Here is a 144,179-nt window from a genome sequence, read left to right as displayed (position 1 = left end):
AAAAAAACAAATCCTGTGAATAGATATGGACAAGGGGGATAAAATGGTAGAGCAATCTGATACAGCTGACGTACAAGGAGAGGCCCCTGTTCCGCAGAGCATTAGAGGTCTAGTTGCACCAGTCCCTCCTATACAAATTACTGCACAAATGGCCCAGCAGAAGGCCATGTTCTTTCAACAAATGGCTGATAATCTGTCAGCCCAGGCCCAAGTACAAACCCAACCCCCTCAAGAGCAGCATGAAAAAGAGAAAAGTGGGAAATCTATCAGCCAAAGTTCGAGTAGTAATTTGGGAAAGAGAAAAGATTTTGAGGGACCCCGAGCTCCAAAGTGTGACAGAGGCGGATCTTCAGGGCGGAAGCAATCAAGAACCATTCGTCAAAGAACCAGAAGTTCCTACCCTATCCGTATCTATGACGTTTGTGTAAAATTACACAGGGGTATCTGCTATAGGGTCACTGGAGCCTACTTCAATTGTGGTGGAATCGGACATTTCGCTCGAGATTGTACTAGCGCACGTCGATTTATGCCACAAACTACACCAGAAGGATCAGTCTAAGGTTCTGAATTTAGAGGCTCATTAATAGTTAGTAGGGGTAGAGGTAGAAGTAGAGACAACACTTCGGGTAATCCTAGCACAATGGACCAACCCGAGCAGAGGAGTACACTAGAAAGAGGGAACACCATGCATCGAGGGGAAAAAGCAGAGTCTTCAGATGTAGTTGCCGGTATGTTCTTAACTTTTGAAAGGAATAATTATGTACTATTTGATTTTGACTCTACTTATTTATATGCTAATGCTAAAATTATATGTTCTACTGCTATTCCCTTGCATGGAGATAAATTTTGATGTGTTAGTAATTAGTCTTTTAGGATAAGAATTGCGATAACAAGCGTGATTGGAATTAATTTTGGAAAACTTTCTAGTGAGATACATCTCCTAGACTACGATAAATTATAAAGTTAATTAGTAAGCCTAATTAGGTAAGGCAAGAGGACCTAAAAGCAAGTTATAGTAATATAGCTACCTTCGATGCGAGTAAGGGTATTACTGCTAATAGATGTCAGTAGATATCATAATCAAAATAAGTTTAAAATATTAGTGGATTTGAAAGAAATAAGATATAGGGAAGTTTGATTTATTGGGATGTATCGTAGTAACTATGTAATATTTTTAATATTTGTGCTGTAAGCTACATATTACAGAACTGACTTGGGATTTATTGTAACACCCTCCCTGTAGCAATTCCGTACATTTTACTGTTCCGGTGACCAGTATTGGTCCGAATAGCTAGAACGTCCAGAAAAATATTTAAACTAAAGTGAGGAACCATAATTAGCTCAAATATTAATAAGAAAAATTTAGGAACAATTTTAAAAATAAAATACAACCAAGTTAAATGAGCCTGTGCCCTAGCGATGGGTAACCCAGTGGGAAGTTGCGATTCTTGCAACTAGGAGCCCTAAACCCGAGGGAAAATTCATAAAATAATATTTGGGACTCCAGAGAAGGGTCATTGAGGTTCCTATGGCATTAGAATGCCAAGAAAATGCTTAGAAAAATTTTTTAATCGGTACAGACAATTTTAGTCTGTTAAGCCAAAAGGAGGGCATTTTGGTCATTTTGCCTTCAAAGGTGATTTTTGGCCGACTTGTCCAGTTAAGTAAATAATTATTATGATACAAAATATGAATAAATATTACTAAAAATTGAATTGAAAATGAGTAGAAAAGAAAAAGGAAAGAAAATAGAATAAATGGGAATTTTGACATCTTTATGATGTCATTAAAACCCCAATGAGCAATCACATTGTGACACATGTCCTTAACCCATTTAAAATGAATAAAATGGGTAGAAAATGAAAGAAAAAAAAACAGATTTCTTCTTCTTTCCCATTCCACCCGAACCTATCTCTCTCTTTCCCTCTATGGATGCTTTTCTTCTCACTAAATTCTCCTTGTAAATACACCATCAACCTTCTACTATCCTTCATTAAAACTTGATATTACATCTTGAGCAAGTGTTTGGCTTCTAAGAAAGTGAAGGAATTTTGAGTGGAAAAATTCTGCTCACAAGGTTAGTGACCAATCTCTCTTCCGTTCTTTCAATATATGTTTAAGGACTTGATTGAGCTTAGAAATTACAAGGAATTGGAAAGAAAACTATAAGTATGCACTCTTCAAAATTTTGGCAGCCTTAGAGTATGTTAAGATTTCATTGATTAGATTAATTTATAGTGGTCCATGGCTACCATTGAACATGAATTAGATGTCTCAATTCATTGATTGCATGTATAAGAAGAATTAAAGTTGATGGAGTTAGGGTTTGAGCAAAACCTAGGGTTTTTCTCATGTGTTAGTGAATGAAAGTTTAAATGGTCAACTAGTGACATTTGGCTGTGTATGATGAGAAAATAAAGTGAGTTGAGGCTTGGTAATTGAGTGTGGGTGAGCTGCCTTGGCTAACCTGCAGGACTGAGCATGAATTCAGCAGGTTTGGGCAGTAATAACTGGAGTTGTAGAGGTTCAATTGGTGCAAGGCCAATTGGAAATGAAACTAGACACATAATGGCACAACTTTGGTACAGAAACCCTGCCCAAAAAAACCAAACCAAGTTGACTTAAAAATTGCCCTAATCCGAGTAACCTACATTCTGCCTGGGCAAAATGACCAAATGAATAGCATTTATTCATTTGGTCATAACTCAGCATAGAAATGTCCAATTGACCTAACATTTTATTAGCAGAAAGATAAGATATAGACCTAAAACTTTCATGAAGAAATCTAACCCAAATTTTGATCATAACATATTCAAAAAGTGACCTATAATCCGGATAGGTTGTCATGCCAATAGGGATCAGCTAGCAAATCTGGAAAGTTTGCAATCCGGCCAGTTATGGTGTTTAGGCCATAACTTGAGATAAAAAAAAACTCCAAATGGAGTGATTCAATAAAAGAAATGTAACTAGACACAATAAGGAACAACTTTCATGGAGACAACTTTGCCCAATTCCTGCTGTAAAAATAACCAATGCAACAGTAAACACAAGGCTTGAAATCTGAAAATTTTGAACAACTAACACTAAGCTTAGAAATGGTGTTGGCAACCAATACCAACAACTTTAGAATGCAAAATGTGGTATGTTGGGAGTATTATAACCAATTTACCTATTGTCTATGCAACGTTAACATTTTAGTTGACTAATGAAATAAATAGTAACACATAAACTTAAATTTCAAGAATTATATAATTTAAAAGTGTAACATGCAATAGTACACCTAGCAAGATTGGTTTGGATAGGTTGTCATGCTAATAGGGATCAGCTAGCAGTACTGCACATGGCATTATGCCTTCTGTGATTTCATGGCTTTTAGCCATTCTGACATTGTGTTGATACTTGGCATTGTGCCTAATGTTATTACAGCTTATTAGCTGTTCTGTTGCACACCGAGAGATACATATGTGACCGATGGTGTGACGGCCCGAGGTACTTGATACCCAGTGCCGGTTTACCCATTTATCCAGTCCATTCATCCAGTATAGGTTATTTGGGCAACCAAATAAGAAAGTGGATAAATTTAATGGAATTATGAATATAACAAGTACAAAATAAATAAGATTTCCAATAATGATCGAAAAATTGTCTGCATAAGACATTAGAACATGCACTGTATATTTATTTTCTGTTTTTTCTTTTTATTTTATTATTGGCACCACTAAGCATTATTGCTTAGCGCATTGCTTTTACCACGCGTAGGTTCTGGAGAGACCGACCGAAAGCCCAGTAGACTACAGACTGGGTGAGACCTTTTGCAGATTAGCATAGTATACGTGTCACCTCACCGACATCAGTGCATTGGTAGGACACTAGGTTTCATTTTGGGTATTTTGTAATTAACTTCTATTTTCTCATATCAAATCGAGACTCATGTAATGTATTTTGTTATCAATGTAAATAGTGAAAATTATGTTTATGAATGAAAAAGTGAATATTTATGATTTGTACATGAATATTCTATGAAATGAATGAATGAGAAATGGGAGTATATTTGAGAAATATTGAGATTTTGTTGATGAAATGGAGTTTGGGAGTGATAGAAAATTTTGGAAGTGTTTTTCACAGGTTCCGAAGAACTGTTTTATTCATTTTTAGCCGGCACTCTGCCGGATTTTCAATAAAATTTGTGGAACCTCAAATAAATTATAATTTCAATAAATGACTTAAATGAATTATATTTCACAAATTGTACTTCATAATTATGATAAAAATAAATTAAGGAAGAATAAAAATGATTGAGATAAAATAGAGTGTTCTGGTATACTGTGCGATATATCTTACTTGGCTATACTGTAGACGGGTAAGGGGTGTCACATTTAGTGGTATCAGAGCCTAGTTTAGGTGTTTCTAGGCCTAGATCGAGTCCATACCATGCATTGCATTTGTAAGAGTCGAGGTGACACTAATGCAGATCTATTTGTCTTTGTTATTTTGATTAGGATATGGACCCCACATCTCAGAGGGCAGTTGAGGAGGAAGTGGAGAGTCATTCTCCACCTGTAGCAACTGAGACTGGAGGTAGGGGAGAACCTGCTCCGCTAGCTCTAGCAGAGCTTGCTCAGCCTCTATAGGCCATGTTCCAGCAAATGGCCGAATTCTTCAGACAAATGGCTAGGGTAATGCCACCACCGCCACCACCTCCACAGGAGAAATCACACCTGGAAAGACTGAAAAAATTTGGAGTAGTGGATTTCTTTGGCAAGAGAGAAGATGATTTTCTTACAGCCGAAAACTGGTTGAATAGAATAGGAAAAGTTTTAAAATAACTCCACTGCACACCTGAACAAAATCTAGAAGCTGTTGTATCTGTCACACCTTATCCCTTGTAAGGCATGACATGTTCCCGTAGCATGCCTAATGAATCACAGAACTCCACCTACCGATAACCCATTAGTTATGCTACAAAGGATTTTAAAACAAACCATAGCTTTTTATCTTATCAATTCTTTTGCGGAAAACTGTATGAGAATAGTTAAAATTCCATGCAAACATTCATTGGAAATAATGATAGACTAAATATTGCAAAAGTTACATTTTCATAAGTCTCAAAGTAAAATACAAAATAATTACAAACTCAAAATGTGATAGCAATGCAATGTTTTTAAATACAAACTGCTCAATGTCCATACATCCATGCATATAGGTACAAAATACATCAAAAGGAAATTACAGGGATATGACTACAATATATACCCACAAACAATACCAAAATGCTGCTTCCAAGTCTCTCACTCGGCAGCTTTCTCCTTTCCCTTACTTGCGACAGCATAAAGAAGCTATCATTGAGTATATCACTCAGTGGTGCACAACTAATAACTTTAAAACTTAAAGTAAAACATAATTTGTCAAAGCATAATAAATCACATTTTTCTTAAGCATGAAAACTTCACAATAGTTCTAAGTTTATAAGAGCCATTTATTGGAATAACATTTCAAATGAGAAATCACACTTCATAAATTAGAATTCACAAAGCATTAGTGTTGCCAACATCAACACACAGTTCAGGCCATGACACAAAATTTCACGATCAGTGCCGTGTTGTACACCACGACAAAGCAATCTCAACCTCACTAACCGTTATTAATGAGGGAAGGGCTAGCTAGCTAATGAGTACTCATGTAGTCTTACCCCACTAACCATTATTAATGGGAGACATAATCAATATCAATTATAAAACCCCAAGTAGCCGTTACTACTGGGGAGTTTCGAGGGACTGTCATGCTAATTGTGGTTTTAAAACAACTTTCAAGAGTTTTTAAGTCAATAATCACGTTTGCAAAACAATAGCATATTCAAATCATCATAAAATCCATAAAAGGGGTGGCAACACACAAATTCCTCAAATACAAGAGAAAAACATACCTCATTCAAAATAAACTCATTTCAAATCAAACTCATTCAAATAAACTTATTCAAATCAATTTACGAAGCTGAAACAAAGAAAAATGTTAGTTGTGCACAAACCTTCAATGCTCTCCTTTATTGTTACCTACTTCTCCTTGTCCGTTCCAACTTCTTTTTCTACTAAAAATACACAAATAGAATACCTCAATACCAATCTCAATTTCTGCCAAGAACTCATTATATGCATGTTTAATGCATCCCAAGTTAGCATTGAAAATTTTAGAATATTTTGGTTTTGGGACAGCTTGGTGCCCCAATCTTTGAACCCAATTTTTACATAGTTTCGATCATAATTTGGTGAGGTGTTCTTCATGAAAATTGTTCATTTAGGTCTTAACTTTATTTTTCTTTTTGAATCGCCTAATTCGGAGCTGTGTAGCTCAATTATGCCCAAAACACCATTACTGTTCACGTCACTGTTCACGTCACTGTTCATGCTACAGATTTTGTTCTGGTAGATTTATCGATCCAACTTCGTTCAGCAATTTGACCAAGTTAAGTCCATAATTTGGTCTAATGTTCTTCATATGAAATATTCTACTATGTCTTAGATTTCCATCGGTTTAAGAATCGCCTAAATCGGAGTTTTCTAGAGAGAGTTATAGCCTTGCAAAGTTTACTGTTCATTTTGTTAATTTTAGGTGCCCAAATTCTGGCAGATTCGGTGACCCGAATTCGTTTCGCAATTTGATTGAGTTAAGTTCATAATTTGGCTTAACATTCTTCATATGAAATATTCTACTATGTCTTAGGTTTCCATCGGTTTAAGAATCGCCTAAATCGGAGTTTTCTAGAGAGAGTTATAGCCTTGTAAAGTTTACTGTTCATTTGGCAATTCTGCAGTTTTGCAGATTCAGTAACTCAACTTTGCTCAATAATTTGATTGGGTTAATGGCATAATTTGGGTTTATGTTCTTCATGAAAGTTTTAGGTCTATATCTTATCTAACTACTGGTAAAATTTAAGGTCATTTTGACCTGCTTAGCTCGAGTTATGACCCAAACACGATTACTGTTCATGTGTACTGTTTATACTGCAATTTTTCAAGTTTGGTCAGTTTGTTCACTAGGTTTTGGTCACTTTTTGGGCATACTTCCTAAATGAAAATTGTGTCATTTAGTGCCTATTTTCAGTCTCAATTGGTCCCATACCAATTGGACTTATAAAATTTCATTTTTGGTCCCTCAAAGTTGACTTTTGGTCATGCTTCATACCCAATCCGAATTTGGCTTTGATTTAAACACTTCTCACACACTTAATTAGGTCATAAATGGCCATTTCTTTCCTTAAACTATGTCAAAGACATCATTTAGCACTTATTCACATTTTTTATCTTTAAACCCTAACGTTCAAAACCCTAATTTTTCTCCCATTTGGCCAAAACCCTAGTTTAGGTTTCATATATGTTTTCTTTCATTTTCTTATGAAATTTCATCACAAATTAACTTCATTCAAAGCTTATACAACTAATCTAAAATGAAAAGAAAATTACCTCTTGTTGATTTCTTTCCAACTTCACTTTTCTTCCAATTCTTGTTCTCCTTGCTTTTAATCTCTCAATCAAAGATCTCTTTGATGTTTTCTTTTCGTGGGCTATGGAATTTATGAAGGGAATTTTAGGGAATTAAAACTTGGGAGGGGAAATCAATGAGGGGAAGAAGTGGAAGAAGAAGAGAAAAAGAGAGAGAGAGAAAGAGAGAGGAGAGGGTGGTGGCCTCTTATGAAAAAAAGAAATGAAGAAGACATTTGTCTTCTTATATATATATATATATATATATATATATATATATATATATATATATATATATATATATATATATATTTATCCCCAAAATTAGCTTATTAAAATTATAAATTTTAATTATGCCATAAGGATAATTAAACTTAAATTTTTATTCCCTCTTTTTTTTTTACTTAATTTTTCCTTTTAATTAAATAATTAAATTTAACTATTAAAAGCCCATAAGTCTTTCATTTTAATTTTGTCATAATGGAAATGAAAGTTTAAGTTTTCATTTCTTAAATTTTCCCTTACATATTTTTACTTGAATTTTTCTTCAATTTTTACCCCATAATTCAATTTATTAATTTCATTTAATTTAATTAACATTTTGGTCAAAAGTCAACTCTTGAGGTGAATTGACCAAAATGCCCCTCATCGGGTCATAATCCTTTTTTTTATAATACCCGATGAGTCCTTAGCTTTTTTGTTCACTAGAATTTTTATTGTGTCTATCTCAATTAATTTCTATTTATTTTTGTTCCTCAAGGTGTCTTCGAATAGTATTAGTCACGGACCAAAAATGGTACTATTCATAACTCAGAGGTTTGGGGTGTTACGATTCCCCCCTCCTTAAAAATAAAATTTGTCCACGAAATTTACCTGGTCTCAGTCTCTGAATAACTGTGGGTGCTGTCTCCTCATGTCCTCCTCACGCTCCCATGTAGCCTCTTGGCCTGAATGATGGTTCCACAGCACTTTGACTAGAGATATATGTTTGTTCCTCAGCTGCTTCACCTCATGTGCCAAGATCTTTATGGGCTCTTCATCATATGTCAGGTCTGGATTCACCTCAATCTCCTCTATTGGCAAAATGTGAGAGGGGTCTGATCTGTACCTCCTCAACATGAAGACATGGAAGACATTGTGAATCTTTTCCAACTCCGGAGGCAATGCAAGTCTATATGCCAATGGACCCACTCTTTCCAGAACCTCATACGGCCCAATGAAGCGAGGACTTAGTTTCCCCTTTCTACCAAACCTCATGATCCTCTTCCATGGGGAAACTTTCAGGAACACCTTGTCACCCACACTATAACGAATATCTCTTCTCTTTAGGTCAATGTAGGACTTTTGTCTATCCGTTGCAACTTTGAGTTTGTCTCTAATGAGCTTAACCTTTTCTTCTGTCTGTTGCACTAATTATGGACCAATCAACTTCCTATCACCCACTTCATCCCAACACAAAGGAGTTCTACACTTCCTGTCGTAAAGTGCTTCGTATGGAGGCATTCCGATGCTTGACTGATAACTGTTGTTGTAGGCAAATTCAATTAAAGGCAAGTGTGTGTCCCAACTCCCTTCAAACTCAATAACACAAGCCCGAAGCATATCCTCCAAAATCTGAATGATCCTTTCAGACTGGCCGTCTGTCTGTGGATGGAAGGTTGTACTAAAGTTCAATCTAGTCCCTAGGGCTTTTTGGAGACTACCCCAGAATCTAGAAGTAAACCTAGGATCTCTATCAGACACAATAGACATTGGCACTCCATGCAACCTCACCACTTCGTCAATGTATAGTTTGGCCAATCTTTCCAGGTTGTAATCCATTCTCACTGGCAAAAAGTGTGCAGACTTGGTCAATCTATCAACAATAACCCAAACTGCATCATGATTCTTTTGTGTACGTGGAAGTCCTTTCACGAAATCCATAGTGATTCTTTCCCATTTCCATTCAGGAATTGGCAATGGTCAGAGCAACCTCGCAGCACTTGTCGTTTCTCGCTTTACTTGCTGATAAGTTAGGCATTTGCCAACATATTCTGCAATGTCTTTCTTCATTCCTCTCCACCAATAGTGTTCTTTCACACTTCTATACATTTTGGTTCCACCAGGGTGCATTGCAAAAGGTAAATCATGTGCTTCATTTAAAATGGTCTGCCTCAGTTCAACATTCTCAGGAATGCACATTCTGCCCTTATATAACAACAAGCCCTCATCATTTACTGATAATTCTGTTTTCTTGCCATCCCGAGCCTCTTCCATCAACTTCAGATACTTATCATCCTCCTGTGCAACTGCTTTAATTTGTTCTGCCAGCATTAGCTTCACTTGCCAAGTAGCTACCATCTGCCCATTTTCATTAATCTCCAAATTAGCATGCAATGCCCTTAATTCATGCACCATGGACAAAGGAGAAACCCTCAAACCAGCCATAGTCTTACGACTTAAAGCATCAGCTACAACATTTGCCTTTCCAGGCTGATAGTCTATCAAACAATCATAATTTTTTATCAGCTCTAACCATCTTCTCTTCCTCAAATTCAACTCCTTTTGTGTGCCCAAGTACTTCAAACTTTTATGATCTGTGTATATATAACATCTCTCCCCATACAGGTAATGTGTCCAGATCTTCAAGGCAAAGACAATGGCTGCCAGCTCCAAGTCATGCGTGGGATAATTCCTCTCATGCGGTTTAAGTTGGCATGAAGCATAGGCAATGACATTTCTATCTTGCATCAACACACAGCCTAATCCGTTATGAGAAGCATCACTATATATGGTGTACTCTTTACCCAAAGTGGGCAAGGTTAAGACTGGAGCTTCAGTTAAACACCTCTTCAACTCATCAAAACTTTCCTGGCACCGATCAGTCCACTGAAATTTTACATCCTTCCTAAGTAGCTTGGTCAGTAGAGATGCTAGTATGGAGAATCCCTTCACAAACCTTCAGTAATACCCAGCTAAACCAAGGAAACTCCGAACTTCTGTGACATTTTTGGGTGGCTTCTAATTAAGAATGGCTTCAACTTTGCTTGGATCCACCTGGATACCTTCTGCAGATACAATATGCCCCAAAAATGAAATCTCCTTTAGCCAAAACTCACATTTCGACAGTTTGGCATACAACTGCTTCTCCCTCAAAGTCTGCAATACTATCCTCAAGTGCTTGTCATGTTCCTCTGCATTCTTTGAGTACACCAAAATATCATCAATGAACACCACAACAAATTGGTCCAAATATGGCCTGAAGATAGTGTTCATTAGGCCTATAAAAGCAGCTGGAGCATTAGTCAACCCGAATGGCATTACCAAGAACTCATAGTGGCCATACCGAGTCCTAAAGGCAGTTTTAGGAATACTTTGCTCCTGCACTCTCAACTGGTAGTAGCCCAATCTTAAGTCAATTTTGGAGAATACAGTTGCATCCTTCAACTGATCAAATAAATCATCCATCCGTGGCAGAGGATATCTATTCTTTATGGTCACCTTATTCAACTATCTATAGTCTATGCATAGGCAGGGAGCACCATCCTTCTTCTTTACAAATAATACTGGTGCTCCCCAAGGTGACACGCTAGGGCAGATGAAACCCTTATCTAACAATTCCTACAATTGTACCTTCAACTCTTTTAACTCAGCAGGTTCCATCCTATAAGGAGTGATGGAGATTGGCTCCACACCAGGCATAGTCTCAATTTCAAACTGCACCTCTCTTTCTGGAGGCAATCCCGGTAATTCTTCCGGAAAGACATCCGGAAAATCCCATACTGTAGGAATATCTTTAAGATCTGGACTCCCCACCTGGGTATCTATCACATGAGCTAGATAAGCTTCACATCCCTTTCTAATCATCTTTCTAGCAAGTGCAGCTGAAATGATGTTGGATGGCAATAACTGTCTCTCCCTGTGTATCACTACGTCTGCATACTCGGGAAGACCAAAAGTGACTATCTTCAGTCTACAGTCGATCATGGCGTGATGCCTGGCTAACTAATCCATGCCCAAGATGATATCATAATCTCGGAAGGGCATGTCAATTAAGTCTGACAGGAATGTATGTCCTTGGATCACTAAAGGACAATCCTTATACAATTTGTTCACCCTAACCTCTTGTCCTAAAGGACTAGTCACTAGCACATCATAATCCAATTTCACACAAGGAATAGCAATAGAGCATGCACACTGCACTAGCATAAGAATGTGTAGAACCAGTGGTCAAACAAAGACATATACATCTCTATCAAACATGGAGAAAGTACCACCACAATATCCGATGTCTCACTTCATCCTCTCGCACATGGTGTACACTCGACCGGTGCACCACTGCTCTGGTTGGCTCACTGTGCTCGACTACTGTAAGTGTTACCTCTACCCCTGCCTCTGCCTCTACTAGTTGTCTGTTGTCCTCTAGAAGCAGAACCTTGAACAGATCCCTAAGTGGTAGTAGGCGGTCCAGATCTGCGGGCACTAGTGCAATCTCTAGCAAAATGCCCACTTTCACCACAGTTGTAACAGGCTCCTATGGCCTTATAACATACTCCTCCATGAGTCCTGCCACAAGTTTCACAAGCACGGGTAGGAAAGGAACCCCTAGATGTCTGCTGTCCGGATCTAAGTGGCCTCTACCCTAAGAATCTTCCCCTACTAGATCCTCTGTTACTTGGTCCCCCAAAGCTCTTCCTCTTACCTGAATTGTTACTTGGACTCTGACCTGTAGGCATACTGCTCTTCTCTTTTTCAGTGGTTACCTTCTTAGATGCCCCTTCCGGTTCTATCCTTTCCAATTCAAAGGCCTGTGATATCAACCCAGAGAAGTTGTCATGTCGAAACCCAACCACTTGCAATCTCAAACTAGGCCTCAAACCGGCCTCAAACCGTTTGCATTTGTCTCTACTGGTAGTGAGTGAGCTTCCAGCATAGTGGCTGAGGTGAGAAAAGTCTCTCTCATACTCGGCTACAGTCTGGTTCCCTTGCTTCAAACTAAGAAACTCCTGTAGCTTCATATCCACATAGGCATCAGGAACATACTTCTGTCTAAACTCCCTTAGAAAGTCATCCCATGTCAGCACTGGCGGCTCAGCCAAACTATGGGGAATGGTCTTCCACCAATCATATGCATGTCCATGTAGCAAGGAAATTGAATATTCAAACTTCAACTCATATGTGCAGTGCAATTTCTTGAAGACCGTCTCCATCCGTTCTAACCATTGCTCAGCTTCCAATGGGTCCACTGTACCCTTGAACTCTGTTGCCCCATACTTTATTAACTTGTCATATTGTCTGGCTGGGGATGGTGGTTGCACTGGAGGTGCTTGGGCAGGAGCTTGGACTGATATATTGCCAGCCATTTGCTGAAATAGTACAGCCATCTGCTGAGCGAACTGAGCAGGAAACTGCATGGGTGGGATGGGTGTAGCCGATCCACTGGCTTTCTGAGGAGCTGGGGCTTCCCCTTGTACCTCAGCTGTTACTGATTGCTCTACTGTGTGATCACCCAATTCCATACTGAATCACAAGGAATTCTACTCCCTGAGCAACCAACACAAGGAGATTTCCTTCCATTAGTCCATATTTATGATGTAATGCACTATATGTATCAATAATGACAATTGAGCAGTTGTACTTATCAAAAATTTTCAAACATACAATTTCAAAACTTGTATAAAAACCAAAGCTCTGATACCACTAAAACATGTCACACCTTATCCCTTGCAAGGCATGACATGTTCCCGTAGCATGCCTAATGAATCACTGAACTCCACCTACCGATAACCCATTAGTTATGCTACAAAGGAATTTAAAACAAACCATAGCTTTTTATCTTATCAATTCTTTTGCGGAAAACTGTATGGGAATAGTTAAAATTCCATGCAAACATTCATTGGAAATAATGATAGACTAAATATTGCAAAAGTTACATTTTCAAAAGTCTCAAAGTAAAATACATAATAATTACAAACTCAAAATGTGATAGCAATGCAATGTTTTTAAATACAAACTGCTCAATGTCCGTACATCCATGCATATAGGTACAAAATACATCAAAAGGAAATTACAGGGGTATGACTACAATATATACCCACAAACAATACCAAAATGCTGCTTCCAAGTCTCTCACTCGGCAGCTTTCTCCTTTCCCTTACCTGCGACAGCATAAAGAAGCTATCGCTGAGTATATCACTCAGTGGTGCACAACTAATAACTTTAAAACTTAAAGTAAAACATAATTTATCAAAGCATAATAAATCACATTTTTCTTAAGCATGAAAACTTCACAATAGTTCTAAGTTCATAAGAGCCATTTATTGGAATAACATTTCAAATGAGAAATCACACTTCATAAATCACAATTCACAAAGCAATAGTGTTGCCAACATAAACACACAGTTCAGGCCATGACACAAAATTTCACGATCAGTGCTGTGTTGTACACCAAGACAAAGCAATCTCAACCTCACTAACTGTTATTAATGAGGGAAGGGCTAGCTAGCTAATGAGTACTCATGTAGTCTTACTCCACTAACCATTATTAATGGGAGACATAATCAATATCAATTATAAAACCCCAAGTAGCCATTACTACTGGGGAGTTCCGAAGGGACTGTCATGCTAACTGTGGTTTCAAAACAACTTTCAAGAGTTTCTAAATCAATAATCACGTTTACAAAACAATAGCATATTCAAATCATCATAAAATCCATAAAAGGGGTGGCAACACACAAATTCCTCAAATACAAGAGAAAAACATACCTCATTCAAAATAAACTCATTTCAAATCAAACTCATTCAAATAAACTTATTCAAATCAATTTACGAAGCTAAAACAAAGAAAAATGTTAGTTGTGCACAAACCTTCAATGCTCTCCTTTATTGTTACCTGCTTCTCCTTGTCCGTTCCAACTTCTTTTTCTACTGAAAATAAACAAATAGAATACCTCAATACCAATCTCAATTGCTGCCAAGAACTCATTATATGCATGTCTAATGCATCCCAAGTTAGCTTTGAAAATTTTAGAATATTTTGTTTTTGGGACAGCTTGGTGCCCCAATCTTTGAACCCAATTTTTACATAGTTTCGATCATAATTTGGTGAGGTGTTCTTCATGAAAATTGTTCATTTAGGTCTTAACTTTATTTTCCTTTTTGAATCGCCTAATTCGGAGCTTTGTAACTCAAGTTATGCCCAAAACACCATTACTGTTTACGTCACTGTTCATGCTGCAGATTTTGTTCTGGCAGATTTATCGATCCAACTTTGTTCAGCAATTTGGCCAAGTTAAGTCCATAATTTGGTCTAATGTTCTTCATATGAAATATTCTACTATGTCTTAGGTTTCCATCGGTTTAAGAATCGGCTAAATCGGAGTTTTTTATAAAGAGTTATAGCCTTACAAAGTTTACTGTTCATTTAGTCAATTTTAGGTGCCCAGATTCTGGCAGATTCGGTGACCCGAATTCGTTTCGCAATTTGATTGAGTTAAGTTCATAATTTGGCCTAACATTCTGCATATGAAATATTCTACTATGTCTTATGTTTCTATCGGTTTAAGAATCGCCTAAATCGGAGTTTTCAAGAGAGAGTTATAGCCTTGCAAAGTTTACTGTTTATTTGGCAATTTTGCAGTTTTGCAGATTCAGTAACTCAACTTTTCTCAATAATTTTATTGGGTTAATGGCATAATTTTGGTTTGTGTTCTTGATAAAAGTTTTAGGTCTATATCTCATCTAACTACTGGTAAATTTCAGGTCATTTTGACCTGCCTAGCTCTAGTTATGACCCAAACATGATTACTGTTCATGTGTACTGTTCATACTGCAATTTTTCAAGTTTGGTCAGTTTGTTCACTAGGTTTTGGTCACTTTTTGGGCATACTTCCAAAATGAAAATTGTGTCATTTAGTGCCTATTTTCAGTCTCAATTGGTCCCATACCAATTGTACTTGTAAAATTTCATTTTTGGTCCCTCAAAGTTGACTTTTTGTCATGCTTCATACCCAATCCGAATTTGGCTTTGATTTAAACACTTCTCACACACTTAATTAGGTCAAAAATGGCCATTTCTTTCCTTAAACTATGTCAAAGACATCATTTAGCACTTCTTCACATTTTTGGTCTCTAAACCCTAATGTTCTAAACCCTAATTTTTCTCCTATTTAGCCAAAACCCTAGTTTAGGTTCCATATATGTTTTCTTTCATTTTCTTATGTAATTTCATCATAAATTAACTTCATTCAAAGCTTATACAACTAATCTAAAATGAAAAGAAAATTACCTCTTGTTGATTTTTTTCCAACTTCACTTTTCTTCCAATTCTTGTTCTCCTTGCTTTTAATCTCTCAATCAAAGATCTCTTTGATGTTTTCTTTTAGTAGGCTATGGAATTTATGAAGGGAATTTAAGGGAATTAAAACTTGGGAGGGGAAATCAATGAGGGCAAGAAGTGGAAGAAGAAGAGAAAAAGAGAGAGAGAGAAAGAGAGAGGAGAGGGTGGTGGCCTCTTATGAAAAAAAGAAATGAAGAAGACATTTGTCTTCTTATATATATATATATATATATATATATATATATATATATATATATATATATATATATATATATCCCCAATTAGCTTATTAAAATTATAAATTTTAATTGTACCATAAGGATAATTAAACTTAAATTTTTATTCCCTCTTTTTTTTTTTTACTTAATTTTTCCTTTTAATTAAATAATTAAATTTAACTATCAAAAGCCCATAAGTCTTTCATTTTAATTTTGTCATAATGGAAATGAAAGTTTAAGTTTTCATTTCTTAAATTTTCCCTTACATATTTTTACTTGAATTTTTCTTCAATTTTTACCCCATAATTCAATTTATTAATTTCATTTAATTTAATTGACATTTTGGTCAAAAGTCAACTCTTGAGGTGAATTGACCAAAATGCCCCTCATCGGGTCATAATCCTTCTTTTTATAATACTCGATCAGTCCTTAGCTTTTTTGTTCACTAGAATTTTTATTGTGTCTATCTCAATTAATTTCTATTTATTTTTGGTCCTCAAGGTGTCTTCGAATCGTATTAGTCACGGACCAAAAATGGTACTATTTATAACTCAGAGGTTTAGGGTGTTACAGTATCTCTACTGCAAAATGATCTATATGAATCGCTGGATACGGTGTCCAGTAAAGTACAGCCAGAAGTAGTAACTTGGGACTTCTTCCTCTCTGAATTCAAGAAGAAATATGGGGGTAGTGTATACCTGGAAGAGAGAAGAAGAGAGTTCATTAACCTGAGGCAGAGATAATAGACAGTGGCTGAGTGTGAAAAGGAATTTGTCAGATTGAGTCGTTACGGAAGGGAGATAGTCCCTAAAGAGGCCGAAAGGTGTAAGAGATTTAAAGAGGGATTAAATGACAATATAAAGATCATGATCACTGCCTTGAAAATCACAAACTTCACCAAGTTAGTGGAAGCTACTATAAAAGTTGAAAAGGTTAGAATAAGTGAGCAGACCAGAAGAGAGAGATAGCAAAAGAGGGTTCCGGGTCAGTCTTGTTAATCTCCTGCACCTAGAAAGAAGTTTAAGGGTCCACCTGCACAATGTTCAGGTCAATCACAAAGTCAGGGTCAGACCCAGGGGCCCAGGCCATAGTTCACCCCTAAGAGAGGTTAGTCCACACCATCAGTGGGCAGCTCTCCAGGGATGGGGTTCAGGGGACCAGCCCCAGCATCTTCTGCATGTGCACATTGCCTGAAGTGACATAAGGGGGAGTGTTAGAGAGTGACTGGTGCCTGCTTAAGGTGTGGGTCAATAGAGCATTAGTTGAGGAATTGCCCACGCAGAATAGCTACAACTGCTCCAACACAAGCAGACAGACCTGCTCCTCCACCATAAAGGGGTAAAAATCTGGCAAATCTGAGGTAGTGGGACCATCACAGAGGCCTGCATCTGAGCCAACAGAGAGGCCTGAGGGCAGAGCACCTACCAGAGCTTATGCCATAAGAGCTCTGGAGGAGCAAGATGCCCCGGAAGTCATCAGGGGTACGTTCTCCCTCTATAATACATCTTTGCATGCATTGGTGGATCCAGGATCCACTCATTCATACATTTGCATCAACTTACCCGTAGAAAGGGGGATATTAGTAGGGGAGAGTGACCAAGACATTCTAGTCACTAATCCATTAGGCTACAGTGCAGTGCTGAACAAAGTATATAAGGGTTGCCTGTTAAGGATTTAGGGGTATGAATTCTGAGCAAACCTGATTGAATTGCCTTTCCATGAGTTTGACGTGATTTTGGGAATGGACTGGTTGTCACGTCATCAGGCAATGGTTAATTGTAAATTGAAGAGAATTTCCTTGAAAACTCCTGAGGGTAATGAGATCACAATTGTGGGGGAAAGGAAAGATTTCTTGTCCAATGTCATTTCAGCCACAGTTGCAAGAAAACTGATGAAAAAAGGCTGTGAAGCCTACCTAGCACATGTGGTGGATACTAGGTAGGCTAAGCTAGATCTATATGACATACCCACAGTAAGAGACTTCCAAGATGTGTTCCCTGAAGAATTGCCTAGCTTGCCACCAGAAAGGGAAGTTGAATTTGCTATTGAGATACTACCGGGTACAACACCAATCTCTATTACTCCTTATCGGATGGCACCCACAAAATTGAAGGAACTGAAAATTTAGTTACAGGAGTTACTGGATAAGGGGTTCATGCGCCCCAGTGTGTCACCATGGGGAGCTCCAGTGCTGTTTGTGAAGAAAAAGGATGGGACTTTGAGGTTATGCATTGATTACTGATAGTTGAATGAAGTGACTATGAAGAATAAATATTTGTTGCCTAGAATTGATGATCTGTTTGATCAGTTGAAGGGAGCAGAAGTATTTTCTAAAATTGATCTCAGATCAAGGTATCATCAGCTGACGGTGAAGGATGCAAATGTGCTAAATACTGCATTCAGGACCCGGTATGGGCATTATGAGTTTCTGGTGATGCCCTTTGGCCTAACAAATGCACCAGCGGCATTCATGGACCTTATGAACCGTATCTTCCATCCTTACCTAAATCGGTTCATAGTGGTCTTTATTGATGATATTTTGGTGTATTCTAAGACCAGTTAAGAACATGATGAGCATTTGAGGATTGTTCTGCAAACCCTAAGAGAAAAGAAGTTGTATGCTAAGTTGTCCAAGTGTGACTTATGGATGAATGAAATTGTATTCCTTGGACACATAGTGTCAGCTGATGGGATTAGAGTGGATCCCAAGAAAATAGAAGCAGTGATGGAATGGAAGCCTCCCAAAAATACAACTGAGGTCAGAAGTTTCTTGGGGCTAGCTGAGTATTACAGGAGATTTGTGAAAGGATTTTCTTTAATAGCTTCTCCAATGACTAATTTATTACACAAGAACGTCAGATTTGACTAGAATGACAAGTGTCAGACCAGTTTTGAGAAGTTGAAGGCTATATTGACAGAGGCACCAGTGTTAACACAGCCAGTGTTGGGAAAGGACTTTATGATCTACAGTGATGCCTTTCATAATGGGTTAGGGTGTGTATTGATGCAAGAGGGGAAGGTGGTCGCCTATGCTTCCAGGCAGCTAAGGCCACATGAACAGAATTACCGTACCCATGATCTAAAACTTGTAGCAATTATCTTTGCACTAAAGATATGGAGACTTGTATGGTGAAAAGTGTTACATTTACACAGACCACAAAAGTCTGAAATACTTGCCAACCCAGAAGGAGCTCAACCTTAGACAGAGGCGATGGATTGAGTTCCTGAAGGACTATGATTGTGTGATTGACTACCATTCTGGGAAGGAAAATGTAGTTGCCGATGCTTTGAGCAGAAAATCCATCACAGCTTTGAGATTATTGAATGCCCGTCTATCCTTGACTCGAGATGGAGCTGTTTTGGCTGAGTTACAAGTGAGGCCAAACCTGCTACAGTAGATTTTAGATGGGCAAAAGGTAGATGAGAAATTAATGATTACTGTGAGTAAAATCTCAAAGGGGAAAGCAATTGACTATGAGGTGAAAGCAGATGGGTGTCTGTACTACAAAAGAAGACTGTGTGTACCAAATGATGGGGAATTGAAAGCCAATATCCTGAAAGTGGCACATACCAGTGTTTATGCTATGCACCCAGGAAGTACAAAAATGTATCATAATCTGAAGCTTCAGTATTGGTGGCTTGGTATGAAGAAGGACATAGCTGATTATGTGACTAAATGCTTGACATGTCAGCAAGTCAAGGTAGAACATCAAGTCCCTTCGGGTTTGCTACAGCCTATACGCATACCTGAATTGAAATGGGATCGGGTCACCATGGATTTTGTAAGTGGTCTACCTCTCACCCAGAAGAAGCATGATGCAGTATGGGTGATAGTAGATAGATTGACGAAGTCAGCACTGTCACGACCCAGGGATGGGGTTGGGACGTGCTTGTTCAACCAGCTACGCAATGGAGTGAGCTTCGTGTCCCACATCGGAAACGGGAAGAAAAGATTTGGGCCATATATGTGGGAGTCTTCCTCACCTGGTCAGCGCGCTTTTGGGAATGAAACCTCCCAAGGGACAAATCCGTGAGGCCCATGGGCCAAAGCGGACAATACTGACTGGAGATGGATTGGGCTGTTACATTTGGTATCAGAGCTGGTCTCCCTCTAGTACGGTGTGTGGTGCGAGGACGCACAAAGCGGAAGTTGGTGGGCTTGTCACGACCCAGGGATGGGGTTGGGACGTGCTTGTTCAACCAGCTACACAATGGAGTGAGCTTCGTGTCCCAAATCGGAAACGAGAAGAAAAGATTTGGGCCATATATGTGGGAGTCTTCCTCACCTGGTCAGCGCGCTTTTGGGAATGAAACCTCCCAAGGGACAAATCCGTGAGGCCCATTGGCCAAAGCGGACAATACTGACTGGAGATGGATTGGGCTGTTACAAGCACACTTTCTGCCAGTTAGGACTGACTACTTACTGGAGAAGTTAGCAGAATTGTATATCAGTGAAATAGTTAGACTGCATGGAATTCCACTTTCCATCATATCTAATCGAGACCCAAGGTTTACATTGAGATTTTGGAAGAAGTTACATGAATCCTTGGGTACACAACTCCACTTCAGCATAGCTTTCCATCCTCAGACAGATGGACAATCAGAAAGAGTAATCCAGACAAACATTGAAACCGATTGAATTAATACAAATATTGAACTGAAATGATAATAATAACATGAAATATATGTCAGGTCCTTGAGGATATGCTGAGGAGTTGTGTCATTAAGTTTGACGAAAGTTGGGATAGATATCTCCCATTGGCAGAATTTGCATACAATAATAGCTACCAAGCTAGCATCCAAATGGCCCTGTATGAAGCGCTGTATGGGAGGAAATATAGAACTCCAGTATGCTGGACTGAATTGGGCGAAGACAAACTGATAGGGCTAGACTTGGTGAAACAAACTGAGGAGAAAGTAAAACTAATCAAAGCCAATCTGAAGGTTGCCTCAGACAGACAAAAATCTTATGTTGACCTGAAGAGAAAAGAAATAGAATATGAGGTTAGCGACAAAGTGTTCCTCAAGGTGTCACTGTGGAAGAATGTACTAAGGTTTGGAAGAAAAGGTAAGTTAAGCCCTAGGTTCATTGGCCCATATGAAGTCATTGAACATGTGGGTCCAGTGGCCTACAGGCTAGCTTTACCACCAGAGTTGGATAAGATCCACAATGTGTTCCATGTGTCTACGCTAAGGAGATACCGCTCAGATCCTTCACATGTCATCTCCATGGAAGAAATTAAAGTACAACCAGATTTGACATATGAAGAAGAACCCATACGGATCCTAGCTCGGGAAGTGAAAGAGTTGAGGAATAAGCAGATTCCATTGGTGAAAGTGCTTTGGAGGCACCACAACACCGAGGAGGAAACTTGGGAAAGTGAAGAGACGATGAGACAACAGTTCCCTCAACTATTTGCATCAGGTAAATTTCGAGGACAAAATTTAAATTAGAGGGAAAGAGTTGTAACACGCTCCCTGTAGCAATTCCATACATTCGACTGTTTCGGTGACCAGTGTCGGTCCGGACAGCTAGAATGTCCAGAAAAAAAATTAAACTAAAGTGAGGAACCATAATTAACTCAAATATTAATAAGAAAAACTTAGGAAACATTTTAGAAATAAAATACAACCAAGTTAAATGTACCCGTGCCCTAGTGATGGGTAACCTAGTGGGAAGTTACGGTTCTTGCAATTAGGAGCTCTAGACCCGTGGGAAAATTCATGAAATAATTTTTGGAACTCCAGAGAAGGGTCATTAAGGTTCCTATGGCATTAAAATGCTTAGAAAAATTTTTCAATTAGTATAGCAATTTTGGTCTGTTAAGCTAAATGGAGGGCATTTTGGTCATTTCGCCTTCAGAGGTGATTTTTGGCCGACTTGTCCACTTAAAGAAATAATTATTATAACATAAAATATCAATAAATATTGCTAAAAATTGAATTGAAAATGAGTAGTAAAGAAAAAGGAAAGAAAATGGAATAAATGGGAATTTTGACATCATTATGATGTCATTAAAACCCCAATGATCAATTACATTGTGACACATGTCCTTAACCCATTTAAAATGAATAAAATGGGCAGAAAATGAAAGAAAAAAAATAGATTTCTTCTTCTTTCCCATTCCACCCGAACCTATCTCTCTCTTTCCCTCCTTGGATGCTTTTCTTCTCACTAAATTCTCCTTGTAAATACACCATAAACCTTCTACTATCCTTCATTAAAATTTGATATTACATACTGAGCAAGTTTTTGGCTGCCAAGAAAGCCAAAGAAAGTGAAGGAATTTTGAGTGGAAAAATTCTGCTCGCAAGGTTAGTGACCAATCTCTTTTCCTTTCTTTCAATATACGTTTAAGGACACGATTGAGCTTAGAATTTGCAAGGAAATGGAAAGAAAACTATAAGTATGCACTCTTCAAAATTTTGGCAGCCTTAGAGTATGTTAGGATTTCATTGATTAGATTAATTTATAGTGGTCCATGGCTGCCATTGAACATGAATTAGATGTCTTAATTCATTGATTGCATGTATAAGAAGAATTAAAGTTGATGGACTTAGGGTTTGGGCAAAAACTAGGGTTTTTCTCATGTGTTGGTGAATGAAAGTTTAAATGGTCAACTAGTGACCATTTGGCTGTGTATGATAAGAAAATGAAGTGAGTTGAGGCTTGGCAATTGAGTGTTGGTGAGCTGCCTTGGCAAACCTACAGGACTGAGCATGAGTCCAGCAGGTTTAGGCAGCAATAACTGGAGTTGTAGAGGCTCAATTGGTGCAAGGCCAATTGGACATGAAACTAGACACATAATGGCACAACTTTGGTATGGAAACCCTACCTAAAAAAACCAAACCAAGTTAACTTAAAAATTGCCCTATTCCAGATGACTTGAATTCTACATAGGCAAAATGACCAAATGAACAGTGTTTATTTATTTAGTCATAACTTAGAGTAGAAAGGTCCAATTGACTTGAAATTTTACCAGCAGAAAGCTGAGATATAGACCTACAAATTTCATGAAGAAACCTAACCCAAATTTTTATCATAACATGTTCAAAAAGTGACTTGCAATCACTGCACAAAACACTATAAATTTGGTTAGTCCAGAAAATCTGGAAAGTTTGGAATCCGGCCAGTTATGGTATTTAGGCCATAACTTGAGCTACAAAACTCCAAATGGAGTGATTAAAAAAAAATAAATGTAACTAGACACAATAAGGAACAACTTTAATGAAGATAACTTTGCCAAATTCTTACTGTAAAAAAGACCAATGGAACAGTAAACACAAGGCTTAAAATTTGAAAATTTTGAACAACTAACACTAAGCTTAGAAATGGCATTGGTAACCAATACCAACAACTTTAGAATGCAAAATATGGTATGTTGGGAGTATTAGAACCAATGTACCTATTGTCTATGCAAAAGTCAACATTTTAGTTGACTAATAAAATGAATAGTAACACCTAAACTTAAATTTCAAGAATTGTACAATTTAAAAGTTTAACATGCCCTAGTACACCTAGCAAGATTGGTTTGGATAGGTTGGCATGCCAATAGGGTTCAGTTAGTAGTACTGCACATGGTATTATGCCATTCTGTGATTTCATGGCTTTTAGCCATTCTGACATTATGTTGATACTTGGCCTTGTGCCTAATGTTATTACAGCTTATTAGCTGTTCTGTTACACACCGGGAGATACATATGTGACCGATGGGGTGACGGCCCGAGGTACTTGATACCCAAAGGCTGTACCCGCTTATCCAAATTAGTCATCCAAAGATAGGTTACTTGGGAAACCAAAAATGAAAGTGGATAAATTTAATAAAATTATGAATATAACAAGTACAAAATAAATAAGATTTCCAATAATGATCGAAAAATTGTTTGCATAAGACATCAGAACATGCACTGCATATTTATTTTCTGTTATTTCTTTTTAATTTATTATTGGCACACTAAGCATTAGCGTATTGCCTTTACCACGCGTAGGTTCTGGAGAGACCGACCGAGTGCCGAGTAGACTACAGACTGGGTGAGACCTTCTGCAGATCAGCATAATATCCGTGTCACCTCACTGACATCAGTGCATTTGTAGGACACTCGGTTTCATTTTGGGTATTTTGTAATTAACTTTTATTTTCTCATATGAAATTGAAACTCATGTAATGTATTTTGTTATAAATTAAAATAGTGGAAATTATGTTTATGAATGAAAAAGTAAATATTTATTTATGATTTGTACATGAATATCCTATGAAATGAATGAATGCGGAATGGGAGTATATTTGAGAAATATTGAGATTTTGTTAATGAAATGGAGTTTGGGAGTGAAAAAATTTTGGAAGTGTTTTTCATAGGTTTCGAAGAACTGTTTACCCATTTTTAGCTGGCACTCTACCGAATTTTCAATAAAATTTACAGAATCTGTCACATCCCGACTTAGCGGGCCCCAGCTCAAGCCCCTCTCTGGGTGGCCATCTTGCCGGCGTACCCCCCTAGAGGCCGGCGGTGCGACTCACAAGGTACTGTCCGCTCTGGTGGAGTTCAATCCCTTCGCCCTGCAGAGCTAGGATTCGAACCCTTATCACCTCACGGGTTTGCTTCGCCTCTTACCAATTGAGCTGCACCCAGAGAGGGGCTTGAGCTGGGGCCCGCTAAGTCGGGATGTGACACAAAGGCGCTTTTTATTGTCACACTAGTGGGCAGCCTCATTTCTAGTGGCCGCAGCTTTCAGAGGCCGCCGATGCACAATGCCAGATCGTTCGCAGGAGTTCTTTCGCAGTTAGATTCGAACCCATATCACCACGATTGCTTTCTACCAATTGAGCCGCACCAATTGGTAAGAGGCGGCAAACCCGTGAGGTGATATGGGTTCAATCCTAGCTCGCAGGCGAAGGGATTGAACTCCACCAGAGCGACAAGCACTGTGAGTCGCACCGCCGCCTAGGGGTACGGCAAGATGGCCACCCGAGAGGGGCTTGAGCCGGCCCGCTAAGTCGATGTGACAATAAAAGGCGCTTTTTATTGGCCATTTCACTGGTCTGGGCAGAGGCCATGCGACTTCAGATCGCTTTGCAGGAGTTCATCTGCCGCAGTTAGATTCAACCCATATCACCACGGGTTTTCGCTGCTTACCAATTGAGTCGCACCAATTGGTAAGAGGCGGCAAACCTGAGGTGATATGGGTTCAATCCTAGCTCACAGGCGAAGGGATTGAACTCCACCAAAGCGGACAGTACCGATTTGAGTTGCATCGCCGGCCTCTAGAGGGGTACGCCGGCAAGATGGCCACCCATAGAGGGGCTTGAGCTGGGGCCCACTAAGTCGGGGTGTGACAGAATCTCAAATAAATTATAATTTCAATAAATGGCTTAAATGAATTATGTTTCACAAATTGTACTTCATAACTATGATAAAAATAAATTAAGGAAGAATAAAAATGATTGAGATAAAATAGAGTGTTTCGGTACATTGTGTGACATATCTTACTCGGCTATATTGTAGACAGATAAGGTGTGTCACATTTATTGTGTAAAGCTACATACTACTCAATAGTACATAAGGATAAGAATAGTTATAAATGACTTTCGCTCTGGTACAAATATACCAAAATAGAGTTTTATTACTATAAATGAGTTTGAAAATCCTAATTCGAGATTTAAAACTCTATAATTAGAATATCAAAATATTATGGTTGCAAGGGAGTGAGAGTTAAAGACTCCATTACCCTAGCATGAATTACAGTACATCAGGAATTTTTATGGGACTAGAGATTTTAGCATGATCAAAATTTAAAAATAACACCTATAGGGCTAAGTCATCCAATCTCCGATATGGGGTTTATAGTTGTTCTGGTATTGCAATGGATCTTTTGCTCAAAGTTTAGTAAGGAACAGTATTCTATTTGTGTAGTAGTAAGACACAAAATATGATTTTGTTTCCTTGGAAGAGACAGGATGCTATGGATGACAATTATAACTTATAAAACAGTTAAGAAATAATGTTCTACTGATAATAGTAATTCGGTAGGAACTAGTTGGCCAGGTATTCTTTAGGAAGAGCACAATTTTATTGTGCGAACCATAAAGATTAGATTAGAATTAAAGCGAAACTTTAGAATAGCATGGGAAAAAGGAGAGTCTGGTAGACTCCCTTCTTAAGATTGAAGAATTATTTATGGTTAAAAAAAAAAAGAGGTAATGATTGCAAACCAGAGAAAAATAAGCTATAGGATATCGATAGATAAAAGAAAATATAGAAGGAAAAATTTGAATAGTGGTTGCAAATGTAATAAAGAAACGTTAGGAATATTAGTTAAAGTGCTGACTAGAATGGTCAGAGGACCAAATCAAAGTAATATTGAAGTATAGTGGATTTATTAGGGATGATAAGAGGTGCTAAATTACGACTCGACAGTCAAGTTAAGGAAGAAGATAAGATTGAGGAATAAAATAATTAAAGTTAAGTTGTGAAATAAAAAAAGTAACAAATAGAACAGTAAGAAATGAGAAAAACACTAGATGAGGAATTGCCACAAAGGCAAACAACTTCCTTAAAACGTGTAACGATATCCCGAACTATTTTATCAAGAAAGAAATAAGTTAAACAAAATCAAACAATATAGTGCAAAATGACACATAGGCCTTGGTCATAAATGGAGATGGTAAGATAATGGTTATGGACCTATGGCTAAGAAAGAGATAAGCAGTTCATATAACTAACAAGGTCATTTAAAAAAAAAAAATTACAAAGGAAAATAATTGCTAAAACAACAGCAAGAAAAGACTAAAATATTCTAAACTAAACTGAAGGTTGCATCAAATGATCAAGAGATTTGATAAGAAAAGAGTAAAACTAAGTTTTCACTCATATGATCATACGAGGTCCTAGAAAGAGTGGATCCACTAGTACATAGATTTGCTTACCTCTAAAATTGAAATGAATTTGAATCTAACTTATGACAGAAGCTCATAAGAAACTTGGCACACGAGGTGAGCAATTGATGAGTAAATAGTATTGGTTAAAGTGCTACAGACCATTATTCCGATTATGAAGTTACATAGAAATGTGAGAAAAACATGAGAAAACAACACGTATGACTATTTGAGGACAGATAGTGGACACAATTTCGAGGATGAAATTTATTTTAAGGGGGAGAGAATTGTAACACCCCTATTTGCATAGCCAGGTATATTTCACTGATTCGGTGATCGGTGTCGGTCCGGATTATTAAGGGGATTAAAATCACATCTAAGACAACTAGATAAGTCCTGAACACAAATAATTAGTAATTATCAATTAGTTAAGTATAAATAAGGAAAACAAAACATAAGAAGTTAAATGAGCCGAGAGTCATAGTGATGGGTGACCTTATCGAGAAGGACTGCGAGGTCAATTTAAACTCGAATTTCGAACCGTAAAATGTGACGCTATGGTCCTTAGGACTATTGCGAACACAGTGGAAAAGCGAAAATCATGAAAAAGAATTTTTAAGTAGGTCAAATAATTAGGTTAGAAATCCGAAAGAAATATCAAATAACTTGCAAACCGGATCAGACCGGCGAGGGGCAATTTGGTCAATTCACCCCTAGAGGTGATTCCCGACTTAACTGTCCAATAAAATAGGAGAAATGAAAATTTTGGAATAGCAAATTAAATTAAAGAACCATTGAAAAATAAAAGAAAAAGGAAAAAAGAAAAGAAAATTGCCTTATGACATCATGTGTGTGACATCACACATGACCTCATAATTAAATTCTAATTACTTGAAATTTTGACTAAGTTAAAAAGAAGGATAATTATACATAAAAACAAAAATAAAAAGCTAATTTTCTATTATCTTCTCCATGTTTGCCATGGCACTCACCTCTCTCATTTCTCTCCCTAAGTTCCTCCATGAGAGCTTAAATTTAAGCTTTCAAAACCCTAAATTTCACCATAAATTTCCTAGTTCCTCAAATTAAACCTTGATTTTGAGTATTGAAAAGAAGTGTAGAAGAAAGAAATTAGAGAAAAATTGGAGAGTTAAGAAGATTGGAAAGCTCAAGTGAGGTAAGAATTTAAATTTAAATTTTTAGTTTAAAACATATATTTTGAGTTAATTTAACTTAGATTTTAACTTAAATTCAAAAGAAAACTAGTATGGGGGACCAAATAGAAATTTTAGCCAGCTAGGATTAGGGTTTGAAATGAATGAGTTTGATGATTTTGAATGATTATTTGAGATGAATTAAGTGTATAGATGTTGATTATGTACTTTAAATTCATTAATTGAATGAATTGTGTAAGTTAGGGTTCTTAGTACTTAGGGTTTGGGAGAAAAATTGTAGAAAATGGTCAATGGATGTAATAACCTTATTTAAGTTGAGAAATGGCCAATTGTGACCATTTGTAGTGTGTATGAATTGTTGGAAACAAGTTTAAATTCGGATTGGAGAGGGTCAATCTGCAGGTAGCTTGACCTAGGTCCCTTTCAGGGACCAAAATTGAAAATTTACCAACCCAATTGGTGTGAGGCCAATTGGAAATGAAACTAGACACAAAATGACACATTTTTCATTTAGCAATCATGCCCAGAAAGTGACCATAGCAGAGTAAACAAATTGGCCAAATCCGAACTAGGCAGTCTGACCTGTACAAAAATGACCAAATGAACAGTGTTTGTTCATTTAGCCATAACTTTGGCTAGACAGGTCTAAATGACCTGAAATTTTACCAGTAGAAAGCTGAGATATAGACCTAAAACTTTCATGCAGAATACAAACCCAAATTATGCTCTTAACCAAGTCATTTAGTCACCCAAATTCGGTAACCTAAAACTGCCAGAACCCAGAATTTGCCCTGAAAATCTAGGTTAGACCAATCCGACAGCCATGATTCAAATGGCTATAACTTGAGCTACAAAACTCCAATTGGAGTAATTCGAAAAGAAGAATAAAGTTAAGACAATAAGGAATAATTTCTATATCACACCCTACTCCCTCGTAAGATGTAACATGATCCCGTAGTACACCTAATGAATTACCGTACTTTGTCTACCGATAACCCATTAGATATACTACAAGGAATTTCAAAATAATTTTCATGAAATTTAAATCATCGATTAAAATCTAGTGTTATAAAATTTTTTTCAAAATTTCGACAAAGTGTCGACTGTGTTTTGAGAAAACAATTCTTCAAACTTGAAAAGGAAAACACTCCCAATATGTTTTCTCAAATACAACTCCAACAACTTCATTTCAACTCACAATTCAAATCTCAATAATCAAATCAATTCATTTTCAAACCAATCTCATCATAAAGAACATTTCATTGATTACAAGACTCAACATTTATATCACAACAATTTACCTTTAATTACATACCAAAATATTTTATAAGAGTTTTTATACAACTGCTCAAATAATTTACATACATATTATTACATGCATACATCAAAACCTGTGTACATGGGTATACTTGGAGCTGATCTGAATGTCTCTTCAAAGAAGCTTACTCAATTGCTCTATGCTCTGTTCACCTGAGACAGCATACAAAGCTATCGCTGAGTGGTGAACTCAGTGGTGCACAATTATAATTTAAAACATAGTACAATATACCTTAACAAAAATTACAGCAAATAATTTGGAAATCTGGATACTCATCAAATTCAAAAACTAAAAATATTCATTGCCAATAATATAAATCATTTGTATAAAATGACTTTGATCACGAAATTCAATTTATCAAATCATAACTAACCATTTAAGGTAATTCTAGCAATTTATTGGAAATAAAGATTAATTCCAATAAAATCAATTATACACAAATCCCATTTGAAATCGAAGTTCTTTACTATTCAATAAGCATTCTTTATCTTAAAAACCATTCTTTATCTCAAAAGTCATTCTTTATCTCAAAAACTATTCTTTATCTCAAAAGCCATTCTTTATCTCAAAAGCCATTCTTTATCTCAAAAACCATTCTTTATCTCAAAAACCATTCTTTATCTCAAAAACCATTTTTTTATCTCACTAACTATGCAAGACTAATCCGAAAGGGCCATCTTTGGGGTGATTCTAACTCCCTATGGTCGGGAAGGTCGAATCGGATTCTAACTCCCTATAGTTGGGGAGGTCGAATCATCGTGCACAGTACACACCACAATAATGAAACTTTCAAAAGGGCCATAACATAAAAACTTAGATCTAACCTCTAATAAGAGGAGAATCTAAGCCTGTGCACGTACCATGGTAATCAAAACACAACTAACTCCATTGTCTTTTCAACAAATGAGAGAGACGGGTAATAACCTAGTCAAGCATCTATAGTGAGATATAAAACAATATCACAATCCTCATAGTGAGAATAAATCACAATACAATTCGATTCAAAGTCAATTCCAATATCCAATAATTTTTATGCTCATCACAATTCAAATCATAAATTTGCATTTTTCCATGCAAATTTCCCATCACAATTCAAAACATGTTCTATCACAATTTTCCAAAACATAATTTATTCAATTCGCAACAATGCTTAACACTTGTTGAAATACCATTTCATAAAGCTAAATTCATATATAGTATAACAATTTCAAGAATCATTAAATTAAATCCAATACTTGATAAACATAAATTCATAAGGAAAATAACGTCATTTAATCATATGAAATTTTTAGAATAAAATCAATTAAAAACTAGTTGTGCACAAACCTAATTTGAGTCGCTCCTAGGCCTTGAATCAATGTTCTTTATTCTTCACAATATCCTTATCAACTGAAACACACAATTTAAAGTGTTTCAGTACTCAATGAATTTGTTTCCAACTATAAAATCCAATATCTAAATTTTCTTGGTACTATTCCCTTCAATTCATTTTATTAGTCAACCTATAATGTTGACCCTTGATACACTCTAAGTGAGTCAATTCTAATGTTACCAATATGTTACATTTTATAGCCCTTTAGTGTTGGTATATGTTACCAATTTCATTTCCAAGTGTATTGCATTTTATTGCAATTTACCGGATTTCGGTGTACTATTTTAACCTAGCCGGACGATCTAATTTCCTCAGTTTTCGGGTTTCGGTCCAAACTACAAAATTGTAGGTTTATGTCTTATTGTATGCGAGGAAAAATTTTAGGTTATTCCAAGTTGTGTAGGCCAAGAAATGGTCAATTTACCAATGCTTGACAGAATGCACTAAAATGGTAGGCTTAGGTCATTTTTAGGTCATTTTCATTTTAGCCAGTTTTGGTAACTGAACTTGTACAAGCTATTTGGCTTAGTTCTGGCCATTTATGGGCTTTGATGTCTTCATAAAAATTGTAGATCTATGTCTAAACTATTCATGGTAAAAATTTCAGGTCAATTGGACGTGTTTTGAGTGAGTTATGGTCATGCTAATGACTACTGTTCATAAGGTCAAAAATTCTGGTCTGCACTTACCTATTCCGGATTTGGTCAATTTTTATGTCACTTTGTGGATAGAATTTAGGTAAGCTTCCTTCATGAAAGTTGACACATTTTGTGCCTAGTTACACCTTCAATTGGTCTCATACCAATTGGAGTCATATACTTAAGGTTCTAAGCTAAAATATACACTGCCCTATTACACATTATTCATCACTTACCAATTACACATTCTATACTTACCAAGTTTACCTTTCATGCCAATTATGATTTGTACCATACCATTAACACTCTTAACAACATATTTTGGTCATTTTGGACAGCTTGTAACCATTCTCAACATACACATTGTAACTCAGAATTTTCCAAAGTCCATTTACACAATTTAACCACATGAACATACCCCATTTACATATCCAATTCCAATCTATTATACACATATACGTGCTGCCACCATAAACAACATAATTCAATAAACCAAACCATGAAACAACACATTTCTAATGACACTTTAAAGTTGCTGATTCACCTCATGGAAAATATCACCTTCAAATTGCTTTTAAGCTTCCAAAACCAAGTGCACCATTACACATACTCTTAATATACATTGTCTAAATCATTTCTATACACATAAACACTTACATTAAATCATTTCTATCATTTCTATCAACATCTTAAACCACCATTAACAAGTAAAAACAAACTAAATATACCGAGTTCCCATGGCTGCCGAAATGGTGTACCACCATTAAATCATCAAACTTCAAAACTTCTTTCACAAAACAACTCACCACAACATCCACTCAATGTTTAATGAAACAAGAATGGAAAATACACACTTACCACCTTTGAAGCTTGACCAAAACTTCACCAAACCTCCTTAAAATTGCTACCAAAATCTTCCTTGCAAGGTGAGGATTAACTTTAAAGAAGGGACTTAGTGGAAAGGATGGCTTAAAATGGGTTACATGGAGCTCAGCCAAACGGCAATGGAGTTTTCTCTCCCAAGTGGTTTTCGGCTGGTTTGCTAAATGTAGAAGATGAAGGAATATTCTGCCACAAATTTTCTTAATGGTCCACTTTGAAGATGTTAGTGGAGCACTAAAATCAATTATAATGTTTGTTTAATCAAATTTCCCATAATTCCCATATTTAACCCCTTTTCTTTCACTATTTAAATTATGGACCACCATTTTAATTTTCATGATATTTTCAAAGTTTAATATCATTTATTTTTAATGAAAATTTAGGTCAAAAGGCAACTCGGGGTGTTAATTGACCACAATGCCCCTATTCGGATTGCTTTTTGGCTTTTTCGGTACCATCAATTTTTGTCAGTTTTTCGATTTTTCGTTTTTTCTTTGTACTAATTATTTAATTTTTATTTGAAATTTCTAATATCATTTATTTTTCAATAGATTTTTATTTAAGTCCCAAAAATATTTTCTAGGATTCCCCGCGGTCCAAGGCTAGTCCACGGCCCACGCCGCAACTTCTTGGTATGGTCACCCATCGGTACGGTTTTTAGTTCGTTTAGCTTAGTTTCATTTTCTCTCTTTTATTTTTCCTTTATTTTTTCTTATATTTTCCTCTATTGTATTTCACTACCTTATATCTCCACACTAATATTTAAATATAATTCCAAGCATCCTAGCTGTCCGGACAGACACTAGTCACTGGAATAGTAGAACGCACTGCCAAACATAGGGGTGTTACAATTCTGCCCTCCTTAAATTAAATTTCATCCACAAAATTTTACCCAATAAGCATCTTACAATATTCACATGTTTATTTCCTCCTTTCTATATGATTGTATAATCTTCGTTCCTTTGAATTTGTGTAAGACTTTTAACAATCTAATATAATATTTACTTTGTTTATACAACACTAATCTTTTCTTATTATCGTTCTGTCTAATATTTCGATTCATGTTCCCTTCATGAATGACCATTATGGTCATATTAGAATTACTTATATAATCATGGATCCTTTGACCATTCTAATAAATAATCTTACTCACATTCATAACATTTCTTTGTTATATCTGAACCAACTGTTCAAATTTTTACTTCCACAACTCTTTTTATCTATTAATATTCTATAACTTACTTCCTTTCGTACTAAACTATAACCTTTCGATAATCTAATTTTTGAGTTTTAACTCTCTAAGTAGGATTTCCAAACTCATTTCCAACAATAAAATTTTGTCCTGACATAACTATACCAATCAGATGTCGTTGGCAACTATTCTCATCTTGGTGCTCTATCAGTGGTACGTAGCTCTACACAATAATCTCAAGTCAGTACTATAATCTGCAGCTTACAGTATAACGATCAAGAACATTGCATAGTTACTACAATACATTTCCATATATCAAACTTTCCTATATTTAATCCTTTTCAAATTTACTGATATTCAAATCTTATTCTGTCTACAATATCCATTAACAATTACTAATAGTAACATCTTTGCCCTCATCTAGAGCAATTCTATTACTGCAATTTACTTTTACGTCCTCTTGCCTTACATTAAGTAGGCTTGCCGTTTAGCTTTATAATTTATGGTGTGTTAGAAAATACTTTTCGCTGATAAACTCTTCCAAAACTAATTTCACTTATTATCACATTCCTTATCTTAAAGGACTAATCACTAATGCATCAAAATTTATTCCCCTGTAAAGGAATAACAACAGAACATATAGTTTTAACACTAACATACAACTAAGTAGTGCTGGGATCAAACAAAAATAATTAATTATTTCTTTTAAAAATTAAGAACTTACCAGCAGCTACATCCAAAGTTTCTATTCTTTCCCCTTGGCGCATAGTGGATGCTCTAACTGATGCGCTACTATGTTCAGCTTGATTCACTATGTTATGGTTGTGAGGAGTACCAACTCTATTTCTATCTCGACCTCTACTAACTGTCTGTGAACTTTTAAGAGCAGATCGAGGTACTCTAGTACAATTTCTAACAAAGTGTCCAAGCTTTCCACAATTGTAGCAAGCTCATATAGTTTTAACACTAACATACAACTAAGTAGTGCTGGGATCAAACAAAAATAATTAATTATTTCTTTTAAAAATTAAGAACTTACCAGCAGCTACATCCAAAGTTTCTATTCTTTCCCCTTGGCGCATAGTGGACGCTCTAACTGATGCGCTACTATGTTCAGCTTGATTCACTATGTTATAGTTGTGAGGAGTACCAACTCTATTTCTATCTCGACCTCTACTGACTTTCTGTGAACTTTCGAGAGCAGATCGAGGTACTCTAGTACAATTTCTAACAAAGTGTCCAAGCTTTCCACAATTGTAGCAGGCTCCAGAGGTCTTACGACAAATACCTCCATGTAGCTTACCACAAATATGGTAGAAACGGGCAGAATAGGAACTTCTAGTTGTTCGACAACTAGATCTTAGTGTTCTCTGCCCTAATGATCCACCTCTACCATATCCCTGAGCTCGAGGTTCCTCAAATTCTTTTCTCTTCCCCAAATTACTGCTCGAGCTCTGACCCATAAGTTTCTCCCTCTTCTCTATTTCACACTGCCCTTGTGGGGGTTGGGTTTGTGCTTGAACTTGAGCTGACAGAGTATTAGCCATTTGTTGAAAAAAAGTAGCCATTTGCTGGGCTATTTTTGCAGTAATTTGTACCGGTAAAACTTGTAATTTCGGGCCTTCGACACTTTGTGGAGTTGGGGCCTCAACTTGTACTTTTACCATCACAAGCTATTCTATTATCTCATTCTTCTCTTCCATATCTTTTCACAGGATTTTCTATTTCCTGTACAACCAACATAAGGAGATTTCTCTCCATTAGTTCATATTTGTGATGTAAACGTACTATATGTATCAAACATTTGAGCAGTCGTAGTTACCAACAAAAAGATTTCAAATTCACAGTTCGAAATTTACTTTAAAACCATTGCTCTGATACCATAAAACATGTCACACCCTACTCCCCCGTAAGATGTAACATGATCCCGTAGTACACCTAATGAATTACCATACTTCACCTACCGATAACCCATTAGATATACTACAAGGGATATTAAAACAATTTTCATGAAATTTAAATCATTGATTAAAATCTGGTGTTATAAATTTTTTTTCAAAATTTTGGCAAAGTGCCGGCTGTGTTTTGGGAAAACAGTTCTTCAAACCTAAAAAGGAAAACACTCCCAATATGTTTTCTCAAAATACAACTCCAATAACTTCATTTCAACTCACAATTCAAATCTCAATAATCAAATCAATTGATTTTCAAACCAACCTCATCATAAAGAACATTTCATTGATTACAATACTCAACATTTATATCACAATAATTTACCTTTAATTATATACCAAAATATTTTACAAGAGTTTTTATACAACTGCTCAAATAATTTACATATATATTATTACATGCATACATCTAAACCTATATACATGGGTATACCTGGAGCTGATCTGAATGTCTCTTCAAAGAAGCTTACTTCATTGCTCTATGCTCTTTTCACCTGTGACAGCATACAAGGCTATCGCTGAGTGGTAAACTCAATGGTGCACAACTATAATTTAAAACATAGTACAATATACCTTAATAAAAATTACAACAAATAATTTGGAAATCTGGATACTCATCAAATTCCAAAACTCAAAATATTCATTGCTAATAATATAAATCATTTGTATAAAATGACTTTGATCACGAAATTCAATTTATCAAATCATAACTAACCATTTAAGGTAATTCCAACAATTTATTGGAAATAAAGATTCATTCCAATAAAATCAATTATACATAAATCCCATTTGAAATCGAAATTCTTTACTATTCAATAACCATTCTTTATCTCGAAAACCATTCTTTATCTCAAAAGCCATTCTTTATCTCAAAAGCTATTCTTTATCTCAAAAACCATTCTTTATCTCAAAAACCATTCTTTATCTCAAAAACTATTTTTTTATCTCACTAACTATGCAAGACTAATCCGAAAGGACCATCTTCAGGTTGATTCTAACTCCCTATGGTCGGGGAGGTCGAATCGGATTTTAACTCCCTATGGTTGGGGAGGTCGAATCATTGTGCACAGTACACACCACAATAATGAAACTTTCGAAAGGGCCATAATATAAAAACTTAAATCTAACCTCTAATAAGAGGAGAATCTAAGCCTGTGCACGTACCATGGTAATCAAAACATAACTAACTCCATTATTTTCTCAACTAATGAGAGATACGGGTAATAACCTAGTCAAGCATCTATAATGAGATATAAAACAATTATCACAATCCTTTTAGTGAGCATAAATCACAATACAATTCGATTCAAAGTCAATTCTAATATTCAATAACTTTTATGCTCATCACAATTCAAATAATAAATTTGCATTTTTCCATGCAAATTGCCCATTACAATTCAAAACATGTTCTATCATAATTTTCCAAAACATAATTTATTCAATTCGCAACAATGCTTAACACTTATTGAAATACCATTTCATAACGCTAAATGCATACTTACTATAACAATTTCAGTAATCATTGAATTAAATCCAATACTTGATAAACATAATTCATAAGGAAAATAACATCATTTAATCATATGAAATTTTCAGAATAAAATCAATTAAAAACTAGTTATGCACAAACCTGGTTTGAGTCCCTCCTAAGCCTTGACTCAATGTTCTTTATGCTTCTCAATATCCTTATCAACTGAAACACACAATTTAAAGTGTTTCAGTACTTAATGAATTTGTTTCCAACCATAAAATCCAATATCTAAATTTTCTTGGTACTATTCCCTTCAATTCATTTAATTAGTGAACTTATAATGTTGACCCTTGATGCACTATAAGTGAGTCAATTCTAATGTTACCAATATGTCACATTTTATAGCCCTTTAGTGTTGGTATATGTTACCAATTTCATTTCTAAGTGTATTGCATTTTATTGCAATTTACCAGATTTCAGTGTACTATTTTGACCTAGCTGGACGACCTAGTTCCCTCGGTTTTCGGGTTTTGGTCCAAACTACAAACTTGTAGGTCTATGTCTTATTGCATGCGGGGCAAAATTTCAGGTCATTCTAAGTTGTGTATGCAAAAGATATGGTCAATTTACCAATGCTGGACAGAATGCACTAAAATGGTAGGCTTAAGTCATTTTTAGGTCATTTTCATTTCGGCTAGTTTTGGTACCTGAATTTGTGCAAGATATTTGGCTTAGTTCTGGCCTTTTTTGGGCTTTGGTGCCTTCATAAGAATTGTAGATCTATGTCTAAGCTATTCATGGTAAAAATTTCAGGTCAATTGGACCTGTTTTGAGTGAGTTATGGTCATGCTAATGACTACTATTCATAAGGTCAAAAATTCTGGCCTGCACTTTTGATCAATTTTTATGTCACTTTGTGGACAGAATTTAGGTAAGCTTCCTTCATGAAAGTTGGCACATTTTGTGCCTAGTTTCACATCCAATTGGTCTCATACCAATTGGAGTCACACACTTAAGGTTCTAAGCAAAAATATACACTGCCCTATTACACATTGTTCATCACTTACCAATTACACATTCTATACTTACCAAGTTTACCTTTCATGCCAATTCTGGTTTGTACAATACCATTAACACACTTAACAACACATTTTGGTCATTTTGGAAAGCTTGTAACCATTCTCAACATACACATTATAACTCAGAATTTTTCAAAGTCCATTTACACAATTTAACCACATGAACATACCCCATTTACATATCCAATTTCAATCTATTATACACATATACGTGCTGCCACCATAAACAACATAATTCAATAAACCAAACCATGAAACAACACATTTCTAACCACACTTTAAAGTTGCCGATTCACCTTATGGAAAATATCTCCTTCAAATTGCTTTCAAGCTTCCAAAACCAAGTGCACCATTACACACACTCCTAATATACATTGTCTAAATCATTTTTATACACGAAAACACCTACATCAACATCTTAAACTACCATTAAAAAGCAAAAAAAAACTAAATATGCTGAGTTCCCATGGCTGCCATGTCACACCCTGCTCCCCTGTAAGATGCAACATGATCCCGTAGTACACCTAATGAATTACCGAACTTTGCCTACCGATAACCCATTAGATATACTACAAGGGATTTTAAAACAATTTTCGTGAAATTTAAATCATCGGTTAAAATCTGGTGTTATAAATTTTTTTTTTTTTGAATTTCGGCAAAGTGCCGGCTGTATTTTAAGAAAACAGTTCTTCAATGCTGCAAAAGAAAATGCTCCCAACATGTTTTCTCAAATACAACTTCAATAACTTCATTTCAATTCACAATTCAATTCTCAATAAACAATCAATTCATTTTCAAACTACTCTCATCATAAAGAAACATTTCATTGATTACAAGACTCAAAATTTATAATACAAAACTATTCAAGTAAATGAAATCTCAACTTTATATTTACAATAATTTACATTTAATTACATACCAAAATATTTTACAAGAGTTTTTATACAACTGCTCAAATAATTTACATACATATTTGAAGTGTTTCAGTACTTAATTAAACTGTCTCTAACGATAATGTTTGATAAATAATTCACTGAATGCTATTATTTGCTTAAACAACTTAATATATTGACCCTCGATGCGTTTTAGGTAATTTAGGTTTTAACATTACTAATATGTCACATTTGATAGTCTTTTAGGATTGGTACATGTTACCAAGTTCATTTCCGTGTATACTGTATTTTCTTGCAATTTGCTAGATTCCGGGATACTAGTTTGACCTAGCCGGACGACCTAGTTCCCTCAGTTTTTGGGTTTTGGTCAAAACTAAAAACTTGTAGATCTATGTCTTATTGCACGTCTGGCAAAATTTTAGGTCATTCTGAGTTATGTAGACTAAGTTATGGTCATTTTACTATTGCTGGTCAAATTGCACCAAAATTGGTCATTTTAGGTCACTTTAGGTCATTTTAGGTTCGGCCAGTTTTTGGACCCGAACTTGTGCAAGCTTTTTGACTTTCTTATGGTCATTTCTGGGCTTTGATGTCTTCATAAGACTTGTACATATGGGTCTTAACTATTCATGGTTAAAATTTCAGGTCAATTAGACCTGTTTTGAGTGCGTTATGGCCTAAACACTAACTGCTGCCCAAATGGTCAATTTTCAAGCCTCACTTGCACTTAATCCGGATTTGGTCATTTTTCAAGCTACCTTGCAAGCAGAATTTTGGTAAGCTTACTTCATGAAAGTTGGCACATTTTGTGCCTAGTTTCACCTCCAATTGGTCTCATACCAATTGGAGCCACACACTTAAAGTTATAGGCCTAAAATTCAAACTGCCTTATTGTAATTCTTGCATACATATCAAACATCACTTTTAACACTCACCAAACTTAACATTCAAACTAATTCTGGTTGTACCACAATCTAAACATAATTTATAACATATTATAGGTCATTTTGGTAGCTTACAATTACATTCAATGTGCACCAACAAGTGCAGAATTTGTCCAATTCACTTTACAACAATTCAATCACCAATTCATGCTCATTTACATGTCCCACTTCACACCACCTTACACACACTCAAACTTCGAAAACAACCAACACATTTTAAAATCATTATTCCATAAACCAAGCATGAATTCTAGCATTCTTCAAGAGTTAGCAAACTGCCACAATGGTACACTTACATTCCATTACATTCCAAGCTTTAAATCTCATTTTACATTTACATAAACTAAGTATACATTACCCAAACAATTTTCTACACAATATACATTTAATCAATCATTTAATTCACATTTACAAGCACAATTAAACTGCCTTCAAGGTGATTCCATGGCTGCCAAAAGTGCACATTCCCATTCAACATCAAAACTCAAAAATTTCTTCATAAATCAAACACCCATAACATGCTTACAAACTTTCACAAAGCAACATTCAAAAACACAAACTTACCTATTTTTGGAGCTTCTTAAAAACTCATCAAAACTTACCTTTCTCATTCCCTAAATGCTGCCCAAGGTGTGGTGGTTACTTTTAGTGAAGAAAGGTGCCAAGAATGAAGCTTAAATCAAGCATGCATGAAGCTTTCAAGTGGACAACAATGGTGAATCTTCTTTTCACCATTTTCGGCTGAAATTGGGAGCTTGGAGATGAACTTCAATCTGCTGTCCAAAGGGTGAGTTAGTGGTCCACTTAGGTGTAGGTAATTCCCACTAACTCTCTACTAACTTTATTTAATTAATATTATATGTTAAATGTGTTAATTACTCCATTTACACTCCACTTTTGGCTTTTTATATTAGGTACCCCAAATTTAATCTTTCATTATATTTTCCAAGTGTAATACCATGTATTTTTAATGGACATTTAGGTCAAAAGACAATTTGGGATGTCAAATGACCACAATGGCCCTGTTCGGGTTGCATTCCCGATTTTTCGGTAACATCGGGTTTTGTCCGTTTTTTGATTTCTCACTTTTCTTTGTACTAATTATTTAATTTTTCTTTGATATTTCTAATAATATTTATACTTCAATTGATGTCTCTTTAAGTCTTAAAATTAATTTCCAGGGTTCCCCGCGATCTAGGGCTAGTCAACGGTCCACGCCGTGACTTCCTGGTGTGGTCACCCATCGCTAGGGTTCTCGGCTCACTTAACTTGGTTACATTTCTTTGCTATTATTTTTCCTTTGTTTTTCTTGTATTTTCTTTTCTTGTATTTCATTATTTTATGTCTCCTCAATCATAACGAAGTGTAGTTCTAGGCATCCTAGCTGTCTGAACAACACTGGTCACCGGAACAGTAGAACGCATTACCGAACATAGGGGTGTTACAATTCTGCCCCCCCCCCCCCCCGGCCCTTAAAATAAATTTCGTCCACGAAATTTTACCCCGTAGTCATCTTACAATAGTCATACGTTTATTTTTTTCCTTTTTATACGATCGTATAATCTTCTTTTCCTCAAATTTGTATAAGACTTTTAACAATCTAATACAATGTTTAATTTGTTTGTATATCACCAATCTTCTCTTACTATTGTCCTGTCTAATATTTTGATTCATGTTCCTTCTTGAATGAACCTTGAGGTCATGTTCGAATCATTTATCTAGTCATTGGTCCTCTGACCATTCTAGTCATAGTCTTCTTCACATTCGTAATATTTCTTTGTTATATCTGAAACAATTGTTCGAATTTTTACGTCCATAACTCTTTTTATCTTTCAATATTCTATAACTTACTTCCTTTTGTACTGAACTATAACCTTTCGATAATCTAACTTCTGAGTTTTAGATCCCTAAGTAGGATTTTCAAACTTATTTCTAACAATTAAATTCTGTCCTGGCATAACTATACCAAAACAGATGCCATTGGCAACTATTCTCATCTAGGTGTACTATCGGGTAATACGTAGCTCTACACAATAATCTCAAGTTAGTACTGTAATCTGCAGCTTACAGTATAAACATCAAGAACATTGCATAGTTACTACGATACATTCCAATAGATCAAACTTTCTAATATTTTATCCTTTTTGAATTTACTGATATCTGAATCTTATTTTGATTACAATATCCATTAACAATTACTAACAGTAACATCCTTACCCTCATCTAGAGCAATTCCATTACTGCATCTTACTTTTACGTCCTCTTGCCTTACATTAAGTAGGCTCGCCAATTAGCTTTATAATTTATGGTGTGTCAGAAAATACTTTTCGCCTATAAACTCTTCCAAAACTAATTTCACTTATTATCACAATCCTTATCTTAAAGAAATATCTCTATACATTTTATTAACCCTGACCTCCTGTCCTAACGGACTTGTTACTAGCACCTCAAAGTCCATTTTTGTACATGGAACAGCAATGCAATCAATGATGCTAGCACTCACATAAGAATGGCTAGAACCCGGATCAAATAACACAAACACATATTGGTTAAAAGTTAAGAAGGTACCAGCCAAAACATCAGATGTCTCGGCCTCTTCTCTCTGCCTCATTGCATAGATTCTGACTGGAGCACTGTCTTGCTCTGATTGTTTCACTGTGCCTTGGCTGTCTGCTGGGCTACCTCTACCCCCGCCTCTACCTCTGCTAGGTGGTTGTGAACTTCTAGTGACAGGGCTCTGAACTGACCCTTCTACAGTAGTATGAGGTGGTCCAACTCTGCGACTACTGGTGCAGTCCTTGGCAAAGTGTCCTGTGTCTCCACAGTTATAACAGGCTCCAATAGCCTTATAGCATATCCCACCATGATATCTTCCACAAGCTTCACATTGACGAGAAGGGTAGGAACTTCTAGTTGTTCGACGACTGGACCTTGGTGGTTTCTGCCTTGATGATCCACCTCTGTTATATCCCTGAGCTCGGGGCTCCTCAATTTCTTTCTCTTTCTCAAATTACTGCTTGAGCTCTGACCCATAGGTTTCTCCCTCTTCTCTATTTCATGTTGCCCTTGTGGGGGTTGGGTCTATACTTGGGCCTAGGCTGAAAGATTATCAGCCATTTGTTGAAAGAAAGTGGCCATTTGCTGGGCCATTTGTGCAGTAATTTGTATCGGCAAAACTGGTATAGTCAGGCCTTCGACATTTTGTGGAGCTGGGCCTCAACTTGTTCTTCTGCCATCACAGACTGTTCTATTGTCTCATTCTTCTCTTCCATATCTTTTCACAAGATTTTCTATTCCTGTATAACCAACATAAGGAGATTCCTCTCCATTAGTTCATATTTATGATGTAAATGTACTATATGTATCAAACATTTGAGCAGTTGTAGTTACCGACAAAAAGATTTCAAATTCACAGTTCGAAATTCACTTTAAAACCATTGCTCTGATACCACAAAACATGTCACACCCTACTCCCCTGTAAGATGCAACATGATCCCGTAGTACACCTAATGAATTACCGTACTTCGCCTATCGATAACCCAGTAGATATACAACAAGGGATTTTAAAACAATTTTCGTGAAATTTAAATCATCGATTAAAATCTGGTGTTATAATTTTTTTTTTTTCAAAATTTCGGTAAAGTGCCGGCTGTATTTTAAGAAAACAGTTCTTCAATCCTGCAAAAGAAAATGCTCCCAATATGTTTTCTCAAATACAACTTTAATAACTTCATTTCAATTCACAATTCAATTCTCAATAAACAATCAATAAACAATCAATTCATTTTCAAACTACTCTCATCATAAAGAAACATTTCATTGATTACAAGACTCAAAATTTATAATACAAAACTATTCAAGTAAATGAAATCTCAACTTTATATTTACAATAATTTACATTTAATTACATACCAAAATAATTTACAAGAGTTTTTACACAACTGCTCAAATAATTTACATACATATTATTACATACATACATCAAAACCTACGTACATGGGTATACCTATGATATACCTGGAGCTGATCTGAATATGTCTTCAAAGAAACTTATTCACTGCTCTATGCTCTTTTTACCTGCGACAGCATACAAAGCTATCGCTGAGTGGTGAACTCAGTGGTGCACAACTATAATTTAAAACATAGTACAATATACATTGACAAAATTTACAGTAAGTAATTTGGAAATCTGAATACTCATCAAATTCCAAAACTCAAAATATTCATTGCCAATAATGTAAATCATTTGTATAAATGACTTTGATCACAAAATTCAATTTATCAAATCATGACTAACCATTTAAGTAATTCCAACAAAATCAATTATACATAAACTATAATTGAAATCACAATTCTTTACCATTCAAAAGCCATTCTGTATCTAAAAAATCATTATGTATCTCAAAAATCAATCTTTATCTCACTAACTATGCAAGACTAATCCGAAAGGGCCATATTCGATGTGATTCTAACTCCCTATGGTCGGGGAGGTCGAATCAGATTCTAACTCCCTATGGTCGGGGAGGTCGAATCATCGTGCACAGTACCATCACAATAATGAATCTTCCGCAAGGGCCATAACGATAAAATAAACTTAGATCTAACCTCAAATCAGAGGAAAATCTAAGCCTGTGCACGAACCATGGTAATCAAAACACAACTAACTCCATTGTCTTCTCAACAAATGAGAGAGACGGGTAATAACCTAGTCAAGCATCTATAGTGAGATATAAAACAATATCACAATCCTTTTAGTGAGCATAAATCACAATATAATTCAATTCAAAGTCAATTCCAATATCCAATAATTTTTATGCTCATAACAATTCAAATCATAAATTTGCATTTTTCCATGAAAATTACCATCACAATTCAAAACATGTTCTATCAAAATTTTCCAAAACATAATTTATTCAATCCATAGGAATGCTTAATACTTGTGGAAATACCATTTCACAAAGCTAAATTCATACATACTATAACAATTTCAATAATCATTGAATTAAATCCAATGCTTATTAAACATAATACATAAGAAAAGTATGTCATTTAATCATATCAAATATTCAAACAAAAGCAGTTAAAAACTAGTTGTGCACAAACATCTGATAACTGTCTCTTGGTCTTGACTCAGTGTTTCCTTCCCTCTCCCTGAGTCTTTGCAAACTGAGAAACACAATTTGAAGTGTTTCAGTACTTAATTAAACTGTCTCTAACGATAATGTTTGATAAATAATTCACTGAATGCTATTATTTGCTTAATCAACTTAATATATTGACCCTCGATGCGTTTTAGGTAATTTAGGTTTTAATGTTACTAATATGTCACATTCGATATTCTTTTAGGTTTGGTACATGTTACCAAGTTCATTTCCTTGTATACTGCATTTTCTTGCAATTTGCTGGATTCCGGGATACTAGTTTGACCTAGCTGGACGACCTAGTTCCCTCAGTTTTCGAGTTTTGGTCAAAACAACAAACTTGTATATCTATGTCTTATTGCACGCGGGGCAAAATTTCAGGTCATTCTGAGTTATGTAGACCAAGTTATGGTCATTTTACTATTGCTGGTCAAATTGCACCAAAATTGGTCATTTTAGGTCACTTTAGGTCATTTTAGGTTCGGCCAGTTTTTTGTCCCGAACTTGTGCAAGCTTTTTGACTTTCTTATGGTCATTTCTGGGCTTTGGTGTCTTCATAAGACTTGTAGATATGGGTCTTAACTATTCATGGTTAAAATTTCAGGTCAATTAGACCTGTTTTGAGTGAGTTATGGCCTAAACACTAACTGCTGCCCAAATGGTCAATTTTCAACCCCGCTCTTGCACTTAATCCGGATTTGGTCATTTTTCAAGCTACCTTGCAAGCAGAATTTTGGTAAGCTTTCTTCATGAAAGTTGGCACATTTTGTGCCTAGTTTAACCTCCAATTGGTCTCATACCAATTGGAGCCACACACTTCAAGTTATAGGCCTAAAACTCAAACTATCTTATTGCAATTCTTGCATACATATCAAACATCACTTTTAACACTCACCAAACTTAATATTCAAACTAATTCTGGTTGTACCACAATCTAAACATAATTTATAACATATTATAGGTCATTTTGGCACCTTACAATTACATTTAATGTGCACCAACAAGTGCAGAATTTGTCCAATTCACTTTACAACAATTCAATCACCAATTCATGCTCATTTACATGTCCCACTTCACACCACCTTACACACACTCAAACTGCCATAACAACTAACACATTTTAACATCATTATTCTATAAACCAAGTATGAATTCCAGCATTCTTCAAGAGTTAGCAAACTGCCACAATGGTACACTTACATTCCATTACTTTCCAAGCTTTAAATCTCATTTTACATTTACATATACTAAGTATACATTATCCAAACAATTTCCTACACAATATACATTTAATCAATCATTTAATTCACCATTTACAAGCAGAATTAAAATGCCTTCAAGGTGCTTCCATGGCTGCCAAAAGTGCACATTCCCATTCAACATCAAAACTCAAAAATTTCTTCATAAATCAAACACCCATAACATGCTTACAAACTTTAACAAAGCAACATTCAAAAACACAAACTTACCTATTTTTGAAGCTTCTTAAAAACTCATCAAAATTACCTTTCTCACTCCCTAAATGCTGCCCAAGGTGTGGTGGTTACTTTTAGTGAAGAAAGGTGCCAAGAATGAAGCTTAAATCAAGCATGCATGAAGCTTTCAAGTGGACAACAATGGTGGATCTTCTTTTCAGCATTTTTGGCTGAAATTGGGAGCTTGGAGATGAACTTCAATCTGCTGTCCAAAGGGTGAGTTAGTGGTCCACTTAGGTATAGGTAATTCCCACTTACTCTCCACTAACTTTATTTAATTAATATTATATGTTAAATGTGTTAATTACTCCATTTACACTCTACTTTCGGCTATTTATATTAGGTACCCCAAATTTAATCTTTCATTATATTTTCCAAGTGTAATACCATGTATTTTTAATGGAAATTTAGGTCAAAAGACAATTCGGTATGTCAAATGACCATAATGCCCCTGTTCGGGTTGCATTCCCGATTTTTCGGTAACACCGGGTTTTGTCCGTTTTTCGATTTCTCACTTTTCTTTGTACTAATTATTTAATTTTTCTTTGATATTTCTAATGATATTTATACTTCAATTGATGTCTCTTTAAGTCTTAAAATTAATTTCCAGGGTTCCCTGCGGTCCAGGGCTAGTCAACAGTCCACGCCGTGACTTCCCGGTGTGGTCACCCATCGCTAGGGTTCTCGGCTCGCTTAACTATGTTACATTTCTTTACTATTATTTTTCCTTTGTTTTTCTTGTATTTTCTTTTCTTGTATTTTCTTTTCTTGTATTTCATTATTTTATGTCTCCTCAATCATAACGAAGTGTAGTTCTAGGCATCCTAGCTGTCCGGACAACATTGGTCACTGGAACAGTAGAACGCATTACCGAACATAGGGGTGTTACATGCCAAAATGGTGTAACACCATTAATTCATCAAACTTCAAAACTTCTTCCACAAAACAACTCACCACAACATCCACTTAAAGTTTAATGAAACAAAAATGGAAAATACAAACTTACTACCTTTGAAGCTTGACCAAAACTTCACCAAACCTCCTTAAAATTGCTACCAAAATCTTCCTTGCAAGGTGAGGATTAACTTTAAAGAAGGGACTTAGTGGAAAGGATGGCTCAAAATGGGTTGCATGGAGCTCAACCAAACGGCAATGGAGTTTTCTCTCCCATGTGGTTTTTCGACTGGTTTGCTAAATGAAGAAGATGAAGGAATATTCTGCCACAAATCTGCTTAATGGTCCACTTTGAAGATGTTAGTGGAGCACTAAAATCAATTATAATGTTTTTTTAATCAAATTTCCCATAATTCTCACATTTAACCCCATTTTTTCACTATTTAAATTATGGACCACTATTTTAATTTTCATGATATTTTCAAAGTTTAATATCATTTATTTTTAATGAAAATTTAGGTCAAAAGGCAACTCGGGGTGTCAATTGACCACAATGCCCCTATTCGGATTGCTTTTTGGCTTTTTCGGTAACACTAATTTTTGTCGGTTTTTTGATTTTTCGTTTTTTCTTTGTACTAATTATTTAATTTTTCTTTGACATTTCTAATATCATTTATTTTTCAATAGATTTTTATTTAAGTCCCAAAAATATTTTCTAGGATTCCCCACAGTCCAAGGCTAGTCCACGGCCCACGCCGCAACTTCCTGGTACGGCCACCCATCAGTACGGTTTTTAGTTCATTTAGGTTAATTTCATTTTCTCTCTTTTATTTTTCCTTTATTTTTTTCTTGTATTTTCCTCTATTGTATTTCACTACCTTATATCTCCACACTAATATTTAAATATAATTCCAAGCATCCTAGCTGTCCGGACAAACACTGGTCACCGGAACAGTAGAATGCACTACTGAACATAGGGATGTTACATTCTATGAAGAAAATGTAGCCAAATTCTAACAGCAACATGACCAATGGAACAGTACGACATAGGACACAAAAACTGAAAATTTGCAATTTTGCCTAAAAGACTTAAAATTTGAGAAAACAACCAAAACCAACAATTTAGGTAACCAAAATGTGGTATGTGGGCGAAATTAGAATTCCCATACCTATTAAGCCTTAGAAAGTCAACAAATTAACTTGAATAGTATCATGAATAGTAACCCCGAAATGTAAATTTTAAAGAACGTCAAGTTTAGCATATTAAAGCTATGTATAAGTAGATTTGAATTTATTTTTGGAGTTGTGATAAATGGTGATACTGAAACACTGTGAAATTGTGTGTTTCAGTGGAAAAAAATACCGGGAAAGAACCCGAGACATCGCGTCAAGGCCAAGAGGTGACTCGTATAAGGTTTGTGCACAACTAACTATTTTGTTACTTTTCACTTCTAAATTGATTTGAACAAGTTTATTTTATGATTTATAATTTTATTGTGTTGAGGATTTTAATTTGTTGAATGAAGTTGTATAAATTAAATGTAAATTTTCATATGCATTTAAGGATTTATTGCATGGCTATGAGGATTGTAAATTTCAAGTTTGATATGTTGCCAACCTTGGGCATGAATTTATAATGATTCAATATGTTAATGGTTTGTAAATACTTTGTAAATAGAAATTGTTTTGAATATGATTTGAAACCACTATTGACATGGCAATATATGTTGTGAATTCTCATTAGCTTGTCTAGTGAGATATCTCCTCCACTAGATGGGGTGAGTTTCTTCTTCTCTGACTTGCCAGTTAGGGAAGTGTTTGAATGAGTACTCATATATACTAGCTAGTCTTTGTTCCTCCCTTTTAGCCTCGGTTATTGGGAGAGTTTGAAATTTCGTGGTGTACAACACGACATCTATTTGAATTTTGGATCATGGGTTTAACTATATAAATTGTTGGCAACGCCCTTTAAATTATGCATAGTTTGATAAATTGTGGTTAAAATAAATAATTTGTCAGTGATTGAAAATATTTTTGTGTTGTTTCAAAATTTAAAAGAAATGTCGATAAATAATTAGTATTTGATGAAAAAGTTATTCAAATGAATAATTTGCATGAATGAAAATATTGATTTCTTAATGTTATGAATTTTAAAGAATTTAGAACTTTTAAATTTTTATTTGTTATGAATTGTCAAGCATAACTTGTATTAAGTTTTAAATTATTAGTTTGTGCACCACTGAGTTCACCACTCAGCAATAGCTTTGTATGTTGTCGTAGGTGAAAGAAAATATAAAGCAGCTGAGCAAGATTACTGAAAGGCATAGTGATACTACCTTCGGGTATATCATAGGTATACTCTTGTACTTTAGATTTTGATGTGATTCTGTAATTATATGTATAAAATTTACTTTGAGCAATTGTACCAACTCTTTTGTAAATATTTTTGGATTATAATTAAATACAAATTATTATAAGGTTATCTTGAGCTTTTATGTATTTATAAATCTTTGCACTACTAAATTTTTAATGATCCCATGAATGTAAATATTAATTTTGTTACCTTAATGAGAGGTTTGAATGTTTGATTTAATTTAAACTATGTATTGAGTTGCTTGTGCTGTTTTGTGAAATGAAATTGAATAATGGAGTTGTGATTGAGAAATATATTATGAGTGTCTTTATTTTCAGATTTTGAAGAACTATTTTCTCAAAATATAAACGGCACTCTGCCGAAATTTTTGTAAAAATTACAGAGATTTTAAATATCTAAAAATTTGATTTATATTTGGACTTTAAATAAATGTTTTTAATATCTGAAAAAAATTTTATCCACCAATTAAAAAAAATGAACGAAAATTGTTTTAAAATCCCTTGTAGTATATTTAATGGGTTATCGGTCGGCGAAGTATAGTAATTCATTAGGTGTACTATGGGAGCATGTAACATCTTACGAGGAGTAGGGTGTGACATTATCATTTGTCATTTAAGAAGTATTTTTGCTTACTAAGTATTTATGATTTACCTTATTTCCACTCATGTATCATTTATTAGGTAGGATATTATTTTTATTATTATTCTAAATACAACGAAACATAAATCCTCATGATGACTTCATCTCATTTATACATTTAACAATATACTTATATTAATTAAAATTTCATATTTTAAGTTGAATTACTAATATATTATGAATTCTATTAGTGATGGGCATAAAGGCCCTAACTACCTATTCACATAATTTAGGTGAATTACCACTCATATTTCAAGTAATTCATGAATATTTCATGGATTTCAAATTTTTAGCCTTAATTTCCTTCTAAAAATTTGGCCAAGATGCATAGTCCATTAGCCATACTTCCTTCATGGAAGTTGTTGCTTTATGTGTTAATTTAAATCTTATCATTTTAAATCATTCACCTTAAAATAGTATAATTCTAACCATAATTAATTAGTTAATGACCCTAGACAGTCTATAAAATTTAGAAATTTCTATATCGCTTGTCATACAATTCTTAGCACTTAGGCTTGGAATTGGTTCTAGGTCCCTAAAATAAGGTTCTAGGTCTTCATCTTAATTTTTCATATTATTATGATTACTATTTACTTTACTATTCATGAAAAATTTAACTATCTAATAAATAATAGGTATATAAGTTCTAAACACACTATCATATCATATTTTGAGTTCTAAATTTGTTAGAATTAGTTGCCAATTACAATTCAAAGCTTGCTAGATGTATTTCTAAATTTTCAGTTTTAGTTACATATGTTTACTGTTCTATTGGACCTATTTAGAGTGGGAATTTGGCTAAACTTTCTTCACTAAAGTTGTTCCTTAATGTGTCTTCTTTAATTCCTTTTTTGAATTACTCCATTTGGAGTTTTTTAGCTCAAGGTATGGTCAAATTACCATAACTGGCCGGATTGGTCATGTCCAGAATTGTGGGCAGTTTTGGCTTCTGGCAGTTTTAGTGTCCTAATTTTAGCTAGTAATTTGAATTGGTTATGATCAGAATTTGAGTTTCTATTCTTCATGAAAGTTGTTCTACATCATCTAAGCTTTCCATGGGTTTAAAAATCATGTCATTTGGACAAACACTGTTCATTTGATCATTTTTCAGGTCCAAATTTTGGTTACCTGGATTTAGGAAAATTTTAGGTCACTATAGGTTAGTTTTCTGGGCAAGGTCTTTTCATGAAAATTGTGGCATTATGTCCTATGTCTCACCCCCAATTGTCCTCATACCAATTGGAGCTATCTAGCTCTACTTATGGCCATCCAAACCTGCTAGACTCAGGGGTCCATATTCTGCCTCAATACACAGTATCACACCCACTCAATAGTTTGGTAATCTCATCAATTCATATCAACAATTGGGTGTCAAATTAACTTAATTTAGGCATGATTACATAATTTAAAACACAACAATTAAAATTTCCAAATTTAGCAAACGCTAAATCAATTTGGTATAACTTTAAAAATCCTAGGGATTTGATAGCACTAACCTTAGTTTCTTGCTTCCCTTAGCCTCCAATCACCTTTTCCATCAACCAAAACTTGCTTCACCTTCTTGAATCCACTATGGCTAGAATTCTTGGTAGCTCTATGCTCTAAATTTTCTTGCTTTCTTGGTTATTTTCTTCAATTTAAGACTCAAGGTTAGTCTTTCAATTTGCTATAAGTATGGTGGTGGAAATTAGGGTTTCAAAGCTTGTATGAAGCTTTAATGGTGAAAGAAAATAAAAGGGAGAGTGAAGGTGAATAGTGCCAAATGGATGGGCTATAAAGGAGAGGAATTTTCTGATTTTTCTTCCTTTTTAATGATATTTATAATATTTAAATACAAAGTGGCAAAGTTGTAAATTATGGGTAATGGCAAACTTGTAATTTAGTTAAACTTTGTAATCATTTCATTTGACTAACTAAAAAATCATATTTCATTTTATAATCTCCATTAATTAAATTAATTAGGCTTCATTAACTTAATAAATTTCATTTTTTTTGTCAACGTGGGACCTTTAAATTTCATTAACTAAATTTTACTCTTACCGGGTTTTCGGTTTATCTTTCTTTCTTCTTTCTTTTTTCTTATACTTATTTTTAATTAAATTTTTAGTGATATTTATTCATATTTTAAGACATGGATCTCACTTACTAAAATGGACAAGTTGGTCAAAAACCATCTCTGAAGGTGAAATGACCAAAATACCCTTCATTTTGCTTATTAACTAAAATTGTTTGTACCAATTTATAAAATTTTCCTAGCATTTTCTTGACATTCTATTATCATCTGAGCCTCAATAACTTTTCACTTATATCCCAAAAATTATTTCACAGGGTTTCCCCATGGGTCTAGGGTCACTAAGTGTCTTCACAGTCACTTTCCTTTAGGGTTACCAATCGCCGCAGCTTCGACTCATTTAACCTCATTCCATTTCATTTCTTAAAATTGTTCTTAATTTTTCTTATCATTATTTAGGTTATTTGTGACTCCTCACTCTAGTTTAAATATAGTTCCAGACATTCTGGCTATCCGGACAAACATTGGTCATGAGAACAGTAGAATGTATGGACTATCTAAAATGAGGATGTCACAATAATTGTACAATTGATTACTACCTTGGGAAGGCAAATGTAGTAGCAGATGCTCCAAGCAGGAAGTTCATTGTAGCTTTAAGATCTTTGAATGCTTGTTTAACTTTAGCACGAGATGGAGCTATTATAGCTGAGTTGCAAGTGAAGCCTAATTTGCTACAACAAGTGTAAGAGGCGTAGAAATGGGATGAGAAGTTAGTAACCATCCTAAGGCAGATTCAAGAGGGGAAGGAGATTGAATATAAGATCAAAGAAGAAAGTTATTTGTACTATAAGGGAAGAATATGTATACCTGATGATGAGGGAATTAAGAAAAGCATTCTTAAGGAAGCACATAGTAGTTCTTTTGCTATGCATGCAGGGAGCACAAAGATGTATCAGGATTTGAAAACTCATTATTGGTGGCTTGCTATGAAGAAGGACATTTTAGATTACGTGACTAAATGTCTAATATGTCAGCAAGTTGAGGCAGATCATCAAGTTCCATCAGGATTGTTGTAACCGATATTGATACCAGAGTGGAAATGGGTTCGTATCACCATGGATTTTGTTAAGTAAATGATGAAAGTTGAGCTAAGTAAGCCTAGACAATGAGTATAAGATTGGATAGGTGGGCATGCTATTAATCAGAACCACCGAGTGGTCAGTACCAAGAAAAAAACTAGTGTTATATTGGTCAGAGCCACTGAGTAGTCAATACTAAAAATAAAAGCCTGTGTTAAACTGACCAGAACCACTGAGTGGTTAGTGTCACGAGTCCCACTATCTAGTCCATATACCATCTATCATAGGTTACTATGGGTATTGGAGTAAAGTTTTTAATTGTGATCATAACGACAATAATTTCAAATAAGATATGATAAAGTGTATTTCACCTCATTAAATGGTATGATTAACAACTATGGATTTATTGACCTATTTTTATGATATGATGTTATATAATTGTTTTAAAATTTTTAAATATTCTTGCATGAATATTATGAGTATTTTATATGTTAACTTGCATAAAGAAAATTATTGTTTTAAATTAAGAGTGCACCACTAAGCTATTTAGCTTAGTACGAAGATTTGTTTCCTTGCGCTGGTAAAGTAGATAAAGTGTAGATAGGGGCTGACAAGAGATAGATTAGATCTATAGAAAAGTTCAAAGTCACTGTATCTCAGACTTCTGGGTAGATGCATCTTTATCATCCTCATTGTACATTTTTACTCATATGTGTGTGTACCTTATGTTGTAACCAATATTATGTAAACTTTATTTTGGAGAATGTAATAATAAGGATGTAAGCTTAATTTAGCCCTGTGAAATGATTAATAAAATTGTAAATTAAAGATATTTTTGGTGTGTGTGCAACTTGGGTTCAGAATGGATATTGATGAAATTTGATGATTGTATGTGATGGAAATGATATAGAAACTGAGAATTTAACAGGTTATGAACACTATTTTAACAGGTGAATTGTTGAAATTTAGGAAAAACTCTTATAGTTTCTCCATTTAACAAAAAAGAGTTAAATTATGATGTAAATAAAGAAAATAAGCAAAATAAATAATATCACAGAGACAGGTGCTCCGTGCACCGAATGTAACATCTCCTCTTGGTCTCACTGTGGGTGGGTAAGGGGGCGTTACATTAAACATGTTAAGATTTAGAGTTGTCCAGCTTATATTAAGAAGCTAAATATTGATAAATTAGAGATTAAATCTAAAAAGAGAAGATTTTTTGGATATCCAAAAGATAGTTTTGGATATTATTTCTATCTTCCAGCATTACAAAGGGTTGTGATAAGTAGAGATGCCATTTTTCTAAAAAAAGAGTTTATTCAAAAAGGTGGTAAAGGAAGGTAGATAGAATTGGAATTAGAGAATTCCAACCAAACAACAGATCAAATGGATATAGATCCATCCAGTCAATCTAAACCTATTGATGATTCATCCACATCACTTCCTCAAAGATCAAGCTGCATATCTCATCCACTAAAGAGATATGGTTTTCTTCATAAGGATAAACAAGAGTTGTTTCTCTATGAGGAAACAGATCATGGAGATGATCCTTTAACCTATGAAGAAGCTATATTAGATATAGACTCTTCCAAATGGATCAAAGCAATGAAATACGAAATGGATTCCATGTACAAGAATCAAGTTTGGGATCTTATAGACTCTCCTAAAGGTATTGTACCTATAGGGAATAAATGGGTTTTCAAGAAGAAAATTGGTTTTGATGGAAAGGTAGAGACCTATAAATCAAGGCTAGTTATGAAAGGGTTTTGCCAAAGGCAAGGGATCGACTATGAGGAAACCTGCTCGCCTGTTTCCATGCTTAAATCCATTAGGATTTTATTAGTTATAACTTGATACCATGATTATGAAATTTGGAAAATGGATGTTAAAATAGCCTTTTTCAATGGTTATATTGAGGAAGACATATTCATGGAACAACCTAAGGATTTTGAATCCTAAGAAGGTTCCAAAGTATATAAGCTGAAACAGTCTATTTATGGATTAAAATAAACTTCGAGGAGTTGGAATATCCATTTTGATGAAGCTATTAAATCATTTTGTTTTATTAAAAATAAAGATAAACCATGTGTATATAAGAAGGTTAGTGGGATTGTAATCACTTTCCTTGTTTTGTATGTGGATGATATATTATTAATAGGTAATGATATCAGTATGCTTACTACTATAAAAGTTTGGTTTTCATATACATTCTCCATGAAGGACTTAAAGGAAGCAACCTACATTCTAGGAATTCAAATCTATAGAGATAGAGCGAAAAGAATGATAGATTTATCTCAGAGTTTATATTTGGAAAAGGTGTTAAAGAAGTTTAACATGCTTAATTCTAAAAGAGATTCTTACCGGTAAGACATGGTTTCCATTTTTCTAAGGATATATCTCCAAAGACACCTAAAAAAAGAGACCATATGGCTAAGATTCTATATGCTTCAGCTATTAGAAATCTAATATATGTAATGTTTTGTACTAGGCTGGACATCGCTTACACTATTAGTTTGACTAGCAGATTTCAATCCAATATAGGTTTGGAATACTAGATAGCTATCAAGAATATTCTTAAGTACTTGAGAAGAACTAAGGATTTAATCTTGATATATGGAGGAGGTGATCTTCAACTAGATGGCTTTATAGATTTTGATTTTCAATCAGACGTGGATGATAGCACGTCTATCTCCGATTTTGTGTTCATATGGAATGGAGGGGTAGTTAGTTGGAAGAGTTCAAAATTGTCACACCCTACCCCTCTGTAAGGCATAACATGATCCCGTAGTATACCTAATGAATTACCAACTCCGTCTATTGATAACTCATTAAATATACTACAAGGGATTTTAAAAACTTTTCTTACTTCTTTTACAATGGTGAGCACTATTTATAGGTGTTAAAAACCTTTTTGAACTGAAGTGATAGAACTAACACATTTGAATTATTTGGAATTTCTGTAAAAATTTTGGCAGAGTGCCATCTGTATTTTGGATAAAACAGTTCTTCAGAAAACCTGTAAAAAGCACTTCAATATATTTCCAAATCTCAACTCCAACATGAAGGAACGGAAGCGTGAAAAACACAAGATTATACCATTGAATTCAAAAAAATTTCGCCTAGGGTCACATGCACCATGCAAGATTTATTTTTATCTATTTGATTTCAATGATAAACAATATATTAAAACTCTTTTGATATGTTTTTGGATCTGTATTTGCCATTTAAGATTTTAAAATTAATCAGATTAATTTTAGAACCCTAGATTAAATCAAGAACGATTACACTAACCTCTTGATGCGCTGCAGCGTGTCTGCGCCTTTGAGATTCGTCTTCAGGACACCAAATGTTGTCCCTCCAGCTTGTCCACACCAAGAACACCTATGGTAGCCCTTGAACAGCCTCTAAAGCTTTTTCTATTAATTAGAAATTCAAGTTCTGCCTTTTTAGAGATTAAAGATGTAAACAGGACACTAGAAACAATTTCTAGTGTTCTTAATTCAAGAGATTGATGGCTAATCTCTTTGAATTGATGAGAGATGAAGAGAAATAGATGGAGAGGCTCAAAGTGGCGTGACAAATGAGAGGAGAGGCTGCTGGTTATTTTTTCTTTTCATAACCACACTTAAATAGCTAGGTTAACACATTAAACCCTAGCCACATGTCACCTTTTGATTAGCTCTAGGTTTAAGTGACCCAATCACATTGTGCCAAGTGTCAAACCTATATTTAATCTTGATTTTAATCATCTTACATGATTAAAAAAAACATTTGGCAAGCTTATGTGTAATCCCATGTGTCACCATCTCATGGTGCCACGTGTCACACTGTGAAATGACCAAAATGCCCCTGTGTCTTAATTTTGAGTTCTTAACCCAAAATAATTATTTTCTTCTTCTAATTAATTTATATCAAATATAAATTAATTAATTAATCTCTATTAATTAATTTCTCATCAATCAAATTCATATTTAAACACTTTAAATATAAATTTAATTTATACTACACATCCAATAATCTAGATTTGGTTTCAAGTCATGCTAGGGACTTTGCAATTTAATTGCAAACCAAACCTATTTAATTAATCAATTAAACTCTTTAATTAATTAATTAAATCATATTTAAATAGGTGATAACTTGTGTATGTGTGTGACGTACTAGGCTCATCACTAATTGGCAATGAGACATGATATCAACTCTTAATATCATCAGAACTCTTTCTTACCATAAATGATTTCTCTAAATCATTTTATGAACCTCATAGACCATGGTTAACACCTAGCATAGCATGCCATAGCCACCCAATTAGTAATAAGGTTTACCTTAAATGAACCTATAATCATATGTTACCATGCACTAGAATCTCTCATTACAAAATCCCAACTCAAGCCGAGTCATGGTTTATGTCAAACTCCATTTGCTATGAATATTATGTTCTCTTTTAATTCCATTTCTTGATTAAAAGATTTTTCTCATCGTAAACTCTTTCTCAATAAATCTATCTGTCTGGCCAGGAACTTGAAACATCAAGAACAATTAAATGAACATAGGATTTTATCTCTATTTACTTAGAGGAACAGATTCCATCTTGATCAACACCTACCTCCATATATAACTAGCAGGAGCCAACACATGCCCATATACCCATACATAGTACAAGTATGAAAGCAGTATCAAACTCAAATTACCTATATACAAGATAACTGTGCTATCTCAGGTCTAAAGATTATATGCACTGATATGATTTATGACAAAACATTGACAAGAGTAAACTCCATGTGCTTGTCATAAGTGTCACTGGTTCGGCCTACTTATCATTTATAAGTTCCTATCATGTTTGTTATATGGCATGAGACTCACCATTCCATCTTATTTATATCTCATATAAATAACTTGGGAACAAACATGAATACAATCTTTCTGGATAAGTCATGTCCTTATTATGAAGTATCCTAGATTGTGAACCTATTTATGATACTTTGTGCTAGAAATATTGTCACTCATATTCTTAATAACTTAAGAATAATATTTCTAACCAAATATCAATGGACCTTTTCTATTACACATAAATATATTATGTAAACGGAAAAGTGGAAATGCCTTTTATTAATAAAATTTGGAAATGCCTTTTATTAATAAAATTATGTACAAGATACATACTAAATGATATGCTCTAGGGCATACTACTAACAATCTCCCACTAGCACTAGAGCCATTCATTACAATATCTTAGACCTATCTTCTCAAGATGTCGGTCTAACTGAGTCTGTGACATAGGCTTAGTGAATGGATCAACTGGATTTTCAGCTGATGCTATTTTCTGCATGGCTACATCGCCTCGCCCAACTATTTCTCTGATAATGTGGTAGCGCCTTTCTATGTGTTTGGATTTCTTGTGAGACCTTGGTTCCTTAGCTCAGTATGATCGCTCCATTATTGTCACGCAGTAGTGGAACCGCCGACTCAATGGAAGGAACTACTGTAAGTTCTGTCACGAACTTCTTTATCCAAACGACTTCTTTTGCAAAGATTCGATGCAAAGAATATAATCACCTCGTGAGTGGAATCTGCAATGCTCTGCTTGGAACTCTTCTAACCGATCGCACTCCATTACAAATGAACACATATCCAGAGGTAGACTTTCTATCATCGATATCTGATTGGAAATCAGAATCAGTATAACCATCCAATTGCAAGTTTCCACCTCCATAAATCAAGAATAAATCCTTAGTTTTTCTCAAGTACTTAAGGATATTCTTGACAGCTATCCAGTGTTCCAAACCTGGATTGGATTGATACTTGCTAGTCAAACTAATAGCATATGTGATATCTGGCCTAGTACACAACATTGCATACATTAAACTTCCAATAGCCGAAGCATATGGAATCCTGGCCATCTTATCTCTTTCTTCAGGTGTGTTTGGAGACATTTCTTTAGAAAGATGGATACCATGTCTCACTAGTAACAGTCCTCTCTTGGAATCAAGCATGTTAAACCTCTTTAACACCTTTTCCAAGTATAGACTTTGGGATAAACCTATTATTCTTTTTGCTCTATCTCTATAGATGCGAATCCCAAGAATATAGGTTGCCTCCCCTAAGTCTTTCATGGAGAATGTATTTGACAACCATACCTTTATAGTTGTCAACATACCTGTGTCATTACCTATCAACAGTATGTCATCCACATATAAGACAAGGAAAGTGATAGCTCTGTCACTAACCTTCTTATATACACATGGCTCATCCTCATTTTTGATAAAACCAAAGGATTTAATGGCTTCATCAAAACGGATGTTCCAACTCCTCGAAGCTTGTTTCAACCCATAAATGGATCGCTTTAGCTTGCATACCTTGGAACCATCTTGGGATTCAAATCCCCTAGGTTGTTCCATGAAAATGTTTTCTTCAATGTATCCATTGAGAAAAGCTATTTTGACATCCATCTGCCAAATCTCATAATCATAGTATGCAGCTATTGCTAATAAAATCCTAATTGATTTAAGCATGGTAACAGGCGAGAAAGTCTCCTCATAGTCTATTCCTTGCCTTTGGCGAAACCCTTTCGCTACTAGCCTTGCCTTATAGGTCTTTACCTTTCCATCAAAACCAATTTTCTTCTTGAAAACTCATTTGTTCCCTGTAGGTACAATACCTTCAGGTGGGTCAACAAGATCCCAAACTTGATTCTTATACATGGAATCAATCTCGGATTTCATAGCATCAATCCATTTTGAAGAGCCTATATCTGATATAGCTTCTTCATAGGTAAGTGGATCATCTCCATGATCTACTTCTTCATGAGTAGACAACTCTTGTTCTTCTTCATGAAGAAAATCATATCTCACTGGTGGGTGAGATACCCTAGTTGTTCTACAAGGAACAACTGTAGATGTTTCATCAATGGGTATAGGTTGACTAGATGGATTTATATCCATCTGATCTGTTGGTTGGTCAGAATTCTCCAATTCTAACTCTATTTGCCTTCCTTTGCCTCCTTCTTGAACAAACTGTTGTTTAAGAAATGTGGCATCTTTACTTATCACAACCTTTTGTGAAGTAGGCAAATAAAAATAATATCCAAAACTATCTTTTGGATATCCAACAAATCGACCTTTTTCTGATCTGGTCTCCAATTTATCAGTGTTCAGCTTTTTGATATAAGCTGGACAACCCCAAATCTTAACATGCTTAAGACTTGGTTTTCTTCCATTCCATATCTCATAAGGTGTGGAAGAAACTGATTTTGATGGAATCCTATTCAGAATATACAAAGCTGATTCTAATGCAAATCCCCAAAAGAAGATTGGCATATCAGTATAGCTCATCATACTACGTACCATATCCAATAGGGTACGATTTCTCCTTTCAGATACACCATTCAGTTGTGGCGTTCCTGGAGGAGTCAGCTGAGAAACAATGCAATGCTCTCTCAAGTATTCATCAAATTCAGTACTCAAATATTCACCTCCACGATTTGATCGAAGAGCTTTAATACTTTTTCTTGTTTGATTTTCTACTTCAGATTTAAATTCCTTAAACTTTTCAAAGGATTCATGTTTGTATTTCATCAAATATAAAAACCCAAACCTTGATTTATCATCAGTAAAGGTAATAAAATAATGAAAGCCCCCTCTAGCCATTTCTTTAAACGGACCACATACATCACTATGTATTAATTCCAAAATATTTTCAGCTCTTAGCCCTTGTCCAATAAAGGGTGATCTAGTCATTTTGCCTTGAAGGCAAGATTCACAAGTTGGAGTAGGCTCAGAGCCCAATGAGGATAGAATCCCCATTTTCTCCAATTTTGCAATCCTATCTTCTGCAACATGACATAACCTTAAGTGCCAAATATATTTTGAACTTGAGTTGGTTTTCACCATGGCATTGTATTCTTTTAGATCACTTGCATTCAATTTGTGTTTGTCATTATTATCCAAATAATAAAGACCATCATTCATATAACCCGAACCAACATATTTATTTCCAAAATAAATATTGCAAACATCATTTGTGAACTGAAATTCATAGCCATTTCTAGTCAAACTAGATATAGAAATGATGTTCTTAAAAGCATCAGGTACATATAAAATATTATCCAAACACAAAACAAGTCCAAACATGTAAAAAGATTTAGATCCTATGGCTAAAGCTTCAACAGTTGAGCCATTGCCAATCTGGACTCTAATATCTTGAGAACGCAAGCTGCTACTATTTGCTAGTTCCTGCATATCATTAGAAATGTGAGAACTGGCACCAGTATCTAAAACCCAAGCTGTAGATGAACTATGAGTATCATCATAATCTAAATAACAAGATATGGACATACCTTCCGAAGGTGTATCCTTCTTGTCCTTCAGAGAAGCAAGATACTCTGGGCAGTTCCTTTTCCAGTGCCCATCCTTTTGGCAGTGGAAACACTTTCCTTTGCCTCCATCAGCTTTAGTCTTCCTTTTCTGTTTAGCTATTTTCTTGGAAGGACCAGGAATCTAAGGTTTCTTTTTCTTATTGCCCTTCTTCTCGTTGGACTTTCCAGTAGAAGAAGATGCAACCAAAGCTACCTCTTTTCCTTTATTGCCTGGCATATTCTTTTGGGTAATAACCAGCATGTTGAGTAAACCAGCTAAGGTGCATTCCTATTTAGTCATATGGAAATTTGTCACAAAATTCCCAAAAGACTCAAGAAGGGACTGAAGGATCAAATCCGTTTGTAGTTGGAAATCCATGTTGAAGTCAAGATGTTCCAACTGCTCAATCAGCCGAATCATCTTGTGAACATGATCCCCAACATTCTGTCCCTCAGACATCCTCATACGGAATAGCTGTTTAGATATCTCATACCTAGCATTCCTGCTGTGCTCACCATACAACTCTTGTAGGTGAAGGAGGATCTCACTCGCACTCTGCATGTTCTCATGTTGCTTCTGTAACTCATTGCTCATGGAAGTAAGCATGTAACACTTAGCTCTCATATCATGCTCCTTCCACTTGTCCAAAGTTTCATGTTTCTCTTGTGTGGCCTCTGGAGGTAAGGGACCAGGAACATTTGAATCTAGAACATATCCTATATGTTCAAGGTTCAGGACAAGTTTCAAATTTCTTAGCCAATCGCATGATTAGGTCCTGTCAACCTGTTGTGATCAAGTATGCTTGCAAGGATATTGGATGGTGGTGGTTGTTTTGTGCTCATTTTTATCAGAAAATTAACTGCAGAAAATAACCAGATTAATTAGTAAATGTATCATGTAATTAACCAAAATGATTATGGTCTTTTAATCAAATTGGTCTTCCCACTAACTTAGCAAATCCTACACTTTCAGAGTAGAAAACGGAAATCCTAGTTGGATGGATTTTTAGTGGGTGATCGAATTCTTATAATTCTATTGATCATCCTCAGGTACATCCATTATTGGAATTACAATAAACTATAAGTGAGCAACTCCTTGCCCATCACATCTCATGTGAGGTTCAATCCTTTACCTAGCCCCTAATGCTCAAAATCTCAGGTACATCCATTATTGACTTATCTTGCATTAGTTAAGTTGATCCCATTGAGTCAGTAATTATGCAAATAATTTTAATGTCCTCAGGTACATCCAATATTGGCCACCAAACCATTTACATATTGACAACATCTCATGCTTAACAATTATTCTTAAGAAAATCTCTTAAATTAATTGCATCTCATGCAACTATTTAAAATTTCTTAAAATAATTGCCCCAATGGAGGGCTTATGTTATAATTACTTTAATTATAGCATTTCCAACTTAATCATTTGTTTGGAAGATTTTATAGCCATCCTTATTACTATTAAGGTCTCACTTTGCACATTATCCATTTAGCATGCATATATCATATAATTGCATACATTCCCATACATCTCATGCATTCATGGATAAGCAGTAAATATGGTATGATCATGGACTTTCTAAGGGATTCAATTCTGAGCCACCAAGAATTGAATCAGGGCATTCCTAGGTGCATTTCAATCATTCATTTTACAAGAGTTGTTGAAGGAGTACATAATCAACACTTGATATTGAATTCCTCCCACTGGTCCCACCAATGCTCTTGACCTCCTTGAACTTCTTGCAATCCAATATTACATAATAATCCTTGGCATACCAAGGCGAATTTACAAGAACTTAAATAAATGAAATTACAACCCAAAAATATTACAAACTTAATAATACATGCCCAAAATAAATTAAAATAAATTAATTAATTTACAATCTCAAAGAAACATAAAAGAAATAAATCCAATCACATTGGTCTTTTATAGTCCATGATCATCCATCATGCATATCACTATTTAACAATTAAATAAAACATACATACTTAAATTAAATTGAATATCTCATATTCAACTTAAAAATCCAGATTTGAATATGATTCAAATAAATTTAAAAATTTAGATTTGAATCTCATTCAAACAAATTTAAAAATTCAGATTTGAATCACATTCAAACAACTTCAAAAATTCAGATTGGAATCACATTCAAACATTTTTTAAAAAATCAGATTTGAATCACATTCAAATATTTTTTTAAAAAATCAGATCTGAATTTTATTGAATCAATTTTAAAAAATCAGATTTAAATATGATTCAAACAACTTTAAAAATTCAGATTTGAATCACATTCAAACAACTTTTAAAATTCAGATTTGAATCACATTCAAACAATTTTTAAAATTCTGATTTGAATCATAATTTAATTGTGTGATTAAAACTACTAATTAAACACTTTAATTAGTCAAAGAATAGGCCTTAGATCATGCAACAATTGCAGAATTAAAAGCCAAACCTTGAACCACCCATGGTACCAATGTTGCCGCCACCAATGGTGGCTTCACCATGTGTGCCGCCACACCACTTGATCCAACCAGCAATGAATCAATCATCTCATGATCAAATCACACAATTAAATCATATAATCAACAATCTAAATGGCAAATATAGTGGCTCTGATACCAATTGAAGGAACAAAAGCGTGAAAAACATAAGATTATACTATTGAATTCAAAAAAATTTCGCCTAGGGTCACATGCACCATGCAAGATTTATTTTTATCTATTTGATTTCAATGATAAACAACATATTAAAACTCTTTTAATATGTTTTTGGATCTGTATTTGCCATTTAAGATTTTAAAATTAATCAAATTAATTTTAGAACCCTAGATTAAATCAAGAACGATTACACTAACCTCTTGATGCGCTGCAGCGTGTCTGCGCCTTTGAGATTTGTCTTCAGGACACCAAATGTTGTCCCTCTAGCTTGTCCACACTAAGAACACCTATGGCAGCCCTTGAACAGCCTCTAAAGCTTCTTCTATTAATTAGAAATTCAAGTTCTGCCTTTTTAGAGATTAAAGATGTAAACAGGACACTAGAAACAATTTCTAGTGTTCTTAATTCAAGAGATTGATGGCTAATCTCTTTGAATTGATGAGAGATGAAGAGAAATAGCTGGAGACGCTCAAAGTGGCGTGACAAATGAGAGGAGAGGCTGCTAGTTATTTTTTCTTTTCATAACCACACTTAAATAGCTAGGTTAACACATTAAACCCTAGCCACATGTCACCTTTTGATTAGCTCTAGGTTTAAGTGACCCAATCACATTGTGCCAAGTGTCAAACCTATATTTAATATTGATTTTAATCATCTTACATGATTAAAAAAAACATTTGGCAAGCTTATGTGTAATCCCATGTGTCACCATCTCATGGTGTCACGTGTCACACTGTGAAATGACCAAAATGCCCCTGTGTATTAATTTTGAGTTCTTAACCCAAAATAATTATTTTCTTCTTCTAATTAATTTATATCAAATATAAATTAATTAATTAATCTCTATTAATTAATTTCTCATAATTAAATTCATATTTAAACACTTTAAATATAAATTTAATTTATACTACACATCCAATAATCTAGATTTGGTTTCAAGTCATGCTAGGGACTTTGCAATTTAATTGCAAACCAAACCTATTTAATTAATCAATTAAACTCTTTAATTAATTAATTAAATCATATTTAAATAGGTGATAACTTGTGTATGTGTGTGACTTACTAGGCTCATCACTAATTGGCAATGAGACATGATATCAACTCTTAATATCATCAGAACTCTTTCTTACCATAAATGATTTCTCTAAATCATTTTATGAACCTCATAGACCATGGTTAACACCTAGCATAGCATGCCATGGCCACCCAATTAGTAATAAGGTTTACCTCAAATGAACCTATAATCATATGTTACCATGCACTAGAATCTCTCATTACAAAATCCCAACTCAAGCTGAGTCATGGTTTATGTCAAACTCCATTTGCTATGAATATTATGTTCTCTTTTAATTCCAGTTCTTGATTAAAAAGATTTTCTCATCAGAAACTCTTTTCTGAATAAATCTATATGTCCTGGCCAGGAACTTGAAACATCAAGAACAATTAAATGAACATAGGATTTTATCTCTATTTACTTAGAGGAACAGATTCCATCTTGATCAACACCTACCTCCATATATAACTAGCAGGAGCCAACACATGCCCATATACCCATACATAGTACAAGTATGAAAGCAGTATCAAACTCAAACTACCTATATACAAGATAACTATGCTATCTCAGGTCTAAAGATTATATGCACTGATATGATTTATGACAAAACATTGACAAGAGTAAACTCCATGTGCTTGTCATAAGTGTCAATGGTTCGGCCTACTTATCATTTATAAGTGCCTATCATGTTTGTTATATGGCATGAGACTCACCATTCCATCTTATTTATATCTCATATAAATAACTTGGGAACAAACATGAATACAATCTTTCTGGATAAGTCATGTCCTTATTATGAAGTATCCTCGATTGTGAACCTATTTATGATACTTTGTGCTAGAAATATTGTCACTCATATTCTTAACAACTTAAGAATAATATTTCTAACAAAATATCAATGGACCTTTTCTATTACACATAAATATATTATGTAAACGGAAAAGTGGAAATGCCTTTTATTAATAAAATTATGTACAAGATACATACTAAATGATATGCTCTAGGGCATACTACTAACACAACATATTTTCAACACAACATTTTTCTCAACTCAAATCCACAGTGATTTTTCAAGGACTGAGATAAAAAAAATATAATACAATTTTTTACAAGTCAAAATAACTCATAATTATTTTACAACTTCAATGTACAATTTTAACTTACAACTGCTCAAAACCAAAAACAATATATGCATACAGTGGTCATACATTACAGTACAAAATGCAAAATGTTGGTATACTCATTATACCCGGTAATCTCTCGCTGGAGGTACTAGCAGCTTAGTCTTCTGCTCTGTCTGTCTGTCTACCTGCGATAGCAATAAAAAGCTATCGTTGAGACAATGTCTTAGTGGTGCACAACATTAACCAAATACAACTTTAATTCACAATTCACAAGTTATATAAATAGTGGATACTTAAAACCATAGTTAAATTCAAGACAGTAATTGTCAACAAGAATTTAAACTCCATTTCTCAATATCACAATAAATTTCAATAAGTCAGATCATGGTTGAATTCAAAAGACAATATATGTCAATAAGAGTTTAAATTCATTTCACAATCTCACAGTACATATCAATAAATCACACACAGCTTAATTATGTTCCAAAGTTCAATTCGTCCCAAAAGCCGATGGCTAATGAGGTATTCAATTCGTCCCAAAAGTCGATGACTAATGAGGAATAACATAGCTAGCTAGCAAAAATATGAGTACTCATCCAATTCGTCCTCGACAGGCACACACCTCAACACTTCAGCCAGAGAGGGAATTCAATTTGTCCCACTAGACAAGCTAGCGAGGAATACAATCAATATACATGATAGCTGTGGTTTCAAACCATTTCCAATACTTTTCAATCAATAAGCATCCATCAATATCCTTTAATTAATTTCTCACAGTTTCAAATCATTTACAATGCTTTTCAAGCAATAAATATCCATTCAAACACATTTCCACAATTTAAAACAAAAATGTACAAATAGTCATAATTCATTTCAATTGAAAAATTCAAAAGAAATAGTTGTTGTGCACAAATCTCTGATGACTGTCTCCTGGTCTGGACTCAGTGTTTCCTTCCCTTTCCCTGAGTCTTTACTAACTGAGAAACACAATTTGAAGTGTTTCAGTACTAAGTTAAACTATCTCTATCGATGATGCTTGATAAGTAATTCACTGAAAGCTATTATTTGTATAATCACCTAATATACCGACCCTCGATGCGTTCTAGGTAAATTAGGTTTTAGTGTCACTAATATGTCACATTCGATAGTGTTTTAGGGTTGGTACACATTACCAATTTCATTTCCTTGTTTAGTGCATTTTATTGCAACTTGCTGGATTCCGGTATACTAGTTTGACCTAGCCGGAAGACCTAGTTCCCTCGGTTTTTGAGTTTCGGTCAAAACCACAAACTTGTAGATCCATGTCTTATGGAATGCGGGGAAAAATTTTAGGTCATTCTGAGTTATGTAGACCAAGTTATGGTAATTTTACTATTGCTGGTCAAATGGCATCAAATTAGGTCATTTTAGGTCAACTTTGGTCAACTTTGGTTCGGCCAGTTTTTGGACCCGAATTTGTGCAAGTTTTTTGACTTGCTTATGGTCATTTCTGGGCTTTGGTGTCTTCATAAGACTTGTAGGTATGGGTCTTAACTATTCATGGTTAAAATTTCATGTCAATTGGACCTGTTTTGAGTGAGTTATGGTCTAAACACTAACTACTGCCCAATTGGTCAATTTTCAGGCCTCATTTGCACTTAATCCGAATTGGTCATTTTTCATACTACATTGCAAGCAGAATTTTGGTATGCTTTCTCAATGAAAGTTGGCACATTTTGTGCCTAGTTTCACCTCCAATTGGTCTCATACCAATTGGAGTTACACATTTATTTTTACAGCTGCAGCTCAATTGGTAAGAGGCGAAGCAAATCCGTGAGGTGATATGGGTTTGAATCCTAGCTCTGCTGGGCGAAGGGATTGAACTCCACCAAAGCGGACAGTACCGATTTGAGTCGCATCGCCAGCCTCTAGAGGGGTACGCCGGCAAGATGGCCACCCATAGAGGGGCTTGAGCTGGGGCCCACTAAGCCGGGGTGTGACAGAGATTTCCTCCCATTAGTGCATATTTATAATGTAATGTACTGTATGTATCAAACAATGATATTGAGCAGTTGTACTATGAAGAAAGAATATTCAAATAACAGGTGAAAACAGAATTTAAAAACTAGCTCTGATACCACTAAAACATGTCACACCCTACCCCTCTGTAAGGCATAATATGATCCCGTAGTATACCTAATGAATTACCAACTCCGTCTACTGATAACTCATTAAATATGCTACAAGGGATTTTAAAAACTTTTCTTACTTCTTTTACAGTGGTGAGCACTATTTACAGGTGTTAAAAACCTTTTTGAACTGAAGTGATAGAACTAACACATTTGAATTATTTGGAATTTCTGTAAAAATTTTGGCAGAGTGCCATCTGTATTTTGGATAAAACAGTTCTTCAGAAAACCTGTAAAAAGCACTTCAATAAATTTCCAAATCTCAACTCCAACATATTCTCAACACAACATTTTTCTCAACTCAAATCCACAGTGATTTTTCAAGGACTGAGATAAAAAAAATATAATACAATTTTTTACAAGTCAAAATAACTCATAATTATTTTATAACTTCAATGTACAATTTTAACTTACAACTACTCAAAACCAAAAACAATATGTACATACAGTGGTCATATATTATAGTACAAAATGCAAAATGTTGGCATACTCATTATACCCGGTAATCTCTCGCTGGAGGTACTAGCAGCCTAGTCTGCTGCTCTGTCTGTCTGTCTACCTGCGACAGCAATAAAAAGCTATCGCTGAGACAATGTCTCAGTGGTGCACAACATTAACCAAATACAACTTTAAATCACAATTCACAAGTTATATAAATAGTGGATACTTAAAACCATAGTTAAATTCAAGACAGTAATTGTCAACAAGAATTTAAACTCCATTTCTCAATATCACAATAAATTTCAATAAGTCAGATCATGGTTGAATTCAAAAGACAGTATATGTCAATAAGAGTTTAAATTCATTTCACAATCTCACACTACATATCAATAAATCACACACAGCTTAATCATGTTCCAAAGTTCAATTCGTCCCAAAAGCCGATGGCTAATGAGGTATTCAATTCGTCCCAAAAGTCGATGACTAATGAGGAATAACATAGCTAGCTAGCAAAAATATGAGTACTCATCCAATTCTTCCTCAACAGGCACACACCTCAACACTTCAGCCAGAGAGGGAATTCAATTCGTCCCACTAGACATGCTTGCGAGGAATACAATCAATATACATGATAGCTGTGGTTTCAAACCATTTCCAATACTTTTCAATCAATAAGTATCCATCAATATCCTTTAATTAATTTCTCACAGTTTCAAATCATCTACAATGCTTTTCAAGCAATAAATATCCATTCAAACATATTTCCACAATTTAAAACAATAATGTACAAATAGTCATAATTCATTTCAATTGAAAAATTCAAAAGAAATAGTTGTTGTGCACAAACCTCTAATGACTGTCTTCTGGTCTGGACTCAGTGTTTCCTTCCCTTTCCCTGATTCTTCACTAACTGAGAAACACAATTTGAAGTGTTTCAGTACTAAGTTAAACTATCTCTATCGATGATGCTTGATAAGTAATTCACTGAAAGCTATTATTTGTATAATCAATTAATATACCGACCCTCGATGCGTTCTAGGTAAATTAGGTTTTAGTGTCACTAATATGTCACATTCGATAGTGTTTTAGGCTTGGTACATGTTACCAATTTCATTTCCTTGTTTAGTGCATTTTATTGCAACTTGCTGGATTCCGGTATACTAGTTTGACCTAGCCGGAAGACCTAGTTCCCTCGGTTTTCGGGTTTCGGTCAAAACTACAAACTTGTAGATCTATGTCTTATGGAACGCTGGGCAAAATTTTAGATCATTCTGAGTTATGTAGACCAAGTTATGGTCATTTTACTATTTCTGGTCAAATGGCATCAAATTAGGTCATTTTAGGTCAACTTTGGTTCGGCCAGTTTTTGGACCCGAACTTGTGCAAGTTGTTTGACTTGCTTATGGTCATTTCTGGGCTTTGGTGTCTTCATAAGACTTGTAGGTATGGGTCTTAAATATTCATGGTTAAAATTTCAGGTCAATGGGACCTGTTTTGAGTGAGTTATGGTCTAAACACTAACTGCTGCCCAATTGGTCAATTTTCAGGCCTCATTTGCACTTAATCCGAATTGGTCATTTTTCATGCTACATTGCAAGCAGAATTTTGGTATGCTTTCTCAATGAAAGTTGGCACATTTTGTGCTTAGTTTCACCTCCAATTGGGCTCATACCAATTGGAGTTACACATTTAGTTTTATAGGTTAAAATGCACACTGCCCTTAATTACATTGCTTAAATATGTAGCAATTACACATTTACCTTACCATAAATCTACTCCTCAACCCAATTCTGTTTTGGTACATTACCAAACCATATACAACTTCACTTTAAAGTCACTTTGGGCAGATTACAAACATCCTTAACATACCAAATAAAACTCTAATTCATAAAGTCCAAATACAACCACATATACACATAAACATTTCTAATTCTTACATACACTTTACACAACCCATTTACATACATATTCATCAATCCTCAATATCACAATTCACCCAATATCTTCATGAATTAAAACGCTCCTTAAAGAGTCCCAAGGCTATCGAAATGTTCCACAATGCCAAGGTGTCCCACAATTCGTCAACTTCCATTTCAAGTGCACAATCACCACATACATATGGAATTAACTTACTAGGACATTAAATCACCCTACTCAACATGAATCCACATCAAATATATGTAAGAATACTTCATCAAATATAGAATTCCATGGCTGTCCAAAATTGGACATATCAAGAACTCCTCAAAACTTAAAAATTCCTTCACAAAGCAAACACCCAGAACATGTATACAAACTTTATCAAAGAAATATTCTAAAACTCAAACTTACCTATTGTTGGGACTTGCTTAATCTTCACTAAAAATTCTTAATATTGGTATCTACTTCTTCCTTGTGATGTGGAGGTAATCTTTAATGAAGAAACCTAGATGATTGGAGGTAAAGTGAAGGAGTAAATGGAGCTTCATGCAAATGACAATGGAGGATTTCCTTTTCTTCAATTCGGCATGGTTGAGAGAAATGGGAGAAGATGAAATTGCAGAATGTTTTATGAACTTACACCTGCCCATTTTGTTCTTTATTTAATCTATAGTGGTCCACTTACTCAATTTAATCATATAATAAGCTTAAAGTGCTAATTACACAATTTCCACTCCACTTTTGGCTATTTGCATTAGGTACCACTAAAATAATTTTTCATTATATTTTACAAGTGTAATATTATTTATTTTTAATGGACATTTAGGTCAAAAGACACTTCGGGATGTCAAATGACCATAATGCCCCTGTTCGTGTTACATTCCCGATTTTTCGGTAACACCGGGTTTTATCTGTTTTTCGATTTCTCACTTTTCTTTGTACTAATTATTTAATTTTTCTTTGACATTTCTAATGATATTTATACTTCAATTGATGTCTCTTTAAGTACTAAAAATATTTTCCAGGGTTCCTCATAGTCCAGGGCTAGTCAACGGTCCATGCCGTAATTTCCCGGTGCGGTCACCCATCGCTAGGGTTCTCGGCTCGCTTAACTTGATTACATTTCTTTGCTATTATTTTTCCTTTGTTATTCTTGTGTTTTCTCTTCTTGTATTTCATTATTTTATGTCTCCTCACTCATAACGAAGTGTAGTTCTAGGTATCCTAGCTGTCCGGATAACACTGGTCACCGGAACAGTATACCGCACTACCGAACATAGGGGTGTTACAAAAAAAGGGTACAACTGCTGACTCCACTATAGAGGCTGAGTATAATGTTGCATTGGATCTGCTAGTAGTATGCCCTAGAGCATATCATTTAGTATGTATCTTGTACATATTTTTATTAATAAAAGGCATTTCCACTTTTTCGTTTACATAATATATTTATGTGTAATAGAAAAGGTCCATTGATATTTTATTAGAAATATTATTCTTAAGTTGTTAAGAATATGAGTGACAATATTTCTAGCACAAAGTATCATAAATAGGTTCACAATCGAGGATACTTCATAATAAGGACACGACTTATTTAGAAAGATTGTATTCATGTTTATTCCCAAGTTATTTATATGAGATATAAATAAGATGGAATGGTGAGTCTCATGCCATATAACAAACATGATAGGCACTTATAAATGATAAGTAGGCCGAACCAGTGACACTTATGACAAGCACATGGAGTTTACTCTTGTCAATGTTTTGTCATAAATCATATCAGTGCATATAATCTTTAGACCTGAGATAGCACAATTATCTTGTATATAGGTAGTTTGAATTTGATACTACTTTCATACTTGTACTATGTATGGGTATATGGGCATGTGTTGGCTCCTAATAGTTATATATGGAGGTAGGTGTTGATCAAGATGGAATCTGTTCCTCTAAGTAAATAGAGATAAAATCCTATGTTCATTTAATTGTTCTTGATGTTTCAAGTTCCTGGCCAGGACAGATAGATTTATTCAGAAAAGAGTTTCTGATGAGAAAATCTTTTAATCAAGAACTGTAATTAAAAGAGAACATAATATTCATAGCAAATGGAGTTTGACATAAACCATGACTCCAGCTTGAGTTGGGATTTTGTAACAGAGAGATTCTAGTGCATGGTAACATATGATTATAGGTTCATTTAAGGTAAACCTTATTACTAATTGGGTGGCCATGGCATGCTATGTTAGGTGTTAACCATGGTCTATGAGGTTCATAAAATGATTTACAGAAATCATTTATGGTAAGAAAGAGTTTTGATGATATTAAGAGTTGATATCATGTCTCATTGCCAATTAGTGATAAGCCTAGTAAGTCACACACATACACAAGTTATCACCTATTTAAATATGATTTAATTAATTAATTAAAGAGTTTAATTGATTAATTAAATAGGTTTGGTTTGCAATTAAATTGCAAAGTCCCTAGCATGACTTGAAACCAAATCTAGATTATTGGATGTGTAGTATAAATTAAATTTATATTTAAAGTGTTTAAATATGAATTTAATTAATGATAAATTAATTAATAGAGATTAATTAATTAATTTATATTTGATATAAATTAATTAGAAGAAGAAAAATAGTTATTTTGTGTTAAGAACTCAAAATTAAGACACAAGGGCATTTTGGTCATTTCACAGTGTGACACGTGGCACCATTAGATGGTGACACATGTGATTACACATAAGCTTGCCAAATGTTTTCTAATCATGTAAGATGATTAAAATCAAGATTAAATATAGGTTTGACACTTAGCACAATGTGATTGGGTCACTTAAACCTAGAGCTAATCAAAGGGTGACATGTGGCAAGGGTTTAATGTGTTAACCTAGCTATTTAAGTGTGGTTATGAAAAGAAAAAAATAACCAGCAGCCACTCCTCTCCTTTGTCATGCCACTTTGAGGCTTTTCATCTATTCTTCTTCATATCTCATCAATTCAAAGAGATTAGCCATCAATCTCTTGAATTAAGAACACTAGAAATTGTTTCTAGTATCCTGTTTACATCTCTAATCTCTTAAAAGGTAGAACTTGAATTTCTAATTAATAGAAAAAGCTTTAGAAGCTGTTCAAGGGCTGCCATAGGTGTTCTTGGTGTGGACAAGCTAGAGGGACAACATCTGGTGTCCTGAAGATGAATCTCAAAGGCGCAGACACGCTGCAGTGCATCAAGAGGTTAGTGTAATCGTTCTTGATTTAATCTAGGGTTCTAAAATTAATCTGATTAATTTTAAAATCTTAAATGGCAAATACAGATCCAAAAACATATTAAAAGAGTTTTAATATGTTGTTTATCATTGAAATCAAATAGATAAAAATAAATCTTGCATGATGCATGTGACCCTAGGTGAAAATTTTTGAATTCAATGGTATAAACTTGTGTTTTTCACGCTTCTGTTCCTTCAATTGGTATTAGAGCCGCTATATTTGCCATTTAGATTGTTGATTATATGATTTAATTGTGTGATTTGATCTTGAGATGATTGATCCATTGCTGCAATGGATGTGTGGCGGCACACAAGGTGAAGCCGCCATTGGTGGCGGCAACAATGGTTCTTCAAGGTGGCGCAAGGTTTGCTTTTTAATTTACAATTGTTGTATGATCTAAAAGCTCATCCTATATCTAATTAAATTGTTTAATTAGAGTTTTAATCATACAATTAAATTATGATTCAAATCTGAATTTTAAAAGTTGTTTGAATGTGATTCAAATCTGAATTTTTAAAGTTGTTTGAATGTGATTCAAATCTGAATTTTTAAAGTTGTTTGAATCATATTTAAATCTGATTTTTTAAAATTGTTTGAATAAAATTCAGATCTAATTTTTTAAAAAATGTTTGAATGTGATTCAAATATGATTTTTTAAAAAATGTTTGAATGTGATTCAAATCTGAATTTTTAAAGTTGTTTGAATGTGATTCAAATCTGAATTTTTAAATTTGTTTGAATGAGATTCAAATCTGAATTTTTAAATTTATTTGAATCATATTCAAATCTGGATTTTTAAGTTGAATATGAGATATTCAATTTAATTTAAGTATGTATGTTTTATTTAATTGTTAAATAGTGATATGCATAATGGATGATCATGGACTATAAAAGACCAATGTGATTGGATTTATTTCTTTTATGTTTCTTTGGGATTGTAAATTAATTAATTTATTTTAATTTATTTTGGGCATGTATTATTAAGTTTGTAATAATTTTTGGGTTGTAATTTTATTTATTTAAGTTCTTGTAAATTCTCCTTGGTATGCCAAGGATTACCATGTAATATTGGATTGCAAGAAGTTCAAGGAGGTCAAGAGCATTGGTGGGACCAGTGGGAGGAATTCAAGATCAAGTGTTGATTATGTACTCCTTCAGCAACTCTTGTAAAAGAATGAATGAATGAAATGCACCTAGGAATGCCCTGATTCAATTCTTGGTGGCTCAGAATTGAATCCCTTAGAAAGTCCATGATCATACCATATTTATTGCTTATCCATGAATGCATGAGATGTATGAGAATGTATGCTATTATATGATATATGCATGCTAATTGGATAATGTGCAAAGTGAGACCTTAATAGTAATTAGAATAACCATAAAATCTTCCAAACAAATGATTAAGTTGGAAATACTATAATTAAAGTAATTATAACATAGGCCCTCCATTGGGGCAATTATTTTAAAAAATTTTAAATAGTTGCATAAGATGCAATTAATTTAAGAGATTTTCTTAAGAATAATTGTTAAGCATGAGATGTTGTAAATATGTAAATGGTTTGGTGGCCAATATTGGATGTACCTGAGGACATTAAAATTATTTGCATAATTATTGGCTCAATGGGATCAACTTAACTAATGCAAGATAAGTCAATAATGGATGTAGCTGAGATATTGAGCATTAGGGGCTAGGTAAAGGATTGAACCTCACATGAGATGTGATGGGCAAGGAGTTGCTCACTTATAGTTTATTGTAATTCCAATAATGGATGTACCTGAGGATGATCAATAAAATTATAAGAATTCAATCACCCACTAGAAATCCATCCAACTAGGATTTCCGTTTTCTACTTTGGAAGTGTAGGATTCGCTAAGTTAGTGGGAGGACCGATTTGATTAAAAGACCATAATCATTTTGGTTAATTACATGATACATTTACTAATAATCTGGTTATTTTCTATAGTTGATTTTCTGATAAAAATGAGCCTAAAACAACCACCACCATCCAATATCCTTGCAAGCATACTTGATCACAATAGGTTGACAGGACCTAATCTGTCTGATTGGCTAAGAAATTTGAAACTTGTCCTGAACCTTGAACATAGAGGATATGTTCTAGATTTAAATGTTCCTGGTCCCTTACCTCCAGAGGCCACACAAGAGGAACATGAAACTTTGGACAAGTGGAAGGAGCATGATATGAGAGCTAAGTGTTACATGCTTGCTTCCATGAGTAATGAGTTACAGAAGCAACATGAGAACATGCAGAGTGCGAGTGAGATCCTCCTTCACCTATAAGAGTTGTATGGTAAGCACAGTAGGAATGCTAGGTATGAGATATCTAGACAGCTATTCCGTATGAGGATGTCTGAGGGACAGAATGTTGGGGATCATGTCCACAAGATGATTCGGCTGATTGAGCAGTTGGAACATCTTGACTTCAACATGGATTTCCAACTAAAAATGGATTTGATCCTTCAGTCCCTTCCTGAGTCTTTTGGGAATTTTGTGACAAATTTCCATATGACTAAAAAGGAATGCACCTTAGCTGGTTTACTCAACATGCTGGTTATTGCCCAAAAGAATATGCCGGGCAATAAAGGAAAAGAGATAGCTTTGGTTATATCTTCTTCTGCTAGAAAGTCCAACAAGAAGAAGGGCAATAAGAAAAAGAAACCTCATATTCCTGGTCCTTCCAAGAAAATAGATAAATAGAAAAGGAAGACTAAAGCTGATGGAGGCAAAGGAAAGTGTTTCCATTGCCAAAAGGATGGGCACTGGAAAAGGAACTATCCAGAGTATCTTACTTCTCTGAATGACAATAAGTATACACCTTCGGAAGGTATGTCCATATCTTGTTATTTAGATTCTGATGATACTCATAGTTCATCTACAGCTTGGGTTTTAGATACTGGTGCCAGTTCTCACATTTCTAATGATATGCAGGAACTAGCGAACAGTAGCAGCTTGCGTTCTCAAGATATCAGAGTCCGGATTGGCAATGGCTCAACTGTTGAAGCTTTAGCCATAGGATCTAAATCTGTTTACATGTTTGGACATCTTTTGTGTTTGGATAATATTTTATATGTACCTGATGCTTTTAAGAACATCATTTCTATATCTAGTTTGACTAGAAATGGCTATGAATTTCAGTTCACAGATGATGTTTGCAATATTTATTTTGGAAATAAATATGTTGGTTCGGTTATATGAATGATGGTCTTTATTATTTGGATAATAATGACAAACACAAATTGAATGCAAGTGATCTAAAAGAATGCAATGCCATGGTGAAAACCAACTCAAGTTCAAAATATATTTGGCACTTAAGGTTATGTTATGTTGCAGAAGATAGGATTGCAAAACTAGAGAAAATGGGGATTCTATCCTCATTGGGCTCTGAGCCTACTCCAACTTGTGAATCTTGCCTTCAGGGCAAAATGACTAAATCACCCTTTGTTGGACAAGGGCTAAGAGCTGAAAATATTTTAGAGCTAATACATAGTGATGTATGTGGTCCATTTAAAGAAATGGCTAGAGGGAGCTTTCATTATTTTATTACCTTTACTGATGATAAATCAAGGTTTGGGTATTTGTATTTGATGAAATACAAACATGAATCTTTTGAAAAGTTCAAAGAATATAAATCTGAAGTAGAAAATCAAACAGGAAAGAGTATTAAAGCTCTTCGATCAGATCGTGGAGGTGAATGTTTGAGTACTGAATTTGATGAATACTTGAGAGTGCATGGCATTGTTTCTCAGCTGACTCCTCCAGGAACGCCACAACTGAATGGTGTATCTGAAAGGAGAAATCGTACCCTATTTGATATGGTACGTAGTATGATGAGCTATACTGATATGCCAATCTTCTTTTGGGCATTTGCATTAGAATCAGCTTTGTATATTCTGAATAGGATTCCATCAAAATTACTTTCTTCCACACCTTACGAGATATGGCATGGAAGAAAACCAAGTCTTAAGCATGTTAAGATTTGGGGTTGTCCAGCTTATATCAAAAAATTGAACGCTGATAAATTGGAGACTAGATCAGAAAAAGGTTGATTTGTTGGATATCCAAAAGATAGTTTTGGATATTATTTTTATTTGCCTACTTCACAAAAGGTTGTGATAAGTAGAGATGCCACATTTCTTGAACAACAATTTGTTCAAGAAGGAGGCTGTAACACCCTCCCCGTAGCAATTCCGCACAGTCTACTGTTCCGGTGACCGGTGTCGGTCCGGACAGCTAGAACGTCCGGAAAAATATTTAAACTAAAGTCGGGAATCATAATTAACTCAAATATTAATAAGAAAAATTTAGTAAAAATTTTAGAAATAAAATACAGTTAAGTCAAAAGAGCCGGTGCCCAAGCGATGGGTAACCAGAGGTAAGTTGCGGTTCTCGCAACGAGGAGCCCTAGACTCGGGGGAAAAATTATAAAATAATTTTTGGAACTCCAGAGAAGGGTTATTGAGGTTCCCATGGCATTAGAATGCCAAGAAAATACCTAGAAAAATTTTTCAATCGGTACAGACAATTTTGACCCGTTAAGCCAAACGGAGGGCATTTTGGTCATTTCGCCTTCAGAAGTGATTTTTGGCCGACTTGTCCAGTTAAGTAAATAATTAATATGACATAAAATATGAAGAAATATTACTAAAAATTAAAGTGAAAATGAGTAGAGAAAAGAAGAAAAGAAAATGAAAGAAAAACCTAAATATGACATCACATGATGTCATTTGGAAGGCTTCCACCAATCACAACCCAACAAGCCAAATTAAAAGAGATAAAAACTAATTAAAATGAGACAAAATGAAAGACCAAATCCGCACTCCCATCTTCATCCTTGGGCAGCCAAAACGTAGAGAAAGAAAGGAGAGGGTTTCCACCATAGTTCAAGCTTCCAAGCTTGGAAACCTTGCTTATCTTGCACCAAAAACCCTAGATCCCTTCAATAAAAATTACCTCCACACCTTGTAGGAGTGTTTGGAAGCCAAGAAAAGCCAAGAAAGTGAAGGAATTGCTTCGGAAAATTCTGCTAAAAAAAAAAGGTTAGTGCTAACTCTTACATTTTTCTTTTTATTCCTTGTTAGGAAGTTCAAGTGAATAAGAAATTGTTAAGAAATTGAATAAAACACTTATGTAGGAGTATGTATGAATGGTGGCAGCCAAGAGAGGGTTAGGGTATTGATGGTTTAATTGCAATTAAGTTGGTATATTAATGTCAATTAATGCATATATATAAATTGGAGTTTAATGGAGTTGAATTTTTTGAGTTTGTATGAGAATGAGATTTGATCAATTAGGGTTAGTATGAAAATTGGAGATATTGTTTTTAAATGATTAATGGACATTCTAGTGGTCAATTAGTGACCATTTAAGGCAAGTTAATCATAATTTGAAGTGAGTTAATGCATGGCAAAACTGAAATGGAAGGCTGCCCAATGAGTGCAGCAGAGGGACTGAAAATTCAGTCCACTTGCATAGCCATAACTTTGGCTGTGTAGGTCCAATTGATGTTTGGCCAATTGGACATGAAACTAGGCTTGTAATGGCACATTTTTGCTGAAGAAACCATGCCCAAAAGACCAAAGAAATAGGACCAAAACTTGGCCCCAATCCGGATACCCTGCAAATAGCCCCTGCAGAAATGACCAAATGAACAGTAAAACTGTTCATTTGGCCATAACTCACTGTAGATATGGTCAATTGACCTGAAATTTTTACAGCAACAAGTTAAGACATAGACAAACAACTTTCATGAAGAAACCTACCCCAAATTATGACCAGAACCTAATAAATCATTGACCAAAGTGAAGTTTACTGTACTGAGATTTCCAGAATTTTTATTTGAGCAGCAATGTTTGGAGGACTATAACTCTCTCTAGAAAACTCGGATTTAGGCGATTCTTGAACCGATGGAAACCTAAGGCATAGTAGAACATTTAATATGAAGAAAGTTAGACCAAATTATGAACTTAACTTGGTCAAATTACTGACCAAAGTTGGACCAAAATCTGCCAAAACCCAAAAGTGCAGCATGAACAGTGCACGTGAACAGTAAACTTATTTTGGCCATAACTTGAGCTACAAAACTCCAAATGGAGTGATTCAAAAAAGGAAATTCAACTAGACAAAATAAGGAACAAGATTTAGTGCTTTAATGGACTTGGAGTGCACTAGGGATTATGTTTAAAGTATATAAATATAAGTAAAATGGATTAGTTAGTAAATTCAAGCATGTGGTGAAATGGAGATAGGAATTAGATTTTGATAAAAGTAAAAATAGCCTAAATCTTCAATAAAGTTTTTGAATAAATAAATCAAGGACTGTATTGAAATCAGATAAAATAGAGTGCTCCAGCACACTGAGTGGCATAACTTGCTCGGCTACACTGTAGTCGGGTAAGGGGTGTCACATTTAGTTTCTTTTCTTCACTACTCATTTTCACTTTAATTTTTAGTAATATTTCTTCATATTTTATGTCATATTAATTATTTACTTAACTGGACAAGTCGGCCAAAAATCACCTCTGAAGGCGAAATGACCAAAATGCCCTCCGTTTGGCTTAACGGGTCAAAATTGTCTGTACCAATTGAAAAATTTTTCTAGGTATTTTCTTGGCATTCTAATGCCATGGGAACCTCAATAACCCTTCTCTGGAGTCCCAAAAATTATTTTATAATTTTTCCCCCGAGTCTAGGGCTCCTCGTTCAGAATCGCAACTTACCTCACAGTTACCCATCGCTTGGGCACCGGCTCTTTTGACTTAACTGTATTTTATTTCTAAAATTTTTACTAAATTTTTCTTATTAATATTTGAGTTAATTATGATTCCCGACTTTAGTTTAAATATTTTTCCGGACGTTCTAGCTGTCCGGACCGACACCGGTCACCGGAACAGTAGACTGTGCGAAATTGCTACGGGGAGGGTGTTACAGATGCAAAGGAAGGCAAATAGAGTCAGAATTGGAGAATTCTGACCAACCAACAGATCATATGGATATAGATCCATCTAGTCAATCTATACCCGTTGATGAAACATCTACAGCTGTTCCTCGTAGAACAACCAGGGTATCTCACCCACCAGTGAGATATGGTTTTCTTCATGAAGAAGAACAAGAGTTATCTACTCATGAAGAAGTAGATCATGGAGATGATCCACTTACTTATGAAGAAGCTATATCAGATATAGACTCTTCAAAATGGATTGATGCTATGAAATCCGAGATTGATTCCATGTATAAGAATCAAGTTTGGGATCTTATTGACCCACCTGAAGGTATTGTACCTATAGGGAACAAATGGGTTTTCAAGAAGAAAATTGGTTCTGATGGAAAGGTAGAGACCTATAAGGCAAGACTAGTAGCGAAAGGGTTTCGCCAAAGGCAAGGAATCGACTATGAGGAGACTTTCTCGCCTGTTGCCATGCTTAAATCAATTAGGATTTTATTAGCAATAGTTGCATACTATGATTATGAGATTTGGCAGATGGATGTCAAAACAGCTTTTCTCAATGGATACATTGAAGAAAACATTTTCATGGAACAACTTAGGGGTTTTGAATCCCAAGATGGTTCCAAGGTATGCAAGCTAAAGCGATCCATTTATGGGTTGAAACAAGCTTCGAGGAGTTGAAACATCTGTTTTGATAAAGCCATTAAATCCTTTGGTTTTATTAGCCATGTGTATATAAGAAGGTTAGTGATAGTGCTATCACTTTCTTGTCTTATATGTGGATGACATACTGTTGATGGGTAATGACACAGGTATGTTGACGACTATAAAGGTATGGTTGTCAAATACATTCTCCATGAAAGACTTAGGGGAGGCAACCTATATTCTTGGGAATCGCATCTATAGAGATAGAGCGAAAAGAATAATTGATTTATCTCAAAGTCTATACCTGGAAAAGGTGTTAAAGAGGTTTAACATGCTTGATTCCAAGAGAGGATTATTACCAGTGAGACATGGTATCCACCTTTCTAGAGAGATGTCTCCAAAGACACCTGAAGAAAGAGATAAGATGGCCAGGATTCCATATGCTTTAGCTATTGGAAGTTTAATGTATGCAATGTTGTGTACTAGGCCGGATATCGCATATGCTGTTAGTTTGACTAGCAGGTATCAATCCAATCCAAGTTTGGAACACTGGATAGCTGTCAAGAATATCCTTAAGTACTTGAGAAGAACTAAGGATTTATTCTTGATTTATGGAGGTGGAGACTTGCAATTGGATGGTTATCACGATTCGATTTCCAATCGGATATCGATGATAGAAAGTCTAACTCTAGATATGTGTTCATTTGTAATGGAGGTGCGATCGGTTGGAAGAGTTCCAAACATAGCACATTGCAGATTCCACTCTGAGGTGAGTATATTCTTTGCATCGAATCTTGCAAAGGAAGTCATTTGGATAAAAAGTTCATGGCGAGAACTTACAGTAGTTCCTTCCATTGAGTCAGCGGTTCCACTACCTTTGTGACAATAATGGAGCGATCATCTGAGCTAAGGAACCAAGGTCTCACCAGAAATCCAAACACATAGAAAGGCGCTACCACATTATCAGAGAAATAGTTGGGCGAGGCGATGTAGCCATGCAGAAAATAGCATAAGCAGAAAATCCAGCTGATCCATTCACTAAGCCTATGTCACAGACTCAGTTAGACCGACATCTTGAGAAGATAGGTCTAAGATATTGTAATGAATGGCTCTAGTGCTAGTGGGAGATTGTTAGTAGTATGCCCTAGAGCATATCATTTAGTATGTATCTTGCACATATTTTTATTAATAAAAAGCATTTCCACTTTTCCGTTTACATAATATATTTATGTGTAATAGAAAAGGTCCATTGATATTTTGTTAGAAATATTATTCTTAAGTTGTTAAGAATATGAGTGACAATATTTCAAGCACAAAGTATCATAAATAGGTTCACAATCGAGGATACTTCATAATAAGGACATGATTTATCCAGAAAGATTGTATTCATGTTTGTTCCCAAGTTATTTATATGAGATATAAATAAGATGGAATGGTGAGTCTCATGCCATATAACGAACATGATAGGCACTTATAAATGATAAGTAGGCCGAACCAGTGATACTTATGACAAGCAAATGGAGTTTATTCTTGTCAATGTTTTGTCATAAATCATATCAGTGCATATAATCTTTAGGCCTGAGATAGCATAATTATCTTGTATATAGGTAGTTTGAGTTTGATACTACTTTCATACTTGTACTATGTATGGGTATATGGGCATGTGTTGGCTCCTACTAGTTATATATGGAGGTAGGTGTTGATCAAGATGGAATCTGTTCCTCTAAGTAAATAGAGATAAAATCCTATGTTCATTTAATTGTTCTTGATGTTTCAAGTTCCTGGCCAGGACATATAGATTTATTCAGAAAAGAGTTTCTAATGAGAAAATCTTTTAATCAAGAACTGTAATTAAAAGAGAACATAATATTCATAGCAAATGGAGTTTGACATAAACCATGACTCCATCTTGAGTTGGGATTTTGTAACAGAGAGATTCTAGTGCATGGTAACATATGATTATAGGTTCATTTAAGGTAAACTTTATTACTAATTGGGTGGCCATGGCATGCTATGCTAGGTGTTAACCATGGTCTATGAGGTTCATAAAATGATTTAGAGAAATCATTTATGGTAAAAAAAGAGTTCTGATGATATTAAGAGTTGATATCATGTCTCATTGCCAATTAGTGATGAGCCTAGTAAGTCACACACATACACAAGTTATCACCTATTTAAATATGATTTAATTAATTAATTAAAGAGTTTAATTGATTAATTAAATAGGTTTGGTTTGCAATTAAATTGCAAAGTCCCTAGCATGACTTGAAACCAAATCTAGATTATTGGATGTGTAGTATAAATTAAATTTTTATTTAAAGTGTTTAAATATGAATTTAATTAATGAGAAATTAATTAATAGAGATTAATTAATTAATTTATATTTGATATAAATTAATTAGAAGAAGAAAAATAGTTATTTTGGGTTAAGAACTCAAAATTAAGACACAGGGCATTTTGATCATTTCACAGTGTGACACGTGGCACCATTAGATGGTGACACATGGGATTGCACATAAGCTTGCCAAATGTTTTTTAATCATGTAAGATGATTAAAATCAAGATTAAATATAGGTTTGACACTTGGCACAATGTGATTGGGTCACTTAAACCTAGAGCTAATCAAAGGGTGACATGTGGTAAGGGTTTAATGTGTTAACCTAGCTATTTAAGTGTGGTTATGAAAAGAAAAAAAATAACCAGCAGCCACTCCTCTCCTTTGTCACGCCACTTTGAGGCTTTTCATCTATTCTTCTTCATCTCTCATCAATTCAAAGAGATTAGCCATCAATCTCTTGAATTAAGAACACTAGAAATTGTTTCTAGTATCCTGTTTACATCTCTAATCTCTAAAAAGGCAGAACTTGAATTTCTAATTAATAGAAAAAGCTTTAGAAGCTGTTCAAGGGCTGCCATAGGTGTTCTTGGTGTGGACAAGCTAGAGGGACAACATCTGGTGTCCTGAAGATAAATCTCAAAGGCGCAGACACGCTGCAGTGCATCAAGAGGTTAGTGTAATCGTTCTTGATTTAATCTAGGGTTCTAAAATTAATCTGATTAATTTTAAAATCTTAAATGGCAAATACAGATCCAAAAACATATTAAAAGATTTTTAATATGTTGTTTATTATTGAAATCAAATAGATAAAAAATAAATCTTGCATGATGCATGTGACCATTGGTGAAAATTTTTGAATTCAATGGTATAAACTTGTGTTTTTCACGCTTTCGTTCCTTTAGGATCCTGCAAAAGGAGCTGTTTGGATAAAAAAGTTCGTAAAAGAACTTGGAGTGGTCCCCTCTATTCAATCACTAATTCCTTTGTTTTGTGACAATAATGGTGCTGTTATTTAAGCAAGGGAACCCCAGTCTCACCAGAAATCCAAGCACATAGAAGGGTGCTACCACATTATAAGAGAAATAGTTAAGCGCGGTGATGTAGCTATGCAAAAAAATAGCATCAGTTGATAATTCAGCTGATCCATTCACAAAAGCCATGACACAAAATCAACTAGATCAGCGTCTTGAAAAGATGGGTCTTAGATATTGCAATAAATGGCTTTAATGCAAGTGCGAGATTGTTAGCAGTATTCCCTAGAGCATATCATTTATTGATATCTTGTAAACATTTATTCATCAATAAAAGCAATTATTCTTTCTGTTAATATAAATTATTTATCTTTAATGGAAAAAGTCCTTTGATATCTTGTTTGATGTTATATTCTTAAAGTGTTAAGAATATAAGTGATAGAACATGCTTTCACAAGTATTATAAATTATGGTTCACAATCTAGGATACTTCATATGGGACATGATTTATCCAGAAAGGTTATCATTCAGGTTTGTTTCCATATATTAGTATGAGATACTAATGGGATGGAATGGTGAGTTACATACTATAAGACAAACATGGTGGGCACTTATTTTTTGAGTAGGCTGAACCAGTGACACTTATGACATGCACAAGGAGTTTACTCTTGTCAATGCAATGTTATAAAGATCATGCTAGAGCATATAATCCCTTGATCTAAGATAACATAGTTTTTTTGTATATAGGTGGTTTGAGTTTAACACTGCTTTCATGCTTGTACTATATATGAGTATATGGGTATGTGTTAGCTCCTACTTGTTATATATGGAGGTAGGTGTTAGTCAAGATGGGATTCAGTACCCTAAGTAAATAGGGATAAAATCCTGTATTCATTTAATTGTTCTTGATGATTTAAGTTCCTAGTAATGATAGATAGACTTAGTTAGAAAGGAGTTTCTAACAAGAAAGTCATATTAATCAATAATTGGAATTAAAAGAGAAACATAATATTTGATGTAATTGGAGTTTAACATAAACTATGACTCCAGCTAGAATTAGGAATTTGTAATGGAGAAATTATAGTGCATGGTATGTATGATCATGGTTCATGAATTAGAGATATAATTCATAACTAGTTGGATAGTCATAGCACATAATTCTAGATGTCAACTATGACTTATGAGAACTTGAATGAAATCGAAATTTCATTCTGATTTTTGGAATGGTTCTATCTCATTGCCAATTAGTGATGAACCTAGTAAGTCACACACATAAGAGCATTTTGATCAAAGCATACTTGATTTAATTAATTGATTAAAGAGTTAGTTGACTAATTGAATTAACAAATTTAGTTTGTAATAAGATTAGAAAGTTACTAGCATAACTTGAAACTAAATTTATCTAAGGAAGTATACAAGTTAATATTTAAATAGTTTAAATATAAACTTGAAAATTTACTAAAGGAAGAAAATGAATTTCGGAGAATTTTAACTTGGTTAAATGTTGACCAATTTGACTTAGTCAAACTTTAACATTTTGACTTGGTCAAAGTAAGAGGAATATGAATTAGTTAATGATGATTAATTAATTAATCTTAGCCTAATTAATCATGATTAATTAAATCTTAATCTCGTGATTAATATTAAGTGTTGACAAATGCAACAATGATATTGGGACAAGAATTTTGATTAACTAATTAATATTTATCATTTGTTAACTTATATTAAATGAGAGATTAAAAAGGGATAAAAAGAAGTAACTTTTTTCTTCTTCATCCATTGTAACACCCCTCACCCGACTACAGTGTAGCCGAGCAAGGCATGCTACAATCGGTGCCGGAGCACCCTAATTTATCTTACTTTATTTTTTTTAAATAATTTTAAATTCATTTAATTTAATATCAATTATTTTTCAACGGAGAAACCAGCGGAGTTTCCCCTATTTTATTATCGTTTGGTGTATTTCAATATTCACCTGTTTGAAATTCAACAATATTTTCAACATAAAATCTTATCCATGCTAATCATAATTATCTCATCAATCATTCTCATAATTTTCTCATATTTCAAATCTCATCCATACATTTTAATTTCATAATCATTTCCATACTCATATCATCATTTGAAAAATCATTATGTAATTCAAATCTATACTCATTTGTACAAATTCATTCATGCTCCATTCTTATAGCAAAATTCTCAAATTTGCATTAATTTACATCATTTGCAATAATTAAATAAATCCTTAATTTACATGATATACAAATTAATTACAATTTGCTAATTTATATTACAATATAAGAAATAAATAACATACACAAAATACATGATATGCTTAATGTGAGCCCTATCTACATGCATTGCTGAGGAGGTGACAACCTTGAATGCTCTGCAGATCAGAACTCCAAAATCTCTGTTTAGTATTCGCTGGGCTTTAACTTCAGTACCTGCGCGAGGAAACAATTCCATCGCGCTAAGCATTACTGCTTAATGGTGCAATAATATAATAAGGAAATAATATACAAATAAAGATAGAAATAAAACATAATTTAAATAATTAAGATTTATTTATACTTCACATGCGATTCTAAAATTTAATATTTTTTATCCTAATTTAGTCTTCTTTGAAAGTGTTTATTTCGCCAATGTACAGTAATAATGTACAAAGAAAAATGATCTGAAAATAATAAATTTATGCTTATATTATTATATAAGTCACATTTGCAATATTTATTTATGTTATAATTTTCTTTGCTAATCTTTTAGCATTTTCTCTATACTTGCTAAGTTGTCTCAGATTATTTCATAATAAGTAAATTTTGATATCGGTCCAGTTCATTTCGATTCTTTCTAATAAATAACTATTCTAATTTATTTTAGGTCATCTTACTCATTTATTTTATTTAATTTCTAATATTTTTAATTGCTAAGATTCTTAACTTATTTCAATAAATTTCACTACCCAAGTAACCTATGACAAGCTGACTAAACTGGATAACTGGTCGTTGGCACTGGACACCGCGGTGCCTCGGGCCGTCATACCATGGGATGCAGAACGTCAACCACGTATGCAGTCAGTATTGCTAAAAAGCCATGATAACACAAAATCGGGCATAAAAGCCATGAATGTTGGCATAATGCCATGAATGCGGGCATAATGCCATGAATACGGGCACAAAGCCATGAATACAGGCATAAAGCCTTTCGCAGTACTGCTAAAACAACACCCTATTGGCATGCCAAACTATCCAATCTAACACACATGTCTAGGTGATACAAGGGCACATAATATCATTAAATATTAACATATTATATTTTATGACTTTATTATTTCATGATAAATTTCATAATTTATACATTCATCATAATATTCATAAATTCCTTACATCATTCATATTGATCACAATTCACAACAATGGTGTTCATATACCATTGTACTCAAAACATTTTTCCTTTCTCTTATGAAGAAACAAATGTTCCATTCATATTTTCATGTGATTCATTTATTCATTACAATATTTATATGAATTCATAACTCATACAAGGTGTTATTATCTTATTTGTAATGGAAACATAAATCCTAATGTAAACCTCATCCCATTTATACTCAATAATCCATCTAGGTTAATGTCATTTCATATTCAAGTGGTATTACTTATGTATTATTAGACCTACTAGTAATGAGAATAAATCTTAACTATATACTCACATAACTTAAATGTTCATTAAGTCATTTAGGTGAATTACTATTTCTATTTCAAGTAATCCATGAATGTTTCATGGATTCCAAATTTCATACCTTAATTTACTCTACCAATTTAGTTATTATACTTTGTGTATATGTATTACTATTCACAATACTATTTACTCAAATTGTTGACTTTTTAATACATAATAAATTTATTGAACCTAAGTTCTCAAAGATACCACATTTTGCATTCAAAATTTGTTGGTATTGGTTGCTAATACCATTTCCAAGCTTAATGTTAATTGGGCAGAATTTTCAGTTTTCATGCCTTGTGTTTACTGTTTCATTGGTCATTTTTGCAGTGGGAATTTGGCAAAATGATCAATATAAAAGTTATTCCTTATTTTGTCTAGTTGAATTTCGTTTTTTAAATCACTCCATTTAGAGTTTTGTAACTCAAGTTATGATCATTTTACCATAACTGGCCGGATTGAAATTTTTCTGGACTGACCATATCTAAAGTGCAGTGAATAGTGACTTCAACTCACTTGTTGGATAGGTTCTAGTCATAATTTGGGTTAGATTTCTCCATGAAAGTTGTTGGTCTATATCTCAGTTTGTTGTGGGTAAAATTTCAGGTCAATTGGACTATTCTACACTGAGTTATGACCAAATGACCAAACACTGTTCATTTAGTCATTCTGCAGAAACAGACTGCAGGTCACCCGGATTGGGGCAAGCTTTTGGTCCACTTGGTTTGGTCTTATGAGCATGGTTTCTTCACCAAAGTTGTGCCATTATGTGTTTAGTTTCATATCCAATTGTCCAAACACCAATTGAACCTCTACAATTCAAGTTATGGCTGCCCAAACCTGCTAGACTCATGTCTAATTCTGCAGGTCACCTAGGGCAGCCACACTAAACCTAAATCCCATCACTAAACACACTTGATTTCTTATTTACCAATAACCAAATGGTCACTAATTGATCATTAAAACTCACTTTCATCATTACATGATCAAAGTCTCAATTTCATGCTCAAACCCTAACTCAAATTTCCAATTCAAGGCATACACACACCAAACTCATACCAAATCACTCTATCCATCATCTATACTCATCAATAACATAATTAAGCCACTTAATTTCATCAAAAACCAACAATCCTTAAACTTTCTCATGGCTGCCAAATTTAGAGATTTCATTTACTCAAGTTTTTCTTTTAATTTCACACAATTTCTACTTGATTTAGCATGCTTACAAGATTAAAAAAAGAAAAGAAATTGTTTAGGGCACTAACCTCTTGTAGCTCAAATCCAAGCCAACCAAGACTTTAATTTTTCTTTACTTTCTTACTCTTTCTTGGCTGCCAAACACTTCTCCTTGGTGTGGGTATAATTTTTAGTGAAGGGAGGATAAGGTTTTAAGGTGAATTGAAGTGGGAAATGAAGCTTAAGGGAGCTTTAATGGTGGAACCTCTTCTCTCTCTCTCTCTCAACGTTTTTGGCTGCCCAAAGGTTGAAGATGCAGATTGGTTTTTCAATTTTTTGGTCTCTTTTATCTCTTTTAATGAGTTTAACAAATTGTGATTGGTGGAGGAAATTTAAATGACATCATATGATGTCATAATTAGTATTTTCTTTCATTTTCTTTTCTTCTCTTCTCTACTCATTTTCAATTTAGTTTTTAGCAATATTTATTCATATTTTAGATCATAATAATTATTTTCTTAATTGGACAAGTCGGCCAAAAATCATCTCTGAAGACGAAATGACCAAAATGTCCTCCATTTGGTTTAACGGGCCAAAATTGTCTGTACCGATTGAAAAATTTTTCTAAACCTTTTCTTCGCATTATAATGCCATAAAAACCTCAATGACTCTTCTCTAGAGTCCCAAAAATTATTTTATGAATTTTTCCCCAGGTCTAGGGCTCCTAATTGCGAGAACCGCAACTTCCTACTAGGTTACCCATCGCTTGGGCACCGGCTCATTTAACTTAGTTGTATTTTATTTTTAAAATTTTTCCTAAATTTTTCTTATTAATATTTGAGTTATTTATGACTCCTCACTCTAGTCTAATTATTTTTCCAGACGTTCTAGCTGTCCAGACCGACACCGGTCACTGGAATAGTAGAATGTACGTAATTGCTACAGTGAGGGTGTTACATCCATCCTAGCTAGCCATACTTCCTCTCCCTCTTACTTAGTTTCATCTTCATCCTTGAAATAAAAATTCAAGATATTCAAGTGTTGCTAATCTTGAATTAAACCTTGGGAAAATTGTTTTTCCTTACTTCCAATTAGAAATTCCTTGAAACACAACATACTCTTCGTCCCTTTTTCTTAGCTGCCCCTTTTTAAATAACGAGGAAGAGTTCTTGGCTGATCAACATTGCTTTGGTCAAGTGCTTGTGTGGACAAGCTATAGGACTAGCACTTAAGAGTCTTTACTATTCAGATTTGGTGGGAATTGTTGATTTTATGCCTTAAGGGTATGTTATCTCCAAAACCCTAGCTTAGTGTAGTTTGGGGAAATTATTTTCTAATGGTAATTAGGCCTATCTAGCAATAGAAACATGATTTAGTGAGACTAAATAATGTGTTTTTCAATAGCTTAATGTGATTGCATAATGCATAAAACTTTAGGTTATGGAAAAATTTCAAATTACCAAATTCTGCACCTATTGATGAATTGTGCCTACAATTGGTGCATTACTCTTTCAAGAAATACATCAAATTCATTGTATTATTTTAAAATATTAAGAAATCTAGCTAGTTTATGCCTCTAAACACTTTACTCTTTTGTCATGAAGATAATAATAAGAACTAGCATGCCAAAATAATTAAAACCCCCTACATGCAATAACTTTTCTAACTTCCACAAAAGAAATTCGACTCAAACTCTACATGCACCTCACATAAAATAATATATCCCATAAAACATAACTGAAGACCATCTACAACATAAAAAAGAAAGAAAATTTACCTTTTTTTCCTTGAACTTGAATTGAGAGGATCGATGCGCTCTCTCTTGCCTTCCCCAAAGAAGATCCAAGCATCAATGTGTCCAAATCATGAGATTGACCAAAGGATTTCAACTTAAACCTTTTGCATGCAACAACAGCTAAAAGAGAGAGAAAAAAAAATTGATTTTCCTTGAAAGCCGAAACTAAGTGGGTTATTTATACCCCTACTGTCGAGGGGACTTTTAGCTGCCGAAAGCCTAGCTTTCCACTGTCAAAGTCCATTCTATCCAAAAGGATAATTGAATAGTAAAAAGGGACTTCTGTAATGCCCTAACTTTAGGTAGTCCATATGTTTTATTGTTCCAACAATTAACGTCTATTCAGACAACTATAATGTTTGAAACTCCACTCGAACTAGAGTGAGGAGTCATGAGATGGTTAAATAAAGACCAAGAAAAATTAAGAAAAAATAAAAGAAATGAAGTGTAGATAGGTTAAAGGAGTCAGAGTCACAACGATGGGTGACCCTAACGGGAAGCGATTGTGAAGACAGTTGCCAATCCTAAACTTATGGGGGAAATCCTGTAAGATAAATATTGGAACTTAATTGAAGGAATTATGAAGTCTAAATGACAATAAAAATGCCAAAGAAAATCTAAGAAAATTTAGCCAATCGATAAGGACAGTTATAACTCGATAAGTCCAATGAAGGACATTTTGGTCATTTCACCCTCAGTGTTGAATTTTGACCTAAATGTCAGTCAAAATGAGAGAGAATAAAATATTAAAAATAAATTAAAATTATGAATTATGAAATGGAAAAAGGAAAAAGAAAAGAAAAGAAAGAAAATCAAATATAAATGAACTATTATATGGGCATGATGTCATAATGACATCATTAAAATTTATAGCCAACAGATAGTAGACAAACACATATAAAGAAAACAAAATAAACTAAAAGACCAAAAGATTCACTTCATCTTCTTCCTCTCTTAAGCTTGGCCGAACCCCATGGAGTTCTTTCTTCCAACATTATCAAGCTTTTAAGCTTGATCTTCCATGCCATTTCACCCTAAAACCCCTAGTTCCCATCATTAAATTTTGTTATTTGACCTTGAGGAAGCTAGTGGTAGCCAATAATTTAAGAGAACTTGAAGTTTTATAAGTTTAGGAAATTCTTAAATAAGGTTAGTGCAAGATTAACCCTCTCTCTCTTCTTTAATTATGTTAAGCAAGTCTAAAGGAATGGAAATTGTGTGAAAATGAAAGAAAATATTGACTAATTGCAAGGCCTAAAATTCGGTCAGCCTAGGGAAGTGAGGGATGTTGGGTTTAATTGAATTAAAATCTAAATTTTAGCTTAGATACCATGAAAGATATGATGTATATGTTGAATTATATGTGGTAATAAATTGAATTGAGTGTGGGAGTTAGGGTTTTGACCTAACTTTGGGAAATCTTGTGTATGACTTGAAATTAATGACATTGAGATGAATTGTTGACTATTAAAAGTGTTACGAATGTCAATTGAAGTTTGGAAGTTAGGAGGAAATGAAGTTGGGAGTGTTGAATTTTCATACAGGTTTTGGGACCTATGAGTCCAATGTAGTTTTTGAGCCATAAGAAGAGTTGTGTTGCTCTAATTGTTAGTAGTATACCCTAAAGCATATCATTTTGTATGTATCTTATATATATTTCATTAATAAAAAGCAATTACACTTTTCTATTTATATAATCTATTTATGTGTAATTGAAAAGGTCCATTGATATTTTGTTAAAAATTATATTCTTAAGTTATTAAAAATATGAGTGATAGTATTTCTAGCACAAAGTATCATAAATTGGTTCATAATCGAGGATACTTCACAACGGACATGACTTATTCAGATAGATTGTAATCATGTTTGTTCCCAAAGTATTAGTATGAGATATTAATAAGTTAGAGTGGTGAGTCACATGCCACATAACAAACATGATAGGTGCTTATAGATGATAAGTAGGCCGAACCAGTGATGCTTATGACAAGCACGTGGAGTTTACTATTGTCAATGCATTGTCATATATCATATCAGTGCATTATAATCTTTAGACATGAGATAACAAAGTTATCTTGTATATAGGCGGTTTGAGTTTGATACTGCTTTCATACTCATACTGTGTATGAGTATACGCGCATGTGTTGGCTCCTACTTGTTATATATGGAGATAAGTGTTTATCAAGATAAGATCCGTTACCCTAAGTAAATAGGGATAAAATTCTATGTTCATTTAATTATTCTTGATGATTCAAGTTCCTGGCCAAGACAGATAGACTTAGCCAGAAAGGCATTTCTAATCGGAAAGTTTAATTAATCAAGAATTAGAATTAAAAGAGAACATAAGATTCATAGAAAATAGAGTTTGACATTAACCATGACTCCAGCTATAGTTGGGATTTTGTAACGGAAAGATTTTAATGCATGATAACATATGATTAAAGGTTCATTTAAGGTATTCCTTATTACTGATTGGGTGGCCATGGCATGTTATGCTAGGTGTTAACCATGGTCTATGAGATGCCTAAAATGATTTAGAGAAATCATTTACGATAAGAAAGAGTTCTAATGATATTAAGAGTTGATATCATTTCTCATTGCCAATGAGCCTAGTAAGTCACACATATACACAAGTTAATCACTAAGTAAAATATAATTTAATTGATTAATTAAAGAGTTTAATTAATTAATTAAATAGGTTTAGTTTGCAATGAGATTGCGAAGTCCCTAGCATGACTTGAAACCAAATCTAGGTTATTGGATGTATAATGTAAATTAAATTTATATTTAAAGAGTTTAAATATGAATTTAATTATAAGATTAATTAATGAAGATTGATTAATTAATTAATTTATATATAATATAAATTAATTTGAAGAAGAGAAAAGAAAATTTTGACTTGAAAACTCAAAATTATATGCAAGGGCAAAATGGTAATTTCACATGGTGACACGTGGCACCATAAGATGATGACACGTGGCACCCATATGATTGAGCCACTTGTTTTCTCATGATGGGAGACCATCTTTTGATGATTTAATCAAGCTTTGAAACTTGTCTTAATGAGATTAAGACAAATAAAAAGGAAGATTAAATCATGGCTTGACATGTGGCACCAATTAGTTGGATTTTGTCTCTTGTATATAAATGAAGAAAGAAGAAGAAGACTTCATCTTCTTCCTTTTCTTCTAGTTGGATGGCACACTAGCTCTCTCTCCCTCTTCTATTTTTTTCCATTGATAGCTAAGAGAAAGCTTTGTTTTCACTTGAATCAAAAATACTAGAAAGAGTTTCTAGTGCACCCACATCCATTTACCCTCACCAAAGCAAACCCATCTCATTCAAGTGGTTGGCAAACTTAAAGAGAGGTTTTGGGATTGCAAAGGTGACCTTGGTGAGCTTGTGATGGAAAAGCTAGAGGAGCTACAATTGGGGCTCTTGGAAACTCCCAAAGGGAATTAAGAAGGTTGATTCAGTGCCTTAGAGCTCTTTTAATTAGCATTTAATGTGATTAAATACTGAACACCAATCCTTAATGGAAAATGAACTAATAAAGCATGCTAAAAGGTCTTTTGCCATGTCCATGGGCATAGGAGGTTGGCTAGGTTCATAAGTTACTATGGTATGCTAGCATGTATCCCTAGATAAAATTTTGAATACCAAACTTCTAATGGCCCTAAATCCACCCTTCCCAAGCCTACACCAATTGGTGTGAGGCTAATCGAAGATGAAAATAAGGTCAAAATGCCCCATTTTTTATGGAGAGAGCATGCCCAAAAACTGTCCCTAACCTGACCTAAAAACTACTTGAATCCGGGTAACCCTAATATAGATCCAGAAAAATGACCAAATGAATAGTAATTGTTCGAATGGCCATAGCCTATTCTAGAAAGGTTAGAATGACCAGATTCTTGAACCATTGCAAATTTTAGACAAAGGAGCACATTTTTCATGAAGAACACTGAGCCTAATTCTGCCTCTAACCCAACCAAATTGCTAGCACAATTTAGGTCACCAATTTTTTCCAGAACGAAACTGACCAGAAATTTTGGACTTGAACATATCTGACCAGTTTTGGAAAAAATGCCATAACTTGGTCAACAAAACTGAAAATTCAGTGAAACTAGAGCCAAAATCTCTATAAAACCCAAAACTACAATTTTGATATTTTGACCAAAACCCAGAACCCAATGGAACTAGGTTAATTAACTAGGATAAATCAATATACCAAAACCTGAAATTTAACCAAATAGTCACTTGACCCTAGAACAGTCTTTATATCATATCTCTAACTAGGAAATCCCAAATGGGATGGGCCAAACTGTTATGGAAACCTAAGAGATAGGGCTCCAACTATGATTTAGAAACTTTCCTCAAAGTTTGAGTGTAAGAACCCTAAAATGAGAGTCAACCCTACTAACCTAAACTTGAAATCCTGAAGGTACATGATACATGAGCCTAGACCAATTAATTGACTATAACTTTTTCTATATAACTTGAAAAATTGTAAATATTAAATCTAAGTGATCCTAAGACATAGGGTAACAACTCCTATGAAGAACATCAGGCCTAAAAGTGGCTGTAACATGTCTAAATTATTAGATAAAGTTTGACTCCAGAATCTGCTTGGTTCTAGAATTAGAATGAGTTAATGAACCTATTTTGGTTATTTAACCATAACTTGAGTTTGAAAATTCCAAATGACATGAATAAAAAAGAAAAACAAATACAAGACATAGAGGAACAACTTCCGTGAAGGAAGTGTGGCCAAAATGTGGCCACATCTTAAACAATTTGCTAGGTGAAGTAAAGACACCAAATCTCATCCTTGAGAAAGGCTCATAAAATGACTTGGCATATGATATGAAATGAACTAAAATAATTTGCTAAACATAAAAATAACATGAATATGCATGTGGGAATTATGTTTCCCATTACAAGTGACAAGAAAATGCTATAAAATACAAATAGTACATAACATGAAATAATGAAACTATAAGTACTTTAAAAAAAAAAAATACTATTTTGCCCAAAGTATACCTAGACTTCTTTATATAGCATGGATCGATTGGTATACCAATTAGGAACTACAGATTACAGTACTGCCCAAATGAATGATCATTGATAGACAACATATGTCTAAGATGGTTATTCTACTGGCTTTATGCTGCCTATTGGCCATGTGCCTGACATGATCAATGTATACATGCTAGACATACGGATGTCTTACTAGTATACTCCTGTGTATCTAGTTTCTATAGTCTATCATAGGTTATTTGGGCACAAATAAGAGTAATAAGCCTTAAATTTAAATAAGTACCCGAAGAAATTATAGATATGAGTAATAAGACTGAACATGAAATAAATAAACAGAAAAGATCCTGATTAACTTAATCATTTCCAAAGTTCTATAAACATGTAATGTAATGGTCGGGCTCCAACCACTAGAGCAATTGTCCGCTTTCGCCATAAACCTCACGGTTTTATCCCATAAGTGGAATGGAGAACTTCCCAGAAGGTCATCCATCCTAGGATTTCTCTCAAGTGAGCACGTTTAACCCTTGAGTTCTTCCAACTCTCCAAGCCATTCCACCAAAAGGAACCTCTAGTGATTAGTTCCCTCATTTTATATATTATTACTTTTTGAACCCAAGACCATCTCTGTGCTTTATCGATATAGGATTTGCCTAAGGGACCTTTCTCCCCTACTTTCAGGACTCAGTGCTCAAGAGGACACGCGAGCGGTTTTGATACCAATTGTAACGGTCAAGCTCCAACCACTAGAGGAATTGTACGCTTTGGCCATAAGCCTTACAGTTTTGTCCCATAAGTGGAATGGAGAATTTCTCAGGAGATCACCCATCCTAGGATTTCTCTTAAGCAAGCACACTTTGTTAGTAGTATGCCCTAGAGCATATCATTTAGTATGTATCTTGTACATGTTTTTATTAACAAAAGGCATTTCCACTTTTCCATTTACATAAGATATTTATGTGTAATAGAAAAGGTCCATTGATATTTTGTTAGAAATTCTATTCTTAAGTTGTTATGAATATGAGTGACAGCATTTCTAATACAAAGTATCATAAATAGGTTCACAATCGATGATACTTCACAATAAGGACATGACTTATCCAAAAAGATTGTATTCGTGCTTGTTCCTAAGTTATTTATATGAGATATAAATAAGATGAAATGGTGAGTCTCATGCCATATAACAAACATGATAGGCACTTATAAATGATAAGTAGGCCGAACCAGTGACACTTATGATAAGCACATGGAGTTTACTCTTGTCAATGTTTTGTCAAAAATCATATCAGTGCATATAATCTTTAGACCTAAGATAGCACAGTTATCTTGTTTATAGGTAGTTTGAGTTTGATACTGCTTTTATACTTGTACTGTGTATGGTATATGGGCATGTGTTGGCTCCTACTAGTTATATATGGAGGTAGGTGTTGATCAAGATGGAATATGTTCCTTTAAGTAAATAGAGATAAAATCCTATGTTCATTTAATTATTCTTGATGTTTCAAGTTCCTGACCGGGACAAATAGATTTAATCAGAAAAGAGTTTCTGATGAGAAAATCTTTTTAATCAAGAACTGGAATTAAAAGAGAACATAATATTCATAGCAAATGGAGTTTGACATAAACCATGACTCCAGCTTGAGTTGGGATTTTGTAATAGAGAGATTCCAGTCCATGGTAACATATGATTATAAGTTCATTTAAGGTAAACCTTATTACTAATTGGGTAGCCATGGTATGCTATGCTAGGTGTTAACCATGGTCTATGAGGTGCATAAAATGATTTAGAGAAATCATTTATGGTAAGAAAGTGTTCAAGGGCTGTTCAAGGGCTGCCATAGGTGTTCTTGGTGTGGACAAGCTTGAGGGACAACATCTGGTATCCTGAAGATGAATCTCAGAGGCGCAAATACACTGTAGTGCATCAAGAAGTTAGTGTATTTGTTCTTGATTTAATCTAGGGTTCTAAAATTAATTTGATTAATTCTAAAAATCTTAAATGGCAAATACAGATCCAAAAACATATTAAAAGAGTTTTAATATGTTGTTTATCATTGAAATCAAATAGATAAAAATAAATCTTGCATGATGCATGTGAGCCTAGGTGAAAATTTTTGAATTCAATGGTATAAACTTGTGTTTTTCACGCTTCCGCTCCTGTAATTGGTATCAGAGCCACTATATTTGCCATTTAGATTATTGATTATATGATTTAATTGTGTGTTTTGATCATGAGATGATTTATCCTTTGCTGGCTACAATGGATGTGTGGTGGCATGCTTGAAGAACACCAACTTGGTGCGCCATTTTTGGCTTCATGGGTGGCTCAAGGTTTGGCTTTTTAATTTGCAATTGTTGTATGATCTAAAAGCTCATCCTATGTCTAATTAGATTGTTTAATTAAAATTTCAATCACACAATTAAATTTTGATTCAAATCAGAATTTTAAAAATTGTTTGAATGTGATTCAAATTTGAATTTTAAAAGTTGTTTGAATGTGATTCAAATCTGAATTTTTAAAGTTGTTTGAATCATATTTAAATTTGATTTTTTAAAGTAGTTTGAATAATATTCAGATCTAAATTTTAAAAATTGTTTTAATATGATTCAAATGTGATTTTTTAAAAATTGTTTGAATGTGATTCAAATCTGAATTTTTAAGGTTGCTTGAATGTGATTCAAATCTGAATTTTTAAATTTGTTTGAATGAGATTCAAATCTGAATTTTTAAATTTATTTGAATCATATTCAAATATAGATTTTTAAGTTGAATATGAGATATTCAATTTAATTTAAGTATGTATGTTTTATTTAATTGTAAAATAGTGATATGCATGATGGATGATCATGGACTATAAAAGACCAATGTGATTAGATTTATTTCTTTTATATTTCTTTGGGATTGTAAATTAATTAATTAATTTTAATTTATTTTAGGCATGTATTATTAAGTTTGTAATACTTTTTGGGTTGTAATTTCATTTATTTAAGTTCTTGTAAATTTGCCTTGGTATGCCAAGGATTACTATGTAATATTGGATTGTAAGAAGTTCAAGGAGGTCAAGAGCATTGCTTGGACTAGTGGGAGGAATTCAAGATCAAGTGTTGATTATGTACTCCTTTAGCAACTCTTGTAAAATGAATGAATGAAATGCACCTAGGAATGCCCTGATTCAATTCTTGGTGGCTCAGAATTGAATCCCTTAAAAAGTCCATGATCATACCATATTTACTGCTTATCCATGAATGCATGAGATGTATGGGAATGAATGCAATTATATGATATATGCATGCTAAATGGATAATGTGCAAAGTGAGACCTTAATAGCAATTAGGATGACCATAAAATCTTCCAAACAAATGATTAAGTTGGAAATGCTATAATTAAAGTAATTATAACATGGGCCCTCCATTGAGGCAATTATTTTAAGAAATTTTAAATACTTGCATAAGATGCAATTAATTTAAGAGATTTTCTTAAGAATAATTGTTAAGCATGAGATGTTGTAATTATGTAAATGGTTTGGTGGCCAATATTAGATGTACCTGAGGACATTAAAATTATTTGCATAATTACTGGCTCAATGGGATCAACTTAACTAATACAAGATAAGTCAATAATGGATGTACCTGAGATTTTGAGCATTAGGGGCTAGGTAAAGGATTGAACCTCACATGAGATATGATGGGCAAGGAGTTGCTCACTTATAGTTTATTATAAATCCAATAATGGATGTACCTAAGGATGATCAATAGAATTATAAGTATTCAATCACCCACTAGAAATCCATCCAACTAGGATTTCCGTTTTCTACTTTGGAAGTGTAGGATTCGCTAAGTTAGTGGGAGGACCAATTTGATCAAAAGACCATAATCATTTTAGTTAATTACATGATACATTTACTAATTAATCTAGTCATTTTTTGTAGTTAATTTTCTGATAATAATGAGCACAAAACAACCACCACCATCCAATATCCTTGTAAGCATACTTGATCGCAATAGGTTGACAGGACCTAATATCTCTGATTGGCTAAGAAATTTGAAACTTGTCCTGAACCTTGAACATATAGGTTATGTTCTAGACTCAAATGTTCCTGGTCCCTTACCTCCAGAGGCCACCCAAGAGGAACATGAAACTTTAGATAAATGGAAGGAGCATGATATGAGAGCTAAGTGTTACATGCTTGCTTCTATGAGTAATGAGTTACAGAAGTAGCATGAGAACATGCAGAGTGTGAGTGAGATCCTCCTTCAACTACAAGAGTTATATAGTGAGCATAGCAGGAATCCTAGGTATGAGATATCTAGACAGCTGTTCCGCATGAGGATGTCTGAGGGACAGAATGCTTGGGATCATGTCCACAAGATGATTCAGCTGATTGAGCAGTTGGAACATCTTGACTTCAACATGGATTTCCAACTACAGGTGGATTTGATCCTTCAGTCCCTTCCTAAGTCTTTTGGGAATTTCATGACAAATTTCTATATGACTAAACAGGAATGCACCTTAGCTAGTTTACTCAACATGCTAGTTATTGCCCAAAAGAATATACCGGGTAATAAAGGAAAAGAGATAGCTTTGATTGCATATTTTTCTGTTGGAAAGTCCAATAAGAAAAAGGGCAATTAGAAAAAGAAACCTCAAGTTCCAAGATCTTCCAAGAAAATAGCCAAACAGAAAAACAAAGATCAAAGTTGACAAAGGTAAAGGAAAGTGCTTCCACTACTAGCAGGAAAGTGTTTCCACTGCCAGCAGGAAAGTGTTTCCACTATCCAAAGTATAGCAATCTAAAAGAATGCAATGCCATGATGAAAATCAACTCAAGTTCAAAATATATTTGGCACTTAAGATTAGGTCATGTTGCAGAAGATAGGATTGCAAGATTGGAGAAAATGGGGATTTTATCCTCATTGGGCTCTGAGCCTACTCTAACTTGTGAATATTGCCTTCAAGGCAAAATGACTAGATCACCCTTTGTTGGACAAGGGCTAAGGGCTGAAAATATTTTGGAGCTAATACATAGTGATGTATGGGTCCATTTAAGGAAATGGCTAAAGGCGATTTTCATTATTTTATTACCTTTACAGATGATAAATCAAGTTTTGGATATTTGTATTTGATGAAATACAAACATGAATCCTTTGAAAAGTTCAAAGAATTTAAATCTAAAGTAGAAAATCAAACAGGAATGAGTATTAAAGCTCTTCGATTAGATCGTGGAGGAGAATATTTGAGTACTGCATTTGATGAATACTTGAGAGAGCATGGCATTGTTTCTCAGTTGACTCCTTTAGGAACACCACAGTTGAATGGTGTATTTGAAAGGAGAAGCTGTACCCTATTAGATATGGTACGTAGTATGATGAGCTATACTAATATGCCAATCTCCTTTTGGGGATTTGCATTAGAATCAGCTTTGTATATTTTGAATAGGATTCTATCAAAATCAGTTTCTTCCACACCTTATGAGATATGGCATGAAAGAAAACCAAGTTTTAAGCATGTTAAGATTTGGGGTTGTCCAGCATTGGTAAATTGACCATAAATTGGTCTACACAACTCAGAATGACCTGAAATTTTGCTCCGTGTGCAGTAAGACATAGACCTACAAGTTTGTAGTTTGGATCGAAACCCGAAAACTAAGGAAACTAGGTCGTCCAGCTAGGTCAAAATAGTACACTGAAATCCAGTAAATTGCAATAAAATGCAATACACTTGAAAATGAAATTGGTAACATATACCAATACTAAAGGGCTATAAAATGTGACATATTGGTAATATTAAACCTAATTCACCTAGAATGCATCGAGGGTCAACATCTTAGGTTGACTAAGGAAATAATAGAATTCAATAAATTAATTATTAAGCCTTATTATTAGAGACGAGTTAAATGAGTACTGAAACACTTCAAATTGTGTATTTCAGTTAACAAAGACTCAGGGAATGGGAAGGAAACACTGAGTCAGAGCCAAGAGGCATTTATCAGAGGTCTGTGCACAACTATTTTTTAACTGATTTTGTTCTGAATATTTCATATGATTAAATGACATATTTTTCTCATATATTATGTTTAACAAGCATTGGATTTAATTTAATGATTATTGAAATTGTTATAGTATGTATGAATTTGGCTTTGTGAAATGGTATTTCCACAAGTATTAAGCATTGTTGTGGATTGAATAAATTATGTTTTGGAAAATTGTGATAAAATATGTTTTGAATTGTGACGCGCAATTTGCAAGGAAAAAATGCAAATTTATGATTTGAATTACGATCAGCATAAAAATTATTGGATATTGGAGTTTACTTTGAATCGAATTGTATTGTGATTTATGCTCACTAAAAGGATTGTGATACTTGACTAGGTTATTATCGGTCTCTCTCATTTGTTGAGAAGATAATGGAGTTAGCTGTGTTTTGATTACCATGGTACGTGTACAGACTTAGATTCTCCTCTTATTAGAGGTTAGATCTAAGTTTTTATGTTATCGCCCTTTCGGAAGTTTCATTATTGTGATGTGTACTGTGCACGATGATTTGACCTCTCTGACCATAGGGAGTTAGAATCCAATTCGACCTCCCCGACCATAGGGAGTTAAAATCACCCCGAAGATGGCCCTTTCGGATTAGTCTTACATAGTTAGTGAGATAAAGAATGACTTTTGAGATAAAGAATAGTTTTTGAGATAAAGAATGGTTTTTGAGATAAAGAATATCGATTTCAAATAGGATTTATGTATAATTGATTTTATTGGAATTAATCCTTATTTCCAATAAATTGTTGGAATTACCTTAAATGGTTAGTTATGATTTGATAAATTGAATTTCGTGATCAAAATCATTTTATACAAATGATTTATATTATTGGCAATTAATATTTTGAGTTTTGAAATTTGATGAGTATCCAGATTTTCAAATTATTTACTGTAATTTTTGTTAGTAGTATGCCCTAGAGCATATCATTTAGTATGTATCTTGTACATAATTTTATTAATAAAAGGTATTTTCACTTTTCCGTTTACATAATATATTTATGTGTAATAGAAAAGGTCCATTGATATTTTGTTAGAAATATTATTCTTAAGTTGTTAAGAATATGAGTGACAATATTTCTTGCACAAAGTATCATAAATAGGTTCACAATCGAGGATACTTCATAATAAGGACATGACTTATCAAGAAAGATTGTATTCATGTTTGTTCCCAAGTTATTTATATGAGATATAAATAAGATGGAATGGTGAGTCTCATGCCATATAACAAATATGATAGGCACTTATAAATGATAAGTAGGCCGAACCAATGACACTTATGACAAGCACATGGAGTTTACTCTTGTCAATGTTTTGTCATAAATCATATCAGTGCATATAATCTTTAGACCTAAGATAGCACAGTTATCTTGTATATAGGTAGTTTGAGTTTGATACTGCTTTCATACTTGTACTATGTATGGGTATATGGGCATGTGTTGGCTCCTGCTAGTTATATATGGAGGTAGGTGTTGATCAAGATGGAATCTGTTCCTCTAAGTAAATAGAGATAAAATCCTATGTTCATTTAATTGTTCTTGATGTTTCAAGTTCCTGGCCAGGACAGATAGATTTATTCGTAAAAGAGTTTACGATGAGAAAATCTTTTAATCAAGAACTGGAATTAAAAGAGAACATAATATTCATAGCAAATGGAGTTTCACATAAACCATGACTCGGCTTGAGTTGGGATTTTGTAATGAGAGATTCTAGTGCATGGTAACATATGATTATAGGTTCATTTAAGGTAAATCTTATTACTAATTGGGTGGCCATGGCATGCTATGCTAGGTGTTAACCATGGTCTATGAGGTTCATAAAATGATTTAGAGAAATCATTTATGGTAAGAAAGAGTTCTGATGATATTAAGAGTTGATATCATGTCTCATTGCCAATTAGTGATGAGCCTAGTAAGTCACACACATACACAAGTTATCAACTATTTAAATATGATTTAATTAATTAATTAAAGAGTTTAATTGATTAATTAAATAGGTTTGGTTTGCAATTAAATTGCAAAGTCCCTAGCATGACTTGAAACCAAATCTAGATTATTGGATGTGTAGTATAAATTAAATTTATATTTAAAGTGTTGAAATATGAATTTAATTGATGAGAAATTAATTAATAGAGATTAATTAATTAATTTATATTTGATATAAATTAATTAGAAGAAGAAAATAATTATTTTGGGTTAAGAACTCAAAATTAAGACACAGGGGCATTTTGGTCATTTCACAGTGTGACACGTGGCATCATGAGATGGTGACACATGGGATTACACATAAGCTTGCCAAATGTTTTTTTTTTTTAATCATGTAAGATGATTAAAATCAAGATTAAATATAGGTTTGACACTTGGCACAATGTGATTGGGTCACTTAAACCTAGAGCTAATCAAAGGGTGACATGTGGCAAGGGTGACATGTGTTAACCTAGCTATTTAAGTGTGGTTACGAAAAGAAAAAATAACCAGCAGCCTCTCCTCTCATTTGTCACGCCACTTTGAGCCTCTCCAGCTATTTCTCTTCATCTCTCATCAATTCAAAGAGATTAGCCATCAATCTCTTGAATTAAGAACACTAGAAATTGTTTCTAGTGTCCTGTTTACATCTCTAATCTCTTAAAAGGCAGAACTTGAATTTCTAATTAATAGAAAAAGCTTTAGAGGCTGTTCAAGGGCTGCCATAGGTGTTCTTGGTGTGGACAAGCTAGAGGGACAACATTTGGTGTCCTGAAGACGAATCTCAAAGGCGCAGACACGCTGCAGTACATCAAGAGGTTAGTGTAATCATTCTTGATTTAATCTAGGGTTCTAAAATTAATCTGATTAATTTTAAAATCTTAAATGGCAAATACAGATCCAAAAACATATTAAAAGAGTTTTAATATGTTGTTTATCATTGAAATCAAATAGATAAAAATAAATCTTGCATGGTGCATGTGACCCTAGGTGAAAAATTTTTGAATTCAATGGTATAATCTTGTGTTTTTCACGCCTGCCTTCCTTGATTGGTATCAGAGCCACTATATTTGCCATTTAGATTGTTGATTATATGATTTAATTGTGTGATTTGATCATGAGATGATTGATTCATTGCTGGTTGGATCAAGAGGTGTGGCGGCACACATGGTGAAGCCACCATTGGTGGCGGCAACAATGGTTCCATGGGTGGTTCAAGGTTTGGCTTTTAATTCTGCAATTGTTGTATGATCTAAGGCCTATTCTTTGACTAATTAAAGTGTTTCATTAGTAGTTTTAATCACACAATTAAATTATGATTCAAATCAGAATTTTAAAAATTGTTTGAATGTGATTCAAATCTGAATTTTAAAAGTTGTTTGAATCATATTTAAATCTGATTTTTTAAAATTGATTCAATAAAATTCAGATTTGATTTTTTAAAAAAATATTTGAATGTGATTCAAATCTGATTTTTTAACAAATGTTTGAATGTGATTCAAATCTGAATTTTTTAAGTTGTTTGAATGTGATTCAAATCTGAATTTTTAAATTTGTTTGAATGAGATTCAAATCTGAATTTTTAAATTTATTTGAATCATATTCAAATCTGGATTTTTAAGTTGAATATGAGATATTCAATTTAATTTAAGTATGTATGTTTTATTTAATTATTAAATAGTGATATGCATGATGGATGATCATGGACTATAAAAGACCAATGTGATTGGATTTATTTCTTTTATGTTTCTTTGGGATTGTAAATTAATTAATTTATTTTAATTTATTTTAGGCATGTATTATTAAGTTTGTAATATTTTTGGGTTGTAATTTCATTTATTTAAGTTCTTGTAAATTTGCCTTGGTATGCCAAGGATTACTATGTAATATTAGATTGTAAGAAGATCAAGGAGGTCAAGAGCATTGGTGGGACCAGTGGGAGGAATTAAATATCAAGTGTTGATTATGTACTCCTTCAGCAACTCTTGTAAAATGAATGAATGAAATACACCTAGGAATGCCCTGATTCAATTCTTGGTGGCTCAGAATTGAATCCCTTAGAAAGTCCATGATCATACCATATTTACTGCTTATCCATGAATGCATGAGATGTATGGGAATGTATGCAATTATATGATATATGCATGCTAAATGGATAATGTGCAAAGTGAGACCTTAATAGTAAATAGAATGACCATAAAATCTTCCAAACAAATGATTAAGTTGGAAATGCTATAATTAAAGTAATTATAACATAGGCCCTCCATTGAGGCAATTAGTTTAAGAAATTTTAAATAGTTGCATGAGATGCAATTAATTTAAGAGATTTTCTTAAGAATAATTGTTAAGCATGAGATGTTGTAAATATGTAAATGGTTTGGTGACCAATATTGGATGTACCTGAGGACATTAAAATTATTTGCATAATTACTTACTCAATGGGATCAACTTAACTAATGCAAGATAAGTCAATAATGGATGTACCTAAGATTTTGAGCATTAGGGGCTAGGTAAAGGATTGAACCTCACATGAGATGTGATGGGCAAGCAGTTGCTCACTTATAGTTTATTGTAATTCCAATAATGGATGTACCTGAGGATGATCAATAGAATTATAAGAATTCAATCACCCACTAGAAATCCATCCAACCAGGATTTCCGTTTTCTACTCTAGAAGTGTAGGATTTGCTAAGTTAGTGGGAGGACCAATTTGATTAAAAAACCATAATCATTTTGGTTAATTACATGATACATTTACTAATTAATCTGGTTATTTTCCGCGGTTAATTTTCTGATAAAAATGAGCACAAAACAACCACCACCATCCAATATCCTTGCATGCATACTTGATCACAACAGGTTGAAAGGACCTAATCTGTCTGATTGGCTAAGAAATTTGAAACTTGTCCTGAACCTTGAACATATAGGATATGTTCTAGATTCAAATGTTCCTGGTCCCTTACCTCTAGAGGCCACACAAGAGGAACATGAAACTTTGGACAAGTGGAAGGAGCATGATATGAGAGCTAAGTGTTACATGCTTGCTTCCATGAGTAATGAGTTACAGAAGCAACATGAGAACATGCAGAGTGCGAGTGAGATCCTCCTTCACCTACAAGAGTTGTATGGTGAGCACAGCAGGAATGCTAGGTATGAGATATCTATACAGCTATTCCGTATGAGGATGTCTGAGGGACAGAATGTTGGGGATCATGTCCACAAGATGATTCGGCTGATTGAGCAGTTGGAACATCTTGACTTCAACATGGATTTCCAACTACAGACGGATTTGATCCTTCAGTCCCTTCTTGAGTCTTTTGGGAATTTTGTGACAAATTTCCATATGACTAAACAGGAATGCACCTTAGCTGGTTTACTCAACATGCTGGTTATTGCCCAAAAGAATATGCCAGGCAATAAAGGAAAAGAGGTAGCTTTGGTTGCATCTTCTTCTGCTGGAAAGTCCAACAAGAAGAAGGGCAATAAGAAAAAGAAACTTTAGATTCCTGGTCCTTCCAAGAAAATAGCTAAACAGAAAGGGAAGACCAAAGCTGACAAAGGTAAAGGAAAGTGTTTCCACTGCCAATAGGAAAGTGTTTCCATTGCCAGTAAGAAAGTGTTTCCACTGGCTAGAGTATAGCAATCTAAAAGAATGCAATGCCATGGTGAAAACCAACTCAAGTTCAAAATATATTTGGCACTTAAGGTTATGTCATGTTGCAGAAGATAGGATTGCAAAATTGGAGAAAATGGGGATTCTATCCTCATTGGGCTCTGAGCCTACTCCAACTTGTGAATCTTGCCTTCAAGGCAAAATGACTAGATCACCCTTTGTTGGACAAGGGCTAAGAGCTGAAAATATTTTGGAATTAATACATAGTGATGTATGTGGTCCGTTTAAAGAAATGGCTAGAGGGGGCTTTCATTATTTTATTACCTTTACTGATGATAAATCAAGGTTTGGGTATTTGTATTTGATGAAATACAAACATGAATCTTTTGAAAAGTTCAAAGAATTTAAATCAAGTAGAAAATCAAACAGAAAGAATATTAAAGCTCTTCGATCGATCGTGGAGGTGAATATTTGAGTCTTGAATTTGATGAATACTTGAGAGAGCATGGCATTGTTTCTCACCGACTCCTCCAGAACGCCACACGGTGAATGGTGTATCTGAAGGAGAAATCGTACCTATTGGATATGGTACGTAGTATGATGAGCTATACTGATATGCCAATCTCCTTTTGGGGATTTGCATTAGAATCAGCTTTGTATATTCTGAATAGGATTCCATCAAAATCAGTTTCTTCCATAACTTATGAGATATGGCATGGAAGAAAACCAAGTCTAAAGCTTGTTAAGATTTGGGGTTGTCCAGCTTATATCAAAAAGCTGAACACTGATAAATTGGAGACCAGATCAGAAAAAGGTCGATTTGTTGGATATCCAAAAGATAGTTTTGGATATTATTTTTATTTGCCTACTTCACAAAAGGTTGTGGTAAGTAGAGATGCCACATTTCTTGAACAACAGTTTGTTCAAGAAGGAGGCAAAGGAAGGCAAATAGAGTTAGAATTGGAGAATTCTGACCAACCAACAGATCAGATGGATATAGATCCATCTAGTCAACCAATACCCATTGATGAAACATCTACAGCTATTCCTCATAGAACAACCAGGGTATCTCACCCACCAGTGAGATATGGTTTTCTTCATGAAGAAGAACAAGAGTTGTCTACTCATGAAGAAGTAGATCATGGAGATGATCCACTTACCTATGAAGAAGCTATATCAGATATAGATTCTTCAAAATGGATTGATGCTATGAAATCCGAGATTGATTCCATATATAAGAATCAATTTTGGGATCTTGTTGACCCACCTGAAGGTATTGTACCTATAGGGAACAAATGGGTTTTCAAGAAGAAAATTGGTTCTGATGGAAAGGTAGAGACCTATAAGGCAAGGCTAGTAGCGAAAGGGTTTCGCCAAAGGCCAGGAATAGACTATGAGGAGACTTTTTCGCCTGTTGCCATGCTTAAATCAATTAGGATTTTATTAGCAATAGCTGCATACTATGATTATGAGATTTGGCAGATGGATGTCAAAATAGCTTTTCTCAATGGATACATTGAAGAAAACATTTTCATGGAACAACCTAGGGGATTTGAATCCCAAGATGGTTCCAAGGTATGCAAGCTAAAGCGATCCATTTATGGGTTGAAACAAGCTTCGAGGAGTTGGAACATCCGTTTTGATGAAGCCATTAAATCCTTTGGTTTTATCAAAAATGAGGATGAGCCATGTGTATATAAGAAGGTTAGTGACAGAGCTATCACTTTCCTTGTCTTATATGTGGATGACATACTGTTGATAGATAATGACACAGGTATGTTGACAACTATAAAGGTATGGTTGTCAAATACATTCTCCATGAAAGACTTAGGGGAGGCAACCTATATTCTTGGGATTCGCATCTATAGAGATAGAGCGAAAAGAATAATAGGTTTATCCCAAAGTCTATACTTGGAAAAGGTGTTAAAGAGGTTTAACATGCTTGATTCCAAGAGAGGATCATTGCAGTGAGACATGGTATCCATCTTTCTAAAGAGATGTCTCCAAAGACACGAAGAAAGAGATAAGATAGCCAGGATTCCATATGCTTGGCTATTGGAAGTTTAATGTATGCAATGTTGTGTACTAGGCGGATATCGCATATCTTGTTAGTTTGACTAGCGGTATCAATCCAATCGGGTTTAGAACATCTGGATAGCGATCAAGAATATCCTTAAGTACTTGAGAAGAACTAAGGATTTATTCTTGATTTATGGAGGTGGAGACTTGCAATTAGATGGTTATCTTGATTCGACTTCCAATCGGATATCGATGATAGAAAGTCTACCTCTGGATATGTGTTCATTTGTAATGGAGGTGCGATCGGTTGGAAGAGTTGCAAGCAGAGCATGACTACAGATTCCACTCTCGAGGTGAGTATATTCTTGCATCGAGATCTTGCAAAAGAAGCTGTTTGGATAAAGAAGTTCGTGATGAGAACTTACAGTAGTTCCTTCCATTGAGTCGGCGGTTCCACTACCTTTGTGACAATAATGGAGCGATCATACGAGTTAAGGAACCAAGGTCTCACCAGAAATCCAAACACATAGAAAGCGCTACCACATTATCGGAGAAATAGTTGGGCGGCGATGTAGCCATGCAGAAAATAGCATCGGTGAAAATCCGGTGATCCATTCACTAAGCCTATGTCACAGACTCGATTAGACCGACATCTTGAGAAGATAGGTCTAAGATATTGTAATGAATGGCTCTAGTGCTAGTGGGAGATTGTTAGTAGTATGCCCTAGAGCATATCATTTAGTATGTATCTTGTACATAATTTTATTAATAAAAGGCATTTCCACTTTTCCGTTTACATAATATATTTATGTGTAATAGAAAAGGTCCATTGATATTTTGTTAGAAATATTATTCTTAAGTTGTTAAGAATATGAGTGACAATATTTCTAGCACAAAGTATCATAAATAGGTTCACAATCGAGGATACTTCATAATAAGGACATGACTTATCCAGAAAGATTGTATTCATGTTTGTTCCCAAGTTATTTATATGAGATATAAATAAGATGGAATGGTGAGTTTCATGCCATATAACAAACATGATAGGCACTTATAAATGATAAGTAGGCCGAACCAGTGACACTTATGACAAGCACATGGAGTTTACTCTTGTCAATGTTTTGTCATAAATCATATCAGTGCATATAATCTTTAGACCTAAGATAGCACTGTTATCTTGTATATAGGTAGTTTGAGTTTGATACTGCTTTCATACTTGTACTATGTATGGGTATATGGGCATGTGTTGGCTCCTGCTAGTTATATATGGAGGTAGGTGTTGATCAAGATGGAATCTGTTCCTCTAAGTAAATAGAGATAAAATCCTATGTTCATTTAATTGTTCTTGATGTTTCAAGTTCTGGCAGAGACAGATAGATTTATTCATAAAAGAGTTTACGATGAGAAAAATCTTTTAATCAAGAACTGGAATTAAAAGAGAACATAATATTCATAGCAAATGGAGTTTGACATAAACCATGACTCGGCTTGAGTTGGGATTTTGTATGAGAGAGATTCTAGTGCATGGTAACATATGATTATAGGTTCATTTAAGGTAAATCTTATTACTAATTGGGTGGCCATGGCATGCTATGCTAGGTGTTAACCATGGTCTATGAGGTTCATAAAATGATTTAGAGAAATCATTTATGGTAAGAAAGAGTTCTGATGATATTAAGAGTTGATATCATGTCTCATTGTCAATTAGTGATGAGCCTAGTAAGTCACACACATACACAAGTTATCACCTATTTAAATATGATTTAATTAATTAATTAAAGAGTTTAATTGATTAATTAAATAGGTTTGGTTTGCAATTAAATTGCAAAGTCCCTAGCATGACTTGAAACCAAATCTAGATTATTGGATGTGTAGTATAAATTAAATTTATATTTAAAGTGTTTAAATATGAATTTAATTGATGAGAAATTAATTAATAGAGATTAATTAATTAATTTATATTTGATATAAATTAATTAGAAGAAGAAAATAATTATTTTGGGTTAAGAACTCAAAATTAAGACACAGGGGCATTTTGGTCATTTCACAGTGTGACACGTGGCATCATGAGATGGTGACACATGGGATTACACATAAGCTTGCCAAATGTTTTTTTTTTAATCATGTAAGATGATTAAAATCAAGATTAAATATAGGTTTGACACTTGGCACAATGTGATTGGGTCACTTAAACCTATAGCTAATCAAAGGGTGACATGTGGCAAGGGTTTAATGTGTTAACCTAGCTATTTAAGTGTGGTTATGAAAAGAAAAAATAACCAGCAGCCTCTCCTCTCATTTGTCACGCCACTTTGAGCCTCTCCAGCTATTTCTCTTCATCTCTCATCAATTCAAAGAGATTAGCCATCAATCTCTTGAATTAGGAACACTAGAAATTGTTTCTAGTGTCCTGTTTACATCTCTAATCTCTTAAAAGGCAGAACTTGAATTTCTAATTAATAGAAAAAGCTTTTGAGGCTTTTCAAGGGCTGCCATAGGTGTTCTTGGTGTGGACAAGCTAGAGGGACAACATTTGGTGTCCTGAAGACGAATCTCAAAGGCGCAGACACGCTGCAGTACATCAAGAGGTTAGTGTAATCGTTCTTAATTTAATCTAGGGTTCTAAAATTAATATGATTAATTTTAAAATCTTAAATAGCAAATACAGATCCAAAAACATATTAAAAGAGTTTTAATATGTTGTTTTTCATTGAAATCAAATAGATAAAAATAAATCTTGCATGGTGCATGTGACCCTAGGTGAAAAATTTTTGAATTCAATGGTATAATCTTGTGTTTTTCATGCTTCCGTTCCTTCAATTTTTGTTAAGGTATATTGTACTATGTTTTAAATTATAGTTGTGCACCACTGAGTTCACCACTCAGAGATAGCTTTGTATGCTGTCGCAGGTGAAAAGAGCATAGAGTAATTGAGTAAGCTTCTTTGAAGAGACATTTAGATCAGCTCTCGGTATATCATAGGTATACCCATGTACATAGGTTTTGATGTATGCATGTAATAATATGTATGTAAATTATTTGAGCAGTTGTATAAAAACTCTTGTAAAATATTTTGGTATGTAATTAAATGTAAATTATTGTAGATGAAAATTTGAGATTTCATTTACCTAAATAGTTTTGTAATATTAATGTGGAGTCTTGTAATCAATGAAATGTTCTTTATGATGAGATTGGTTTGAAAGTGAATTGATTTGATTATTGAGATTTGAATTATGAGTTGAAATGAAGTTATTGGAGTTTTATTTGAGAAAACATAATGGGAATGTTTTCCTTTTTAGGTTTGAAGAACTACTTTCTCAAAACACAGTCGGCACTTTGCCGAAATTTTGAAAAAAAATTTTATAACACCAGATTTTAATCGATGATTTAAATTTCACAAAAATTGTTTTAAAATCCCTTGTAGTATATTTAATGGGTTACCGGTAGGCAAAGTACGGTAATTCATTAGGTGTACTATGGGATCATGTTACATCTTACGGAGGAGTATGGTGTGACATCATAGGTATACACATGTACATAGGTTTTGAAGTATGCATGTAAATATACGTATGTAAATTATTTGAGCAGTTGTATAAAAACTCTTGTAAAATATTTTGGTATGTAATTAAATGCAAATTATTGTAATGTAAATTTGTGATTTCATTTACCTATATAGTTTTGTAATTATTAGTTTTTGAGTCTTGTAATTAATGAAATGTTTTTTTTATGATGAGGTTGGTTTGAAAATTAAATGATTTCATTATTGAGATTGAATTATGAGATGAAATGAAGTTTATTCGAGTTGTGTTTGAGAAATCATATTGGGAGTGTTTTCCTTTTTAGGTTTGAAGAACTGTTTTCTCAAAATATAGCTGGCACTCTGTCGAAATTTTGAAAAATTTTTATAACACCAGATTTTAATCGATGATTTAAATTTCACGAAAATTGATTTAAAATCCCTTGTAGTATATTTAATGGGTTACCAGTAGGCGAAGTACGGTAATTCATCAGGTGTACTATGGGATCATGTTACATCTTACGGAGGAGTAGGGTGTGACATGTTTAGTGGTATCAGAGCAATGGTTTTAAAGTAAATTTTGAATTGTGAAATTGAATTAATTTTGTTGGTAAATACAACTGCTCAAATGTTTGAAACATATTGTACATTTACATCATAAATATGAACTAATAGAGAGAAATCTCATTGTGTTGGTTGTACAGGAAATAGAAAATCTTGTGAAAAGATATGGAAGAGAAGAATGAGACAATAGAATAGTTTGTAATGGCGGAAGTACAAGGTGAAGCCCCAGCCCCTCAGAGAGTCGGAAGCTCGACTTTACTAGCCCTACCTGTATAAATTACTATACAAATGGCCCAGCAAATGGCCACTTTCTTTCAACAAATGGCTGATAATCTGTCAACCCAAGCCCAAGTACAGACCCAACCCCCACAAGGGCAGCATAAAATAGAGAAGAATGAAAGGCCTAGTGATCAGAGCTCAAATAGTAAATTTGGAAAAAGGAAGAACACTGGAGAGCCTAGTGGTTATGGATCTGATAGAGGCGGATCTTCAAGGCAGAGGCCACCAAGGTCTAATCATCGAACAATTAGAAATTTATATCCTCCTCACACCTGCAACTCTTGTGGCAAACTACATGGGGTATTTATCGTAAAGCCACTAGAGCCTGTTACAATTGTGGTGAACGTGGACACTTTGTTAGAGATTGTACTAGAGCACCTCGATCTGCTCTCCGAAGTTCACAGACAGTCAGTAGAGGTCAAGATAGAAATAGAATTGGTACTCCTCGTAACCATAGCACAGCAAATCAATCTGAACACAGTAGCGCATCAATCAGAGCGTCCACTATGCGCCAAGGAGAAAGAACAGAAACTTTTGATGTAGCTGCTGGTAAGTTCTTAATTTTTTGAAAGAAACAATTAGTTATTATTTGATCCCAACACTACTTATTTATATGTTAGTGTTAGAATTATATGTTTTGTTGCTATTCCTTTACATGGGAATAAATTTTGATGTATTAGTGACTAGTCTTTCAGGATCAAAACTACGATAACAAGTATGATTGACATTAATTTTGAAAGAATTTTCAGTTAAAAGTATTTTCTAACACATCATAAATTATAAAGCTAATTGGCAAGCCTGCTTAATGTAAGGCAAGAGGACCTAAAAGTAAGTTGCAATAATAGACTTACTATAGATGAGGGTAAAGATGTTACATTTAGTAATTATTAATGGATATTGTAATCAGAATAAGTTTCAAATATTAATGAATTCGAAAAGGATAAAATATAGAAAAGTACGATCTATTGGAATGTATCATAGTAACGATGCAATGTTCTTGATGTTTGCACTATAAGTTGCAGATTACAGTGCTGACTTGAGATTATTGTGTAGAGCTACGTACTACTCGATAGTACACCCAGATGAGAATAGTTGCTAACGACATCTATTTTGGTATAGTTATGCCAGGATAGATTTTTATTGTTGGAAATGAGTTTGGAAATGCTACTTAGGAATTTAAAACTCAAAAGTTAGAATATCGAAAGGTTATAGTTCAGTACAAAAGGAAGTAATTTATAGAATATTGATAGATAAATGAGTTGTGGAAGTGAAAATTTGAATAGTTGATTTAAATGAAGCAAGAAATGCTACGAATATGAGTAAGATTGTTGACTAGAATGGTTAGAGGACCAATGATTAGATAAATAATTCTAACATGACCACAATGGTCATTCGATAAGGAAACATGAATTGAAATATTAGACAGAATGATAGTAAGAGAACATTAGTGCTATACGAACAAATAAAATGTTGTATTAGATTGTTAAAAGTCTTACAGAAACTTAAAGGAAAGAAGATTATATGATTGTATAGAAAAGAGGAAAACTAAGTTGTCACTCCATAGAACCACACAAGGTTCTAGAAAGAGTGGATTCGTTAGCACACCAAGTTGGTTACCTCTAAAAAGGTGAAATGAATTTAAATTCAACGTATGATGGGGAAACTCATAAAGATCTTAGTACATGAGGTGAAGCAGCTGAGAAATAAATGCATACATTTGGTTAATGTGTTATGGACCATTATTCAGGCTAGGAAGTTACATAGGAACGATAAGAGGATATGAGGAGGTAGCACCCACAATTGTTCAGAGACTAAAATCTGGTAAAATTTCGAGACGAAATTTATTTTAAGGGGGGGGGGGGAGGAGAATCGCAACACCCCTACATTCGGTGGTGCATTCTACTGTTTCGGTGACCAGTGTCTATCCGAACAGCTAGAATGCCTGGAATTATACTTAAATATTAGTGAGGAGATATGAAATAATGAAATACAATAGAGGAAAATACATGAAAAATAAAGGAAAAATAATAGCAATGAAATGTAACTAAGTTAAACGCGCCAAAAACCGTAGCGATGGGTGACCGCATCGGAAAGTTGCAGCGAGGACCATTGACTAGCCCAGGACCGCGGGGAACCCTGGAAAATATTTTTGGGACCTAATTAAACATATATTGAGGTATAAATGACATTAAAAATATCAAAGAAAAATGAATAAATTAGTATAAAGAAAAACGAAAAATCAATAAACAAACAAAAATTAGTGTTACCGAAAAATCGGAAATACAAACCGAATAGGGGCATTTGGGTCCATTAACACCTAGAGTTGCCTTTTGACCTCAATGTCCACTAAAAATGAGTGATAGCACACTTCGAAAATGTCATGAAAATTAAAAATTTGGTACATAAAATAAATGATGGAAGTTTGGAGCATAATTACAATTAAGGGAAAATTTGGATTATTAAACATTTAATCCACTTTAGTGGAGCACTATGGATTTGTATATTGATTAAGTAGACAGCATATCCCACTTCAGGGACTTCTTCTTCTTCATTTCATCTTCAAGCAGAATCCAATCCTCCCAAAAACTCCATGGATGGCCAAAGCTTCAAGCTCTCATCCACCAAGATCAAGCCTTGAAATCTTCAAGGTTCTTTCATTAAACTTTATCCTCATACCTTGGGCAGCATATTGGGAGCAAAAAGAAGGAGTTTTGTTAAGGTTTGAGCAAGTTCTAAAAAGAGGTAAGGGTCCAATTCACTTCCTTTCTTAAGTAAAGTTTATGTTTAGCTTGAGATTAGTTGATTGGTGATGAAAATTGATGGAATTGTTGAGTTATTGGACTGCCCAATTTTAGGCAGCCATGGGAGCCTATATTATTTGAGTATTCTGCCCAATTTACTTTGCTGGAATTGTGTTGAATAAATATAAAAGTGCCAAGAATGAATATTGAAGTATTGGGAGGAGGAGGATTGCCAAATTGGGAGTGTAAATTATCTTATGCAGGTTATGATTGTTAGCAGCATATAAATTAGGTTATAAGTGTAAAGTTGTGACTCCAATTGGTATGAGGCCAATTGTAGGTGAAACTAGACATAAAATAGGCCAACTTTCATGCAAAAGTGTTGCCCAAATTCTGCCTAGAAGTGACTTAAAAGAATGACCAAATCCGGATTAGCATAACATAAGAATCCAGAATTTGACCATATGAACAGTAATCAGTTTTTTGGCCATAACTCACTCAAAACTGGTCTAAATGACCTGAAATTTATACAATGGAAAGCTTAGACATAGAGGTACAACTATTATGAGGACACTAAAGCCCAAAAATGACGAGAACCAAGTCAAAATGCTTGCACAAGTTGGGTTACAAAAACTGGCCGAATTGACTTTGACCTGAAAATGACCTAAACTTTGCAATATAAGTGCAACTTGACCAGCAATAGTAAAATGACCGTAACTTGGTGCATAGAACTCCAAATGACATGAAATCAGTCCCAAAATTTCAGTAAGACATAAATCTACAATATTGGTAATTTGACCAAAACCCAAAAATCAAGGGAACTAGGTCAATTAACTTGATTAAGTTGGCACACTAAATCTTGAATTGGTGCAATTGACCATTAAGTCCAGAAAATTCAAATAAGCATATCTCCCACCAAAAGTGTCCAATTTAAATGAGCCATACCAATCTGGAAAACTAAGAAAGAGACCTAAAACATTATTGTAGACAACTTCCTCAAACTATAAATATATAAGGTCAGAATTTAACGTCAAGCCATTGACCTAATTGAGGACCATGCCAATATAGGACCTTTGAGTCCAAGTTAACAATTTGTCTATAAAGAATTCTATAAGACTTGAAAAATGGTAAGCAAAATTTCTAGTTATCCCTAAGACATAGGGCAACAATACTTATGAAGAATGCTAGACTTCAATGTGATTACAATCAGTCCAAATAAATTAGTAAAATCAGAACCGAAAATGCCTAAAAAGGAAACTAAAACTTATATTTGACCTAGTTATGGTTAATTGACCATAACTTGAGCTATACAACTCCAAATAGAGTTATTCAAAAAGAAAATTAAAGAAGACACAATGAAAAACAATTTAATGAAGAGAAATCTATTAAATTTACACTGTAGCCTGGTCTAATAGACAGTAAACATTGGCCATGAAGTCTGGAAAGTGGCAATAAAATGCAATAAGCTTTAAAATGAAATTGATAACATATACCAACACTTAGAGACTATAAAATGTGAAAAATTGGGAACATTAAAATTGACTCACTTAGAGTGCATCAAAGGTCAACATTATAGGTTGACTAATGAAATGAATTGAAGGGAATAGTAACAAGAATATTTAGATATTGGATTTTATTGTCAGAAATAATTTAACTGAGTACCGAAACACTTTAAATTGTGTATTTCAGTTGAAAAGGATATTGAAAAGCATAAGGAACATTGAGTAAAGGCCAAGAGACGACTCATTAGAGGTTTATGCACAACTAGATTTTAATTGATTTTGTTCTGAATATTTTATATGATTAAATGAAGCTATTTTCCTTATGTATTATGTTTATCAAGTATTGAATTTAATTCAATGATTATTAAAATTATTATAGTATGTATAAATTTAGCTTTGTGAAATGGTATTTCAACAAGTATTAAGCATTATTGTGGATTGAATAAATTATATTTTGAAAAATTTTAATAGAATATGTTTTGAATTGTGATGGGCAATTGCATGGAAAAATACAAACTTATGTTTTGAATTGTAATGAGCATAAAAATTATTGGATATTGGAATTGACTTTGAATTGAATTGTATTGTGATTTATGCTCACAAAAAGGACAAAGAGATTGATGATATTGTTTTATATCTCACTATAGATGCTTGACTAGGTTATTACCCGTCTCTCTCATTTGTTGAGGAGACAACGGAGTTAGCTTTGTTTTGATTACCATGGTACGTGCATAGGCTTAGATTCTCCTCTTATTAGAGGTTAGATCTAAGTTTTTATATTATGGCCCTTTCGGAAGTTTCATTATTGTGATGTATACTGTGCACGATGATTCGACCTCCCAGACCATAGGGAGTTAGAATCCGATTCGACCTCCCTGACCATAGGGAGTTAGAATCAGCCCGAAGATGGCCCTTGCGGATTGGGCTTGCATAGTTAGTGAGATAAAGAATAGTTTTTGAATACTAAAGAATTTCGATTTCAAATGGGATTTATGCATAATTGATTTTGTTGGAATTAATCTTTATTTTCATGATTGCTGGAATTACATTGAATGTCCAATTGTGATTTGATAAATTGAATTTCTTGCTCAAAGTCATTTTAACTAATGATTTATATTATTAGCAATGAAGATTTTCACTTTTGGAATTTTAATGAATTTTGAGACTTTCAAATTAAATGTTATAATTTTGTCAATGTATATTGTACTATGTTTTAAATTATAGTTGTGCAACACCGAGTTCACCACTCAGCGATAGCTTTGTATGCTGTCACAGGTAAGAATAGCATAGAGCAGTTGAGTAAGCTTCTTTGAAGACACATTTAGATCAGCTCCAGGTATATCATAGGTATACCCATGTACATAGGTTTTGATGTATGCATGTAAATATATGTATGTAAATTATTTGAGCAGTTGTATAAAAACTCTTGTAAAATATTTTGGTATGTAATTAAATGCAAATTATTGTAATGTAAATTTGTGATTTCATTTACCTATGTAGTTTTGTAATATTAGTTTTTGAGTCTTATAATCAATGAAATGTTTCTTTTATGATGAGATTGGTTTGAAAATGAAATAATTTGATTACTGAGATTGAATTATGAGATGAAATAAAGTTTATTGGATTTGTGTTTGAGAAATCATATTGGGAGTGTTTTCCTTTTCAGGTTTGAAGAACTATTTTCTCAAAATATAGCGGGCACTCTGTCGAAATTTTGAAAATTTTTTATAACACCAGATTTTAATCGATGATTTAAATTTCACAAAAATTGATTTAAAATCCCTTGTAGTATATTTAATGGGTTACTAGTAGGCGAAGTACGGTAATTCATTAGGTGTACTATGGGATCATGTTACATCTTATAGAGGTGTAGGGTGTGACATTTCTTTTCCGTGAAAATCTCAATTCTAGAAGATTTCCCATCGACGATAGGAATTCTGACATCGAAAAATGGTGGGTGTTACAAAACCTTTCTTAGTTAAAATAAATAAAACATTTTCACTCTTAAATACATCTTTAACACATCATATAATATGTATAAAACTTGCCATTATTTCCCTTGTCCGTGAAACCCTAAGTTTCACGAGAATTGCCCATCCATGATAGGAATTCCGACATTTAAAAGTAATGGGTGTTACATTGTCCCCCTCTTAGGAACATTCATCCTAATAAACCTACCCAATGAACCTATCCAACCCATCCAAAAGCCCAATAAACCTCATTCTATAATGGTTGTTGACCTTGTGATAATTCTAGCTATGATGAGGGTCCTTTGGATGTTTGGACTGATTCTGATGAGGAGATAGTTACATTACAACTAGATGATTCAGTTCCACTAGTATCTCATTTTCAAGTTATTGGGATCTATGAAAACTTGATGGATCTAAAAGTGGCTACTATTAAGAAAGGGATAAAACTTGATGGACTAAGTTTTTTTTAGAATCTCTAGCAAAATCAGCATGCCCATGATAGGAAGCAGCATATAAGAAGCACAAAAATCACAAAAAGAGTTTTGAGACCTAGTCATCTCAATTTTTTCAAATCATGAAATAGATATTTTTTTGGTAAGTCCTTAGACGTTGTTTAGGGCGCACGCATACTTGTGTAAGGCATAGAAGAACATGCATCAACATGTCACCTGTAGGTGTGTAAGGCATAGAATAACATGCATCACCACAGTTTTAAGTGTCGAACTACGAGGGGGTCTGATTCTTCCTCAGGATAGCGAGGGGGATACGTAGGTAGTTTATGACCGCGGTCCTAAATACGAACCCACAACATTTCATGACAAATATTTTTTGGTAAGTCCTTAGACGTTGTTTAGGGCATATGGCATCGTTGTGTAAGGCGTAGAAGAACACGCATCAACATGTCACCTGTAGGTGTGTAAGGCGTAGAAGAACATGCATCACCACAGTTTCAAGTGTCAAACTACGAGTGGGTCTGATTCTTCCTCAGGATAATGAGGGGGATACGTAGATAGTTTAGGACCATGGTCCTAAATACGAATCCACAACATTTCAAATCACACAGTTGCCATTGTCAAGAGACCGTAGCTAGTCTCGTGACATAGAGTGTATCGACAGAGCAAGATGTACTCAAATGTCACATGACACAATTATCACTGTTATGAGACCGTAGCTAGTCTCATGACGCAGAGTCTATCGACAGAGCAAGATACACTCATTTTTCACATGACACAGTTATTACTGTTATTAGACTGTAGCTAGTCTCATAATATAGAGTATGTCGACCGAGCAAGATATACTTGATCCTCATAGCCAATGTTTCATAGTTATTAGAAATTTGAGTTTCACTTTGACGAAACTTGAGCAATGCTTTTGCATTGATTTCAACTTTTGCCAAAGTGGGGGGCAAACTGTAGACCCTTATTTTGTGATGAGTATGTGCATTAAGGCCGTGGGAAACCCGATGATGAAAAATTATATGACTGTAAGATGTAATTGTAGGCATGGAGCTGAATTATTAATTTTGTGGCATGATCTTGAAAATAATAATAATAATAATAAAGTTTTGGGGAAATTAATTTAATTAAATTTAAATAAAATTTTATTTTGTTTAAATTTAATATTGGTAGTTCTTAAATGAATGTAACTAAGTTTAATTGGGCTCCATGGGCCTAAGAAAGCCTAGTTAGGAATTTTAAATGGGACCCATTTAATTATCTTCTAAAAATTAAAATAACAAAATATCTCTCTCCTCTTTGGCCCCACTCTCTTCCTCACTCCCTATTGGTGCCTTCCATTTTTTCCTGTCTTCCTATTGGTTGAAACATCTCACCCATATCCCAGTCTTATTCGAATTCTGCAATCGTAGTTGTTTAAGTCATCTAAACTCTATCACCCTAAGACTCCAAGCCCTACCACACCTCTTCCTCATTCCCTATTGGTGCCTTCCATTTTTTCCTCTCTTCCTATTGGTTGAAACACCTCACCCATATCCCAGTCTTATTCGAATTCTACAATCGTGGTTGTTTAAGTCATCTAAACTTTATCATCCTAAGACTCCAAACCCTATCACACCTCTCTCCCAAAACCCTATAAATACCCTACTGGAGAAGGGAAGAGGGGGATGATGGGGAGGAAAGAGGAAGAGAAAATTCAGAGCTATAAAAAATTTAGAGATATTTAAGATTCTTTGAGTTCTTCCTTATTTTTTTTCTTTTCTTCAAGAAGATTTTCATACAAGATTTCTGGAAGGTCAGTTTTTATTATTTTCTTTTCAAGATCTATGCCACACAATATTTTAATTATATGCTCTTTGTCTTCAATTTATTTTATATGTTCATATAGATCATGTAATCATGTTTAATTTGAGGGGATACACAACTCTGCACATGTTTAGTTTCTGTCTCTCGTACTTTTATTATTTTTCTTTGTTTTCTTTATTTTTTATTACAAACAAAAATTAGTAAGTAGCCCTAAGGTAAGTACCAAAGAGGGCATTTGCGCGGAGCTTATATGGAGCTAAACGGAAGTAAGCCAGGGATATCATTGCCATACTAGAAGAGAATACCCTTTTTTAAGGGTAGCTTGCCCCAATGGCAACTGCATTTACCAACAAGTAAGTAACTCTAAACTTATCGAATAACCATTGGCATGAAATTGTAGTAATAATAGAACTTTTATTTGGTAAATTAAAATTAACTTTGTTTTTAAGTTAACTGACTTTTGCATGTAATTAATTTAACTAAATACTTTGTAAATTAAAATTAATCTTGTTTGTAAATTAAACTAACATTGGCATGTAAATAAATTTAATTTAATACTTGGTAATTGTAAAATAAATTTGCATGTTAGAAATCTTTATTAGGTTGTGATTGTTTGGGCCTTATGTGATATTAGAATAAATTACACATGTACATAATCAACTTAGTTTAATTATCCTTAGGGTAACTTGGTGAAAATTAATTAATTATGTTAAATAGAAACGTAGGGTTATTTGAAATTGAATTTGTTTGTAAATTAAATTCTCAATAATAAATTAATTTTAGTCATCTGGTAAATATCACTTAAATAATTAGCAACCCCATAGATAGGAATTACTTGTGCATGAAAATTATGTGTAAACAACAATCCTTTTGTGAATTACTTGCGTGTGTAGGATTAGAATTGCATTTTTAGGATAAAGTTTAATAAAGGAATAATAAACAAGACTTCTAGAAACATTAGTAGAGGACTAACACTCGAATTAACAAGGTTAGACCAGGCGTAAGGGGTGCCTAACACCTTCCCCTTACGTACCCACTATCCCGAACCTAGATATTGGGCTATGGTAATGACGGTTGTGGAAACTCTGCAAGGAGTAAGTTTCCATCCATGACCCTCGGATGAAACACTGAATATGTCCCGGTTATTACCCGGGTGGCGACTCCTGTCTATCTATGCCTTCGTGGCATAAATCCTTAGTACCGTGGTAGTGTTATGGGAAGACGGTACTTACCGGTGGTTTGATTCTATTAGGATTGTATGAAGTGCATGTCTAGGAAATGCTGTATAAGGAGGTGGTACTTAAGTGAGACCATTGTGACTCCACCATCTTTCCTGAGCATTACCTGGTGCATTTTATATAATTTTAATGGATGATATTACGCCTTACGGCCCCCCTCCCACAGTTTGGCGACTCCACTGGGGCCTAAATGGATAGTTACTCCAACATGTTTCTTTTAGTCTAATATTATTCCTCTGTTAAACTTTTTACATTGCACTACACTATCACACGGATCACCCTTACCCTTTTTGCCCCGTTAGTACTAGCCAAGGAGACCATGGTTCTACTTGAGCTATGACGAATTGGTGAATGCTAGCACCCCATGCCCGTACCCTCGAGTATATAAAAGAGCCACAGCTCCGGCCGTTGTGCTTAATGGACAAGCTCTCGCATGGGTGACCCTTTTCCTACCGAATAAAGCCCATAAGCCATAGATTTCAACCCTAGGTACCCCGTAGATTTTTGTTGTGCTGGATTCGTATCCTTACTGTTCAAACCATAAGTTATAGTGGTAGTTGAGATGAACCTAGGCCTATGCATAAACCCAATGTGTGTATAGGCCCAATTCCATTTCAAAATCCATGTTAAGCAAGAGGATGCTTACTTATGGTTAAACTTTAAGGATATAAATCCTTTGTTTGTGAGGGAAGGATCGTCCTGGACCACCCCTTGTTGGTGTGTCCAGTGTACCATAGCCTAGGATAGAGTTTTTTCTTCCTGCACGTGAGAGTTGAAGGTATAAGGGGGCGAAGATTCAATTCTGGAGATTTTTTTTTCGGTTTTGATTCAGTTTTTGGTCCGATTTTAGTTCAGTTTATATGGTCTAGTTTTGGTTCAATTTTGGTTCAATTGGTATGGTTCGGTTTTGATTTTGTAAAAGTAAAGGAAAAAAAAAAGAAAAAAAAAGAAAAAAAGAAAAAATGGTCCATTCATGCCTTGCACTCATGTACATAGCATGTTTAGGTTAACCCTAAAATCCTATTTTTTGAGCAAACATAGCCTCAAAGCACACCAAAGAGACTTCCAATCAGGTCATTTGGGTTAGGGAAGGGAAGAGACTAGTAAGGATTTCACCTGTACTACTTAAGATGTAAGAAACTATGGCCGTACTTGATGAAATATTGAACGCCAAGATGTTTCAGTTAGAAGAGAAAATTGTGGTCAACTTTAGGAAAAAGCCCCGAGGTAGGCCAATTAAGTGGCATTAAAGTTATTGAGGTTCAAATTATGTCTCACACCCCAAGGAGATTTTTCCAATTCAGCCAACCCTTATCTAAAGTTTTGGAGCGTCTCAAAGCTCAAGACCTCATACAGTTCTTAGCACCCATACCACTACCAAATCCACTCCCACCTAGCTATGATATCAACCAAAGTTGCTGGTCCTACCAAGCCCACAGTCATGACACCGACTGATGCTTTCAACTTAACTATGATATCTAGGACCTAATTGATGCCAAAAGGATAATTGACCCAGAAATCCAACCAGAAAGCCCCATGCCTAACCAAAATTTCTACCTACACCAGGTCTCTACATGATCTCCATCACCCCAAATAACCGTAACAGAATTATTTACTTTATCCAACCCATCTAAAAGCCCAATAAACCTACCAATGAACCTATCCAACCCATCCAAAAGCCCAATAAACCTCATTCTATAATGGTTGTTGACCTTGTGATAATTCTAGCTATGATGAGGGTCCTTTGGATGTTTGGACTGATTCTGATGAGGAGATAGTTACATTACAACTAGATGATTCAGTTCCACTAGTGTCTGATTTTCAAGTTATTGGGATCTATGAAAACTTGATGGATCTAAAAGTGGCTACTGTTAAGAAAGGGATAAAGTTTTTTTCTGGCATGGGCCTAAAAAAAAGTGTAGATGGCTTGGTGACTTTTCTTGAGATGAAAGGGCAGATCATGAGTTATGGTTTAGGTTATGAGCTAACAGAAGAGGAAGAAGAGCTAAAGCCTCCTAAGTTCTTGGAAGAGGGGGCAATTACCTTAACATATGATTAGGGGTTACCACATGTGAAAGAGCTAAAGCAGAAAATCAGCACCATTGATCTAAGGACTGCATGAAAAGCCAAACACTTAAAGCTACACCCCTATGTTTGAGTCTATCTTTTGTAATGCTCACAGTAGTGATATTGATGTTTCCAATTCTGATGTACTTGATAAAGATTTCGAGGCAAAGATCAATAACATTCCTAGTCCTTCTACTTACTTATTTGATGTTTATTCTAATGGGCATATGCATGGCATTCATAATCATTTAGAAACTATTTTTGTTAATGCATCAAAATCGATCTCTATTAATTTGGGTACACCAAATAATCCTAAAGACATTAAGTTAGCTGAAGATTTAACCCAAGAAGAAAGAGATAAATTTATAGCCTTGTTAACAAAGTACCAAGAAGCACATGCCTGGAGCTTAAAATCAGATGGCCGATTCCCAAGCCACGCTGGTGTCCCCATAAGAAAAGAGTGATCAAAAGTTGACTTAGCTAGTTATCCTAATGAGGAGTAAAATTTCATGCTATGAAGGATTAATAGTAGCACAAGTGGACCTAGAGGGAGAAGGAAAATGATATGAAGACATAAGGAGGTTTCTGGAAGTGAGAGAATACTCGCAATAAGCCTATAAAAGAGATAGAGCAATAATTGATAGATTAGCCACTCAATTTACTTTCGCTGGGGGGCAATTCTACAAACTCTTATGTGTGATAGAAAAATAGGCTGAGCAAATAATGAAAGAAGTACATGCAGGAATGTGTGGCCCCCATATGAATGGAAATGTTCTAGTTGAAAAAAAAAATGTTCGAAACATATAAGGATTGGCCTGAAAAACTCCCTTATGTTCTTTAAGATTATCGTAGCACTACAAGGACATCCACGAGGGCAACCCCGTTCTCTTTAGTGTATGGGACTAAAGTAGTGCTATCCAATAAGCAAGAGGTCAAATTCTTAAGAGTAATGCTAGAAGCTAAGATCCTAGAAAATGAGTGGGCCTAGAAGAGATATGAAGAACTAGTTTTGATTGATGAAAAGAAAATGTGAGCCTTGTATCATATGCAGGCTTATCAGAGGAAGATAGCTAGGGCCTTTAATAAGAATGTGAAGCCAAGAAAGATCAAAGAGGGAGACACAGTTTTGAAACAAGCTTAGCCCGTCCCTTTTGATTTAAGAGGAAAGTTTACCCAAGCTATGATGGTCCATACATAGTCAACAAGATCTTGCTATTGTAAGAATATCAGACCTTGTAACACCCCTAAGTTCGGTAGTGCGTTTTGCTGTTCCGGTGACCAATGTTGTCCGGACAGCTACGATGCCTAGAACTACACTTCAATATGAGTGGGGAGACATAAAATAATGAAATACAAGAAAAGAAAATACAAGAAAAACAAAGGAAAAATAATAGCAAAGAAATGTAACCAAGTTAAGCGGCGGGAACCTAGCGATGGGTGATCAAGATGGAAGTCACGGCGTGGACCGTTGACTAGCTACGAATGCGGGAACCACGGAAAACATTTTTAGGACTTAAATAGAACCTTATTGAAGAATAAATATCATTAGAAAGATCAAAGAAAATTTAAATAATTAGTACAAAGAAAAGTGAGAAATCGAAAAACAGACAAAACCCGGTATTACCGAAAAATCGGGAATGCAACCCGAACAGGGGCATTATGGTCATTTGACATCCCGAAGTGTCTTTTGACCTAAATGTCCATTAAAAATAAATAATATTACACTTAGAAAATGAAATGAAAAATTAAAAGAGGGGTACCTAATACAAATAGCCAAAAGTGGGGTGAAAAATGTGTAAATAACACATTTAAACTTATTTTATGATATAATTTAAATGAGTGGACCACTAAGGGAATAAAATAAAACAAAGAGGGGCAGCTGTACTTCCACTAAACCAACAGAAACTTCATCTTCCTCATTTGGATTCAAAGTTGCCGAATTGAAGAAAATGGAAACTACCATGGCCATTTTTCATGCAAGCTCTCTTAACTCTCCATTTTCAACTCCAATCTCTTAGGTTCCTTCATGAAAGTTTGTCTACTCATCACAAGGAAGATATTGATACCAAATTTGAGAAGTTTGGTGAAGGTTTAGCAAGTTACAATTAAAGGTAAGTTTACATTTTTGAGAATTCCTTTGTTAAACTTTATGTTCATGTTATGGGTGTTAGTTTTGTGAAGGAAATTTTAAAGTTTAAATAGTTATTGAGATAGCCATTTTTGGACAGCCATGGGGTCACGCATTTAATGATTTATTATGCATATAATTGATGAGAAATAATGTTGATCATGGTGATTTAATATCCTAGTGAATTATTTCACATATATATGGTGATTTATGCACTTGGATGAGAATTGGTAAATTGTAGGGCACTTTGATGTTGAAGGACAATTTTCGGCAGCTTGGGGACCCTTGAATAATTGTATGTATTGATGGAAGTGTTGGCAGAATGTTGACATAGAAGAATTGATGATTGTATATGTAAATTAGTAGTGGAGATTATATGTAATGATTAGGTGTAATTATGTACATATATTGCTAAATTTGGACTTTGTGGTTTAGGGTTGTATTTGATGGTTTGAGAATTTTTGTATTCTGTCCAAATTGACCATAGTAAGAAGTGATAAATGAATATGGAATGGTATAAAATCAGAATTAGGTATGGGGATTTAAAGTAGAGCAAGTTAAATGTGTGTTTGAATTGGGGTTTGAAAGACATATAGAGGGCAGTGTGCAAATAGACCTATAACTTTAAATGTGTAACCTCAATTGGTATGAGACCAATTGGAGGTGAAACTAGGCACAAAATGTGCCAACTTTCATTGAGAAAACATACCAAAATTCTGCTTGCAAGGTGACCTAAGAAAATGACCAATTCGGATTAGGTGCAATTAGGACCTGAAAAATGACCAATTGGGCAGCAGTGAGTGTTTAGGCCATAACTCACTCAAAACAGGTCCAATTGACCTGAAATTTTAACCAAGAATAGTTAAGACCCATACCTAAAAGTTTTATGAAGACACCAAAGCCCAGAAATGACCATAAGTAAGTCAAACAACTTGCACAAGTTCGGGTCCAAAAACTGGCCGAACCAAAGTTGACCAAATTGACCAAAAATTGACCTAATTTTATGCCATTTGACCAGCAATAGTGTAATGACCATAACTTGGTCTACTTAACTGGGATTGACCTAAAATTTTGCCCTGCGTGCAATAAGACATAGATCTACAAGTTTGTAGTTTTGACCGAAACCCGAAAACCGAGGGAACTAAGCCGTCCGGCTAGGTCAAACCAGTGTCCCGGAATCCAGCAATTTGCATTAAAATGCACTAAACAAGGAAATGACTTTGGTAAAACGTACCAAACCTAAAACCCTATCGAATGTGACATATTAACGACATTAAAACCCAATTTACCTAAAACGCATCGAGGGTCAGTATATTAGGTGATTAAGCAGATAATCGCTTTCAGTGAATTACTTATCGAACATTATCGTCAGAAACAATATAATTTAGCACTGAAACACTTCAAATTGTGTTTCTCAGTTACCAAAGACTCAGGAAAAGGGTGTTAGTAGTATGCCCTAGAGCATATCATTTAGTATGTATCTTGTACATATTTTTAATAATAAAAGGCATTTCCACTTTTCCGTTTACATAATATATTTATGTGTAATAGAAAAGGTCCATTGATATTTTGTTAGAAATATTATTCTTAAGTTGTTAAGAATATGAGTGACAATATTTCTAGCACAAAGTATCATAAATAGGTTCACAATCGAGGATACTTCATAATAAGGACATGACTTATCCAGAAAGATTGTATTCATGTTTGTTCCCAAGTTATTTATATGAGATATAAATAAGATGGAATGGTGAGTCTCATGCCATATAACAAACATGAATAGGCACTTATAAATGATAAGTAGGCCGAACCAGTGACACTTATGACAAGCACATGGAGTTTACTCTTGTCAATGTTTTGTCATAAATCATATCAGTGCATATAATCTTTAGACCTGAGATAGCACAGTTATCTTGTATATAGGTAGTTTGAGTTTGATACTGCTTTCATACTTGTACTATGTATGGGTATATGGGCATGTGTTGGCTCCTGCTAGTTATATATGGAGGTAGGTGTTGATCAAGATGGAATCTGTTCCTCTAAGTAAATAGAGATAAAATCCTATGTTCATTTAATTGTTCTTGATGTTTCAAGTTCTGGCCAGACAGATAGATTTATTGAGAAAGAGTTTACGATGAGAAAAATCTTTTAATCAAGAACTGGAATTAAAAGAGAACATAATATTCATAGCAAATGGAGTTTGACATAAACCATGACTCGGCTTGAGTTGGGATTTTGTAACAGAGAGATTCTAGTGCATGGTAACATATGATTATAGGTTCATTTAAGGTAAATCTTATTACTAATTGGGTGGCCATGGCATGCTATGCTAGGTGTTAACCATGGTCTATGAGGTTCATAAAATGATTTAGAGAAATCATTTATGGTAAGAAAGAGTTCTGATGATATTAAGAGTTGATATCATGTCTCATTGCCAATTAGTGATGAGCCTAGTAAGTCACACACATACACAAGTTATCACCTATTTAAATATGATTTAATTAATTAATTAAAGAGTTTAATTGATTAATTAAATAGATTTGGTTTGCAATTAAATTACAAAGTCCCTAGCATGATTTGAAACCAAATCTAGATTATTGGATGTGTAGTATAAATTAAATTTATATTTAAAGTGTTTAAATATGAATTTAATTGATGAGAAATTAATTAATAGAGATTAATTAATTAATTTATATTTGATATAAATTAATTAGAAGAAGAAAATAATTATTTTGGGTTAAGAACTCAAAATTAAGACACAGGGGCATTTTGGTCATTTCACAGTGTGACACGTGGCACCATGAGATGGTGACACATGGCATAACACATAAGCTTGCCAAATGTTTTTTTAATCATGCAAGATGATTAAAATCAAGATTAAATATAGGTTTGACACTTGGCACAATATGATTGGGTCACTTAAACCTAGAGCTAATCAAAAGGTGACATGTGGCTAGGGTTTAATGTGTTAACCTAGCTATTTAAGTGTGGTTATGAAAAGAAAACATAACCAGCAGCCTCTCCTCTCAATTGTCACGCCACTTTGAGCCTCTCCAGCTATTTCTCTTCATCTCTCATCAATTCAAAGAGATTAGCCATCAATCTCTTGAATTAAGAACGCTAGAAATTGTTTCTAGTGTCCTGTTTACATCTCTAATCTCTTAAAAGGCAGAACTTGAATTTCTAATTAATAGAAAAGGCTTTAGAAGCTGTTCAAGGGCTGCCATAGGTGTTCTTGGTGTGGACAAGCTAGAGGGACAACATCTGGTGTCCTGAAGACGAATTTCAAAGGCGCAGACACGCTGCAGCACATCAAGAGGTTAGTGTAATCGTTCTTGATTTAATCTAGGGTTCTAAAATTAATCTGATTAATTTTAAAATCTTAAATGGCAAATACAGATCCAAAAACATATTAAAAGAGTTTTAATATGTTTTTTTATCATTGAAATCAAATAGATAAAAATAAATCTTGCATGATGCATGTGACCCTAGGTGAAAATTTTTGAATTCAATGGTATAAACTTGTGTTTTTCACGCTTCCGTTCCTTCAATTGGTATCAGAGCCACTATATTTGCCATTTAGATTGTTGATTATATAATTTAATTGTGTGTTTGATCATGAGATCAAGAGATTCATTGCTGGTTGGATCATGAGATGTGGCGTCACACATGGTGAAGCCACCATTGGTGGCGGCAACAATGGTTCCATGGGTGGTTCAAGGTTTGGCTTTTAATTTTGCAATTGTTGTATGATCTAAGGCCTATTCTTTGACTAATTAAAGTGTTTAATTAGTTGTTTTAATCACACAATTAAATTATGATTCAAATTAGAATTTTAAAAATTGTTTGAATGTGATTCAAATCTGAATTTTAAAAGTTGTTTGAATGTGATTCAAATCTGAATTTTTAAAGTTGTTTGAATCATATTTAAATCTGATTTTTTAAAATTGATTCAATAAAATTCAGATCTGATTTTTTAAAAAATATTTGAATGTGATTCAAATCTGATTTTTTAAAAAATGTTTGAATGTGATTCAAATCTGAATTTTTGAAGTTGTTTGAATGTGATTCAAATCTGAATTTTTAAATTTGTTTGAATGAGATTCAAATATGAATTTTAAATTTATTTGAATCATATTCAAATCTTGATTTTAAGTTGAATATGAGATATTCAATTTAATTTAAGTATGTATGTTTTATTTAATTGTTAAATAGTGATATGCATGATGGATGATCATGGACTATAAAAGACCAATGTGATTGGATTTATTTCTTTTATGTTTCTTTGGGATTGTAAATTAATTAATTTATTTTAATTTATTTTGGGCATGTATTATTAAGTTTGTAATAATTTTTGGGTTGTAATTTCATTTATTTAAGTTCTTGTAAATTCGCCTTGGTATGCCAAGGATTACTATGTAATATTGGATTGCAAGAAGTTCAAGGAGGTCAAGAGCATTGGTGGGACCAGTTGGAGGAATTCAATATCAAGTGTTGATTATGTACTCCTTCAGCAACTCTTGTAAAATGAATGAATGAAATGCACCTAGGAATGCCATGATTCAATTCTTGGTGGCTCAGAATTGAATCCCTTAGAAAGTCCATGATCATACCATATTTACTGCTTATCCATGAATGCATGAGATGTATGGAATGTATGCAATTATATGATATATGCATGCTAAATGGATAATGTGCAAAGTGAGACCTTAATAGTAATTAGGATGGCTATAAAATCTTCCAAACAAATGATTAAGTTGGAAATGGTATAATTAAAGTAATTATAACATAAGCCCTCCATTGGGGCAATTATTTTAAGAAATTTTAAATAGTTGCATAAGATGCAATTTATTTAAGAGATTTTCTTAAGAATAATTGTTAAGCATGAGATGTTGTAAATATGTAAATGGTTTAGTGGCCAATATTGGATGTACCTGAGGACATTAAAATTATTTGCATAATTACTGACCCAATGGGATCAACTTAACTAATGCAAGATAAGTCAATAATGGATGTACCTGAGATTTTGAGCATTAGGGGCTAGGTAAAGGATTGAACCTCACATGAGATGTGATGGGCAAGGAGTTGCTCACTTATAGTTTATTGTAATTCCAATAATGGATGTACCTGAGGATGATCAATAGAATTATAAGAATTCAATCACCCACTAGAAATCCATCCAACTAGGATTTCCGTTTTCTACTTTGGAAGTGTAGGATTCGCTAAGTTAGTGGGAGGACCAATTTGATTAAAAGACCATAATCATTTTGGTTAATTACATGATACATTTACTAATTAATCTGGTTATTTTCTGCAATTAATTTTCTGATAATAATGAGCACAAAACAACCACCACCATCCAATATCCTTGCAAGCATACTTGATCACAATAGGTTGACAGGACCTAATCTGTCTGATTGGCTAAGAAATTTGTAACTTGTCTTGAACCTTGAACATATAGGATATGTTCTAGAGTCAAATGTTCCTGGTCCCTTACCTCCAGAGGCCACACAAGAGGAACATGAAACTTTGGACAAGTGGAAGGAGCATGATATGAGAGCTAAGTGTTACATGCTTGCTTCTATAAGTAATGAGTTACAGAAGCAACATGAGAACATGCATAGTGCGAGTGAGATCCTCTTTCACCTACAAGAGTTGTATGGTGAGCACAAAGAGAATGCTAGGTATGAGATATCTAGACAGTTATTCCGTATGAGGATGTCGAGGGACAGAATGTTGGGGATCATGTCCACAAGATGATTCGGTGATTGAGCGGTTGGAACATCTTGACTTCAACATGGATTTCCAACTACAAACGGATTTGATCCTTGATCCCTTCACGAGTCTTTTGGGAATTTTGTGACAAATTTCCATATGACTAAACAGGAATGCACCTTAGCTGAATTACTCAACATGCTGGTTATTGCCCAAAAGAATATGCCAGGCAATAAAGGAAAAGAGGTAGCTTTGGTTGCATTTTCATCTGCTGGAAAGTCCAATAAGAAGAAGGGCAATAAGAAAAAGAAACCTCAGATTCCTGGTCCTTCTAAGAAAATAGCTAAACAGAAAAGGAAGACTAAAGCTGATAAAGGCAAAGGAAAGTGTTTCCACTGCCAGCAGGAAAGTGTTTCCATTGCCAATAGGAAAGTGTTTCCATTGCCAGTAAGAAAGTGTTTCCACTGGCCAGAGTATAGTAATCTAAATGAATGCAATTGCCATGGTGAAAACCAACTCAAGTTCAAAATATAGTTGGCACTTAAGGTTATGTCATGTTGCAGAAGATAGGATTGCAAAATTGGAGAAAATGGGGATTCTATCCTCATTGGGCTCTGAGCCTACTCCAACTTGTGAATCTTGCCTTCAAGGCAAAATGACTAGATCACCCTTTGTTGGACAAGGGCTAAGAGCTGAAAATATTTTGGAACTAATACATAGTGATGTATGTGGTCCGTTTAAAGAAATGGCTAAAGGGGGCTTTCATTATTTTATTACCTTTACTGATGATAAATCAAGGTTTGGGTATTTGTATTTGATGAAATACAAACATGAATCCTTTGAAAATTTTAAGGAATTTAAATCTGAAGTAGAAAATCAAACAGGAAAAAGTATTAAAGCTCTTCGATCAGATCGTGGAGGTGAATATTTGAGTACTGAATTTGATGAATACTTGAGAGAGCATGGCATTGTTTCTCAGCTGACTCCTCCAGGAACACCACAGCTGAATGGTGTATCTGAAAGGAGAAATCGTACCCTATTGGATATGGTACGTAGTATGATGAGCTATACTGATATGCCAATCTCCTTTTGGGGATTTGCATTAGAATCAGCTTTATATATTCTGAATAGGATTCCATCAAAATCAGTTTCTTCCACACCTTATGAGATATGGCATGGAAGAAAACCAAGTCTTAAGCATGTTAAGATTTGGGGTTGTCCAGCTTATATCAAAAAGCTGAACACTGATAAATTGGAGACCGGATCGAGAAGAGGTCGATTTGTTGGATATCAAAAGATAGTTTTGGATATTATTTTTATTTGCCTACTTCACAAAGGTTGTGATAAGTAGAGATGCCACATTTCTTGAACAACGGTTTGTTCAAGAAGGAGGCAAAGGAAGGCAAATAGAGTTAGAATTGGAGAATTCGACCAACCAGCATCGAGATGGATATAGATCCATCTAGTCAACCTATACCCATTGATGAAACATCTACACTGTTCCTCGTAGAACAACCGGGTATCTCACCCACGGTGAGATATGGTTTTCTTCATGAAGAAGAACAAGAGTTGTCTACTCATGAAGAAGTAGATCATGGAGATGATCCACTTACCTATGAAGAAGCTATATCGGATATAGACTCTTCAAAATGGATTGATGCTATGAAATCGAGATTGATTCCATGTATAAGAATCAAGTTTGGGATCTTGTTGACCCACGAAGGTATTGTACCTATAGGGAACAAATGGGTTTTCAAGAAGAAAATTGGTTACGATGGAAAGGTAGAGACCTATAAGGCAAGGCTAGTAGCGAAAGGGTTTCGCCAAAGGCAAGGAATAGACTATGAGGAGACTTTCTGCTTTGTTGCCATGCTTAAATCAATTAGGATTTTATTAGCAATATTGCATACTATGATTATGAGATTTGGCGGATGGATGTCAAAGCGACTTTTCTCAATGGATACATTGAAGAAAACATTTTCATGGAACAACCTAGGGATTTGAATCCCAAGATGGTTCCAAAGTATGCAAGCTAAAGCGATCCATTTATGGGTTGAAACAAGCTTGAGGAGTTGGAACATCCGTTTTGATGAAGCCATTAAATCCTTTGGTTTTATCAAAAATGAGAATGAGCCATGTGTATATAAGAAGCTTAGTGTCAGTGCTATCACTTTCCTAGTCTTATATGTGGATGACATACTGTTGATGGGTAATGATACGGTATGTTGACGACTATAAAGGTATGGTTGTCAAATACATTCTCCATGAAAGACTTAGGAGGCAACCTATATTCTTGGGATTCGCATCTATAGAGATAGAGCGAAAGAATAATTGGTTTATCCCAAAGTCTATACTTGGAAAAGGTGTTAAAAGGTTTAACATGCTTGATTCCAAGAGAGGATTGTTACCAGTGAGACATGGTATCCACCTTTCTAAAGAGATGTCTCCAAAGACACACGAAGAAAGAGATAAGATGGCGAGATTCCATATGCTTGGCTATTGGAAGTTTAATGTATGCAATGTTGTGTACTAGGCGGATATCGCATATCTTGTTAGTTTGACTAGCGGTATCAATCCAATCCAGGTTTGGAACATCTGGATAGTATCAAGAATATCCTTAAGTACTTGAGAAGAACTAAGGATTTATTCTTGATTTATGGAGGTGGAGACTTGCAATTGGATGGTTATCACGATTCGATTTCCAATCGGATATCGATGATAGAAAGTCTACCTCTGGATATGTGTTCATTTGTAATGGAGGTGCGATCGGTTGGAAGAGTTCCAAGCGAGCACGATTGCAGATTCCACTACTGAGGTGAGTATATTCTTTGCATTAGATCTCGCAAAGGAAGGCTATTTGGATTAAAAGTTCGTGTGAGAACTTACAGTAGTTCCTTCCATTGAGTCGTGGTTCCATTACATTGTGACAACAATGGAGTAGTCATCTGAGCTAAGGAACTAAGGTCTCACCCAAAATCCAAACACATAGAAAGGCACTACCACATTATCAGAGATATAGTTGGGCAAGGCGATTTAGCCATGCAGAAAATAGCATCAGCTGAAAATCCAGCTGATCCATTCACTAAGCCTATGTCACAGACTCAGTTAGACCGACATCTTGAGAAGATAGGTCTAAGATATTGTAATGAATGGCTCTAGTGCTAGTGGGAGATTGTTAGTAGTATGCCTAGAGCATATCATTTAGTATGTATCTTGTACATATTTTTAATAATAAAAGGCATTTCCACTTTTCCGTTTACATAATATATTTATGTGTAATAGAAAAGGTCCATTGATATTTTGTTAGAAATATTATTCTTAAGTTGTTAAGAATATGAGTGACAATATTTCTAGCACAAAGTATCATAAATAGGTTCACAATCGAGGATACTTCATAATAAGGACATGACTTATCCAGAAAGATTGTATTCATGTTTGTTCCCAAGTTATTTATATGAGATATAAATAAGATGGAATGGTGAGTCTCATGCCATATAACAAACATGAATAGGCACTTATAAATGATAAGTAGGCCGAACCAGTGACACTTATGACAAGCACATGGAGTTTACTCTTGTCAATGTTTTGTCATAAATCATATCAGTGCATATAATCTTTAGACCTGAGATAGCACAGTTATCTTGTATATAGGTAGTTTGAGTTTGATACTGCTTTCATACTTGTACTATGTATGGGTATATGGGCATGTGTTGGCTCCTGCTAGTTATATATGGAGGTAGGTGTTGATCAAGATGGAATCTGTTCCTCTAAGTAAATAGAGATAAAATCCTATGTTCATTTAATTGTTCTTGATGTTTCAAGTTCCTGGACAGGACAGATAGATTTATTCAGAAAAGAGTTTATTATGAGAAAAATCTTTTAATCAAGAACTGGAATTAAAAGAGAACATAATATTCATAGCAAATGGAGTTTGACATAAACCATGACTCGGCTTGAGTTGGGATTTTGTATGAGAGAGATTCTAGTGCATGGTAACATATGATTATAGGTTCATTTAAGGTAAATCTTATTACTAATTGGGTGGCCATGGCATGCTATGCTAGGTGTTAACCATGGTCTATGAGGTTCATAAAATGATTTAGAGAAATCATTTATGGTAAGAAAGAGTTCGATGATATTAAGAGTTGATATCATGTCTCATTGCCAATTAGTGATGAGCCTAGTAAGTCACACACATACACAAGTTATCACCTATTTAAATATGATTTAATTAATTAATTAAAGAGTTTAATTGATTAATTAAATAGATTTGGTTTGCAATTAAATTGCGAAGTCCTAGCATGATTTGAAACCAAATCTAGATTATTGGATGTGTAGTATAAATTAAATTTATATTTAAAGTGTTTAAATATGAATTTAATTGATGAGAAATTAATTAATAGAGATTAATTAATTAATTTATATTTGATATAAATTAATTAGAAGAAGAAAATAATTATTTTGGGTTAAGAACTCAAAATTAAGACACAGGGGCATTTTGGTCATTTCACAGTGTGACACGTGGCACCATGAGATGGTGACACATGGCATAACACATAAGCTTGCCAAATGTTTTTAATCATGTAAGATGATTAAAATCAAGATTAAATATAGGTTTGACACTTGGCACAATGTGATTGGGTCACTTAAACCTAGAGCTAATCAAAAGGTGACATGTGGCTAGGGTTTAATGTGTTAACCTAGCTATTTAAGTGTGGTTATGAAAAGAAAACATAACCAGCAGCCTCTCCTCTCAATTGTCACGCCACTTTGAGCCTCTCCAGCTATTTCTCTTCATCTCTCATCAATTCAAAGAGATTAGCCATCAATCTCTTGAATTAAGAACGCTAGAAATTGTTTCTAGTGTCCTGTTTACATCTCTAATCTCTTAAAAGGCAGAACTTGAATTTCTAATTAATAGAAAAGGCTTTAGAAGCTGTTCAAGGGCTGCCATAGGTGTTCTTGGTGTGGACAAGCTAGAGGGACAACATCTGGTGTCCTGAAGACGAATTTCAAAGGCGCAGACACGCTGCAGCACATCAAGAGGTTAGTGTAATCGTTCTTGATTTAATCTAGGGTTCTAAAATTAATCTGATTAATTTTAAAATCTTAAATGGCAAATACAGATCCAAAAACATATTAAAAGAGTTTTAATATGTTTTTTTATCATTGAAATCAAATAGATAAAAATAAATCTTGCATGATGCATGTGACCCTAGGTGAAAATTTTTGAATTCAATGGTATAAACTTGTGTTTTTCACGCTTCCGTTCCTTCAAAGGGAAGGAAACACTGAGTCCAGACCAGGAGACAATTATCAGAGGTTTGTGCACAACAAGTTTTTAACTGATTTTGTTTTGAATATTTCATATGATTAAATGACATATTTTTCTTATGTATTATGTTTAACAAGCATTGGATTTAATTCAATGATTATTGAAATTGTTATAGTAGGTATGAATTTAGCTTTGTGAAATGGTATTTCCACAAGTATTAAGCATTGTTATGGATTGAATAAATTATGTTTTAGAAAATTGTGATAGAACATGTTTTGAATTGTGATGGCAATTTTCATGGAAAAATGCAATTGTATGATTTGAATTGTGATGAGCATAAAACTTTATTGGATATTGAAATTGACTTTGAATCGAATTGTATTGTGATTTATGCTCACTAAATGGATTGTGATATTGTTTTATATCTCACTATAGATGCTTGACTAGGTTATTACCCGTCTCTCTCATTTGTTGAGAAGACAATGGAGTTAGTTGTGTTTTGATTACCATGGTACGTGCACAGGCTTAGATTTTCCTCTGATTTGAGGTTAGATCTAAGTTTATTTTATCGTTATGGCCCTTGCGGAAGATTCATTATTGTGATGGTACTGTGCACGATGATTCGACCTCCCCGACCATAGGGAGTTAGAATCTGATTCGACCTCCCCGACCATAGGGAGTTAGAATCACATCGAATATGGCCCTTTCGGATTAGTCTTGCATGGTTAGTGAGATAAAGAATGATTTTTGAGATAAAGAATGATTTTTGAGATAAAGAATGAGTTTTGAGATACAGTATGATTTTTGAAATACATAATGATTTTTGAGATACATAATGGCTTTTGAATGGTAAGGAATTTTGATTTCCATTATGGTTTATGTATAATTGATTTCGTTAGAATTATTTAAATGGTTAGTCATGATTTGATAAATTGAATTTTGTGATCAATGTCATTTATACAAATGATTTACATTATTGGCAATGAATATTTTGAGTTTTGGAATTTGATGAGTATTCAGATTCCCAAATTATTTATTGTAAATTTTGTCAGTGTATATTGTACTATGTTTTAAATTATAGTTGTGCACCACTGAGTTCACCACTCAGTGATAGCTTTGTATGCTGTCGCAGGTAAGAAGAGCATAGAGCAGTAAGTAAATTTCCTTGAAGATATATTCACATCAGCTCCAGGTATATCATAGGTATACCCATGTACATAGGTTTTGATGTATGCATGTAATAATATGTATGTAAATTATTTGAGCAGTTGTATAGAAACTCTTGTAAAATATTTTGGTATGTAATTAACTGTAAATTATTGTAAATGTAAATTTGAGATTTCATTTACTTGAATAGTTTTGTATTATATTTCTTGTATCTCAGTCTTTGAAAAATCACTGCGGATTTGAGTTGAGAAAAATGTTGTGTTGAGAAATACGTTGGAATTGAGATTTGCAAATACATATTGAAGTGCTTTTTATAGGTTTTCTGAAGAACTGTTTATCCAAAATACAGAGGGCACTCTACCAAAATTTTTACAGAAATTCCAAATAATTCAAATGTGTCAATTCTATCACTTCAGTTCAAAAAGGTTTTAACACCTGTAAATAGTGCTCACCACTGTAAAAGAAGTAAGAAAAGTTTTGAAAATCCCTTGTAGTGTATTTAATGGGTTATCGATGAAGCGGAGTTGGTAATTCATTAGGTATACTACGGGATCATGTTATGCCTTACAGAGGGGTAGGGTGTGACATGTTTTAGTGGTATCAGAGCAATGGTTTTAAAGTAAATTTTGAACTGTGAATTTGAAATCTTTTTGTCGGTAACTACAACTGCTCAAATGTTTGATACATATAGTACATTTACATCATAAATGTGAACTAATGGAGAGGAATCTCCTTGTGTTGGTTGTACAGGAATAGAAAATTCTGTGAGAAAAATGGAAGAGAAGAATGAGATAATAGAACAGTCTGTAATGGCAGAAGAACAAGTTGAAGCCCCAGCTCCACAAAATGTCGAAGGCCTGACTGTACTGGGCTTTACAGTACAAATTATCGCACAAATGGCCCAACAAATGGCCACTTTCTTGCAACAAATGGTCGATAATCAGCCCAAGCCAATCTGCACCCAACCCCACAAGGGCAGTGTGAAATGGAAAAGAGGGAGAAACCTATGGGTCAGAGTTCGAACAGTAATTTGGGGAAGAGAAAAGAATTTGAGGAACCCCGAACTCAGAAATATGATAGAGGCGGATCATCAGGGCAGAGACCACTAAGATCTAGTCGTCGAACAACTAGAAGTTCCTACCCTTCCCGCCAATGTGATACTTGTGGAAAATATCATGGTGGGATATGCTATAAGACCTCTGGAGCCTGTTACAATTGTGGAAAACTTGGACACTTTGCTAAAGATTGTGCTAAACCACCTCGATCTGCTCTCTGGAGTTCACAGACCGTCAGTCAGAGTCAAGATAGAAATAGAGTCAGTACTCCTCACCACTATAACACAGTGAATCAACCCGAATATAGTAGCGCACCAGTCGGAGTGTCCACTATGCGCCAAGTAAAAGGAGCAGAAACTTGGATGTAGGCTTTGGTGAGTTCTTAATTTTAGTTATTATTTGATCCCAAAGACTACTTAGTTGTGTGTTAGTGTCAGAACTATATGTTCTGTTGTCATTCCTTTACATGGGAACGAATTTTGATGTATTAGTGACTAGTCCTTTAGGATAATAACTATAATAACAAGTATGATTGACATTACTTTTGGAAGAATTGTTAGCTAAAAGTATTTTCTAACATACCATAAATTATAAAGTTAAATGGCGAGCCTACTTAATGTAAGGCAAGAGGACCTAAAAGTAAGTTCTGATAATAGAATTGCTCTAGATGAGGGCAAATATGTTCGTTAGTAATTGTCAAAGGAAATTGTAATCAGAATCGGTTTGGGATATTAGTGGATTCGAGAAAGATAAGATGTTAGAAAACCTAGTCCATGAGGTTATAACGTAGTGACTATATAATGTTCTCGATGTTTGTATTGTGTCGCAGATTATAGTACCTTAATCGGATTATTGTGTAGAGCTACGTGTTTCCTCATGGTACAATAAGTAAGAATATTTGTAAGTAATCTATAAATTGATACGATTGCATCCCGAATAGGTACTATTACTCGAAATAAATGTGAAAATTTTAGTCGAAATTTAAAACTTCGTAACTAGCCTGTCGAAAGACTACACTTGTAAGGTAGCCGAGTCGAACTCTACATACAATAATGTGAACTACCATTACCACAAGAATTGCTATAAGCTTAGAGATATCAAGACAACGTATCATCCTCGCATGATGGACAATTGAAACAAGTAATTCAGGTAAATTCGGAAACTCATTGAATTCCTATAAATAATGAAATGAAATGATAAAAATAACCTGTAAAATGTGATAAGCCCTCAAGAATATATTGAGAACTTGTGTCATTGAATCCGAGAGGAGATGGGACAGATACATCCCACTAACAGAATTTGTATACAATAATAAGTATCAAGCTAGCATACAAACGGCACCCTATGAAACACTGTAAGGGAATTGATAACTATGGATTTTGTGATGAGACTTTCGAAGATACAGAATAGTTATGATGCAGTATGGGTTATAGTTGACAGACTAACCAAGTCTAATCACTTTTGCCATCCGATGGACTATAGCCTGGAAAGATTGGCCAGATTGTACATATATGAGATTGTAAACTTGCATGGAGTGCCAGTATCAATTGTGTCTGACAGAGATCCTAGGTTCACTTCTAGATTCTGGGGTAGTCTTCAGAGAGCCCTAAGAACTAGATTGAACTTTAGCACGGCATTCCACCACAGACAGATGGCCAGTCTGAGAGGGTTATTCAGATACTGGAGGATATGCTACGGGCTTGTGTGATTGAATTTGAAGGTAGTTGGGATACATACTTGCCTTTGATTGAGTTTGCTTATAACAACAGCTACCAATCAAGCATTGGGATGCCTCCATATGAAGCTTTGTATGGTAGAAAGTGCAGAACTCCCTTATGTTGCGATGAAGTAGGTGAAAGGAAGATGATTGGGCCAGAAATTATCCAGCAGACAGAGGAAAAGATCAGATTGATCAGAGATAGACTCAAGGCTGCATCAGACCGTCAGAAGTCCTATGTTGATATGAAAAGAAGAGATATTGAGTATGCAGTGGGTGATAAGGTATTCCTCAAAGTTTCTCCTTGGAAGAAGATTAT

Source organism: Hevea brasiliensis, chromosome 11, assembly GCF_030052815.1.
Source record: "Hevea brasiliensis isolate MT/VB/25A 57/8 chromosome 11, ASM3005281v1, whole genome shotgun sequence".
NCBI classification, from domain to species: Eukaryota; Viridiplantae; Streptophyta; class Magnoliopsida; order Malpighiales; family Euphorbiaceae; genus Hevea; species Hevea brasiliensis.
Note: the sequence above shows the minus strand (reverse complement) of the source record.